Consider the following 121,896-nt stretch of genomic DNA (forward strand, 5'->3'; position numbering starts at 1 on the left):
CTGCAGGAAGCCCCGAAGCAGACGGACAGACGGAGCTGACAGCTGACCGGGCGGCTGTCAGCTAAATGAGCTTCACTTCCAAACAGAGAGGAGAGGTGGAGCAGGGCAGGCGATAACACCGACAGGTAGAAAAGAGAAAGAGAGAGAGGAGGACAACAGCGGCAGCAAGAAGGGACAGTTTCAAGTGCTAAATATTGTTATAAAGGTCACTGAAACGTCACAATTTCATAAAAATCTCCCTCATGAATGATCTTCGTTTATGATCACGTGAGCTCAGTGTCACATCTAATCTCATTTATTTCAAAATATTTATGTTTTCTAAATTAAAGACAGTTCTCAAGGCACCATGAATGCAACATGCACATTTTAATCGAATTAGAGCTTATATTTTCACAGCGAGAGGTCATCTGAAGGGCTTCATTAACTCGGCAGCAATGCGCTTTGATGACGTCCATCGCTTGAATAAATTTATTATATTTTATCGCTTTGGTTGAAAGCTGAACGTGACCTGTATATTTCGACCACAGGGGCCAAAAAATGTTGCCCACGGGAACGTTGCAGCGCTGAACGTCACTGATTTAGTTGCTACAACCGACATTAGAATTTAAGATGTGAATTACATTTCAGGTTCTTCATGTTTAAACAATAAATAGTTCTGTAGCTGTGCACACTTTGCAGATAAGATTCTTGTCTCCCTTTCCACATTTAAACATCTGCTTTAAACAATACAGCCACAGAAACACAAACATAACCGCTCGAAAGAAACATTCAGCTCCTGACTTGTCTACGAGTTTAGGTCCCAGTTGGTTTGGTTGAAATGTCCCATTAGAGAAATCAGATCAATCACTTCCTGTGTGGAGCGTTAGAGGTTTCTCTAATCTGGAAAATCCTCAGCGTCTGTGTGCAGTTGATTTCATTAGCTGTCAAAAAATATATTTTTCCTGCATGAGGACCTCGTGTTTCTAGTTTTGGGTCCAGTAAACTTGCAGCAGGTCTGGATAATCAGGTTGGCTGTTAAATATTCATCGCTTAATTAACGTGCTGATCTTTATTAGCCGTCACAGGGGCTCGAGGCAGCTGTACGTTCACACAGAAGTCTAATTTTCCGGTGCTGTTACCGTTGAGTTTTATGACTAAAGGTCTCAGACGGGAGTCTACTAGCTGGGGATTGATTACGTCCCCTGCAGGAGTGATTCGCCCCGCCTCTCTGCACGGATCTATTATTAAACAACACTCTCCTCCACTGACAGGCACAAGGGACGGCTTTCTCATTTGTCCTCTGCCTTCGTAACCTGAGCCGCGGCGTTAAAAGATCTGCCGGGGCGGTGTCGGATGCCCCCCCCCCCCGGGCCTCCAGCTCCGTCCTGATCAATGCCTGCTCACATTTCAACATGAGAACACCCGACGGCCAGCGTGGAAAAGAGGGGGAGACGTGTTGAGTTGGTCTAAACCCTGAAGACAAACCACGCTTGTTCTGCTGCAACACTTTCATTTTTAATGTTTCAGACTGTCCAGAGCAGTTAAAGCCAGTAGGGGCTCTCCACTTTGAAAATCCAACATAACTTTTCTGCTTCTGCCAGAGTTTAGATACTAGAGTCTCAAAACTACACCAGAAAACAGTAGCTTCTGCCATATTTTCCTCTTCTGTTGCCTTTCTAGCATCAATTGTGTATAATTTTATATCTCCGCGTAGACTCACGTCGATCTAAACTGCTGGCAAGACAACCAGGACTACTTGACTAGTTAGTATTACCAAATAAAAGGAAGTGACAACAGCTTTATGGATCATGGATAAACAATTAGACCATCCACTACAGCTGGCAAGATGTTGAATTTAAGATGTAAAAGGTTTTTTAAGACAAACATAAAACATGTTTTGTGGCTTGTTTAAGTGAAAAAAATGGATTAAAAAAAAGATATTTGCCTTCTTTCCAAGAGTGAGATCGAAAGATTGATACCACTCTCAAGTCTGTACGTTAAGTATGGAGCTGGAGTCAGGAGGTGATTAGCTTAGCTTAGCATAAAAACTGGAGCTAGCAAAAATTACACCTACACCTAAAGCTCACTGATTAACATGTTGTATCTTGTTTGTTTAACCCATAAACAAACTGAAAGGTAAAGGGGGAGTTACATGCTGTAACTAGCCAAGATAGCTCGTTAAGCTAAGCTAAGCTAAGCTAATCACCTCAGTGCTTAATCTGAACGCACAGACATGAGAGTGGTGTCGATCTTCTAATCTAACTCTGGGCAAGAAAGAAAAAGGCAAATTTCCCCCAAAAATGAACTATTTAAACAATTAAAAACAAATGAATAAAGGTGAAGACATGCTCCTTTCGAACGTAGATTCAGGAATAAAGACCTTATTCAGTATCCTGTTCTTACCTGCAGTATTTAGGTGTGTCTAAACTCTTTCTTTTCCACTTGTATCAGTTCTCACGTCCCTCCCACCAAACCCATTTCCTCCTCTCTCGTTACAGAAACCACAGGCTGGACAATGAAGCCACCTCATTGAAGCATTGCCCCCACCTTGAGTCTCCCTCCCTGGGTTCCTCATTATGATACCTTCTAGTTTATACTCATCATCGACCCCCTGTTCGATCATTTCACCCCATCCTTTCCTGACACGTCTCTCCAATGAACTAATCTGCATATGTAAGTGGTGTGGTGCTCAAAAAAGGTGCCTGAATCTGTATCTTGGACACACTGGACTGACATATTGTGGATTTTAATCACCATAATGTTTAAATTAGATACTTTTATCTGGAACATTTCACATATTAGTGTGGATTTGGGTATTTTTGTCCTGAAAAAGAGCAGGTTAGCTGGATAAAAGCCTCATTATAGAGAAAGCGCTGAACGCCTTGTTTTCTAATCGAGGATTTTCTCAAAGTAGGAATGTTTTATTGAGTAACGATTGTATAAGACGGGGGGAGGAGGAGAAGATTTAGTAATTCAAGCCTGTGCTCTCTGGGGAAAATATTGCAGGTCACACACACACACATCCTGGAGTGGTTTACAACTCAGGAAACAAGTTTTAGATGCATCTGGACATAAAATCCAGGGAAAAAAATCACCTCAAGACAACCAGTTCTAGGTCTGATCTCTTACCAGCAAAAGATAAAGAAAACGGGTAGATTGTGTCATATTATTTTGTCTTTGTTTGTCTTGACAGAAGTCACTACTAGAGCAAAATGCCTGAAAGCCATCACTTGATGTCTTCAAACAGCTCATTTCGTCTGATCAACAGTCCAAATCCCCAAAATGATCAATTTGCGACGACACAAGACAAAGATAAACCGCAAATTCTCACAAGTGAGAAGCTGGAACCACAAAATGTTAAACTGAGCTTTCGGTCCGAAACACTGAAAGAGTCACTTGCTGGTTTAGTCAACATTTTGTCAACAAACAATAACCCTGAATTTGATTTGGTCTGAACAGCTTGCAGAGCAACATGAGACACGGAGTAATGAAATCATGTTTTGGCAACTGGTCCTTTAACTCAAACATAATGTCGGGGTTTTAAATCAGTTTTTCTCTGTAGCTGTGTTCAGCCAGGAAACATCATATCTGAGGTAAATTCCATATAATGGCAAACATGTAAGGACAAAACTTCACTTCATCAAGGTCAACGAGACAAATTTCGATATCGTCCTTGGTGATGAAAGTGTTTCTAACTTCACGAGAAAATTGCTGGACTTTTACAGACATCTGAGTGTGTCCTCCTCTCATTTTCCAGAAAATATGAAAAAAAAAAAAATGTAGCTCAGAGCAGTCAAGGATGGAGCCTGGTTCAGAGATAAGAAAGCCAAGGCGTTCTTTGTGCACACAGGAAGTTTAAAAGCCTCAGCTGGAGTTGAAGGTAGCCGCCAGAATAAAAGCCTTTTATAAAACATGAAAGCATGCCTCCTTTCGCTTTAGACTTGGTGAGATTATGGAGAGGTCACAAGACACACAGTCAAACAGGGAGAGGTAGTTGTAGGTGAGGCGCTCTGGATAACAAATGAGTAACACTCTCCGTTACCTTAACAGTTGCTGTCAAAGTCCCATTTAGCAAGGCACTTTACCCCCAGCTGCTCCGGTGGCCGCCAGCCGAAACCACGCTGAGCATGTTGCTGCCACAGAAGTAGATGCACGTTTCAACTCCGCCTGAATAAACAGCAGTTGGAAAATGTACTTTGCTAAAGTACTTTTTGAATAATGGCGTCTGGCAAGGGAAATGTTTTTTTGCCTCCCCCAGGGTGCCGGCGCTGTCGGAGAAGAAAAACACATCGAGGCCGGCGTGCGTTTGCTTGACAGAGCTGTTTTCCCTCAAACTGCAGATGTTAAGTTTTATTTCTATGCTTCCCTTTACAGGATTTTCTCCTCCAACTCCCCCTTTATTTTTCATGTGATGGCTGTTCACACTGTGAGCCACCTCGGGCTGTAAAACAAGTTGTTTACCATTCATGTGACTGAGCATAAGGATCCAAATCCTTCCAGTTCACACTCAGATTGTCACATTGTCTGACTGCAACACGGTCCGACGTGGAAAGAAATCATGTTGAGTGCCGACGTAGCAAAGAGACACAAATCAATCAGACAGCGAGTGACTGTTTTGGAAACTAGATTTTTGTTCTGTTTAGCTTCAACAAAGCTTAACAAATGATGCAGCAACCATCTGAGGGACACTGATAAAAGTCTCCTCTCTGCTCGGTTTGTGATGTGCATCATTGGAGAATAAAAGCTGTTGCCGCAGTGTTCGGACAATTTTCTTTAACGGTGCAGTAAATGCTTTTGCTGAGCATGACAGTTGGAAGATATAGAGGAATGGCAGCAATTTATATGTACCGTTTTCCTCTGTTCAAAGACAATTCAGTGATTGTGATCTTGCCCTACTCTTTCCTAATAAAACAAACAGACTATATTTGGCTCTGTGAACTTGCCACAGGTCACTATTTCAGGGGATTTATAGATAAATGGCTAATTTCAATATGGACCTCATTTGGACACACAATGGGCAGCACCCCATTCTTTGTCTATGGGACAGTGACAGATTTGCATCCCCTTGATAACTTTAAAGGTCAGTTTTGTAGTTTCTCCCTTCAGGAAGAAGAGCTTTACAGTTCCTGACTTAATAAGGCCAAGGCTCAAGGCCGCTGTAAAGTAGCTGTCAAGAGAGAGTCCCCCTCTCCTTTCTTAGCCGAAAGATTCGCACTAATGCCTGCTCAAAAATCCAACAGGACTGGGTTGTTTCTCAGGAAAACAAAATGGAAAGGGACAGAAGTCAACTTCATGTCATACAAACACTTTTTCCTTTTCATTGTTAACGGTGTCTCCTACTTTTGTGAAAACAGGCCATAAAAACAATGACGCCGTAAAATGAAACCTTGTCTTAAATATCTTGGTCTTACCATCATGAGTTCCCTCTGGAAGGACTTCCTCTCCTTGTTGTCCACATTCGTACACTCCTCTTTGAGTTTCTCCAGAACTGACGCCACCTTCTCCGGCTCATTGTCCAGCTCGGTCCGGCAAAAATAATTCAGTGGCAAATTCCCGTACCCCAGGGCATCTGCAAACGCCCTCCAGTTGCCCACATTCTCCATTAAAACCGTCCTCACAGTTGCGTAGATGTATGTAAGAAATTTGCAAGGCTTCAGGATCTGCTCCAGCAGCATCGTGGTTGTTAGGTCCGGCCCACACCAATAAATGGGCTTGACCTTACCCAGTACTAAAACGTTCTTAGCATGGACAAGGCCTATCTTCCCCTGATAGTATCCAATGTACCACTCTTTGGTCCGCAGTTGACCTCGCAGTTTGATTTTCTCCTCGCTGAGCAAAGCAATAACATCCCCCTTCTTGTACTCCAACAGATAAGTGCTCTTGTGCTGCCTAATCACTGTTTTGATCAACTTGCCAAATTTAAGATTGGTAATGCACCGCTCCTGAAACTTTGGGTATTTGGAAGTGACAGCCAGCGGCGAGAGGACAATCTTATCCACCTCTTTCTTTTTCAGAAACCTCCTCTGGCCCGTTATCCTCGCGCCGGTCTTTGGCGGTGGCTGCGGAGTTTGGACACAGAACTGAGTGAGGATACAGTCGAGGGCGTCTTTGACTTGGACCCTGAGAGTGAAGTCTGAGATGCTGTTGGGGTTGTGTGATGTGATCATGTACAGCAGCCTGCTGACTTTCCCCAGTTTGACCTGAAATCCCCGAATCATCCCTGCACCCTCGTTCGCCTTCACCTGGTAGTTGGACATGTTGGAGTACAATCCCACCTGGAGGTCCTGAGGGAACCCCAGCATAAACTGGTGCTTCCCCCACAGCTGGAGGGCCACTGGCGGGGTGGCGCTAGCCTGCCGGCCCACCTCACTTACCAACAAGGTCTTGGGGGCGCAGTCATGTCCAAACATGGCCACAACTGTCTTGAATGAAGGGTGGATGTGCTTGGGTCCATAGACACCCAGAGTTACTTTCCTCAGCACATGGTCCCAAACGGTTGTATTGTGGCTGATGTACTGTGCCTGAATCACAACAGCCACATACATACAAGGCTCTAGACTATCCAACTGCACCTGGACTGTATCCTTGTAAATGTAAGCATTAGGGATGGGCGTGTAAGGCCCTTCTTTGCAGTCACTTCGAACACAAAGCACCTCTGCAGTGTGACAACTCTCCTTCTTGACAGTTACCAATACCTTCATCTCCAACGTGATAAAGGACTTGGTCTCCATGTTGCTGAGCTTGATTTCCACAACGGGGCTGACGGTGGAGCAGTGGTCATTGTTGAGCTCCAGAGGAGGGTCAAGTAAGGCTTTCATGGAGATCTGCTGGTGGTCTCCATGGCTGACATGGCCTTCGGGGATGTGTGCGCTGATGTGGGTGTCTGGGAGCTGAACAACTCCTCCGTTACTGTCCAACCTGCACACGATGTTGGTCTCCACTGGCTGCGTCTGGCCCCACCCAGGACTCTGGCCCAGGGAGTCAAGGTCATGGCAAGACCTGGCCAGCTTTCTGTGGTTCAACCAAGCAGTCCTGAAGTCCTCCCTGCTCTGAAACTGCTCCGGTGAAGGAGCCTTAAGGCCTGTGAAGAATCCTGAAGAGGGTAAGGTTGGATTCGACTGTGCCTGCAGGACTGACAGTTCTGAGAGACTGTGGGAACGTTTACTCCTAAAAAACGGGTTATCCCTGTGAGGGTTAGGTAAAACCTCTTGGTTTGGGCTGGTGGGGGTGGTATTGTTAATGTGGCAGCTGCTGAACCCATTGGTCAAGGTTGTACTAGTGTTAAAGTTGGAGCATGATGATGGAGATGCCAGTGCATCAAACAGAATAAGGTCTGCTGAGTTCCTTGCACCTATATCTTTGCAGTTTTGATCCAATGGACAAATAAAGGGGTTCACAGAGAAGGGGCTGTTGTTGTAAATTGGGGAGGGCTTAAGGGTCATTCCTGTCCACTCCCCCAATCCTCCGAACTCCTTTGACCCATCCTCGTACCCTTCCCCGAGACTGTCAATCATCCCACTGTCACTAAGCGAAGAGTTCCTGAAGTTGACCGGCTGGACGTAGGCGGCCGGGATGTAGCCCATTTCCGTGTTGTTGTGGGCGTACCACCACTCTCCTCCTGACGTGTCCAGCACATAGAGGCGATCGCCTTTGGAGAATTTCAGTGTGGTGAAGCTGCTGGGACAATAATCCTTTATAGCAACCACTTCCTGTGCAGCTCCATAGGAGGCTGAAGTGTCCAGCCTTAAGGCACTGGGAGAAGGCACTGAAAAGGAAAAAGATATTATATCAAATCCCAATTTTATCTTGTGAAACTATTAATGATGGACTTCTATTTGTCTTGATTGCAAAGAATCATTGTAACTGGCTTAGCCCTACTTTGGATAAGCACACTCATGGGCTGATTGCTCAAAATACCGCTCATAATCAGACACAGACATAATGGACCAGTCGCACTAATGAGGTGATGGTAGTGCAGAACAGACGTAAACGTTTGTGTCCAAATGCTTCAGCGGTTCATTTTAATGCTGGAAAACTTTCAGGGCAGCTGAAAAAGATAATTTAATCCCAGAGAAGGAAGCCAAAATATTAAATAATCATTCTGAATAAAATTACAAAATGTTAAGATCACTAGGTAAATGTATGAGCAGATGAACTGCATAATTTACTGCATAATTTACTATTTTTAGTTCACCTCATTAGCGTATATGGAGCATGTAAGCAAAGCTGTAATGAAGTGCAACCAGTAAAGTGAAAGAGCAAGAGAAAGAATAATAATGTTTTCAGCACAAAGCACAAAATTAAAACAACAAATTATTTAAGGAGATACTTGGTGAACACTTATGTTTCTGAAATAATTGAGTCTTGTACCTTACACACATCATTTTTTCGCAACTTGCACCAACAGTGACATAAAACACTGACCTTTGACATCGTTGAGAGTGGCTCCGGTGACCCCTTCACTGAGGTCGACGAGCGTCCCCTCAGACTTACAGCGAGGGAGGATGTGGTTGTTGTTCGTCACTCTGATGATTCGATGGGCAGCCATGGCCGGTGCTTATCGTAGCATTCGCTCATTGGCAGCTTTTCATCTGGACGGGAAACAAACAAGATTTCAGAGTGGGAGCGACCGGCCAATTTTAAACACATCTGGATTGGGGCATTCAGCTGACTTCCCGAGGCAACACTGCAATGGGAAGCTTCATTTTCTAGATCACTAACACAGTTAAAGGCTACAAAGGTCAAAGCCGCTGCAGCAGAAAATACGTTTGACAAATAGGAACTCTGTATGAAAGATGTGTTGGGGGATGAATGACTCTCGGCTGAACAGTGAGAGTTTTTCTAAATCAATGCAAAGACCATGAGCATTGAACTGCGGGAGAAAGATAGAGCGAGAGATGTGATTTAGTGGGGAGAGCAATAAAGAGATGAAACCGAAAGAGATTTAAGTTCTGAGTGAAAGTGGCGGTGAAGAAGGTCAGAAACATAATGTAAAGCGTGAGGTGAAAACGTAGCATGCAAACCTCTCAGGGGCTAACATTTTGGCACCTGAACGCCACCTCTCTACATACACTTCTGCACATATAAATGCATACAATTATCTATAATATCTCTTCCCTGCCAACAGAAATTGATAGTTTGCAGTCACACCAGTCGTAATCGTTTCCTTTAGGGGATTCAAACCAGCAACCTTTTCGCCTCAGAGCCAAGCAGGTCTCCCTCCTCTGGCTGTACATGCTGCACTGCTCTGTGTGAGTATTAACATCTCCGATTGTGTCAACCAAGTTACCAATTTCCTTGTCAGAATTGAGCTGTGATTCAATTTGTGTATGAAAACACACAGTCAGCAGAGGACTGTAATCTGATTAGACAGGCAGCAAGAAATTGTTTTGCAGCAAAACGTTGTTCCCTTCAGTCACAAGAGACTTTATTATTCCTGCAGGATGTGGCGAGCGGCGGCAGCGGGAACATTGGCATTTGCACACTAATGATGCCATTTTAATCTGATTAAAGCAACACAGACTGTAGGAGCAGCCATGTAAATGCCTTTCACTGATTATCTTCATTAGAGCTTTACTGTTTGGAGCTGGATTTGTGCTCAGTGTTTTCACATTAAACACGGAGGATTTCCATTCAGATGCAGGTGTTTGTTTTCATAAAATACAGCACCGCAACACTCAGCAAAGTAGCTATTTTGTCTAAAGCTGATCTGGCTCTAAACAACTGGTCAGAACTTCCTCCAGAAACGTGTTAAATTAACTGTACACACATTACAGAAATATGGAAGATGATTTGCCATATTGTGAAGGTTCCTGTGAGATCTTACTATGTTATAGATACCACAGAATGGTACTCATGAATGAGTGGGTTTAAATACACACAAAAATACTCAAGAAATCGGACTGTAGTAACCTGCTGAGAGTAACTTCCCAACTCCCCACCTTATTTTTGTGTTTTCGTGAGAAAGAAGACTTCTACCCGTCCTCGAGGTTCTCTCAGAATCATGGAAACTCTGCTGATGAAGACCATGCAATACGATTGAAAGCTCCCAAACAAGCAAGTAAGCTGACCTTTGAGCTCAGACAACTGCTGTTTCCAACCTGAAGAATGAAGTGTTTCACAAAATTGTGCCGAATCAAATTATCCCTGCTCATGCATGAAAAAGAAACTTCTTTAAAAACAGTGAAAACTTCCCGCTGCACTCTGACTTTACACCTAATTCCTGGTTCATCTATGTGACCCTTTTCAACACTTTCCACTCAGTTTGAACAATATGGTACAAAATGACATAGTTGAGCTTTCGTTGCGCTCCTGTGAACCAGTTTAGTCTTTATTTAAACTTCTGCAGCTTTTTAAAATGAAGTAAGAGCACATATACGAGTACTTTTGTCTCTCATCCCTCAAAAGAGAAAAACTGGGAGTGTTTCAGAGCAGTTGAGTGAAACTGCAGCAGAGGTGCACTCTGGGACGCAGAGCATGCAGTGAAGAGGAAGTGTGGCTTGTTTAATGGCTGCATCTGTTCACCTGAGAGCTCGTGCTGAAAGCTAGTCAAACTCCTCTGAGGTGACATTTAATTTTCCTGCACCCTCTCTGCTCGTGAGGGAGCGTGTCGCCCGTCGATAAAAACGCCTCCTCCCGCTCGAAGATGAGCACTCAGCGGGTAGCCGGAGCGAGGCTGCGATCAATAACAAGCCGGCAGACAAAGACACTGTCTCCGGCTTTGATATAACACCGAGGTGAACCTCGCTGAATGCAGCAGGAGGTGAGGACGGCTCTGACAGATATTGGGGGGGGGGGGGGGGGGGACACGACGGGAAACACAGCAGGAGGTTTAGTTCGGAGAAAACCTTTGTCCCAGGATTTTAGAAGGAAAAGTGACACAAGCAATTATAAAAACACAAAAGTTAAACAACCTCTTCTGAGAAAATAAGACTTTTACAGACAGGATTCTTTATGTTTCAGAGATACTGAATAACAACACAAAGTATTTCCAGCATTTGGGGAAATTAACTCCAGTCTACTTTTGTTTTACTTCACATTTGCAGAGAAATTTCAATTACAGAGGGAGAGGAAACCTTTCAGGGGATCTCAGCAGACCGCTGTAGGGCCTGTGAGTTCGCCTTCCTCAAAATTGGAAACAGGGATGTTTTTTTTCCACCACTGGTGCATTAATATCCGCAGCGGTGAAATACTCTGCGTTATTAACTCATTTCAGTCAGGCTGACAGAGTGGAGGAGCGGTGAGGACGCCGGGGAGTCGAAAGTTTAATTAGCCGAGAGTCGGCCAGTCCTAATCCCTGGATGAATGTTGCTATAATAACCATTTCCAGCAGCCATATGCTCGTGGAGAGTTTATCACTTTCCATAACAGCTGTTTAAAATGAGCAGTTTACAGGACAGAGACACAGACCTGCTAGAGCGGTGGCTGGAAAACAAAACCCATCACGTCAAACCTGAAACTTAACCAATACTATATTTAAATTCAATCTGCGGTTTGAATTCCCTGTGAAAGCATTCAAACAGGCAGTAATCGCAGATCAAAGGAGGAGGCTGACGGGCTAAAAGTCTCTTAAATCAGGATCAAACCAACTAAAGACAGCTTCTTACTCCGTCCGAGTCACGATTCTTCACTAAAAGTTGAATAAAATGAGATGAAAACAACTTGTTAGCTCCGACGGATCTGAATTGGACATCTGTTGAGCGACAGGCGCCAAGTCTCCTCAGGTTTTCATATTAAAAATCACAATCCTTTTCCTTCTGGAGCACGCTGGTGTAGATAAAACATCCATTTTTATTTATTGCATAATGTGTTTCTTTCATGTCTCCTGATTGTTGATAACTTCAGTCCATCGAGACCTTCTCTACATCTTGTTTTGCCTCTTTCAGCCAAAAAAAGAAAAAGAAAAAGAGGGTAAAAACCATCAAAACTCAGCTTCATTTGACTTTAAACTCCACAAAAGGTCAGCTCTTTCATCTGTCTTGCAGGAAACTGAGTGCAGGCTTAATTCACATTAGGTCTACTTGAATCAGGTACATAACTGACCGCCCCGTTGTGGCCTTCGGCGATGCGGTTCTACTCCCAGCATGCATGTGGACGCGTGTTTACACCTGCGATGAACCGGCAGAAGAACGTTCTTGGAAGTTCGTTAAACGTCTGTGAAATGGGGAACGATGGAGGGGGGAAAAGCTCACCTGTGATGAGGAGTTTCACCCTTCTACTATCGTTCAGTTCCTTTAATCATACATGAGTTTCATGATTGTCCTCTGAGGGCCACCGTAGATGTTTTTTAAGCAGTTTTAAAACGTGATTTATTACAAAACAAATCTCAGTGTTTTAACTGTTCGATTCATCAAAAACGCTGTCCGCTGAGAGGAACGTGATATTTCTTTGTAAGACGAAGGACCCCTCGTTTGAAGCCATCCATGCCCACATTTAAGTCCAAAATAAGTGGCGTATTAAAGGCACCCTTATCATAAAGTTAAGTAAGTATTTTATGGGGTTTAAGATGATGTTTTTTTTATTTATGGAGCAAATCTTCTCTGAATCTGTGATGGAGGAAGTTCTTCTGAGATCATCCGAGTTCTTGAATTACAGTATTAGCATGTGTACAGGACAGATATATCCATCTATTCGGAGACACATCAGGATGATTGTCATGTGTTTGCCGATAAACTAGCCTGTTTTTAGGGTTTGTGTTCAAAAAAGGTGGAGCTTTGCAAATAAAGAAATAAAAACTTGGGAAATTGGGGAAAGCAATCACACAACGTCACATTTTGAGATCTGCATGTTTAAATCAAGCAGAATATGCATTCAGCTTTGTGAAACTGATGTGCCTTCCAGTCATGAAGCGTCTGATTTATCAAAGTTCAGTTATTCATTTAGGATGAAATATGAAAAATGAATGGCAAGTTTTTTCCTTTGAAGCTGACACTTCTCCCCTCCAACAAGTACAAAATGACGTCATAAAATGCACTTTTTAAGAGGTGTTTGTTGTGGGGGGGGGGCTGAAATGTCAGTGGCACATGGCAATAACTGCCTTTTGTTACATAAAATAAAAGAAGTGGCTCATCTCGTGTCTTTTCTTTTTAAGCTCCCACACAGTAATGTCACATTCCTGCAGGCTGAGTGGGCGACTCCTCTCTGATGGTCTTTCTTACTGTCCTGCTGAAGCTTTGTGACGTGTTCAGGGTTTTATTTTGTACCCTGCGGACCTGCAGAAATAAAGAAATAAAGAAATAAAAGAGCCTCAGCTTGGCATGTGGTCAAGTACATTAGTCTGCGGCGCCGCTCTGCCCCAACCGCCGCCGTTCATCACCGGAGAAATTCATCCGTAAAATATTACAATCGCTCCTCTCTCCTCTCAGGATGAATTTCCAGGTAAATGAACCCGCTAAGTGCTGAGCTTTAGTGCCGCTGAAGGAGATTCTTCAACCGCCGACGGTTTAAGAAAAGAGGTTCGCACTCAGGAAGAGGAAGTGGCATTTTGAACACGTCAACGGGTCAACTTCAGGGCAGCAGATAGTTTAAAATTTCAGCATTAAGTGTTTTGAATGCAATAATTTACCTCCAACGTCTTTATTTCCAGCAGCGAGTAGCGATTCATGAAGCATTAACAGATGGATGATGTGACCAAACTCTGCAAATGGGTTGAAAGTGTATTAGTGTAATAAATTCAGGGAAAATGCAAAAGCAGCTAATTGTCACACTAAGCAGCATTTATAATTCCATGAAAAGGGTTTAGCATATTTTTAATTGATGTAATAATGTTGATTAATGAAGTGAGAACACAAGTCAGCGTTGTGTTGTTAAATCATAACGGCTACGTGCTAATGTGATGCAGTTTTATAACATTTCAACTATTTAAAGGGACATTTATGAGAGTTATTAGATAATGAGGATGTAAGACGGCATCAGCTGGACTGTCGAACATTACTGTGTTTATTTCTGCTCGAACTGAAGGACCAAAACTGAAGGTTTCAGGGTGTTGAAGCGACTGCAAATAATAATGTATTATCTTTTTCCAAACCTGGTTAAAGTTCTTAGATTATCAACCTTCGGCCACGTGTGTTATGAAAAAGATTTTTGTGGCAGTTGAGAGCACGACTGTCCATTCATTCACGATAATAATAGATATGTGGTGAAAAGCATTAATTTCAGGACATTAAAGACAAGAAAAAGTCGTTTTCTTAGAGTCCTTGAGAGCACCAGTGGATGGGCAGTTATCAAAACAGTCTCCGCTTGTTCACGACTACAACAGGAGGGTTCAGGTGTTGATTGAGAGAAACCTTTAAATACAACACACATCAGCAGCATCACATGAGACGCACTGCCTGGAGGACACGCTGCTTTCTGTATTAGCGCAACACGTTAGCTTCGGATGTGCGCTGCAGAATCGTCACATATGAACGTAGTTCCTGGTGACACTCGGCTGGACATCCAGAGCTTCAGTGAGTGTAATGTTTGGGTAGTTTCAGACGAGTAATGATTAGCGGTTCATGTGTTTCTCAGAAGTTTATTGACCTTTTCCATAACAGAAACATTAAGTGCTAGAACACGATGTCAGTTTCCACCTCTGACTATGATCAGTGCCTTATATTTGTTATTGAGTTTGGTCAAAATAATCACTGTATGACAAGAAATAAAAGCTCAGTGCTGGTGAAGGTGCAGCGTCTGTTTGTGTGTAAAGGACAGTGTTGGCACGCACCTTCACACAGAGCTGGAAAACGATGACATGCTAGTTTTCAGGATTAGCTTCGGTGGGGGGGGTAGTTAAGACAACAGAGTGTGTGTGTGTGTGTGTGTGTGTGTGTGTGTGTGTGAGAGTGTGTATATGAGTTGTTGAGTCAGGTTTTGTGTGTGTATCAAATCAGTTTGTGTGCATGTGTTTGTTAACAGAGGAAGAGGAAGAAAGAAAGAAGGAAAGAGGGAGGAAGATGACAAAGGCGGGATGAAGAAGAGTTTGGAGGAAGAGGAAGTAGGAAGAAAAAGAGGAGGAAGAAGGACGGAAGGAGAGGAAAGTGAGGAGAAAAAGAGGAGGCAGCAGACGGAGGAGGAAGAGGAGGAGGAGAGGAAGAGGAAACAAAAAGGAAGATGAGGAGCACATATCGGAAAAGAGGAAAAGAGATAAGAGTGAGGAGAGGAAGGAACCCACATTCCTCTTAGACACACACAAACACACAAACACAGAAAATCAGGCTCCATCTAATTAAACGGAGTTGCGGCTGACTGCAGACAAAGTGCGTGCGTGTGCGTGCGTGTGCGTGTGTGTGTTTGAAACCTTGAGGCTGCCTGATAGAGCGCGAGAGAGGGGGGATTTTCAGCTTATCAGATGACCTTATTGGCAGGCCTGAGGAGGCGTGCACGCGCGTGCCCGCGTGCGCACACGTGACAACACGCGCTACTTGTCAACTTATCATTTCCAGTCATTTCTCCTCTGCAGCCCCGCGTGCTCTTTATGCCCAAGTATGAATATTCATAAATATTAACAGCAATGCAGATTAAGGAGATGAATAAAAAGAGGGAAGGGGAGGATACAACGGCAGCAAGGCTTTCAATTTAATACATATTAGAGGAATATTATAGGAATATAACAATATCATAGAAATAAAGCACCATAAAACAATAAAAACAACAATAAGGCTCACTATGAAGCTACATAAACTCAGAATAAGCCATTAGACCACTATAGAAAACGTCATAACTATCATAAAATACAATAAGAAGTCATATTGTACAATACATGTAACTATAAAGCAGCAAAGACACATGATATCACCATGAGGACTCATTATAGAGCTCCAGAGATGGATAACTACAAAGAGATTTTTCACTTGAGTGAAGCCGAATTCCTCTCCACACATTGTTCTGATAAAATGAGCAAATAAAATGAGCAAATAATTGGATTAAAAGATAATTAGAGGTGATTAAGTGTAAATTTGACTGTAATGTGAACTGACCTCCTGTTGGCTGGAAGCCCGAACGCTCAGAGTGAGTGAGAAGACGGTGAAGAGTAAGAGCTGATGGAGAGTCCGCCGTCACTTCTTCTTCTTCTTCTTCTTCTTCTTTTTCCCGTTTTTTCCCGCGTCATTTGTCTTAAATAACAACAAAAGAAAAAGTGCTGAAAGGTTCAAATAAGAGCCAAGAAGTTTTTAACGGTGACAGACACGCAGGCGCGCCGGTCTCCGTCCGTCCCTCCTCCGGTCTGCCGGAGGACTGAAGAGTGAGCAGCTCTGCTGGAGGAGAGCGGGTGACGTCACGGGGAGGGGGCGGGGCCACACATGAAACTACCCAACAGTTTACAGCTGAAACGATTAGTCGATTAATTGATTATTTGATTGACAGCTATTTTCATGCAGAAGTGTACTTTTACTATTTTCAATGCAGAACTTTTGTGTTGGTATTTTGTATGAGTATTTCTACAGTGTGGTATTAATACTTTTAAGTAAAGGACCTAAATACGTCCTCCAGCACTCGTTTTCTCAACCTGTTTTGTTTTTGTTCTTCTGTCTTGAAGGCGTCTGTGTGGACAGATGGATGAAAACAGACGGCTGGATGTCGCCTCATTACAGCATCTTTGCTCCAATATTTCGCCGTTTTAAATCCTGGTGTGATCAGACCTCTCGTCTCAAACCTGTTGCTCCTTTTCTTCTCCATCTTTTGGGAGCCTGACAAAAATAGGACGCCCACTACCACGTCCATCACCTCTCCATTAGAGCAAACGCAGGAAATTGAAGTAAAAACTGAAATTAAATTAAATATCACAGCTTTTGTTGCTACTTGTGTTTCCATTATCATTTATTTCCACAAATGTCGCATAAAAACAGACAAATAAAGGCGATAAAGTGCCTTTGGAGCCAGTAATGATCAACACATTGTGTGAACTGCCTTCAGTAAATCTGTGTTGAACAGGCTCTATAAATAAAGTTGAGTGGAGCTGAGGGGTAAATGGCTCGTGCAGCAGGACGGCGCTCTGCTAATGAGCCTCACTTCATTGAGGGTTTGGTGAATAATCACTGTTGGCGAGCTTAAATCCCTCTGCGACTGCTGTGGCACCATTAATAATAATAATAATAACAATAGGAGCTTGTTTGAAAATGAGAATGTTGTTTTGTCTTATGCATGAAAAACAGGATGAGAATTTCACACTAAAAGTTACGTTTTCCATAAATAAAATGCATGAACAAGTCGGATGGTTGTTTTTTTTCACTGTAAATGACAATCACACTATTTAAAAACACTTAAGAGCATGTGTGAGAGTACACACTGTCTTCGTCCACACTCCAAAAGACGACAAGCGGAAGACAAACTGTCTCTAAATGAATGGAAACCACGTTTGATGTTGTTCGAACCTCACACACATTAATTTTCAGTTGAGATTGTCTCATTCGGTTTATTGATTCTTAAATAAATTATATTTTCCTATTTCATGTCCTCATTGTGGTAATTAGAAGGAGAAATGCCTTGTGAATGTGTTGCCTTGTTAAGCTGCAGTGACATTATGGCCCAGTTTGAATTTTTTAATAGTTTTATTTGAGTTTTTTAGTAAAATGTCATGCAAAAGGTGTCTACTGAAGTAAAATATCTGTCTCTGTTTCTGCTTTGGCATTTAAATCATGTGTATTCGCTGTTTATGATACTACAAGTTGAAGTTTTCACCGTCCTGTATGAGTTTAGTGGAGATTTTGTCCGAATACAGATTTCAGAAATATAGATAGAATATACAGAATATCCAATGAAACACTTTGAGATGCCTGAGTGACCTCAAAGACATCAAATACGCAACCAAAAGGAAGAAAGCTTTACTTTGATCTGCTCTACCAAGGAAAGTCGTAATATTAGACCGCTGCAACATGCGGCAGCGAGGCAGCATGCGGTGCCCCCCCCCCTCAGTCATGCCGGAGGGAGATTTTAAAGGCAGCACCCAAAATTTCTAACAAGGCAGCTCATTAGACCAACAGCTGGAGGAAGACAAGGGGAGACTCATCCGGCCTTCACAGACAAGTTATTTTCTATCACTTTTCCTGCATTTTCCTGCAATGTCACAAATGCTCTCAAAAAGCCGTTCTCAAGCAACATCAAGGGTGAAAAAGTCTTCACTTTTCAGCCTTTTTGCCGTTAATTCACGAGTTCTTATCTTATTCAGCTCATGCTTTTGTGACAGACTCAGACAGTTCAATCCCGTCCCAAAAGCTGTAGGATTTTAGAAAACACCAGGCATCTCTCTGCCTTTCTCTTCGTACACAGAGCGCATGATGAATGCTACAGCAGCTTCAGGAAAGTGAAAGAGTGGTGATTTATCTGACCGCCCTCCACGCTTTCTCATTCTGCCCTGTCAGGGGCCGAGGGGGGGGGGTAGGATGGATATCTGCAAGACGACTTATGGAGTGACCGGAGATCAGAGCAGGACTCTGATATCCAGTCAGCAGGCCGGACTCACCTTGGACCTGCAGGATTTCTCAAACAGGTTCACCATCACAGGCTGAGGAGGCCATCGGCTAAATCAAAGAGGCTGAAGTTTTCATTTATTTCACAAGACGAAAAGCCAGATGCACCTCAACACACTGGAACCATTTTCTGCATTCAAACACAGTCTCTGACAGTCTGATTGGTCACAAATTCACACAAGTATTATTAGTAAAAAGCCAGTTTTTGAAAACACGCCCTCCATCTCGGGCATGAAAGTATATTCTTAAACACCATCAGCTCAGGACTCAAGATCACAAGATGTGCTTGAAAACTTTGGGAAGAGTGAATAATATGTCAAACTTGTTGTTCCAGCTTCTCGAATGTGACGATTTGATTGTGAATTCGGTCTTCTTACTTCAGGAACAGATGATCTTAAACCCAGTTTGCTTGCTTGTATCCGCGATCTCATCGTTTTGGTCCTAACCCAAAGTTCCCTACCATAGCTGGGGGGTGGAACATAGATCCGAACTGGTAAATCTGTCTCCTAACAAGACTAGGAGGCTACAGTCATGCTAGTAGCTCTGTGATGCTGCTCTGAGGCACAGCGGTGTTTGAGCTAAATGCTAACGCCAGCATGCTAACATGCTAACATGCTCACCGTGATAATTCACACATTTCTCTCCCGTTTCCTGCAGAAAGCTCGATACTTGCGATGTAAGATACCGTTGAATGGACTTCCACGAGAGCAGCTTGTGTTCTAATACTTAACTTAATATTATTTAACTTAATATTAACCGTTTAAGACAAAGAGGCAGACGTGACAGAAATGTGGCACAAAAAGCTGGTAGTTTGTCCAAAGAGGTGAGTGTTTTTTCCGTTGAACACGACTCACTCCGGAGCAGCCGTTGCTGCCCCGAAGTTCAGCTCTTATTAGAGGCTCAGACTGGGTTTGACGTGTCTATTCATCCAGGCTTGAATGGGAACTGTGGGATCTGAAAAGGGGCCTTCTATTCACGGCTTTATCGAGGAGCCTCGCTATCAGCCCGGCCCGCTTTGCATCAGAATAACTGAGCGTTTGCTTGTCAGCCAGGTTGGTTATGGGAAGAGACGCCAGGAATTTGGTTTATTTCAGATGCTGCCTGAATGCAAATACAGGAATTCCTTAAATTGTGGTAACTTCCAGCACTGATTGCTGCAGCAGCTCCCTGTCTTGCTTATAGATCTAATTGACAGCTACATTTTATCATTGTTTTTATATATTAGACATTTGCTATTGTCTGACCTACTGCATGCATCCTCGTCCGTAGACAGATTCTCATCTTTTGCTCTTTTTACTTCCCAGTTTTTCCCATTAAAGGCTTCTTTTTTATGCAGATTAAGTGTCTAATGATAGAGTATGTTAATAAGCCCTCGAAGATACATTTGAGATTTGGGGCTGTAGAAATAAACTTGTGATTATGCTCTTTAAATAAACGTACTTGTCAGCTGAGGAGGAGAATTTGCATAATTCGCAAACTGTTATGAACCGAATGATGTTCGAATGATAAAATAGATATTAGTGACATTAGGGATGATACAAAAAACACTTTAAAGTACAATAAAATCACAGTAATTTGCATTATTGGGTCATATGTCTTTATAAATGTTGCTTCTATGACAGCAAAGAACAGTTATGTTCAGTATAAAGTTGCAGGAAGTTTTTGCTGAGAGAAAAATAAATTTCTTCTTCTTCTTCTTCCTCCAGTATTATTCTCCTTCCTCTTCTCCCCAGCCCATCTGTCCAGGCTGCACAACCTGTTCATGGGAAATTACATATTCATCAATTCCCTCAGTTGCAGCAGTGGGAAAAGGCCACGGATTAGCAGGCTGTATCTTCAGGCAAACACACACACACACACACACACACACACACCTGAAATCTGCAGCCTCTTCTGTCCTTAGTCAGCAGTTTTAGGATTTAGTGTTAATTCCTGCTGATAAATTTACTACATTTGCATTTATGCAGACCATAAATCACAGCAGGAATCCTTTGGAGGTTTAGTCAAATGGTCAGTTTCAGGAAAAAAAGGTGAACAGCAACAGCTTTTTATTCATCATTTCAGCAGGTTTATTCCAAACGGAGACCATCCATCCATCTGACATTTGGAATACAGACAATCCAACTCTGACAACACGATGAAACCAAACGATGCTGCTTTCTGAAGGGCGGCCTTTAAATCTTTAAATCCTCAAATCCCTGGTAACTACATGATTATCATTTCACTGCCTGGATCCTCTGCTCCAGCTACATCTCTACAGCATTCATCTTCTGCTGCTCTTATCCAGAGAAACTTGCAAAGAGAGCGAGCGGGAAGGGATTTAGAGTTTCGCTCAAGGACACTCGAGAGAGATACGAGATGATCAGCCGAGGGTAATGATGTCTTCTGCAGTGTTTTGGCAGCAGCTTCAAACGATACAAATTCATCTTGTGAGATGGAAATGAGCGACGTCTGTTATTGATGGGGTCAAATACTGAACAGCTCAGTTCAAACTCTCAATAGTTTCCTAAAAAACAGATAGAATAACCTTGTAAACGGCCATTTTAGATGAAGCAGTTTAAAAGTGAAGCTTGTTTGTCGAATTTAAAGTTCAGGCTCTCAACATTGTTTAACAAGATTGAATACAGCAACAAATCACATGTAGAAAGCTTGATTATTACACAAAACCAGCTGAACAAACGACTAAAGAAAGCACAAAAATGTAAGAACGCAGCTTTAAGGTCATTCATAATGTTTCATGTGAAGAATTCGGGTACAAAAAATGGCTGCAGCTCTGAGACGTATATCAGATTCATCTTTAAGTGCAGTCTGAGGTGAGTACTTCAGTGCAAAGACGGATTTGCAGCTTTACAGCCGAGAGCTGAGTCTCATCTGGGGCCTCACGAGCGATCGATCAATAGAGGGATTGATACAGAGAGTCTGCTCAGGTAATTCAGCACTACAGGGCTGGATCCTCTCGGCAGGGTCTCCTTTTGTAAAATCATTATCTGTGAACCCCCGCCGCCGTCGCCCACTTCAGTTCAACACCAATTACCCACAAACCCCTCTGTCCACATGTTTGCCATGGCAACCCGAGATGGATCGCCTGTGAGATAAATGAGTTTCTGCAGCAGTGACTGGTTTCTTATTGTGATTCATAATTTATGTTCATTACCACGCAGTTATTCAACACAGGGAGGCGGACAGGTCTATCTGCCAAAGTTGTGGAGTTCTCTCTTCATAAAACATCCGTTAATGAAGCGTTCTGGTCGTATGGAGTAAGATTTTTATCCCTCCTCAAAGAGTGAATGTGGTCAGAGGTCTTAGGGGCTCAATCAGCTGTTCCCAGGTCTGAGCACCTCTAACAAGTCTACTAGAGGAGTTTATTTAGCGTGTATGATGAAAAACAAAATTACTTTATGCACTATGCAGCCAAAAGTGCCACAAGTGTCTCGTATCTGCATCAAAAGCAACATATAAAGTACTTCAACTTGCCCAGCAAGTACTTCTAACTTCATACATTTACTGCAGTTTTTACAGAACGGTTTGACCACTTTTACTTCTTCCAGCAGTGGTTACTATAACTATAACAGTCCAGCTAGCATCAGCTAACTGACATCAGCTAACACAAACACACCTGTTCAACATCTGGCTCGATGCACCTCTGGAGTTGGAGGTGGTGGCCTCAGCCCCGTCCAACACCTTTGAGGTGAACTGGACCTGGGATTCAAACCCACAGCCCTTTCACACCTTGCTCTGATGAAATACTACGTCTGTGTCCAAACATCTCGCTCTCAGTCTGTGTCCACGCTGTTTGGTCCAGAGGAGAAGCAGCCGTTTAACCTTTTTATGGATCTTCCAAAGGGTTTCCATGCTTCACCAGTTCGCCCAGTTAAATAAGATTTGCAAACTCTTCGACAGCCACACGCACACTCACACACACACACTTCCGAGTTCAATGGCTTGCCGTAGTTACATCCAAAGTGACCGGCCTCGTAAAGTGGACGTCTTGTTTCCCCTCTTCATCCATCACGGCTGGTAATTATGATCGATGGGGGCGGAGCTCGGGCAAATGAAGGCCGAAAAACATTTAGCCGAGCGCAAGTGAGCAGGTGTGAGATTAATGGGGATACAAGTGAGTGAGGGAGGCTGAAGGTGTATCAGTAAATCATCGCCACATTAATACTGCGATGTCTGTGTAAGTACTGTCAGCTTCTGGCTCTGCTTTGCATTTTTTTGTTTGGGAGGGAAACCTGCTGCATTTGTTTCTGTCTGAGGAAGAGTGTTGTCCTCCGACAGCCGGATGAAGAATGAAAATGTGTTTATATTCAATTTACTTCCAACAGGAGGAAGGAAACATGGTGACGATTATGTTTTCTAGTCACATGCTGTGAAAGTTGCAAAAATAAGTTATTAGCATTGTTGAACTTTTTTGTCGTAATGTTCAGAGGTGGAGGAAGTATTCAGATCTTGTACCAAAAGTAAAAGTACTCCTCATGTATTTTAAGCAGTGGTGGAATGTAAATGAGTACTTTTACTCAACTTTGAAGCACTTGTATTTAATTTGAGTATTTCCATTTTATGCTAAACTTTCTACTTCTACTCCACTACACTTCAGTGGGAATACTGTACTTTTTACTTCACTAGTCTCCTGACTTTAGTAGTATAATGTATATGATATATATGAGTATTTTTACACAGTTGTATTGCTGTTTTTACTTAAGTAAAAGATCTGAATACTTCTACCACCACTCTACTTAGTACAACTGGTTATATTTAGGCACTCGCAGCTCTTGGTTAAGGTTATTTTGTAATATAGAAAACGTCCACAGTGAGTTCAGACACAATGTGATTTTGTTGCCGGACCACAGTCTGGATGCGAGTCCAGGTCTCTGTTACCAAACTCCTGCACCCAAAGATTGTAAAGGTTTAATTGTGGGACAGATGAAGATTAAATCAAGCAAAAGCGTGTTTTTATTCTCCTGTGTGACAAGAATTAGTAATGATTAAAGTTCAGTCTCAGTGCGGCCGTGTCGTTATCTGCGGACAGGATTTCAAAGTGGCAGAGCTGCGTGACTGACAGACGGGTTAATCAAGTTGTTTTTAATCTCGCTGAAAAGCTCCCCGGCCGATTCCTATTATCATAATGAGCTCTCTCGTCTCTGTCTCAGGTCCTCGTGGCGGCAGCTGTTTGAGCGCTCGCATCAGAGTTGGACGGAGGGCACTTCCTGTTGCTGAAAGGTCACCGGTTCAAGCAGGACGTGTCCTTGAGCGAGATGCTGAAACACTTCCTGTCCTCTGGAGCGATCTGGAAAAGAGTTGCAACCAAATAGTGCAGCTTCTGGCGACAAATTAAATTTTTGGTTCAGCCTCAAATTAATTAATCTGCCCCTGTAATTATTCATGTTGTAATCAGCCCTGACACAGATTTTTTACGCCTTCAAAAATCCAGCAAACGTTGTTTTTTTTGGTTTTTTTGGTTCTCTGTTTGTCTGTACAAATGTAATTATAGCAAATTGCTGCATGGCCAAGTCCAGATATGTTAACAGACATTTTCAGGATGGGCTGATTACATTTTGGCGATTATGCACCGTTGGATGAGTTTTAGCATGAAGCTAAAACAAAACAACTCTTAAGCCTCTGAGATGTTTCATTTTGCCGTAAGTGTTATCAGAAAAGTTTCCTATGAACTTCATCTGCTGAGGAAGATCATGTGATGCGTTTGAAAGCTGCAGAACAGCTACTAAAGGACCTTGTGGTGAGATTGTTTTGCCAACTAGAATTGCTGAATCATAAATTGCAAGATGTGGTGGTTTATTGGTGTTTTGGCAACATTTACAAACCGATAAACAACATGTTTCAATTTGGGGAAAACTTGACTCCTAAAGTGCCCTAATTTTGCAAATCAGGCTCCTCTCAGAAACACATCGACGTGAGTAATCCCCTCTGACGGCTCCAGAGAAGTCGGGGCAGCGGAGCGCCAGCCTCCCCGAGAGTTAGAAGCGTTGCTGTTCAGACCTGACGGGGGCTTAGTGTTCACCATATGGTGTTGTGGTTGTCAGGAGCTGTTCCTGATTGTGCGGGGGAGGTTTGGGTGGAAAGATTAGCTCTGTGTGGTCGTCGTCATGCTGGGCGTTCACTGCAAGACTGTCAAAACACTGAAGAAGACGCCTTCGCTGTTGCATTAAACGATTAGCTTTAGTTTGATGCAGCGCAGACGTAGCTGTGCAAAAGTTATAGATAGATGGCAATAAGATTGTTAAATGAGACTAAATATTTTCAGAGTTATATTCATCACACTGACTGGAAATTAGAAAGTGAAGGTTGTTTCCACAAAGTTTCCCATCGAGACTGGTGTCGTCTAATTATCCTGCTGCTTATCCTCTATTTACTACTAAAAACAAGAATGGTTTCCATTTTTCTTGACTTTTTTTGTAGTAATGGAGGAAAAGTTTAGTTTAATTCTTGAAGCAGTTCCACTAATTACAAGTTTTGATTAACCGTAACCCTTTGCAAAAGCGGACAAAAAGTCACAAGTTCAATTCAATTCAATGCAACTTTATTCATCTCTGTGAGGGCAAACCTTGTGGCTCCAGAAAGCTGCATCAAGTCTGATAAATTTGGTTGAAGACTAGAAGCAGCTCCAGGCTACATTAGCCACTACTAGCATAAGACACCAGAATCTCTGACCAAACTGTCCAGTTGCATTGGGGGTAATGTAGGCACCAGATTTTGACAAGGAAGATGAAAGCATGCAATAAAAAAGACTGTCCGGCGCGACGTGTCATTCATCATGTGTTTGGATCTTTTTTCTCCTGACTTGGATGTGTCTACACGGTTGAAAGGAAGGCTAGAAGTTAAAATACGAGGAGGAACAGGAGGAGACGCAGACAGTATCACTCTAATCAAGATTGTCTCACGAGCTTCATCAGCTGTTCTCAAACCTTTTTTAAAGAAACCCCGTTGTGACGTCCGCCTGCCTCGCTGGCTCGGCTCGGACACATTCGTCTCGGACCTGAAAACCTCGTCTGGCACACGGACAGATAAATCAGGCCCGAAGTCTCGCCGTCTGCTTCGGAAGGAAGAGCTTTTCTCCAAACACAACGCTGCTTCTTTCCTGGACGGCAGGACTTCCACCAGCTGTGTGATCTGTCTGTGATCTGATTCACTTAATCGACTGACTGACGAGCTAAAAATGGCTCTGATGACCCAGCCAGCGTCCGACGTTGGAAAGAGTTGAAAACACGACGTCAGCAGGCAGATTTAGTCCCTTTTTTGGGAGATTTTTGGACTCAATTACAGAAAATGTCGCTAATCAAGAAAGCTCTTGAATGTGTCCTTCGAAAAATAAGGATCAGTATGAGACTAAACAACTGAACAGCTTATGATGGATGTTGTGATTCATCATAGACCTTTATTCAGTCCACAGCCTGTTTTCTGTTCAGCCTGTGTACCTGTTTATTGTCTGGTAGTATGTTTTCCTGTCAGTCCAATTAGCCCAAAATGGAGGAAGTCGTTATGTAGGCCATCAGGTACAGTCGTCCTGTGTGTGTGTGTGTGTGTGTGTGTGTGTGGGTGTGTGTTGGAGGATAGAGCGCTCTGATCCAGGAGCCTCTAATCCCATCGGGGGGGTGAGAGTGGAGGCAGGAGAGGATTATGGGATTAGGGAGGGGAAGATGCGACATGAGATGGCCACTCTGCAGCTGCAAAAAAAAAAAAAAAGCCTGTCAAAGCTGGCACGTTCGGGGTTGCCGTGGCAACGGAGGTGGAGCGCAGGTTCAAATCCGCAGCAGTGGCTCGATATAGGATGTTCATTCATGTTGATTTTGTTTTTATTAGAGCTGAAATCTGTCACTTTCTTTAGTTAACGTATAATCTGATATCATCTGCATACAGACAAAACACACGAGCAGTCAGCTTGTAATCAAACATTCAGGTAAGTAAGTAAGGTAAGTCAAACGGTGAAAGTTTGACCCAAACTATTATATTGTTGTACTAACTGTAGTTGTGTGCATAGCTTTCCATTTCAGATGTGCTCACCTCCTGTCAAATCCAGCGGTGCAGCCTAATCAGACTTTGTTGTAAAGATGTCAACGTGTACTCAGATCTCACCTGCTGAGAGTTAAACTCATTAAACTTCTTTATAAAGCTACAGGTGGAGTTATCAGAGTTTCATCCATGTTTTAAAGTTAGAATTCGGCTGAACATTTCACATCCTAAACGTTGCAGGTTCAGTCCTGTTCAGTGTGAAATGACCACGTCTGGTCTGACCCTTCATTGTATTTCTGTGATAAAGTGCTGAAGCTGTGTATTTCAAGATAACGACACTCCTTAAAATACCTTAAATAAAAGAAACACAAAAGAATGAATCAGATTTGAAGGGCGAGTCAGAGACTCAATGACTAGTCAAATGTCTTTTTGTAGTGAGAGTTTGTCAGAGAGACAGGAAGACAGAAAATCATCTCCTCTGAGCTCGACAACCGCCGACCTTCACAAATCACCTGAGCGGCGTGATTGCAGCCATAACTCAGAGTAACACCCTGCACAATAACACTCACAGCGGCCCTGACCCTTCAGACAACACTTTGCTGCTTCCTAATATCCGCGTTTATGGCGGTTCGTCCTCCCGCTGCAGTGTGAACAACCAAATAAGCCAGATGGGATTCAATGTCTGCCTGACAGATTGAGGATCCGTCCGGATTACGCTGTGATTGGCAGCCAGGCGCACAGACACAATGCCAGGAAGTAACCCGGCGGAGGGAAACGCCAGCCAGGGCGAGCGCCATTAAACCACCAGGCATGACGTCAGCGAGGAAGACGTCTGTGAACTGCTTCGTCGGGGCCATCATTTCTGCAGTTTTAGTTTAACCGGAAGAGGTTAAACTACATTAAAAGAAACTGAAGGAGATATTAAAGCATCATTTTGGTTTTACTTTTGTAGTTTTGGCCATCATTTATCATAAGACGTTTCTTAAAAACATTCATGGTCTCCACACGATGAATCCTTGTCATTTTGAGAATACCCTGACTTTCCTATAGCGCCACCTTGAGGTCTAATTTTCCACTCATCTTAACATTTTTATTATGTTATTGACAAACTGTCCTCAAAGTAAAACAAGTATTTTCTAACCTCATGTTTGCAGCAAGATTTGCTGCTTTTAATTTTGATTATTCTTATAATTTTAATATATTTGTAATGAGGTTTGGTGTGTTGGTTGGACAAAACGAGCATTATGAAGGTGTCACTCTGGGCTCTGGTGTAATTGTGACAATTATTTCTCACTATTTTCAGTATTTTTACAAACCAAACAATCAATCGATTAATGGAGAAAATAATCGGCAGATTAATCCATACTGAAAATAATAAAAATAGTAAAAGAAATAGCAGTAAAATCCTGTAATAATAATCTAATGATATAATATATAATAGTATAACAGTCACAGGGGACATTTTACTGCTTTTAAAGTACTTTTTCCTGATTATACTTACATACTTTCACTGAAGGAACATTTTGAATGCAGGACTTTTACTTCATTGGTTGCCACCTGGACTGCTGACTAAATGGGAGTTTTAAAGGAATCAATACAATTGATCGATGAGAGTTTTAACTAAGACTGAACGGATACCCTTTTGACCTTGATGTTTGTGGATCAGACTGCCCCCCAGAGGTAGAAACACGTAACAACAACAACAACAACCTTGAAGGAGGGGACGCCGAGGGAGGAATGAAACTCTAATAACTGTAATAGTTTGCTAAATGTGTTTTGCTAAACGTTTTTATGAGTTCTTCATGACCTTAGTTAGAGTTTAAAAAGCAGAAAGAATTGAATACTTGTTACTGTTTTTAAGACAGAGGACTAGAAACCACACATTCCTTCATCTTTACATACATTTTCTCCTAATAAATGATAATTCCCCCTTCAAAACTTCCTTAATCTATAAATCCTGTCTTTCCTAGTCGTATTGTACCTTTAATTAATACACTGACTTTGAAAAAATCCTTTAATTTTCATTTTGAGATAATAAAATCTGTCATAAATAAACCTGTAAATCATCAAAAATCCCTTTATTACTTCTCTATAATAAATCCCACTAAAACTTAAAATCAACTAACCGTTTAAAGCTGTGACTGTTATATAATATGATAATACTGATTTAGTGGAGAATTTGAAGTGGTGTAAAACCTTTCAGTTTGATTATTGATACGTGAGTTATTACGATTATAGATGTGATGTGAGGTGAGTTTGTGCCTGACAAACTGCTGCCCTCTAACGGTGATGTGTGAGAATTACAAGGTGAAGCTGAAACACTGTATGATTTTATTTTTTTTACTTTTGAGACCTGGTTTCAAATCCCTCAGAGACTCAGAGGTCAACAGAAACTTCTGTCCTGCCAAAACAATAAGTAGAATAATGAGAAGGTCAAAGGTCAGAGGTCACAGAGGGCTGACAGTAAATGGAGCAACTTCTTTGACTTTAGAGGCAGAAAAACAGACAAATTGCACAATAAAAATAACTTTAAAAGAAAGAACCCAAAACTCAGGATGGCTGCCAGGTGATGACTCAGCGGCCTGGCAAAAGCCTTTTCTCCAGCCCAGCGAGTTGCCACGGCGACAGCTCAGCTCAGGGACCCCGGGGGGGGGGGGGGGGGGGGGGGGGTGTGCTGGCTCTGAGGACGCCTTGGCCGTTTGAGGACGCCATCACCTGGGAGACGAAATGCGAAAAGAGCCACAACAGAGCAGGAAGAAAGACAGTGAAGACGCTGAAGTGTAAAATCTGTCAGGGTTGTGACTTCAGCTGTAAGTTTAACAGCTGTTTCCTTTTATTAAGAGACCAACAACATCAAAAAATAAAAACAATTAACATGATGTTAACTCCAAATAGCACCAGAAAAATCTAAAACTTTATTGACCCTGCAACAGCAACAACTGAATAAAGGGTGAAAGGTTAGTGGTATTAAAAAGTTTAATAGTGATATTTAATGTGACTTAATGTAAAAATATATATTCACTGTGAAATATCTGAAAGAAAATATAAAAATGACTTAATAGGTCATAATTATGAGATAATAAGTCATATATTCTACTTCACAAGACATAACTTTGGAAGAGTGAATTACAATTATGAGATCAAATTAATTAGGAGTAAAACTAATAAGTTATAATTAAGAAATAAAATAGGACAAAAGAAATTATTTAATTTAATAAAAAATATTGATCTACTGTTCTGTTGACTAAAAATGTACGTGATACTTTGTCTTCATCAAAATAAAAGTCTTGTTATGTCAAAAATATGACATAACAAGTCAAAACTTCGACTTTATAAGTAAAACGTTTTGAGATGTAAAATTAAAAACTAAAAAAAAATCAATTCACTCTTCTTCTACACACAAAATAAGCCAAAATAAATACAATTATAATAAGTGAAAGTTAGGATTTACTGAGTATGTGACAGTAGTACACAAGCAGTACTTTTGAGCTTTGGTTGTTCTCACTCCCGACACAAACTGAGCAGACAAACGAACCAAAAGTCAGACTGACAGATGAATGAAGAGAGAGAGAGAGAGATGGTGGATGTTTCCAGTGTCTTTGGTTGTCTCTCATCCCGTTTCTCTGCACAGAGTTTCAGTGTTTGAAGCGAACAATGCAGCCGACTGTAGTCGTCCGCGTGAGGAGTGTATTTATCATCAAACAAAGACACAGTTTATCATGTCATAAACGGCTCTGTTCTCCAACCGAAAATACAAAGAGTGGAGGGAGGTCAGAGGTCACGGAGGGCGCTGGAGGAAGTCATCCGGGGAATTCAGAACGCTGTGGAGATCATCGATGTAAAGATGTACCTGCATTCAAAACCAGCACAGGAACTCAAGTCAAAGAGGCTTCACTGACACGAATGTTTAAGCTACATCTGACGAAGGAGCAATCTGAATAAAAGGATGAATCCTGACTGAACTTTATGCCTATTTTTCAGTTTCAGCAGTTTGTTTACAGCATTTTGGAGTAAGAACCTGGCACCGCGACATCTCAACTCCTGCCTATTTGGCCCGAGCAGATGCAGCTCTCTTTGGGCCGCGGAGGGCACACGTCTGGCCAACTTCAACAGTGAAAAGAGCGTCTTCATTAACATGCACGGCCAGCCGCTTCCTCTGAAACGGGCCTTTGTCGCCCAGCAGATGCCCGAAACACAACGAGAGAGAAGCAGATCCGGATCAAAGGGAGAACACAGATAGATGGTATACGATCCACGAAGATACAGAGGGAGGTGTTCGGCTCTTTCTTTGTTCGTCTAGCTTAATCTTAATTAGTTCACAAGTGCTTGGCAAGGTTTTGTAAATATCTGTCGACTGGAAAAGACCCTGTAGTTTACAGTGTGATGCTTTATTTTACAGGTTCTATAGATTCCTGTCATTTCCTAATGTAATTTGGTACTAATTATAAGGAACATGGACACACTGTTCAACGCTTCCAAGTAATCGTCGTCTTTCATGGGAATGACTCTTCATAAACCCAACACAACTAGTTAAACACGTTAAACACATGTAACTGTCCACACTTTCCATTTTTATAATGTCACAGTTGCATGGAAGAGACACGATCGTGGCAATCCTCCTTGGCTCCGCTGGGTTTCAAGGGTCATTGTCGAAGGCCACAGACCTTCAATGAGCATTTGAGTCCATCAGGAAACATCCTGGCACAATAAAACACCAAGTCTACCTAATAGGTGGACTCCAGACTTTTGGGTGTCCTTCTCCCGGATTTGGGCCAGTAGTGTGAGTGGAGTTTAGGTTTAGGTTTATTTGGCTGTTATGACTTGTAAGTTGGTCGTTGGCTAATAAATAGCTGATCTAGAAGCAGCTTTGGAAGCCACAATTTAGTGTAACATATGTTTGTTTTTTGTCTGTTGCATTTCCTGTTTTATTTTGACATTAACCTCTCCTGTCGTTTCAGTTCCTGCCCTCGTCTTTCTCCAGCCCTGATTATCCTCACCTGCATCTACTTACCTGGTCCTGGTCTTGTCCTACGCCCCTAGTATCACCTCGTGTGTGCATTGTTTTCCAGTTCATTCTTAGTGTTACTACTTTTTGAACTCTCTGCCACGTGTGCACAGTAATGCTCTTTTGTCTTATTAATGGGAGAAAACTGTATCTTTACTTGTCTAAAAGTTACCACAACTTTAATGATAGTAACAGGGAAAGTGTTCACACATTACTGCACTGACATTAAGAGTCAGACATGCCCATCACTGCTGGTTAGCACAGGGTTGCAGTGGAGTGAGGGGAGGTGGACGGACGCGATTGGTCAGCAGTTTGAATGACAGACTGGCTGACCTCAGCGCTGCACCCTCAACACCACCACCCACCACCGTGCTGCAGCATAAAGCCTGCCGTCCATCCTCAGTCTCCACAACAGACAGCTTCTGCCTGAACTCACACGGAGGTAAGGTCATCCGTCTTTTTTCCAAGAGTCGCTTGATAGATTGAGCCTTTTGTGCCGAACGATAAATCTAAAAACAGAAAAGACAAATAAAATGTGAAAAGATTCGTTTAAAGACGTGTAATTCCAGCATCAAATAATGCAAATAATCATTAGTATCAACTACAGTTTGTGCTGAAGTTGTTTTAATCATATATTAATATGACAAAGTTAGATTAAGGCTTGTCAGCGTAATTTGTTCAGTGCTGTATGATGTAGATTACTTTTGGTCACTTACTTGCAGAGAACAGCAAACGACCATAAAGTATTTATATGCATATTAAAAACTAATATTTTGATTTGGATGCTAATTAATCAATCATTTGACCATCTTTAAAGAAAGTACGTTTCATTATCTGAAACCTGATTTCAACCAGAGATTTTAAATGTGAAACAAAAACAACTGGGTCATTTCGCAGCGAGTAAATCCTGATTTCTGATTTTCATTCATTCATTGATCTTTTTTTAAGGAAACGGTGAAAAGACGGATGACAATGACCGACCTGGAGACCTCGATGGCGACCATCATTGCGGTGTTTCAGAAGTATTCAGAAAGAGAAGGAGACAAACACAAACTGAAAAAGAGCGAGCTGAAGGATCTGCTGAGCGACGAGCTGCCAGATCTGATGGCGGTGAGACTCGAACACGAAGAGATCTGAAACTCTGCAGGAAGTTTCACCTGAACACAGACAGAAATGGCCTCTGGTGGAAGAAGTATTCAAATCCTTCAGTACAAGTAAAAGTACATTCAGTGTGGAGGAGAGTTTAAGACGTTTGCTGTTCTGGGGAGGTTGATGTTACACGATCAGATGTTAAAGTTAAGAAAGAAGGAAGGCGTACGTTTACTCTAAAACTGCACTGAAGTTTGGAAGTACTTGTAGCCTACTTTACTTGAGTACTTTTTACATTTATTTGACAGCTCTACTTACGACATGATCAGCTAAAATTAGACCCCCCCCCCCCCAAAACATATAGAGCATTAAAATACAGATGAAAGGAATAGTTGTAATATAACGAAACACTTTGCTGCCAATACTCTTGAACTTCTATTGAATTCAGGGCTTTTACTTGTAATGAAGTATTTCCACACCGTGATATTTCTTATTGCTAAGTATAAGTATACTTTATTTATCCTAAGCAGGAAAAGGTGCAAATATAAACTATCAATAACATATCTAGAATCCACAAGATCCAAAATATAAACAAGGTCAACGGTTTGTGTCTTGGTGAGTTGCATATCGATGTGTATGAGAAGCGTATTAACCTGCCCCCCCTCTCCATCCTCGAGCAGCAGAGGGGTTGTTTAGATGAGTATGTAGTCCAGTCTGCCCACTTATTGATCCTTTATCTGACTGTGCGAGTGAGACTCTGTGGCCCCCACCGTGGCCCTGAACCGTCAGTAACTATACTGTCTATTGATAAATCCATGGCGCTGTCCGTGGTGCTGAAGTCAGATTCATATCTCTATATGTATATAATATTCTCTAAACTATCTACTATGAATACTCAGTTATTTACTGTATTGCAGCCTATGTACTCTAGTAGTGTCACCAACAGCGAAACAATGGTTCAGAGATCTCAATACTTCATCCACCTCCGACCGAGCTAAATATTGTGATTCAGAAGTTTGATTTGAATCCAGGCCTATTTTAATCTAAAGTCCCGAGTTGTATAATATGACCTGATGTGAGCTCCCTGTCCCCCCCCCCCTGCAGCATGTGAAAGACCAGGCCACACTTGACAGCCTGATGGAGGGCCTGGACACCGACGGCGACGCCGAGTGTGACTTCCAGGAGTTCATGACATTGATCTCCATGGTTACCATCTGTTGCCACGAGTTCTTCGAGCATGAGGACGAGTAAGGGGGAGGCGACCATGGAGACGAAAGGCGGGGTGGGGGGGGATGGGGGTACAGTAAATTATAAAGAAAAAGCAGCCTAGCAACGCACAACCCGTCGGTGCCTTCAGAGCAGCGCGCAGGGTGGGAAAACACAACTCCAGCCAGCAGCCAAAACATGCCTGGTGAGGTTTGGCTGGTGGCTGGCAAACAGTCCAGTCTAGTAGTTAGTTTAGCTGAAATCAACCATGATTTCAAGATCCTGTTCTCTTTCTATTTGATTCTAAATATCTAGATGGCTTGTAAAGTCTGGGTTTTGGTGTGGCTACTAAATTTGTATAAGTCGACCAGTAACCTAAAGTAGTTGAAATGCGGGCTTTCTTTAACAACATTTCGCACTTCAAAAAGATCTTTAGAGAACTTGGCAGTATTTCTGTACTTTTTAATGGCCAATTTAGCATAATTTACAATCCCGTTGTATAATTCAAGCTGGGTTTTTTTTGTGTTTGCTAGATTTTGGGTATGGCTACCAACTTTGGCTACCAAGCAATCAGTAATCTAAGGTTCTTCTCTTGAAAGTCTAAAGGGCCAGTAAAGTTGTAAAAATGACTGGTAAGTTTGTCTACACATAATAATCATTTTAGAGGTACTTTTTAAACTGTTAAGATTGTGGCTGGTATATTTCAGATATGGCTAGTAAGTTAGTCAAGCAGCCACTGATCATTGAGATTTTACACATAAAATTTGAAGAGGCCAATAACCATTTTATCAACTCCAGTAGCCACTTTTGGAGTCAACCAAGTTGGTAGTCATTAAAAAACATTTGATTGGCTAGTAAAAGTTTCAAAATGGCTTGTGAGTTTTACATAATCTAGAAGCCACTTTGGAAGCCACAGTTTAGGAGAAATCTAGTAAATTGTTAAAAATTCGAAGTGACTGGTAACTTAGTCTTAACAAGTTTAATTGGCTAGTAAAAGTTTGAAAATGGCTAATGACTTTGATTTTTTTTTTATTCTAGCTGCCAGTCTGGTAGAAAAACCGTCATTTGGAGTTATACTGTACAATGAAAATCTGTCTGGTTGGATGTTGCTAGTAAATTTGTTTGTTCTACATTTATTTGATGTTTTGTCAAAGTTTGAGTTTGTTTCATGTTTGGAAGTTCTTTACTTCATATTGAGATACTGAACAAGAAACCCACAATTATTTGAGTCATAATAAATTCCAAATATCTAGCTGGCTGCTAAAATAATCACAAAATTATTTAGTAGCTGAGTTTAGTTAAACCAACAATCTGATTCAACCTGCTAGAATAAAAAACATGCGATGGATATAAAAATGTTTATCAAAGCAGAAGGAACAGAGTTTGTCTGACGATGTGTATTTTGAAATGTTGAGCACTGGTTTGTTTGGATGTTGATACGAAATGAATTAAATTATCAATGCTTGACTCTGAGACTGTTTTTGTTTGTTTTTTCCCCAATTTATTCTTGGCTGGTCGTCATTAACAAGTATTACCTTTTCCTCAGTGTGTTGTTTGCTGCCTTGAGTGTCTTGAGTTTGATGAGTGACTTGAGAGATATTAGATTTGTGTGTTTTCACTCGTAGCAGACGAAAAACTCGTGTATAAGATCACAAACCAAAACAATCAGACAGAGAACTTTATTTAAAATGTCAGATTTCTACTCTGGACTGCAGATTGACGGGATTCATGTCAAACCTTCCAAAACCTCTCTGACCTTGTTTGATCCCTAACTTTTTTTTTTGTGGGTGGCAGTTGTTTGTAGAGCGAGTCTGAGGCCTTTTCCCACAGTATTAAAGTAAAGTATATAAGTATATAAGTATTAAGTCCAGTTTTGAATCCCAAACAAACTCATTTCAGAGCTGTGATGCACGTCGCTCTGTATTTACAGCTCAAACATCATAACTTTCTAATCTTTTATTTAGTTTTGAGTGCAGCGACCTTCAGGTGTGAGGTAAGATCCTCTCCCCACTGACCTCATTAACTAGCTGGTTAGTCACCTGTTTGAATCATCGACCTGAAGGACAAACGAGCCTAAAAAGCTCTTTACGAGTTTCATTTTGGCCGTCAGTCCTCCACAGGGGACGTCCTTCGAATGAGGCGGCCTCAGAGTTGGGGAGAAAAACAGTCACATATTAAAACTATTTTTATGACACTCTTCTCTGGTTGTTTGGAGGCATTCTGGGAAACGTAGGAAAGCACTATAACATACAGGAATAACTCCTGCAACATGTTAAACAGAGAGATCTACATTAACTAAGTGGCTGAAGGTGAGATTATTAAACACTGTATGTGTACAGACGCACACACACACACACACACACACACACGATCATTACTGTGTGTGTGTGTGTGTGTGTGTGTGTGTGAAGAGATGATGTAAGAGGCGTTGTCAGCTGCACAGTTTCAGACATCTGCAGGCTGTTTAACATCAGAGAGGTGGAGTCAGCCTCCTGATTGGCTGGAGGGGGAACAGATCCCGACCCTGGGGACTGACACCACACCCATCTGTGTGTGTGTGTGTGTGTGTGTGTGTGTGTGTGTGTTGTCCAGCATATGCTCTGTTGTGTTTCTTCTTCTTCTTGTTCTTCGTGGATGAAGAGCTGCTTGCAGATTCTCAGAACTGGTGAGTTTTTTGGGGGGTTTTGACGCCTTGTTTTGTTTTAATTTCTAAAATCTTTTGTGACATTTTTAAAAGCTGCCTGCAGTCGATAATCTCTAAAACGATGCATCCACACTAAACATAGCTTTGCTGCATATATGTTCTGTATGTTATGTACACAATTAACGTGTGCAGCTGCAGTCTTAAATAAGACGAGAGAGGGATGTGAAAGGAAAGTAAAAACGTCGTAATTTCTATGGAAGTTTTGGGTAGCTTGTGTATATTTTTGCTCCATTTACTTCCAATCCTGCAAACTTTAACTCACTTAAAGTTAAATTGAGATTGATTTCATACCTTCAAAGCAGGTTTTAGTGTAACATCTTGCAGTTAATCCATCACTGTGAACAGTTATGACAAAGTTGCATTACTGTTGAAGAACTGTTACTGAAGAAGAGGATCCTGCAGCTTTTTGAGAAAGAGACAATGACGTTTATGAATATCTGATAAACAGCCATGAATTGTTCAATTTATTCATTTTCTGCTGCTCAGGTTGACGTCATCATGGACGATTTCACGCCTCCTCCTACTGAGGTTGTGACCCAGATACTGACCAAGGGTAGGTACAAGTACATGAATGTGAATAGTGCTTTATATTTTTATATACTTTTTACCGCTCTACATTCATCTGACAGCGTTAGTTACTGATTACTTTTCTGATTAAGATTAATGGAACATTTAGCAGTGTCTTGTTTGGGCTCCTTATCGTGTTTCCACCAAAAGAGAGATTTAAACATTTTAGATGGTTTCATTTAAATATCTGGTCGGGGCCCAAAGAGGTCAAAATATCTAATATTTCACAAAAAAGAAAGATTTGTGTAACAGAGCTTTGTTTCTTCTTCTTCACTCTCCCGTTAATCATCTCATGCCCCCTCAAAGTTATGTCGTGACCTTTGGAGGGGCCTGACCCCCAGATTGGGAACCACAGGACAGCTAACTGTATATAAAGTACTCTGTTACTAGTAAAAGTTACATTTACATTCAGTAAAAGTATTAACAGCAAAAGTATTCAAGTAAAAGTACTTTCAGAGAGTTATGTTATTATATATATCATATTATGTCATACTTTATAAACTGATCTTCTCCAGCTGTCGGATTAATGTAGTGCAGTAAAAAGTATTTCCCTCTGAAATGCAGTGAAGTAGAAGTATCAAGTAGCATAATATTGAAATACTTATATCAGTTGCAGATGCCATTTCACTGATAATACTCGTGTACTTCAGTAGGATTTTGAATGAAGAACTTTTACTTGTAATGGAGAATTTTTAGTATTTGCATGAAAATACGATCTAATCTGAATCTGATCAGTGCAGTTTTTGATCAATGATTCTCATTGATGTGAGTCCCAGCACACACACACACACACACACACACGCACACGCACACACACACACACGGTGTATGTGTGTGTGTGTGTGTGTGTGTGTGTGTGTGTGTTTAGCAGGGAGTGTCTTATCAGCCTAATGCCAGAGAGGAGCATGGGAAGGAGCGAGTGTGACGCCTCCAGGGTCTGTCGCCGTGGAGATAAGAGCTGACACACTGATACCCGCTGGCCCTCGTTTCCACGGCGGGGCCAAAGAGGGTCAACTCTGTTGGGAGCCAGAGAGGGCCAGAGAGGGCCAAAGGGAGCCAGAGAGGACCAGAGAGGGCCAGAGAGGGTCAACTCTGTTGGGAGCCAGAGAGGGCCAGAGAGGGCCAGAGAGGGCCAGAGAGGGCCAAAGGGAGCCAGAGAGGACCAGAGAGGGCCAAAGAGGGCCAAAGAGGGTCAACTCTGTTGGGAGCCAGAGAGGGCCAGAGAGGGCCAGAGAGGGCCAAAGAGGGTCAACTCTGTTGGGAGCCAGAGAGGGCCAGAGAGGGCCAGAGAGGGCCAAAGAGGGCCAAAGAGGGTCAACTCTGTTGGGAGCCAGAGAGGGCCAGAGAGGGCCAAAGAGGGTCAACTCTGTTGGGAGCCAGAGAGGGCCAGAGAGGGTCAAAGGGAGCCAGAGAGGGCCAGAGAGGGCCAAAGAGGGCCAGAGAGGGCCAGAGAGGGCCAAAGGGAGCCAGAGAGGGTCAGAGAGGGCCAGAGAGGGCCAGAGAGGGCCAAAGGGAGCCAGAGAGGGTCAGAGAGGGCCAGAGAGGGCCAGAGAGGGCCAAAGGGAGCCAGAGAGGGTCAGAGAGGGCCAGAGAGGGCCAGAGAGGGCCAAAGGGAGCCAGAGAGGGCCAGAGAGGGTCAGAGAGGGCCAGAGAGGGGCTAGATTCTTGTTTATCATTTAGAAAGGAACTTTACATGAAACTGCTTATTGCTTATAGTTAGTAAAACATCAGATTTCTGGTTATTAAACTGTGAAATATCTTTTGTTTTCACTGCGTTATTTGTAAAAAGTAGAAACGTTTACATGCAGAGTCTGTTTTTGTGATATATTTCTGAACTAAAACACCTAAATGCAACATCTGTAGTCGTGTTTCTGACTTTCAAACCATGTAAGAACTTCTGAGGGTGACGTTTTTTTGCTTATTATCTTATATTATTATTATTATTTTGGGGTCTTATCATCTCAAGATGTCAACTTCATTATCTCTGTGTCAAGATAACAAAATTGTGCTCTTAGTTCACTTTTTTAGGGTCAACTTAATGTCTTGTTATCTCAGTTTCTGTTTGTTGCTTTTTGTAGGTTGTGATTTGACCGTTTATATGATGTTTAAATAAACAGAGTTGAGCTCCGTTTGGCCCTGAAGTGCAAAACCAGCTTCAGTCACACTGAGGCTTTAAGATAGACTGAGGGTGTTTGAATACCATGCATGGTTGGATTCTGTGCTGCCATGTGTCCTGCAGCGAACTTTACAATGTGCAACTCTGCGCGGGCGTGGTGGCTAAATACTGAAAAAACCTAATGAAGTTCTGAAGTTTTAATGCAAGAAAATACATAAGGAAAATGTGAAACTCCTGGAAAACCTCCTTCAGCTTCTGTTATGTGTTCAGAGGAGCTTTGCAGCATTTGTTCCCAGAGTGCATCAACTCTTCAATTCAGACGCAAATATTGTACTTTTTACTCCATTTATCATATTTTATATTAATAAACAACAATATTCTGGTGTATTCAGATGACCTTCACATGCTGCAGCATTAACACGATGATAATATAATAACAATAATACAATATATCTTTTACATTTACTGAAGTAAGCTCTTTGAATTTCACCCTAAAAAGTATATTTCACCTGCTTGTTTCTGGCGACTGGTGTTTCATTAAAGGGGTTAAAGGTGTTTAATGAAACTATTTGAAGACTATAAAACCATTTTTAGAGAGCTGGAGAGGACATATATAACTGATAATAAATGAATGGTGGTTTAATTTGTCTTTACAGTCATCAACACAGACAGTGGAGCGTTTGCAGCCTTAATTGGAGGTGAGAACTGAACTTCCTGATAATATTTAATGATGCTAACAGACAGACAGTAAAATCAGGTTTCTTCCTTAAGTTGTTTAAGCCTCTATAGAGCAGTCTGGCCTCTCTAAAACCAGAGTCACACCATTTAAAGCCCAATTATGACCCTGATTTTGGTTTACAAGATCTTTCTCTATTCCACATTAAATGAACTCAGCATAAACATCTTATTAAAACCACTGAATTAACTAATTATAGACTTTTTGTGTTTGATTATAATCAGTGTGATGATTAGAGAGATTTAATGTGCACATTTCAGGGATCTCCTGTCTTGACATTCACGCTCCATCTTCCAGGGATCGTCGGTGCAGTGCTGCTGCTGCTGATCTGCACGACAGCGGTGCTGCTGTGGTGTCTGTCCAGACATAAAGGCTCGTACGTCACCAACGAGATGGACGGCGACGACGACGACGACATCGATGACGACGAGTCCGTCGGCTCTGACGCGGCGCTCCAGAGCAGGGAACCTCTGAAGATCAAAGAGGACGACTGAAGAAGAAAACTTGCTCGAGGACTAAAGAGCTTCGTAGCTTTGTTTCACTGAGGAGGATTTTTTTATTTTTCAAAAGTAACCAATTTCCTAAAACTGCACAAAGCAACTTTGCACAAGACATAACTGTTTGACATGTGAGTCTTTTCCCTGTGAAGCAGCACCGGCCATTTTATTTCAGCAGCATTGTTGGACGAAACATGCAAAAAACTTCCTAATGTGACTATTTGTCAGGAAAAATATCCAATAAGACTCAAAAACTTGTGACGAGCAGCTGCCAAACACTAAACTGAAATATGGAATAAAGTTATACATCATCTGGTTGTTACTGATCAGCACAGACACAACTAAACATCCCATCAACACACAGAGATATTGATCTTAAACCAGCTGATCATTACTCATCTCAAGGCTGATTCATGTGCCAACCTTTCCGAAATCTGCAGCACTTTTCTCGCTTTCTGATTGATTCTTCCGAGATGGTTTCATAGTTAATGAAAATAAACCTGGTGCAGCTTTAAATAACTTCTAACACTTTAAGGAAAATGTTTGCAGAATAACAGCCATCAATTTAAGTGGCATTCCCCGTTAAATATGAAATCTTTTGCCTCAAATCTCTAATTTTCACCACATTACATTCTTCTGCAGATTTATTAAGTGGCTCATGTACTGACTCATATGTTAAAAACTCCTCCTGCCCGCTCAGATGCTGCTGGTTTCTAAAACTTTACAGCTCCACCAGACAAATCTGACTTTTACAGCTCCAGAGGCTCCAAACTAACCAGCTGACCAGACGCTGGTAAACATTTACTGGCTGCTGGTGAATTTCCACCCTGGTTGTTTGTAATGTTTTATAACAGTGAGTGACTCTGACTAACATGCCACACTGTTGTGAATCAGATGTGAGGAATAATCTGTGTGTAGAGAGTTCAGTTTTTCAATAAATAGAAAGAAATGGTGATAAACCAAAAGATGAAAAGGCTTTTAGAGAGTCACAATATTTAGTCAATTGTTTTCAATATAGTGGAAGAAGATCTGTCTGTTTTTTTTACACATTTTCTAATTAAAATCTCTTCTTGAGTAGTTTTACTTACTAACAATTTATAAGAATAAAGTTTACACTTTTACACACAATGTCGTCATTTATTTTGTGTGATTTTGAGAAGGTGCTTCATTATAGTGAATTTAAACGGCTCCATCTAGTGGTCAAGAACATGCACTGCACTCATTTGAAAACGTGATTTTTCTTTTTCTGTGCATTTGAGGGTCTAATTTGGGGGAAACAGCAAAGAATATAACACACTTGTAATATGAAAACTATTCAGAACTATAAAAGCTTAATTTTGCTGCTGTTGGTGCTGCCAGATGATCCACATTCCTCCTCTGGTCCTGCTCAGAGCCGGTGACGGTTTGGATACAAACGTCTTGCCAAGGTGCCTGGGATTGGTTTTAAAGTTTGAGTCATTCAGGACTTCTGGTAATTGTGGGGACGTTATGGTGAGATGACGTGAACCACAACGGGAAAGTGAAGCAGAGCAACAACAGAAGGGAGGAAAATAAAAAACAAAACAGGAGTAAAGATGCAAAAACTGTTGAACTTAAACCCATAAAAACCCTGAAAACACTGAGCCACTATTCTTGCTTTGGTGGACAGGAAAGTTGTATTTTATGTATGGCATCTTTACCTGCTTTTACACTGGATACTCATCAATAAGTCAGAGTGAAACTGCATTAATCAATCCGAAATGATCAATTAGAGGACGAGTAATATTCAAAGAAGTATTATTGTTGCATGTTTTATTAGTTTTTCATCCTTTTTGTGGAGCATTTTACTGTAGTTTGACTCAAAGTGCAGTTTATAGTGAAACGCTCAGATTATTTAATAAATGAAGATGTGTTTCTTCATAATATAGAACATTTAGCAGATTTGTGTTTCCATGATTTATTCCTCATATTTCTGCTCTTTTTCCTTCGTATTTATTTCCCCGGTTTATCAGGCTCCTAGGTTAATAAATTAATAAATGTGAAACTCTAGGTCATACATTTATAACTTTTATCAGTTTAATTTTCAGCTTCTCAAAGCCTCACAGCAAGAAAACTACCATGTGAAAAATGATCCGGTTGTAATACCACCAGAGGCCTGCTGATGGTGCTGTTGGACCAAAACGGAGCTTCACAGCAAACGGCAGAAAACTGATGGAAAACTGTTACTGTTAATCAATTATATTTATGATCAATGACAATAAATAGGAGAAAAAACTGAAGAGAGGAGAAAATAAAGAGGAAGAGGAGTAAGACAAGACAAAAGGAAGAAGAAAGACAAGAAGAATTGTTATATAAAGGAAAAGTAATTTGATCTTTGATGCTTTATTATCAAATCCTGTTTGTTATACGAGCCGGGGTGTGCTCATGTTACTTCGTTAAATATTTAAACACACACAGCCTGAGTGGCAGGGTAAATATAATGTGTCTGTGTGTTTATCGGCTAATAAAACCTGCAAATTAAAACCGCTTGACGCTCGTTAATGAACTGCCTTTAAACTAAACACACACACACACACACACACACACACACACACACACCAGAGCAGCCTTAAAACAGCTTAGTGGGCAGAAAAATAACCGCTTTAGGAGACAAAAGAGAGAAGAACTAACAGGCGAAGGTTAGCTTAGCATGCTAAAATTAACTCAAACTAAAATCAGAGATCCTCCGAGGTCTAGGAAGCAAAACTTTTTTACATTTCTAGATTATTTTAAATGGTTAAAAGTACAAAATAATGGTGATTATGATTCATCTAGTTTCCTTTAGGGAGCTTTTTCAGCCAAGCAGACCAACCTCTCTAATCAGAGTTTGGCTGTTTTCTTCTCATTTGTTCGGCCAAACCAAACACTGAGCCGTCTGCAGTCTATCAGGTGTCAGTCTCAGGTTAATACGACGTGGCAGTTTGGTTTAGTAGAGTGATAGTCTGCCGCAAATAATCCAAAACACCTGAACCACATACAGGAAAAGGAGATTAACTTCACTTCTTGCAAAAACAACAACTACAGCTTGGTATTGTACACTGGATTATAAATAATAGGGACATTTTGAGAACTAATCTGTCTTTCTGTAAACGAAGACAAAGATTCAAACTATATAAAATACTCTCTTCTTATGCTCTTAAAAGTGTAGTAAATAAAAGTATGTCAGGCCCAAATTCACACGACAACTTTACAGTTTTGGTAACAAGTCAAATATAAATTGAGGAACTTTAAATGCTTTTGTTTTTATGCAGAATTATTTTATACTGAACGCTAACTCAAATATTCATGTAAAAGTAATATGAATTTGCAAAATATCAGTGCCAAATGTGAACGATTTAAGTCACACCTTGAAACTAAAGAGGAAACTATTGAATATTTCACTCTGATTCAAGTCTAAACTTTAACCACAAACCCTAAACTTTAAAGCTACGAATTTCACTGACATTTACATAAAAACTTAAAACTATCGTTTAACAATGTTTGCACAAAGTACAATAATTACAAAACATCAATATATTATAATAATTTAATATATGTTTGTGTGTGTGTGTTTTTGTAGGTGGAGGCAAAGTGGATGGTGATTATGAGGTGAGACTAATTTAAATGTGTTTGAAAAGCAGACAGGAAACTATGTGGGTGCACGGCTGCAAGCATTAGCTGCTGAGGTTAGCATGTTAGCAAGTTAGCCAAGGTTAGCATCAAACAGTTTGTTGTCACCCTCTGTTCCTGCTCATGCAGCATCTTGTACTTATAATGGCAACTATCAGTGCATGTAAACATTCAAAAAATTGGCTGGGCTTTGGTGGGTCTTGCTATTTTTCAACATTTAAACATTCTAACAAATGTAGTTGAGTAAAAAGTACAATATTTGCAGTGGAGTAGAAGTATAAAGATGCATAATCAAGTAGAGTACAAGTACCTCAGTACAATACTTGTTATTGAGACATCAACCAGCTGCTGAAGTGCTGATGCTTGTTTTACCTAAAACTCACAGAGCTGACTCACACCGACTGAGACAGAGAAAGTTCAGAGTGCACCTTTCAACTAAGCAATGTGATGGTTGATTAACTTTCAGTTTTATGAGGCTGCGTGTGAGACAACATCCCCGTTATTGTACAGTCGGCTGGGAACTGAGCAGGTGAAGACATTAAAATAAAACAGTTCAAAGGGAAGTTTGGACCTTGTCAGGTTTTTTCCCTCTTCATCACAGCCTTAACTGCGTCCATTAAAGCCGGAACCATCGAGGAACGAAGGGGCTCGGGGCCCCGCCAAGGTGGGAAATTTCATCTGTGACTCACATGCTCGCTTGTTTGTCAAGTCAATTTGAGTTAACGCCGTTGTGAATAACAACAGTGTTGCGGTATCCAAGGAAAGAATGAGCTGAAATTGTTTTGAGGAAAGAAATCAAAGAGATAAAATACACTGTGAATTTCCCCGGAGAGCTGGGTAATTTCTCATCTTTTCCAGAGGAGGGGAGGTTTTGACAGAGTCCAGTTTCCCACCCGGCAGTCCCACCAGATCATTACTGGAAATTGTGCAAATTTATACATTTTAACAAGGGATTTATTTAACCTGGTATTGAGTCTAAAAAGACGACTCCAGTGAGACTGTAGGGTCTGCTCATTTCCTGTTATCCCTTTTTCAGCTTGTAGCTTGTTCTGTTTGCCTCATTCTGTAAAGTCAATATGACAAAGTCCTCAGAGGAAAGAAGAGAGTTATAACTGTCTATATTTGTTAAATTTGTTCCTTATTTATCCAAAAGCACAACTCCAGGTCAACCAAACATCCAGGTTTGCAGATGAAGTATAGAAGACGGTGAGATTAAGCCATGAGACAGTAATACGGGAAGGTTTTGATCCAATTTGGCTCTTAATACCAAAACTAAATGCGCATTAGGGACTAAATATTATTAAATCAGGGTCAATTTTTGAGGTCCAACATGGAAAGTCCTGGAAAAGTGTAGACCAGTGAAAACAAGGAAATTATTTGAGAGCAGAGGTCCCAAACCTCAGATTTTATTTTGAAGGGGTGACTGAGTTCATGGGAAGCCGACGTCATATCGCAGTGTGTGTGTGTGTGTGTGTGTGTGTGTGTGTCGTCCTAGAGACCCCCCACCCCCATCCAAAACACACACACACACAATTTACACAGTCACACACCACAGCTCATGTTAGTGTGTGTGTGAGTGTGTAAGTGGTGATGTTAATCAAACCCAGATGAGCGAAGAGGCCAGACGAGTCGAGTCATTGTGTGTGTGTGTGTGTGTGTGTGTGTGTATATAACAGCAGTAATAATAGTCTGGGCTGGTGGAGTTCGACCCAAGGGCCGGCCCCCCAAAACCTGGGGCCCCGGGGCCGACACACACACACAGCTGAAGTCACCACCTGAGAATGTGGGGACATGGGGGCCGAAGCGGCACCTTAGCGTGCAAATAGAGCTCGCCGTGTGTGTGCGTACATTTACTCAAGTACTGGACTTCAGTACAAATGTGAGGTACTTGTACTTTACTTGAGTATTTACATTTTATGCTACTTGATACTTCAACTCCACAACATCTCAGAGTCAAATATTGTACTTTTTACTCCACTACATTTGGTGATTTCAAACGTGAATGTTTAAACGTTGAAAAATAGCAAGACCCACCAAATCCCAGCCAATTTTTTTAATATTTACACGCAGGAAGCGTTTTGGAAGCCTGTGTTTACCAGCTGCAATATTAAAGTGTATATTATTCTGAAATGGGTCATTCTGCATAATGAGTACGCATCTGCCAAGTAAGCGTAACGTATTGAAACTGGAAAAAAGCTGAACAGTTTGAGTAGAAATTTGCTTTTTCTTTCATATAATTTTGGTACCCGGAAAGCATTCATTTGGTGATTTGGAGGTCAAAAGAAAATGTCTAATGTAAGTTAGACAGGGGAAATAAAGCCCAAGATCCTTTTTGACCTATAAATCTCCAGATTGGTGCTTACTGGATATGATGAAACAGGTTTGGTGAGTCATAAATGATCAAAACCAACAGGAATGAGGACCAAAACTACCAAAATCATGTAGTTTTCCATGTCGGGTGAGTCACACTTTCCCACCGACACACGAACAACCAAAAACCAACACAAATACATCATAAAAGGCTCCATACCTGGTGTCACCTCACCAACATCTGACGTTTTATTGTGTGCTGACAGGAGCAACAGCCAAAACTGTAAAACCTGACAGAGCTGAGTCCTGCAGCATAAAAACCAACGTCAGTTTGTTGTGTCTCGTTCAACTCACTCTAACTCTGACAGAGACAAAAGAGCAGGGGTTAGCCCAAATTTAATTTTTGTAGTTTTGGTCACTTTTGGGTTGGATTAAGAGATGTTTTGTGCCCTGAAGGCTGAGCGGCGTGTTTTGTTTTTTTTTCTTTCCTCCAGAATCATGAAACACTTTCATTTCATCGCTTACCAAAAACGCCAGTTTCATTTTCCAGACGGTTTTATGTTGGCCCGGAGGATGAGTCATCAAAACTTCAGGGTCTGGAAAGGATCGCCGCTGACGAAAACATTTCCCAGCATGCTTGGTTAGTCACATAGCAGGATGATGGATTGAAAGCTCTTCCAAATAAATACATGAAAACAAATCTCCACTTCCCAGGTCGGCAATGAGGTTTTTATTCAACCCCTATTTATCCAGGGGAGGTTGGCCGGGCACATTCACTCTTTCTCAACAATGCCGTGATTCAGTTTCATAAAGCTGCACACATTATCATTTGGGAGCTGCCCAGTGCGACCACAGCCATCTGCTGTCAGCTACTGGGAGCTGCCCAGTATACAACCACAGGCTGCTGCTGCCACCGAGCTAATTGGAAGTTAAGTGTCTTGTTCAAGGGCGCAGCTGAGGTTGGAGAGCGTTGCTGCTTCGCTTAAAGGGTCAGTTCACTCAGCAAAACAGATTTTCTTGGTGTCTAGTCATCCAGATTGATTCAGTTTTATGTTATGATTTTAAACGTGAATGTTTAAACGCTGAAAAATAGCAACGCCCACCAAAGCCCAGCCAATTTTTTGAACGTTTACATGCAGGAGGTTTTATTTGATCAAACTGATTCATTAAGCATATTACAGCCATCTGAGTGATCTGTGTGTGTCTATATTGTTGATTTTTTGCCTAACAATGTGAGATCGAAATATTTCACAATCCAGCGTGCAGATCCTGTTTCTTTGTTTCTGACTGTGACCTTTCTTCTGCCGTATAGACGAACCTCTAAAGTTACTCCCATGAAATCCTCAGCTCTGATATTGATGGGCAGTGAAGTGCGTGGGATGTTTGATATCCAAAGAATGAAGTGGGAGAAGAAAATATGTTGCTCTCCATCATATTCCTCATAAATTTACTTTTTTTGTGTGTGTTTTTCCAGAGTCGGCTGCAGAACAAAAGCTCAGAGGCAAAGTTAATCTCTCAGGCGTCAGTCTTTAAGCAAACAGAGCTGAGATAACCTCCAGACGTTTGATGTTCAGTGTATTAAGAGCATTTAAAGAGTGTTAATGAGCATTCCTATTGTTTAGGCTGCCATTTACAAACTAAATTGATCACAAGATGAGATGTGTCAAGACATATTCCAATTATAGTTTAAAAAGAGGAAGCAAACGTTAGTACTTAGAACTGCAAGCTGCAGTTTTACACTACATTTGGTTTATTTGCATTTTATGTAACCACTTGCAGTTAAATTTCTCTCTTTATTTGACAAAGTTAAATAATAAAATACTGTGTTGAAAAAGTGGGTAAAGTCCCGATCCCCATACTGAAGCGATGACAGGCACCAAGCACAAGGCAGCATATGAACCACATTTTTTTTAATAATGTTGCCGTAAATTCTGCTTAAATGCATCTTTAACAAACAATAGAAATGTCTTCCAGCAGGAAACAGATGGGTAACATGAGCCGGGATGACGACTTCCAGCAGTCTGTGTTCAGTTCTCCCCTCTAACATCAATGCTCTCTGGATATTTTTAATGATAAGTTACAGTTTATTCAGCTGCATAGCTGCATTGCTGTTGTTATTGAAACCTCAGTGTTTTTACTTCATCATGTTTTGTGGACGAGCTCAGTGAGTGTTCATGTGGGCTGTAATGAGCCGAGGCCTTTTGTTTGTCTTCCTGCTGATGTTGTGGAAAATAAATGAAAGTACAGTCTACAACAATGCTTATATATATATATATATATATAGACTTTATATTTTAAAGTTGCAGATTTCGGTGTTGATTCTCAGTGGGTTCAGCACTAAAAGCTGAATCACAGTTTGCAGGAGAAAACATGGCAACCTTTTCTTAAACTTTCTGATCTTACACTGCTTTGGTTCAGGTGTAGTTTTCACTCAAACCTTTAGCATCGTCATTGTGAGCATGTTAGCATTTAGCTTGTACAGTCTCGTCTTTATTTGTCATCTTGTTTCTCTGACTTGGTCCTTTTTTTTGTGTTGATCTTTTTTTTTTAGCCAGTTCAACAAAGGGTTTGTCCACACATGTACATCCACACAAACTTTAAACACGTATGAAAAAAATCACATCACTGACAAGTACTTACAAACACTCTCATCTTCAGATTCCTCCACTGTAAGAAATGAACTTTAATCGTCTCTGGAGCAGCTGAAGATCGCAGGAGGACAAAGAGTGATTCTTTTCCCTCCTGATTTGTGGTCTCTCTGCACGTCGCTGCTGACAGGACGGCAGAAAAATGCTCCCACTTCAAACAGATTCGAGGCTGACGAGCGGACGGCTGCGTGGGCCGCTGAGCTGCCGGCAAAACATTTCTCTTCTGAAGCGCTCTGACCTCAACTAGTAAAGTCCAACCGACTGATGTTGAGGCTCAAGACGAGACTTCAGACAAATGAGGAGTTTCACTCCCACCTGAGGCAACACCTGCTTCTACCAAAGACAGTCAAATGAAGAGGTTTTTAAAGGAAAGCAGAAAACATTCTCTTACTTTGACCGGTTGCTTTTAACTTGTTAACAGGGATAACTCACATATGAACATACTGGTGCTCTCAGACATGACTGAAGCTTTTAACCAAATTGCTTGAACTACCAAACTGACAGTTTCAGTCTTTTTATTAGCATTTGAGTTGGAATATTATTGCTTTTACAGGAGGTTATGTGCCGGACTATTTCTTGGCTGGGAGAACTAACTTCCTGGAGTCTCCTTTAGTTGCCAGGCAACCTCTCAAAGCCAAGAGTTGTATTTACACTTCAGTTTTGGTACAAATTAAACAAACAAGATATAAAGAGTTAATCTATGAGCTTTAGAGGTGCTGGTAGGTGGATATTGTTACCTTTGGACAGACCCAGGCTAGCTGTTTCCCCCTGTTTCCAGTCAGCATGCTAAGCTAACTAGCTGCTGGCTGAAGACTTGATGGAGTGATCCACAGCAAATTTACTGGAAATCAGACCAGTATGAGGATATGCTCTCAAACTGTTATACAAAACATTGGACTTTCTGTATTATAAAGATATTTTACGATGATTTGAATATCATGTTAATATGATTTTCATGCAACAAAGATCAAAGGTACATCCAGCTTCATGTGCAGCTCGCTGCCTGATAACTCTTCCCCCAAACAAATTGCTAACAAGCTCGCTGTGCGCCACAAGAGCCGGTTTTAACGAGCGGTAATGTTCAGCTGTGTGAGTGTGTGGTATAAATAGGAGCAGAGGTTTTCAGAGGCTGTTGGGTTAAAGTACAGGGTAGGAGGTTGTTAGGTCAGAGGTCCAGACGGTTTCATGAGAGGGAAATGACTGGCAGGACTACAGTCGATCTGTTGTCTTCGTGGGAGGGCAAACACAAAACTACAAAAAACTTTATCTTTGTTTAGTCTGAAACAAGCAAACAAATCTGTCAACTGACATTTATTTTGTGTTTACCTGAAAAGGAATTCGAAGTAGTTTCCTACCAAATCTGTCAATGTCAACTGATGACGGGAAGTGAACGTGGTCCCAAGATGTTTTCAGCAAAACAGTTGCATTGAGTGCATTTTACTGCCAGTACAAGAAATGTCGTCAAACTTTGGTGAGCTTGCAGTGTATTCAACATTCAACACAGCATATTAAACGTTATATAGTCATTTAAAAAAAAACACAAAATACAGTAATAAAGTGTAAACACGACTAATGTAACTAGACTCTGTGGGGCTGTCCTAAGGCACAGTGGTGCTTAGAGCTAAATGCTAATGTCGGAATGCTAACATAAGATAAGAACAATTGAATGCCCTTTAGCTAACATTAGCTCATTAGCTTTAAACAGAAAGTACAGCCGAGGCTGATGGGAATGTCATTATTTTTGCAGGTCTTGGACACAGTGAAATGTTGACCTGATGATGGCGCTAGAAAATCCAGTTATACCTAAATAGTTGTTTAGGTATTTCAGTCTGGCACAAAGTGTTGGAGAAAGACAAAGACAATCGTTGTTCGAGCGTTTTCATCCAAACAAAGAGACAGCAGAGTGACTAATAAGTTTGGATGCAGTCTGAACTATTTTCTTTTCATCAGTGTCTGTCTACTATAATATAAATGTCTATTTCACTACCTGATCTTTTAGATGTTATTAACATACCGGGTCATTTAATACCATTGGTATTTCTGTAAGGATCATGGTATCTTCTTTTTTTCCATATAGCTGTCAACTTCTGCAGCCTAATCCTGTAAACAATGACTAATGTGAAGGTCATGAACACAAGATCGCTAACAGCTCAGCGTGACTCATCGGCTCAGAGATGTATGACACAGGACTACAAAAAAGACAAAGCAGACGGCATCATTAGTGTGCTGAATTTTTGTTTTCTACTTGAATGAGTTCATTCTCCTTTTACTAGAGCTTTTTATGGGTCAAAGACGGTGAATAAGGTGATTTACTGCACTGATGTCAAGAAATTGACATAGAAAAGCTGCTGAAAAGTGTGGTTTTGCTCAAGAAGAGTGAGATTATCAGACGAACTGAAGGGAAAATAAGCTTTTAAGGCCTTGTTCAGACCTGATTTTGATCAAATCTGATCTTTTTTGGCCACTTGGGGGCAGCAGAAACAAGCTGCGAACACAACGCTGACGTATTATCATCTTTTAAGTTGATTTGTCAAACTTGTTAGCAAACAGTTGCTTATTTACACATTCAGCAGTTACAGAGCAACATTATCATTCATTTGGAGTAGTGATTCTGTCACCTGATGAATGTTAGTCCAATATTCATTCTCTTTTAACTGTTTTTGGTCTAGTCTCTAACTGTGTTTGTCTGCTGTTTGCTGTTCTGCTTCCTGCCTTATTTGCACAAAAAACAAATTAACCACCAGGACAAAGTCAGATTTTAACACAATGAGCATTTTTTCACCTGAGATGAAAGTTAGAAACTAAGTCAAGTTTCGTTTTGATTCCTCTCACGTCAAACTGTTTCCCATCAGTGAAACTCAGTTTGCAGGCAGGAGTTTCCAGTGGTAAACACATGGTAAAAGCATCTTATAAAAACAAGAAAACCACAGTAAATAAACGATAAAGACACATAAAACAAGCCACAAACTGCCGGAAGACACAGACACAATTTACAAACATCAGAACAGGAAGAAAAATCACTTTCTAGCTTCATGAAGGTGTCAGACTTTTAATGTGCAAAATAATGTGACTAATTGCAGTAAATACAATAAATGAGAGTGTGTTTTCTTCATTCCTCATTTTGAAGGTCAAACTGGGACAGGAAAGAGCTGATTTCCTCATTAGGGTAAGTGATTAACGCTGTAAAGATATACAAAACTGAAATAAAACTGTGTTCTATTCTGAGAGGCATTGTTCATAAATAGAAGGAAATAGGAAAGAAATAGGCTGTCATTGTTGGGTGAAAACCTCATTACTCCAATTTTGGTGTTTTCTCAGTTAATATAAAGGTCAGAGATTATATGCTCCTTTTGGGTTTAGTACGTTTTGCCACATTTGTGCTAATGAAGCCCTTTTTTAGTTCCAGTTGGAGAAACAAACATGCTCGTTGAGCCAAAACTAAGACCGTTTTCTTAATTCCTGAACATTTTGAAGAAACAAGAATTTGTTAATTAACAGTCAGCCTCTTTTCTTCACAAACCTTCAACATAACTGTGCCTCGAACCAAACCAACTGCCAGCCTATTTAATAGACTCACATTTTAACATACTATTAACAACACGTGGTGCTGAAATGAGGTGAAGTGGTCTAATAAACTCACCACAAACAAAGCATCCTTTGTGGAGCTTGCAGCATTTTAAATGACATTTGAAAAAGTACACATCTTCACTGAAGTAAATGGAGGTTAGATGCAGCACAACTGCAGTATCCATTGAGTTTGGAGGCTATTAGGTCTTTACTTAGAGGGTCAGGGGGACAATATAAAGGAAAACCTGAACGAGTGGAGAAACAAATGCAGATGCTTTCAGGTCATGAGGTTATAGACGGATAAAATCAAAAATATCTATATGGCTCAATACTTATAATAGTAAGTTTAGTATGGAGAGATCATTCTGAAGTGTGGAAGAATATTTATTGAGGTTAGCAACACACAAAGACGAGACTTAACTGGCATTAAGAATCTTGATTAAATGTGATTCAGTGACGATATTAGAGATAAGAAAGGAGTATGAATATTTCTTGTTCTGGAGATCTGGAGATCTCAGCAAGACTCTACAAGACTGCTTTAATAAAGATACTTGATGAGTCTATGATGAGCTGCTGCCCAGACCAGGATTCACAGTAAAGCTTGGACACAAAGAATATAAATATAAATCAAATATAAACCAAACAATTTTATAATTATGAACATTTTCCAAAGAAAGTCTTTAAAATGTGCCTCTGCTGCACCTGTAAAACTCTGAATCAGAGCCCCTGAAAGTACAAAAGTGGGAGTAAATGCACTTTGACTTCCTGCACAGTCAAAGAAAATATGATTCATAGATCAAAAACCACCCAGATCGTACAAACAGAAAAGCTCCTGAATTCCAGAAATGAAAAGCATCTTTAATTCCTTACTTCCACAGTTTGATACAAGCCAACCGCTCTCCCTTCTGAAAGCCCCAGTTAGCATCCAAACTCACCAACATCTGCCACCAATTTACCAGAACACGCCTGTCCCGGATACGACTATTAACCAGAGCTGCAGCCTGCCGTGTCTCCTCCGGGTGCACGGCTTTCACCACTAACCAGGGCTGAAGGATGAGCCGCAGGTCCGAGTCCCTCCAGACCGGCCTGACATGGAAAATAACATGACTGCAGCAGGCCTGTAATTTCAAGTGGCTGTGACCTTTAATCAAATCTTGATCTACATCCTTTATCGCTGCGTCTGTCGGTGGCCCGATGCTAATTTGAGACCTCTTATGTCTGAACGCTTCGACCTGATCGCTGTCCCGTGTTTGGTGGTGTTTTATATTTTGGAGACGCGTCAAAGCCGAGGACGACGAGACGGAAACTTATGTCAACCGTCCGTGAAACCAGAAAACATTCAAACATGAGATAATTAATGTGGTTTTTATATATCACCAGCTTGGAAACTTGAGGTTTAATCTGCAGATCTGAGATCCTCTGCATCAAATGTTGGAGGCAGCAGCTGACAAACTCGATGTGGCCAGAAATATGTGGACAAACAGCCCCAGACCAAGAGTGCACAAAAGTTGGAGGGCTTCCTTTAAGTGGAAGAATTTACCGTAATTCTTTATTTTATGGGTCTGTAATTTCTAAAAATGTTCTCTTAACTTTTTCTACTTACCTAACCCTCTAATTTGGTGCTAATTACATGGAGAACAGAGACACTTACAATTAATTAATTACAGTTTCTGGTCTTTCAGTCAGAAATGAATTAGTGAAAAATGAATTAGTATGTATTTGGGTTTAAATTGAGCTTTTCTTTCAGAGACATTTCTATTTTTACCTGGAAATTATTCAGAAGTCACAGACCCATAAAATAAAGCATTTACAAAATAAATTCTGGACATAAACCATGTATGGATGACCTTTGACCTCCGTTCTTTTGGTTGCTTTGGTTAGCAGAAGCAGGAAATTAATGTCATGTTTCTTTTATCTTTGTTTTCAAAGCAGAACGGAGAAAGAAAACAGAGCAAAAAGGTCAAATAAAACTGAGATATTGAAGATAGAGTTCATCTGTGAGTCTTTCAGTCCTCAAACTTTAGTCCTATGAATTGAAATGAAGGTCTGAGGAACAACATGTTGTCAGTGCAAGTGATCGTCAGTGTGCTGGATCTTTTGTTTTTGTTGCATCATCTGTCGCACAACTAGTCTGAATTACTGTGAAATCTAATAATGCACATTAGATTTATTAGATTTATTCATGGCAAAGGCATGGAGACCAAACTGCATGTCCAAATACTCACATCCAGGAAGGATCTGATCAAGCGTTTTTAACAGTAGCAGGAAAGTGATTAATGAGGTGCCGTTGAGCAAGGCACTACCTTCATGCAGTATGTGGCTGATGGAGGGTGTGTGCCCCCCCCCCCCCCCCCACACACACTTTAAATCAAGCTTAAAAACATGACGGAAACAGAAATTTCACAAGTTGTAGTCAGAGTTTTGGGAGCGCGTTTACTGCTGTGTAAATGCCACCTCTGCATGTCGCAATAAAACGCTGCAGCAGCCTGCGGTGGCACAGTGGAAAGTTACCGCAGCTCTTCAGCCTGTTTTGGTGCTGCCAAATATATAAACTGGTGAAGTTTAGTCATGGAGCATGCTAATGATGAGGAACAACAGCTGCTGGCTTCCTAACCCCCTCTGTTTTCTGTACAGTTAATCCCAACCAACAAAAAACAGGCCGTTTTTTAATGAAAAGAAGAAGAATGAAAAGTCCTGATCAGAGAAAAACACAGATTCATAATCACGCTGTCAGCCAAAGACTTCAGTCACCTATTATCCTTTAAAAAGCACTATCATTTGTTTTAATTACCAGCTATAAATCATTTTGTGGATGTCTCAATTAAGAGCAACAACTGCGCTGCTCCATTAGCGTCTCCAGATCACAAAGCCATTAAATTCAAGCTTCGAAGGCACAAATCAACCTGTCATCCTCTTCAAATACAACTTAAAGGCAGACCAACAGAGCTGAGCTGCAGAAACAGAAAAAGAAAAGCTGTGGCTCTTTAAAAGCGCCTCATAAAGAAAAGTGAGCGAGCGCGGCTGCCAGGCGCTGCAGGTCCAAGCCAAGCTGTATTAAAACAGGGTGTATTTTAAACAAAGGTTGCATTTTAATAGGACCAGAGGGTGGCATATCGCAGATAGCTGTTGACTTGAAACTGCCGTGTTTAGCGTTAAACACAACGTCCTGCCATGGCAACATGGCTGCCAAGAGTTCCCCCTCAGCGCTGCCAGCCAACCTGGAACTGTTTTATATGCAAAGCAGTCACAAATGAGAAGTCAATTTTAATTACGGGGGAAGAAGAAGAAAGAATAAAATGGCTTTACATGAGACGGTTTATACTTTTGGGGTGACAATTAATCGACAGTTTAACTAAATAAGAAATGCTTAAAATCCAAACTCAAGGTCTACTTACTAGCTTTTTCCAGAGCTTTAAATGGCATTTTGCGGTTTTCCTCAGTCCCTCAGTTGTCAGTTTTTCAGTAAGAGGACCTTGAGTTTTTTTGTCTTGTTTATTAGGTCAGTTATATTTACCATCTCACAGGGCCCCAGCAGTGACCATCTGTTGATTTTGTGTTTGTGTGTGATATTGAGGCATAAACTTTCTGTAAAGACACTATACATCCTCAAATCCTTCCTGCATAGATGATAAACTAAAAGTCGCAAACTGAAAACTGACTCTCGGCGAGAGCCTGGTTCTAGACCTCTGAATCGCTCACATTTTCAGTCATGAATGAAGTAAAACAAAAATGTCAATTCAGTCTGATTATCAGTCTACAAACTCTCTGCAACAAATGTTTGTTTATTGTTTGTCTTCCAGGTTAAGTTTACTGACAAAAAAACATGCAGAAAAACTGGCCCATTTTCAGGCAGTAGCATTGATATTGTTGACATTTTATAAAAGCTGTTGCTGTTTCTTTAATAGCTGCAAGTTTTGGGTAATATTTGCTTCCTAAAGCAATACTTAAAAATCCTAGATGATTCTTGAATGATTAAAGTCCAAAAATGCAGTGCTGCATTAGCAACCAGCAGGTATAACTTGCAGGTATCAAATTATATCAAACTTGAGCAGCCCGTTATATCAACAGCAGTTTGTAAGAGAAGATGCAGCACTGTTTTCAAACGGTGACATGCATCTTTTTTGATTGCATCCTCAAAGGTCTACCAGTCTTTACACAATATCTCTTAAATCACTTCTTTTTTGAATTAAGTATGGATGAAGTGATTGTGTAAAAGAACAGTTAAAGCCAGCTCAGAGCTTGTTGCAGTGTCACTGTTTGTCCTCCGTGACACTGGAGGTCCATCTGTTTGTCATATAGATACTCTTGGCCGCCACTAATGTGATTTTAATGAAGCTTTGGGGAAATCAGCCAAACAGGGCGCTTCTGTTCATGTTTATTTGTTTGTTTGTCAGTAGTTTCAATCTCCATCGTTATACCTGCAAAGTTGTGGCTGTATGTTTCAGTTTCTGCTGTTTTGTGTAAAATAATGAAAATGAAATGGATTTTCTCTTCCTTCTGCCACTGCAGCACAAAGCATCTCTGAACCTCTTGGTCTGAACTTCAAACACCAAATAAAAACCCGGCGTGTGTTTTCATGCTCCATCTCATCATTATTTCCGTCCAGAAGAACCCGATGCGTGACAGTTCATATTAACTGTGATCTTGGAAGTCAGCAGCGTGTTACACAACCTGAACCGTCATGATGAGAAGTCTCAAATGAAAGAACCAAAAAGTTCCACTTTACTTTATAACCGACAGATGTTGGACATCAAATATTGCGACTGAACCGATGAAGCCGATGACTTCTGAGCTTTTTATTTTCAGCCTGAAGTTGGGACACAAGAAGTGAATTTGTGTGCCTTTCGGCTTTGTGAATTTGGTTCCTGGCATGCTGGAGCAAGTCCCTCACCAAGAACAAAAACACCGTGATATATCGTGCTGACATTGGCTGCATTGAATACAATGAACAATACAGGAATCCTTCAATTTCATGACCCTGTGAAACCCGGCTCACCTCACTGTGACAGAGCGTAGGAAGACTCGGCTGCCAAATGGGTGAAACATTGGATAAATATGTACATGCACTTTGGCTGTGTCATGGCGTAATATGTAAACTTTGCCAGCACAGGCAGAGTTAAGCAACATAGGAAGGAAAGTGAACCTTTAGTGAACCTGTAGATAACCACCCAGCTAGAGTGACAAATTTACAGATTGTGCCGCCAGTTCATGTGTTTTTACAATGTCAACCAAAATTTGACTGATGTTAGACATTGTTTTCTCCAAATGTGACAGTATAGTCCTGGGAAAATCTCCTAAATGTCAGCTTTTCAGTAAGAGCTTTTGTTTTGACCACCAGCTATTTCAAGGCTATATAAACAGAGTTGAAGTTTCATAAGATGTGTCCCACTTCAGGCTGTGGATCCCCCGAAGGACGCAGCCTGTGAGAGTCGGAGGACATGAAGGCCAAAATGAGCCAGTGCGTCCTCCAAAATAATTAAATTAGAATTGACAGCACAAGTGTAATGCAAAGGCCTTTGGTGTTGAACGCGTCAGTTTGATTGATTTTTAAGGACAGAGCCCAATAAACAGCAGCCAGGTGGAGGTCCCCATGAGAGCCAAAGATGGGGCCCTTAACAGCTGTGTTGGTGAAGCAGCATAGAGAAATGAAACAGGTAAGGTTGTTAAAATATCCCTCTGCTAAGATGCTCATTGGATGATAGAAAGCCTGCAAGCAATCCCAGTGAAATCATTGGATTATAAATCTTACTTCCCCCTCACAAAGCGCAGAGGGGCCTGCGACACAACAGGACCCAAAAATAAGGACCCACCTTAGCTGATATTGCACTTTAGTGCTAATTAATCAAATCACCAAAACCCAATTTCCAGTTGCAACCAGTTGTCATGATGGACAACTGGCTGACAATATACTACATTGATGGCAAATATATCCATAAACCTTACATCATCTGTCATGAGCTATGATTAACAACATGTCTAAAACCTGGCTTTCGCACCTTAATAGAAATTTGATTTAAATTGAAATGAGGTGTTTTGAAGGATGCAGCCCCTGCAATGGATGCTGCAAGTATTTGTAAATGTAGATTTATTTGATTTATCAAAACTGTAGTAAATTAAGTAACTAATTCATTAGAATTTATTGTGATGTGTGTGAATGTCGATTGATTTAGCAAAACTGTAGTAAATGTATTTATTTATTTGAATTTATATTCAAAATATATTTAAAATATTTATCATTTTAAGTGTAAAATTAATTATTAATACTATAGTGTATGTATTTATTTAAATTTATTTGATTTATTTCAAAATTTGTAAATGTATCTATTCATTTTTTTTCATTTACATATTTTAAATGTGTAAATGTATATAGATTTAACAACACTATCGATAAAAAATATTCTTCTTATTATTGTTATTAACTTGTTTTCTATGCAAATATAATGATTTAAATAATTTTAATACTGTAAATTAATAGGATGACAATGAAAGAAATCCTCCTTAAGGTCTGCCGGGCTGGAATGCAGTTTTCCAGTCATTCCTCGTCTGCGGTGTCAGTCTTGGTTGGCCCACATTCGGACCACCTTAAATATTTCTGCTCTCGCGTTACAGTGACACACACGTACATACACACACCAACCGCGACGGGAGCGCGCGGCGGCGGCGGCAGCAGAAGCCCTGTCAAATCACAACGGGGGTGACGCACAGGCAGAGGACTTGGATATAAATCCTCCGAGGACTTTTTAGGCTCCGTTTAACGCCTAAAAGTCACGGTGTTCGCGGTGAACCGGTGTGGAACTACATAAACGTCGGGATTATGAAAAGTTGTGGTAGTTTGCTAACGTCTGACGGGCGTTTGGAGTAGCTAAAGACTACAAAAAGTCGGTTTTTCTTTCAGCTCAGAGGCGCATGAGACGTAAAGCAGCCGAGGACGGACGTTAAGAGGATTTTACAGCGTCACTTTTCTACTTTATTTTGTCCTTTTTCGAGGGATGTGAGTCTTCCGATCACGTTTGGACCCGTTAACGTGTACTTAACCACTTCTTTCTACTTTGTTTGCTGTGAGCTCACCATGCTGGCGAACACGGCGCTTTATGCGGCGAAGAAACGGAAGAAGCCGGTCCAGAAAATGTAAGTCAACAACCGTAAACACACTCAAATGCCTGCAATGTCCCGGTAATATTCCTACGGTATCTTATCGTGTGGGTATACAATGATTTCATTGTACTTTCTATGTTATGTCTATAGTAGTCATGATATTCCTGAAGGAACTTTGAGTGTCTGGTGACCCTTTTGTACTGCCTGTTGTACTTTTACTGTAATACTACTATTACTTCTGGTGCATGACACGTGTAACTTATAATATTTCAGCATGCATAACGACTTTTTGATGCTTTTATTACACTATAATCAGAGTTAATGCATTCATACGGATAATACTTGCAGCTTTGCACCTCATATACACTGGAGATGGTTCTTTTTTAGGTGGTTACAGCTGTGCAAACACCTCCAGACGAGTCAGTCAGGACGCATTTCAGCCTGTGTTACATGGTAATAAGAGTGTAGTAGGTTATAAGTTGTACTCTGTGTTTGCAATAGTTGCTGTATTGTCCTTAGTTGAAGCCATAAGGCCGTAAAGTCTATTTTCCCTGCTGTGGTTATGCTATGTTGGCCAGTCAGACCGAGGTAATGTGAAGTGCTGAAGTCCAACAGCACTGCAGGCCCATCCAGCACGGAAAATAAAGACAACTGTTGCTTCAGTATTATTTAAATCTAATTATACCATGTGAGACAGCCGGGCTTCCCAGACTCATTCGTGCAAATATAGAAAGTCATTTTACTTTTTTTCCTCTGAAGAAGCCCTTTCTGAGTTGAATTTGCATTTATTATTTATACTTTAAAGTTTTTTGTTTGAGTGTGCTCTGTAGGAGGAGAGCTTAACAGTGGAGAGAGTGAAGGGTTAGTCATCATTCATCATTCAGTCAAATCATCATACCACCTTCTTATGAAATGTATATTTAAACTGCATCTCGTTTTTTCCCCCTGGAGGGCCCCAGACCACAGTTTGAGAACCACTGCTGCATACTGCAGCACCAGAAAATCATTCTTCAGGGTTGTACATACAGTAGAAACATGCTTTTTGCACTAGGGGGGGACTATCCTTTATCTATAGTTTTTATACCATGGTGCTGAAATTGCTCACTATGTCTATCACTATTTAATGGTTCTGTAAGGAACCCTTTATGAATGTTTTGTCTAGCACTGTGATTCACTCACAGGACTCTTAGGGTCCTTGTACTTCTGTGCTATGTCAGAAATATTTCTTTCATGATTTCTCAGTTTTTCAGGACCTTTTCAAGGACCTCCAGGGGTCTCTGGACCCCATCTGGGAGCCAGTTCTTCAAACTGGAGCAAATAGAGCAAATAAAGACAGTGGTTCTTTAGGGTTGCACCATAACAGAACCCTTTTGACTCCATAATGAAATCATGAATCTCACAAGTGCCTATATCCTTATATATTGGGCCTTTAAGGTACTTTAAATAACTTTAAAGAAATATTACCAACTGGACCTTTATATACAAGAAACCCTTACTGAAGGTCAAATAGATCCTCATAGACCCTTAATAGAGCTAACATACACCTTTCATGGTGCTATACCATGAAACCAGAACCTTCCAGAGGAATTATCTGAAGCACCATGCTCATCGGTTCTTCTCGACCTTTATGGTGCTATAAACCCTTTAAAGAGTTTATCTAAAGAACCATGATGAAATGTGTTTTTTCCTAGATCCTATAAGTACTATAAAGAACATGTGGAGAGGTTCTCTAAAGCACCATGCACAACTAGTTTATTATAGACCCTTTGTGGTGCTACAAAGAACCTTTTAGAGAAGTTCTGTCAAGCACCATGCTAGTAATTATAGACCCTTCATGGTACTGTAAAGAACTCTTTCAGAGATCTTCTCCAGGGCAACATGCTTAACTAGTTAATTTTAGGCCCATCAGAGTGCTGTAAAGAACCTTCCAGAGAAATTATCTGAAGAACCATGTTAAATGGATCTTCTTAGACCCTTCATGGTGCTATACACCCTTTAGAGAGGTTCTCACCCTTCGTGGTGCTGTAAAGAACCCTTTCAGAACATAAGAGCTGCTCTAAGCCACACTGTCTTCCTCACTGTGATTTTACCAGTTTGTGATTTTTAACTTTAACAAGCCAGACGGAGTGTTAACTGCTCCATACAGAACCACAGGCCTGAGCAGAGAACCACGGCAGAACCCTGCCAGAACCGCGGTTTCAGTGTGTGTGTGTGGTACTACCTGCATTAATCATAATCAGGACGTGGAGCGAGAGCACTCTCACGCGATGTTTCCACGAGGGAGGAGGGAGGGAGGGAGGATGGCGTAATCTGAGACTTGCTCTGTTTTTTTTCTCCTCCTCCTTCGACTGCCACAACATACTTTTTTCCTGTCTTTCCTTCTGTCTCTCTGTGTGTTTTTTGGGGGGTTGTTTCTTTCCTCCCTCCCTCAACACAAATTAACATAGTTCTGTGTCACGCAAACGGTTACATAAGTCTGCCATGTTCTCTTGCCTTGGTTTTTTAGGAAAAGTTGCTCTCAGGGAGTTTATCTTTCCTTTTCTTTTTGTTTTTGGGGAAATGGTGTCAGTGGAGTGAGTTATGAGTGTGTGAGAGAGTCTGTTTAACCCACAGACGAGTCAAGAGGCGGCGTTACAGCGATGCACCCTGAGGCACTTTACCTTCATGGGTACACTGCGTCGTAAAACTAGAACATTTAAATTTATGGTAATGTCTGTGTCTGTGTGTGTGTCTGTGTGTGTGTGTGTGTGTGAAAGAAAGGCAGACATTATTCAGCTTCACAAAAGTCATGAAACAAACACAAAAAACTTACTTGATAGGTAGATGCACTAAATTTCCAGACGTATGTGGACGCCTGAACATTACACCCATATGTGATAGTTAAACACGCCTCCACTCTTCTGGTTTCAGGCTTTCCACCAGTTGTTGGAGCCTGTCTGCAGGGATTTGCTCCCATTCAGCCACAAGTGCATTAGTGATGACGTTGGTGCGATAAGGCCGAACTGTCGGCCTTCCAGTTCATCTCAAAAGTGTTGGATGGGGTTGAGGTCAGGGATTGGTTTCGACTTTGGATCTGGCTGACTGAATATGGCGAATACTGTCACTGACCATTAAAATGACCCTAATGAGGTCCAGGTGGCGTGTATTAGAGCTGCAATTAACAATTACTTTCATTATCAATTAACCTGCAGGTTCTTTTCCTGATGAATCGATTAGTTATTTTGTCTAAAAACAAAACATTACAGTTTCTCAGAGCCCAAGATAACATCTTCACATGTCTTGTGTGTAAATATTCATATTACAGAGAAAAGCATAATTGATTATCAAAATAGCTGCGGATTAATCATCTGTCAATCCACTAATCGATTAACTGACAAAGCGTTTCAGCTGTGGACTGTATACAGATTTTAAATTTGGGATTTTAGTATTTTAACTTCCTGAACTTAACTCTCCTTGAATAGCAAAATGAATGTAATGCACATTAAGTAAATATGTCTCTTGTTATGATGGTTGGATGTGAAAGATCTAAGTGCTGCACAGTTGATGAACTTCATGTCACGAAGCATAAAAGAACACAAAAAGTCTGCGTTTTTTCCCACACTGGTATTCTGTTATGACAGTAAAATGTGGAACATGCATGCACATGTGATTGTTTATATTCAGCGTTGGCCTCCAGATGAATTCAAGCGCCAGGTGAGTTTTTCTTTGAAAAACTGGAGCGACTGGACTGAACTGGTCAGGAATAAACTGGTCAGATGTTGCTGCTGGTTAGATGTTTTTGTTTTTGGGCAGAGGTCATGCTGATGTGAGATGTGTTGCTGCTACAGTACAGACGCACTGTTTCTCTCATGACTGACATGTGACGGACATCACTCTCCCAGCTTTCACTTCCTGGACGTTAGGACACCAGTAAACATCCAAACAGCTGTTTTCATCTGTGGTATTATTTTCATTATCGCTTCATCTACTGATTATTTTTTAGATTTTGCTCAATAAAATTGCAGACAATCGTGAAAAGACTCCAAAGTTGATGCCTTAAAATATCTTGTTTTGTCTGACCAACACAAAAACCCAAAGAAATTCAGTTTACTATGATAGAAAACAGAGAAAAACAGAAATCCCCACACTTAAGACACTGCAACTAGACAATGGTTGGAGTTTTTGTTAAAAAAAAGGACTTGCAGCTTTAATTGTGATATGAAATTACAAGCACTGTCGTAGATTTTATCCATATTGCCTACTAGTGTAAAAAATATATTAAGTAAATAAAAACTGCAGTAAATGAGATTGTTAAAATGCCCTCTTAAATCAACTGTGTCTGTCACAAAAGCACAGTATGCTTACATTTTATGTAATATTATATGTTAAATGATTCTGTCAAGGTGTTTATTATGTATTTTTAAGGGGCAGGTAGTCATGTGTTGCTGTTTGTGAAGCCAGTTGTTTAAAGGCAAATATAAACAGCATTTAAACAGAATGAAAATGAAACAGTAGGTAAACCCTGGACACTTTTCTGTATTAGCACAAACTCCTGAAACTTCAGCTCTGGTATCGACTTTCTGAGCCTGATATCGGTGCAGCTGCGATAATCCTCTTGTGCTCTTTTTCCCTCGTATCATAACTCCAGCAGGGAGCAGACGGCAACATCGTATTTAGTTTCTTTTGTTTTGAAAAGGTGTCGTTGCCCCGTAGGAGACAAAGTGCCTTTGTGTGAACGCAGGGGAGTGTTTCTTCAAGTCCAACAAAACCCCACACTCTCTCTCACACACACACACACACACACTCATATATACACGCCCCTTCCAGGACAGATTTGGTAGATAAAGCGAGAAGCAACAACACTGGCCGCTCATTGTTCTTGCAGGGAGTTGTGCCGTCAGGAATGCAGCGATAGCTATCTCGCCTCGATTTCAGATATGTTGTGTTCTGGAGTATTATTGGAAGCAGATGTCTTATTTACAGGAGGGAAGGGAAGGGGCGCTTCGACAGGGCTAATGTCTACATTTTACGCATTTACCGTTACAGTTCAGGCAGTCGGCTCACAACCTTTCCTTCTGAGACTTTATGCTTTTAACAGCCGCAAAAGGTCATTGACATTACACGAAACTGATTTAAAGTGTGAAATCATACATTTGCAAGTAAAACACTAGATTAGTTTAAACTCCATGCCAGTCCGACCAATCCTCATATTTCTTTTGGGTGTTTTTGTAACACTAGTTGTTATATTTAGTCTAAAATTTATGTATTTGACAGTACAGTTCAGGCATGAGCAGTTAACCTGCGAAATCATACATTTACTGATTAAAACCTCACTCTCTGTCCTGCCAGTTCTTCTCAGTATTTTTTATACCACACTGTTGTTATATTTCTTCTAAATTTAACATATTTTATAGTGGGCTGTTCTTACAGTTCAGGCATGACTTGTTCTGCCTCTTAATGTTATTTTTAGAGGCATTTTGGTCCTTTTTCAGAGCAGTTAATCAGTGAAATCATAAAATTTCTGACTAAAAACTTCACCCTGTGTTCTGCTTGTTACCGCACTGGTTGTTATATTTAATCTAGAATCAACATATTTCTCAGTAGGCTACTTTTACAGTCAGTTTATGCCTCTAAATGTTATTTTTAGAGGCATTTTGGTTTTGTTGAACTATAAAGTAAAACATTTGCTTGCTAGATGTTAGACGCTCCGAAAGTCTTGTAGCACAAAGATTAGTTTCTTTTTTACTGCTGGAAAGAGAAACTTCTGTTTTCACACTCTTGTTGTGGTTGTTTGTTGGTATATTTCTTGTTGCTGAAGTGGTTTGTGTTGGTCAGTGCTTTCTGCAACTTCAGGCCGCACATTTTGACACTTTAAGGTGCCAGTAATCAGGAGGTTAAAGGGCCACAGTGCTTAGAAAGTATGCAGTTATGCAGGTGCACACACACAGAGTTAGCTCCACTATTGGCCTCACCTGACCTAAAATCCCCAGTGGAGTCATCAGCAGGAACATCTGAACCTGATTTAACTTGAGAACCAGCAGACATGCAGCTGCTCTGTGTGAGACCGACCTGTAACTGGAAGGTCACAGGTTCCATTCCCACAACAACCAGATGCTCTGCTAAAGTGTCCCTGAGCAAGACGCTGAAACATGAAACTTCACTTCTTCAAATATTGTTTAATTTGATAAATTTTTTGCTTCCCAGATCCAAAGGTGAAGTCTTTAAATAGCTTTTTTGTCTGAGCAACACTTAAAATACCAAAAATATTCAATTTACTATCATATAAGACAAACTAAAGCAGGAAATCTTCGTATTTGAGAGAACTGAAGCAGCAATTCTTCCGCTAATTGGATAATCATTTCAGCTTTGTTATTTGTTGTCTTTTAGAGTGAACTTTCTATAACAAATGCTGTCTAAATATCATAAAATAAGCATAAAAGTGTATTTTTAACTGTGGAATCAATCGCTGGTGGAAAAGTTTGCTTTGGTTGGACTTTTAGCTCGTCTGGGCTGTGGTTGACAAGAGGCGGAGGACAATGTGTTAGCTATTCAAAGATTTACTGTGAAGAGGGAAACACAGATATCTGTCACATAGCAATATGGAAACTGTAGTACGTAAGTGGAAGTGGAAAGCAGAACTAAACACAACGTAAATGTCTCGTATGTATGGTTGAGCAGAACTTGTTTCTATTTTGATATCGGACGTTAACTGACTGAAGGAGAAGTCTCTCGTTGTTCTCTGTGCTGATTTGGAAATAAATGGGAATGAATGAGCCTGAGAGGTTTGGAAAACTGATTCAGAATCTTAAAGCATGCCGCATGCAGGTAAAAATATTTAAAAATGCAACAAACTGACCCTCAAAACTTAAAAAAAGCACCTCTTTCTCCAGGGTTGATCAGATATCAGACTGTGGTTAAACTGAACGAATCTGAAAGTCACCACAGAACTCCTTCAACCTGTTCTGGATAAATACAAGTGACCCAAAATCAAACGAGAGGCATCTCCAGGGCCGGTTTGAGGTGCTCCACAGCTTCACACCTTGTCTGGGGAAAAAAGAAAAGCCCCTCTGTGCAGCGAGAGGTCTGGTTTGAGTTACAGACGAGAAGCCGCCAGGTTTGCCGTCGGTCACCGGAGTTCAGTTACAGATACAGACCTGCTTTCTGCTGCGGAGCTTCATGTGGCCCGACGGTGCTGAGACGTTGTCAGGGTTTATTTACCTCTACACAAGTAAAAAAAAAAAAAAGGCTCTAAAATAACATTTAGACCATCTTCAGGCACTTAAAATAAGTGAAGAATAAACTCTTGGCTAAAAGACCAGCAAGATGTACAGATAATTAAACATCCTGTCAGGTTTTCGAGCCTCATGCAGGTATTTTATTCCCAGTCCAACCCGAGTAAGGTTCAGACTCTCTGAAGTCAGTGGGATGTTGCAGGTACAAGAATCTGATCCTTTACCTTTCAGGCTCATGTTTTGTGTAAATAAATGAGACCTTTTTCAGGAGGGGAAACTGTCCATTTCCTCTCACTTAGTGTATTTGTAAACTGAGTGCACTTCAACAGGATTGAAAACACACACAGGTGATAAACAAGTCCTGGAACAGGTGACATCAGGCTGCTGACCTGGTTCCCATGGCAACAGCGGATGGAGCAGGTAGCTTGCTGCCTTGCCTCAGGAGAGTCGAGGTGGTCCGGGCTCCGTTATTTTCCACTCCTCTAACCTTTTAATCCCCAGCATTCAGCAGCTGTGAGGGGAAAACAACCCGGACTGTGTGGACTCGAATCTGAATTGATTAGTGTGAAAAAAAACAAGATTAAAAGGATATAATTACCACTTAGTTTGAAAGTTTGAAAGTTTTTTCTAGTATTTCCACTTGATAGGTGGGTGATTAGAGATGAGAATTAATAAGGAACAAAGTGTAATAACTGTATGAAATAATCGTTAGTTGCAGCCCTTTTTAAAAGTGGCACCAGCCCCTAAAAGTTTGGCATAAAGAAGGCAAAACGACACCCAAATACGTACTTTTCTATTTTCCCTTGTGTCTCTCGTGCTGTGTGTTGCAGTCGTCAGTGTCACATCCCTGGTGTGTTATCTGTGTGTCATCTCAATTTATCCCAGCTGCTGTTGCACTGATGCACACACACACGTCAGTATACAGAACATATTTAGCCTCAAGCTTGTTTATAATACTCGGCATGACCTTTCTGAATCCCAAACTCGAGCTTTGACTTTCAGGGGAATCCAAAAAAGTGAAAACATTTTCTCCGTTTGGATGAGTCTATGATTGTTCACTGTTTTTATCAAGCTGTCCATTAAAATCACTGTCTTAACTGCATTTTCCCTTTTTTGTTGCTGTGTTTTAATGTCTTCTTTCTGTATCCGCAGCCCCAAACCACCACCTCCCGATGGCGTCAAGTCCAATCCGTCCAAACGCCACCGCGACCGGCTCAACGGCGAGCTGGACAAGCTCACCAGCCTGCTTCCCTTCACCGAGGACGTCAGGGCTCGGCTGGACAAGCTGTCCGTGCTCCGCCTCAGCGTCGGGTACCTGAAGGTCAAGAGCTTCTTCAACGGTGAGTGTCGAAAATGTGAAAATGTGCCCTCATGTCTGTCAGTTTCTGTTCTAATATAAACCTTTAACCTTCCAGTACAAAGTCATTCAGATGTAGGTGACTTTGACGTTAATGTTCCTTACAGCTTTATTCACTGATATAGTTTATAACTTATTTTGCTGTCGAAGCCTCAATTTATGACTTTCTCTTCCCCTCCTTTTAAATGTTGTCATCACGTTCATCAAATTTGTAATTTAGATTTAGTCCTCAACAAGACACAAGAAGCATGGACACCAACATAACATCCTGCACGTATTTAGCTGAGAGATACCAGTCTGGCCACAATTTCACTTTTTTCTGTTTGTAGATCATTTTATTAAAATGGTTAGAGGGAAAATGTCTAGACTGCAGTCAAATCCTAACTGTCAAACTCATGCATACATTTTCATACGCACTTGAAGCGGATTTCCAGTGTTTTGAAAACTTCTGTTCAGCAGTAACACGAGCAACCAGAAATTAGAAAAGAAAGGTATCTGGGGTCAGATATCACAGCACCAGAGACAATACAAAAATACAGCATTTTTGGGAAATGGTTGAATAAGATAAATACTGCTTTTCAACATTTGGGACTCCTTTTTGACTTGTTTGTTTTCCAAATGTTACTGTAAATCTCTATAACAATTACAGAGAAGAACTGGAAAAAGATATAAAGATAGCGGTGGATGGATTTGTTTTGTAAGAGCAAAAAGGAGAAGGATTGATGCTCTCTGAGCTCCTGAATTCTGCCCTATTTCTGTAAACATGGCGCAGGGAGCCTGAAGAGACTCGAAGCTCAGTGAGGGTATTCCAGTTTGCAGCGAGCTTCCTCATATTGTTCTGCTGCCTCTTTTGAAAATAGCAGCGATTAGATCCAGACAGCCTGAAAAACAAGGTTCCTATTTACGGTAAAAGGAGGTGGGGGCGTGTGTGGTCGTCACCAGCTGAGGGGCTATATCAGTGCAGGCCTGTGAAACCTGGCCCTTCTGGCTCACTGTATATTTGGAGCCGACCTCCAAAGCATATTAGTATGCACCTGCTCTGTGCTATAGGCTAAATGCTAATGTACAGTAAGTAAATAACAAATAGCACATTTACTACTGTACTCTACTGTACAAGTAAGTACAAGTTTGAGGTACTTTACTTGAGTATTTCCATTATATGCTACTTTATACTTCTACTCTGCTACACTTTAGTTACTGGTTACTTTTTAAAGATGCAGTTTAATACAAATACTGCTTGTTTGTAAATACCACTACTCAGAGAAAAAAACGTAGCCGAAAGAAGCTAATAGCACCAACCAACAAACTGTATGAGTGTCAGTGCGTGGACTGTTTATCTTTATGGGATTTTGTTTTCGACTAAATTGCAAATGAATTCTAAATGTCCTTAAAAACCAGTAGAAAAGCAGACAACTCTATCGGCTAATAACATTTTAGCATCTCATCCCTTTACAAGGTTGTCTCCAGTTGTAATGGACACAAACAATAAATCCTCCCAACATGAAGCAGTAAACAAAGTAATCAGAGTGCAGATCTAACAGAAACGTCTAGTGAGAAGGTGATATATCACCAATCCTGAATACTGGAATAATAAAACAGCTCAAGCGTTCACTTTATTGGCTTGAGAACGAGGACTTCATTGCTGGAATCAATGGGAGGTTTTGTTCCAAAATAGAGTTCAGGCAGCAAAGTGAGACAGAAATCTCAGCCACTGGCAAGTAATCAATGAGTCATTGGCATTGACTAACAACCTTATCAACCCCCTGCAGACATGTTATGTCCTATTTGTGTTGTGAAACAGTAAAAACTGACTTATTGCCTCCTTTTGATGTGTGTGTATCTGTAGAAACGGTTTGTTCTTTGCTGTTCTCATCACAACAAAGGAGAGATTCAGTCTTCTTGCTCCAACAGCCTTGACATGTTGCCTAAGGAAACAGACAGCAGAGCCTGTTGCTTTGGAGTCATCAATTATTTGGCAGTGCTGGTCACTTAGTGTCGACCGAACAAATGCGTTTGGAGGCAGCGTCGGGGGTCTGGTTACTTTCGAACTACGCTGTGAGTATCGGGCAAGGCTGTTGGCTCTAGCAGCTTCACTCAACGCTTTTATTTTGAAATAAGATCAGAGGGGAGTTCAACTCAAGAACATGTTGACATGATATGGAGTGTAAACAACATCTCATCCACGCTTGTTGGCAGAGGAAGATGACATCCTCTCTCTTAATCCCGCCTCTGATGAATCGCTTGTTTTCTTACTGATTGCAGCACACTCCATAAATCATTTTATTAGTTATTACCGATTGGGAACAGATTCATCAATAAGGAGAAGAGTCGAGTTGACGTACTGCACTGTACATTTTGGAAAAACTGATGAACTTCATGACGTAGACCGAGATCTTAGTTTTCATAATAGCTATTGCGAACACACACATGCATACACTTCTTGCCCCTCCCTCACCCCATTTCTTGGCCGCTGATCCGTCACCCTCCCTCCCACCGAGCCCCACCCATTTCCTGTGGCGGCCCCTGCAGCACCCCGGGGCCCCTTTTCCTTCAACTGTTCAGCCTTCCTCAACGGCTCCTACGTCTGAAGTTCACAGCTCCTCCAGCCCCCCCCCCCCTCCACCTCAAACAAACGCTGCAGGAGTCCAGTTTGTTGTTACAGCAGGGAGGCCTGTTCGCACGGCAGGCCTGCACCAGGACAACTAGGGGCTTTATGCATTCATGAAACTCTCCAACACACCCAAGGGTCCCCCCAATTTTACTTCTTCTCTCCTGCTTCAAAGGTTGGCTTTTAATGCATGCATCAGCCTTCTTTGAAGTGCATTGTGGTGCATGTGATTATCCACATTTGAGGCTTTTTTAAAAAAGTATTTAAAAGTCCTCATTACTGTTGCTTTTGAGGTTTTACTTTTTCATTATGTAATGAAAAGTTTGTTTGTCCACCTTTTAGATGAATCCAGAGAGCAATGTGGGCTCTGTCTGCTTTACTGAAACCAGGTGTCTCTTAATTTCCTGGTACCTTTTTATCATTCTTGATTATCTTTTATGGTTTCACCAATTTCACGAGCTTTCGTCTGCTGTGCGTCTTGGTCTTGAGGTAATTTTGAGAACATTTTTCCTTTCATAGTGTGATTTATTTCTTGTTGACATAGGATGTTTGGGTGAGACAATGCAAGGTACATTACTTACTGTGCGGTAAGTTAGGCTACATGCTGGTATAGGTTCCAGCCTCTGTCCATTATCTCTCTCACTGAGTCTCTTTTTTGCTTTGCTTCTCTCTAATTGTGACTTATTTTCATCAGCAGCTTTTAAAACATTAAACATAAAAGTCTATAAAGAACTTAAACAGTCAAATTAAAGCAAGATATCAAAGGAAGGAAATGATTTTAAGTCAGAGGGCACCACAAGATAAAAGGAGAAGGACAGAGGGTAAAAATTATGGCGAAAACACTAAAACAAAAGACATCATGTAAAAGCAAGTCTATAAAATTAAGCTTTACAAGGTGATTTTAAAAGGTGATACTGATACTGATGCAACACAGCTGCACAGTCAAGATTTTCTTCTCCACCTAAAATGTGTTTCCCGATCCAAAGAACTGATCTGATAGCTGCCTTATAGTGATAAAACGAACATGTTATGTACCCGGGATTTCTGTGGCCCTGAAAATGTATTTGACTGCTGGCTGAATGTAACTGCCACTGAATTTTAAAAATACATTGATTAAGAAACTGTATTTTATGTGGATCAGTCACATCTGGGCGATCCCTGACTGGTTTAATAAGGACAGTGGATTTTAGAAGCCGGGATCATGGCATTTCTGGCATTTTCACTTGTTAAATAAATTGCAGATATTTTTTCTGTACAACGCTGAATCGTTTCGGTTCTGTTTGTTGATTTAAGGTGGTATAAATAGTTTGGATTTCTGTATGTCTTTTCTGTAGATGGGGAAATAACAGGAGGAGTAAAATGTTTGAATAGCTCTTGTTTTGCAAGAGGACCTCTTACAACCCCCTCAAGGGCCCCTTGAACATGGACGCCAGTTTGGAAAGCAGTGATTAATACTTCTTTGCATCCATACAAACCTGTCACATAAAGCCAAAAACGCGTGCTTGTTGACCTAAAGTTAAGGATCTTTATCTCTGAAACATTTTGTCGATGATTCTCCACTTTGACTTTTGACAGAAAGCAGACCACATTATGTGAAATCATATTGGCAGAACAGGCCTGGACAGCGACATGGCAGGAAGTGGCTTTGATATTCTTAGCCCTTGAGCCCAGACTGAGCTTTTCCAACCTTTGCATCTGGGAAAATAGTCATACTTTCCATGCAGAAGTACAACATAAGGACAAACCCAACATTTATGTTGATTCATAGCTTTAAGTTCTAAAAATGTCTAACAAAGGTCTAAAAAATGTATGTACTGGACAGTGGCTGAGAAAGACAGCGTTGTGTCTTCATTTCCCAAAGCACAAACATGAACATATCCTTCGTTAGCCGCTCGGTTATTTCACTGCACTGTGCTGCTGTGTGTGGCCTCAGTGCAGTCCAGACGCTGATGGCAGCAGGAGTTTCTCAATTAGATTATTCTTCATGAGGAATTTGGATGAACCACAAGACCTCCAAGGCTGGGAAAGCCTGGTGCTCACCAACAAAGACATACTTCCCCCAACTGTTATTTAAACACCGGCCAAGCTTTTTATCTACCGGGATAAAGATTTGTAAATGACAAACATACATATCATAAAACAACGAGTTTTAGAGTACAATAGGACCTGGAAAACATATTTGCAACTAGTGATAAAATGTTTTTAGCACAGAAACAGTTCATTGAGAGAAATATTATCAAGTAGAAAGAGCCAAACTCATCACAGTCACAATCATCACAATAACAGTTCCTCCCATTCTGCATGAGTAAAGGCACATATTTAAGGATTGCTTAAAACGTCACAAGAAGCAAGTAAAATATGTATCTCCAAGGTTTATTTCTTTGCATTTTGTTTTTTGAGCTGTTACCAGAACTGTTGCTTATGTTGCATTATGGGACATTTTAGTCATCAGACGGGAGGAGGAGGAGTGAGTCCATTAGTCTGCTGAAACGGACATAAAGACATCCACAGTTTCACAAACAGACAGAGTGTCTGTGACCGTGGTGAATCCCTTATTGTGATTGCGGCGTTACCAAACACACCAGTCAGAGTCTGTCTGATGGTGAATTTCCCAGAATGCCTCTCAGTGAACAAAGATGACCCGGGAGTGTAAAGGCTCATGGGAAGGCCAGGCCGTCGCGTCGCTCCAGCAGGATGTGGCTGAGAAAGGGACGCTCTGTGTCCGTCCTCTCGTCCCTGACTCTCCCCCCTGGGCCGAGCCGCAGGACCAGGCAGACGGGCCGATGGGAAACGCCCGGGGGTTCGATCCCATGGCCGACGCTCACAACACCGGCATTGTTCAACTGAACACTGAACATTTTCTGAACCAGACCTCCATCAACGTCACACACAGCTCTGCTTTTATCCTCAGTGTGTCTGTCTGTGTCTTCTTCTTTTCTTCATTCTTCGTCTCCATTTGGATAAAAAGGTTGTTGTTAACTTGCATAAAATTAGAGATAAAGTAAACTTTTTTCTATACGTTTCATATATGCAGTCATACATGGATTACTGAATAGGCCAACCTCGCACAGGCACCGAGGGGTGAGGGGGTGAGGGGGTCCGTGGGTCGGAGCCTCTGTTTTGAAGTTAACATTTCTTGTCGTAAAGTCTTTCAAAAGACCACAAAGAGACACAAAATGACTACAGAGAACAAGAGAAGAAAAGAGGAGAACAACACTAATTTATCAAAAATAGTTATAAAATAAAAGCACACTGCCGGAGTCTTAACTGCTCAAATATGTAATTTAAAATGTCACTGAACTGAAGACAATACTGCTTTCTTTTCTCGAGTTGTTTATTCTTTCTGCTGTATCATTTGCGTGGGAGGAGATGTTTACTTGGCTGACATTGGATAAAGAAAGCTTCAGCACACCTGAGAGGCGGCGGTAATGACAGGTGTGAAAGTGAAGGTGATGTATTTCACAAGACACGAGAACAGCACTGCCTGCACTTGCAGATTAAAACAACGCTTCATGTTAAGAGACTTTGTGATCCATGTTTTCAGTGAGATATTTGCCCTCAAAACAGTTGTTTCTGAGGAAGGGCCTCTGTGTTTTGTGAAATCTGGAGCGATGAATTTGAGGTTGTGACATTTTTCCAGAGTGGATGCGTTTGGTCTTTTGGAGTGAAGTCTTCATTGTGCTGTTGATGAGGCCCCAGCAGAGGAGATTTCTGGCTGTGGAGAGACGTAATTTGTGGTCTTATAATAGCTCGGCTGAACTTCCCTCCTCTGCTGGGCCTCAGGAAACACACACACACACACACACACACACACACACACACACTCATGCATGTATACACACTTTTTCTTTGTTACACATTCAGTATTTTCTTGCGCTCTTCCTCTCAACACACACACACACACACACACACACACACACACACACACACACCCTTCCCCCTCCTCCATGCGTTTTCCAGATGTGTTTCCAGTGGACAGTTACAGGCCTCAGACTGTATTCCCACCAGATTAAAGCTGCTAGAGGTCGTCGAGCTTCCTCTATCTGAACCCTGTGACCCCACCTGACACCCAGATTGACCTCTGACCTGTCTCATGGTCGAGGACAGTGCTTTAAGGGGTACTGGAGACCCTCTACTTGGGTGGATGGTTACTTGTCCATTAGACCGTTTGACATAGTCAAAAGCTCCAGAACCAGCGAGTAAGTGGGCTTTGAGTGAGTGGAGATTGTTTTGTCAACTGCAAGCCAACATGGAGTCTTAAAAGTGCTCAGAATTATCAAAAGTATGAGTTGTTGTTGACTAATTTAGCATGTGAGGTTAAAAGAGTGTAAATGCAGAGCATGCGCAATAAAAAACAGACCAAGAGAGTCATATGTAACCTTCATGCTCGTCATTTATTACCCTTAAACCCTTAAATTTACCCTAAAATTTACTTTTTAGATCATATTTTCACCTGCTTTTTAAAATTTCAAATGAACTCACATAAAAATGAGTCCTGGGTGTGCAGAACATTTGCAAGAGGCATGAAAAAATGTAAATAAAACTAGTACAACTGTCTCTGATAGCAGCCAAACTGCAAGTAAAATACTTTTTAAGACTGACGTCTGGGAGTGTCGAATTTGGTTTTGAACACTCTGTCCCTGCTGTGCCTCGACTTCTTCCCTCTTCTGCTTTTTTTCCCCGCTGTTTGACTGATAGGCCGGTACGAGGCGTCGACAGACACATCCCGGTGTTGGCGTTCCCTGTTGTGGTTGTTGCTGAGGTTTCGCACACAGCGACAATGTACAATGACATGTAAAACAAAACAAAAAAAGGGCCCCAAAACACAAGTAAGTCCTGCTGCAGATTCATAGTTTGGCAGGACTCCCGAGCCCGGTAACTGCTGTCAGGAAACAGATGCCTGGTTTAACTGCGTTTTGGAGGGACCTGCCTGTGCCCTGAGGCTGAACGAGGCTAACTGAAGTGCTGCTGAAGGACTAAATCAGGGCTGGGATTTTGGTGAGGGAATGTTTTTTTTTTGTCTCCTGGAATATTAGGGACTTTTAGCTGCATAACAGTCAGGTCAGAGGTCAGATAAGGAATCTCCCTGCTGGTGAACTTTAGTAGATTTGGGAATTTAGGACAACTGCCATCATTGCGAAGACTGACTGCCCATGTTGCCCCACTATTATGGGTTTGGCCCTTCAATTATCTTTTGAGATAAACTGATATATTCATTCACTGTTTGTTTTATGGCCTTGAATGGTAAATGGAAAATTAGGTTATTTTCAGAGAAATACTCTTTGGACATTTGAAGATTTGAGGCTCTCCAGTGTGATTTGCACTCAGGACATTTGTTGTAATGCTGAAACTATATTAATTGATTAGTAAATTAAAATTAATCACCTACTAATTATATAAACAATAATTTTCTGTTTTCTGTTTGTATATGACTTAAAAATTGGATATATTTGGGTTTTTGGGCTTTCTATATGAGACATCACCTTGACGTCTGGGAACTTTTTTCACTATTTGACATTTTTTAGACTTTAAGATTAATTGATTATTTAAAAAGATGAACTGATGATGAACCATCAAGATCCCTCCAGCAGTGTGAGTAATTAATTCTCCAGCCTCATTCAGATTTCGTACAAGATTTGATCCGCCTGCTGAATAACTTTATCCAGCGTATCTGTTTATTCAATGAAGAGGAAGAGGATTAAGAAAAGTGAGAAAGAGAGAGAACTGGTTTGTGTCAGTGGAGTTTGAGCTTCAATATTTGAATTGGCATCAGATACAAAGTCCAACAGACAGACCTTTAAAACACTGCAACAAACCGGTTCTGTCAATTGAATCAAGTCAAACAGAATGGAAAAGAAAATACGAGAAAAACAGAGAAGGAGGGAGGGAAGATAATTCAGGATGGGACATGTGACAAATGAGCCATTCAGAGAGCAGAAAGGTCGTGGAGGGTTGTTGTGAAGAGAAATGTGTTGTAATGGAGTGAGACCTGGAATACGTCCTGGAAAGGTCCTGAAATAAGTCCTGGGATGTCAGTGTGTCCAGTGTGATAACATCGGACGTGCAGACCCTCTGCATGGAGGATCGCAGTCAAAACACAACAGACAGGCGGTCGTGTAGAAACCTGCCCAGGCATCTGGGAAAGACCAGAGTGTGTGTGTGTGTGTGTGTGTGTGTGTGTGTGTGTGTGTGTGTTTGTGTGCATGCTTGCATAAATCAGCAGAAACATGCAGTTGTATACTTTTACTTTGTAATTTACATGCTTTTCCTTGTTTCTTTGTTTACTTTTAATCCACTGTTGTCAACACATGTATTCTTCCTCTATGGCTTTTATTTGCTTATTTAACTGAATCTTCTTCTTTGTCTTCCAAATTCTACCTTTTTGGAAGTTATGCTAGCTTGTAATGCTACAGTGACTTCCTGTTTACATAGCTGATTGCTCTTGATTGGACAGCGTTTACAGATGTTAGCAACTGATTTACACATTACTAAAGTAGTGACTAGCAAAGACATTTCTAAGAACTTAGGAAGGACTTTTACCTTCAAACTTAGTCATAGATTTATGAAAAGCTGCTGCAACCCAGATCCTGCCACAGCTCCCTGGGATTCTGGGAAATGGAGTCTGGGTAAAGCTAGGAGGAATTATCTGCTGTCAGACTGTATACTTATTGTTTACTCTGTCTGGCTACAGGACGCATGTGACTACAGGAATAAACCAGAATATATGTCGGGTAAATAAACATACAGTGTCTACTACTAGACACTTCCTACACAGTCTAGGTCTCCGTGGCAACATGCCAGGCATCACTAATCAATGGCACATGTCCGACTCTTTTCATTACAGTATCCTACTCCCCTATCAGTGACATCATCTGTTACTGGTAGGCGTACTTTGTTTTCGTGCCATGATGTTGTTTCTGTGCCGAGCTCTATTCCTCATGCAGAAAACAATCATAAAGTTGGCAAACAATGAAACAACCACAGTCTCTTTCATCTGTCCGCTCGCCGTCAATGACTAAACACTTACTCAGTTTTTTACCCAGAATCCTCAGCTCCAAACACAGCGTGCATCTTCGTGTCCAACACCTGACAGGTCCACTTTTTAGTGATAAATTGCTGCAGGAGGTGTAGTAGTAAAATCAGTTTTTGTTTGTCAGTGCAGCCCGTCTACCTTCTATATAGTTCTTTATCCAAATTAATTTCGGGAGTGTAACTCTGATTAACTTTTCTGTCTTGGGTCGCTCTAGAAACTTTATACCATCATTCTTACCCATTTAACCATACTCAGACAGCTCTTTATTTATGCATGTTTGTCAGATGTTTATCTCCTCTATGCAAATTGGTGATTTGCATTGCCGTCTTGCTCAGCTGTCCTCATAAACCATGCATAAACAAGCAAACTATAAACGCACAGTGATGAAAAAACATGATGTACCTGATAGGACTTTTGTTAATATATGACGGGTACAAGACAAGCATACAGTGTCACAACACAACAGCTGTCAGTCAACGATCAACACACCTTCAGTCAGACAGGAGGAGCTGATTAGTAAATGAAAACATGCTGAGTTTACTCTCTGCTTCATGGTTTGTTGTATAACACCACATTCACACACTTCAGTCAGACATTTTGCCCCTGAAGCTTCTATGAACCTTCTTGAAAATGCGATTAAAGTTAGAAAGTGTTAAATGCAACTTAGGCTGGCTGAAAAGTATACAACAGACACAGTTTTTAGTTTTCATTGAAAGTAGCAACCCCAAACCACAGAGCACATTTCACCGAAAAGCCTCCACATACTGAAACCCAGCAGAGGCTTTCTGTCCTCACTGTAAGACAGCACATGGCAGTTAATAGTGCTTTACAGAAGACATTGAGGCTCAAGCATCAAAATAAATGACATAAAATTAATAAAATGGCATAATTACAAAGAAAAACTGCGAAAAAGTCCAGCAAATAAAACAGCAGGAGAAATAAGAGTCAGATTTATAGCCACATTGTAAAAAACAGCTAAAAGTTTAATGAAAAGCAGCAGATGAGTTCAGATCGATCTGTGCTTTGGCCCGGGCATGCAGCTCCACGTGCTTCTCAGTTCATCGGGGGAAACCTGTAAAACACGTTGACTAATCTCTCCTATGTGTCTTACAGGAAGTAATGTTTGTCAGAGGAAGTCAGGGTGGGAGGAAGCGCCTGGGGCGAAGTCGTGGCGGAGAGAAAGGTGTCTGCTAACCTCTGATCTAGCCACAGCCGGTGCCAAGCAGGGCTAAACAGGGCTAGGATTAGACAAAAAGACAAGCATTGTTATTCAAAAAAAAGCGCAGGACATGAACACATAAGATGTATCCTAGTTTGAGTCCAAATTCCATCGAAATAAAGAGCAAAGAAAAAGTTGCCAGAATCCAAATTTCAAAAACAAAACACTTAAGATGAGCTCTAAAAGCCTGCAGGATTTCTCTCCAGTCAAACATGACAGCAGCCGATTTCAATCTTCACCACAGCTGTTGCACACGAGTGCTCATCCCTGATGCATGTAGCAGTGGATTTCCATGTGTCAATCAGCAGTCATCAGTGAAATTATCTTGAATAGTTTGATCTTTCAGGGAACTTTTTTGTCGTCTTTACCCCAGAATCTGACTTTTTTTTTTGCCACTTCTGTAGTTTGGAAGCTTTGAAAACGTTCCTACAGCAAGATGTCTGAAATAAAGACCAGCTCCACCAATGTTAGCAGGAGTTATTAACATTTTTATGAAAGACATCAATAACCTTCTGGGAAAAGAGAAGATGCATCAAACAGCGAATGCCACATATTTAAGTAGTGAGGCAACTGTTTACACTGTCATCTAGTGACTTAATATGTGACTAATATGACCACAAGATGAGATCTGTCACATCATACGTTCGCTGTGTGGTGATCAATCAGAGCACTGTGTCGAAATATCCGGAAAAAGAAGACACTCCTTGTTAGCTGTTGCTCCTCCGACTGCTCACAGAATGCTTGAAAAATGACTAAAACGATCAATCGATTATCAATGTGGTTTGATTAAATCAACTTTAAAGCCAAGATGGATGAGAGGTCCATAAAGTGCTACAATCTACAAACTCCACCTGCTGATGAAGATCATGTAATATGATCAAAAGCTCCAGAGTAGCTACCAACAGACCTTTTGTTGAGATCTGTCAACGAGAAGATCTATATTTCTGACTTTTATCACCTGAGGTAGCTCTAACAAAAGGTTATCTCAGTATTGTTAAAGGTCATGTTAATGTCTCACAGCGCCTGGGAATTTATTTTTCCCAGTGACCACATGTTAATATCTGGTGAGTCATCATTGCTGAGAAGTATCTCATGGATATCAGCAGGTTTCAGACTCAATTTAGGGGATTTTCGCAGAGTTTGAATCTTTTTTGATGCAACTGTATGAGGAAAAAATTATTCATTACGGCTGCTGTAGTTCAAAGCTAAATGGCGGCCTTCTTTTACTCCCTTTTTTTTTTGAAAGAGTGTTGTACTGCAGACATTTCCAGAGTCAGGATACAGTTACTGAGCTGTCATGATCTAATTTTCCTCAGAGGAACAAGCTGCTTCCTGACTTCACTTCCCCTTCATCGACCCAAATCTGTCGGCCAAAGTTAGCGTCTCCTTTCATGAGATGATCCGCGAGCTGTTGATGGATGTCCCTTTTATATAACGAGGAGCTGCTGCCAAGCGGATTGATTGGTCAAAGACGCCTTCCAACGATGACGATAATTCACGTAATGACGGTGCTTGCAGCACCAGGGGAGCTTGTTATCAGTCTTGATTTGTTTCTTTAGCTTTTTTTTTATTGAAATCAATCTCTGAAGCTCTAAATGCTTTAAGTCTGAAAGCATAGTGGGTTTTCCTACAAAGACAGCTTTACTGATATATGAAAATGATGAAAATGCTATGAATGGTATCCAAGCGTATTAAGTAAACGCCTCGTGATACAACGTTTAAAGTCCTCAGTGTCTTGAATCTTCAGGAGGTCGCCACCTGTTTTTCTGCTCTGTGTTTTGGTCTCTTCACAGCCGTAAATCCTCCCACATTATGTGTAGAAAGCAATGGCTGCTGATCTGTATTGAACACTGTGCTGCACTGATTGGTCCATCCACCTGTTGCAACACTTCCTCCGTTTTTTAATCATCCCTCTGTTCTGGAGAAAATTAATCCTGGGTATGTTGAGAGATTTATTATAAAACTGTCTTTTATTCACAAATAAGAGGCCAATCAGGAGCAAGCATCGACCGGACAGGTTTAATAAATGTGTGATATTGATGTTGGGAGTGCTGATGTTGAGCTTTGGGACTCGCTGCACGTCTGGAGCTGGGCGGAGAGAAAGGTGTCTGCTAACCTCTGATCTAGCCACAGCCGGTGCCAAGCAGGGCTAAACAGGGCTAGGATTAGACAAAAAGACAAGCATTGTTATTCAAAAAAAAGCGCAGGACATGAACACATAAGATGTATCCTAGTTTGAGTCCAAATTCCATCGAAATAAAGAGCAAAGAAAAAGTTGCCAGAATCCAAATTTCAAAAACAAAACACTTAAGATGAGCTCTAAAAGCCTGCAGGATTTCTCTCCAGTCAAACATGACAGCAGCCGATTTCAATCTTCACCACAGCTGTTGCACACGAGTGCTCATCCCTGATGCATGTAGCAGTGGATTTCCATGTGTCAATCAGCAGTCATCAGTGAAATTATCTTGAATAGTTTGATCTTTCAGGGAACTTTTTTGTCGTCTTTACCCCAGAATCTGACTTTTTTTTTTGCCACTTCTGTAGTTTGGAAGCTTTGAAAACGTTCCTACAGCAAGATGTCTGAAATAAAGACCAGCTCCACCAATGTTAGCAGGAGTTATTAACATTTTTATGAAAGACATCAATAACCTTCTGGGAAAAGAGAAGATGCATCAAACAGCGAATGCCACATATTTAAGTAGTGAGGCAACTGTTTACACTGTCATCTAGTGACTTAATATGTGACTAATATGACCACAAGATGAGATCTGTCACATCATACGTTCGCTGTGTGGTGATCAATCAGAGCACTGTGTCGAAATATCCGGAAAAAGAAGACACTCCTTGTTAGCTGTTGCTCCTCCGACTGCTCACAGAATGCTTGAAAAATGACTAAAACGATCAATCGATTATCAATGTGGTTTGATTAAATCAACTTTAAAGCCAAGATGGATGAGAGGTCCATAAAGTGCTACAATCTACAAACTCCACCTGCTGATGAAGATCATGTAATATGATCAAAAGCTCCAGAGTAGCTACCAACAGACCTTTTGTTGAGATCTGTCAACGAGAAGATCTATATTTCTGACTTTTATCACCTGAGGTAGCTCTAACAAAAGGTTATCTCAGTATTGTTAAAGGTCATGTTAATGTCTCACAGCGCCTGGGAATTTATTTTTCCCAGTGACCACATGTTAATATCTGGTGAGTCATCATTGCTGAGAAGTATCTCATGGATATCAGCAGGTTTCAGACTCAATTTAGGGGATTTTCGCAGAGTTTGAATCTTTTTTGATGCAACTGTATGAGGAAAAAATTATTCATTACGGCTGCTGTAGTTCAAAGCTAAATGGCGGCCTTCTTTTACTCCCTTTTTTTTTTGAAAGAGTGTTGTACTGCAGACATTTCCAGAGTCAGGATACAGTTACTGAGCTGTCATGATCTAATTTTCCTCAGAGGAACAAGCTGCTTCCTGACTTCACTTCCCCTTCATCGACCCAAATCTGTCGGCCAAAGTTAGCGTCTCCTTTCATGAGATGATCCGCGAGCTGTTGATGGATGTCCCTTTTATATAACGAGGAGCTGCTGCCAAGCGGATTGATTGGTCAAAGACGCCTTCCAACGATGACGATAATTCACGTAATGACGGTGCTTGCAGCACCAGGGGAGCTTGTTATCAGTCTTGATTTGTTTCTTTAGCTTTTTTTTTATTGAAATCAATCTCTGAAGCTCTAAATGCTTTAAGTCTGAAAGCATAGTGGGTTTTCCTACAAAGACAGCTTTACTGATATATGAAAATGATGAAAATGCTATGAATGGTATCCAAGCGTATTAAGTAAACGCCTCGTGATACAACGTTTAAAGTCCTCAGTGTCTTGAATCTTCAGGAGGTCGCCACCTGTTTTTCTGCTCTGTGTTTTGGTCTCTTCACAGCCGTAAATCCTCCCACATTATGTGTAGAAAGCAATGGCTGCTGATCTGTATTGAACACTGTGCTGCACTGATTGGTCCATCCACCTGTTGCAACACTTCCTCCGTTTTTTAATCATCCCTCTGTTCTGGAGAAAATTAATCCTGGGTATGTTGAGAGATTTATTATAAAACTGTCTTTTATTCACAAATAAGAGGCCAATCAGGAGCAAGCATCGACCGGACAGGTTTAATAAATGTGTGATATTGATGTTGGGAGTGCTGATGTTGAGCTTTGGGACTCGCTGCACGTCTGGAGCTGCAGCGGCGCTCTCGTTTTAATGACAGGGAAGTGAGTTTGGTTAGATCTTTATGGTGGAAAATTACTGGCAGTCTCTCGGCCCCGCCTCTTATCTTATGAATGAGAGTTTACATAGGCAGCGAGGCAAGTATGTGTGGGTCATTAAGGAAACGAAAAGCTGCCAAAGTCACAAAAAAGACGGTTTGGTGCGGCAGAAACTGGACGTGCTGTTCAAGGCAATATGATATCTGCAGTAAACAGCTTATCTTCTCTTATAGAAGAGAAAAACACAGATAAACTGATCAATTTCTTCTTTTGTCTGCGTGAAATCTTTCTTGTTACTTTTTGACATTTATGAGTCTTTTTCAACATGGTAGTCTTGTTTGGTGCTGCAGGAACTTGCTGCTTGTTCTTCAGTAACAGTTTATATTTAATGAGAGATTCAAAACTGGCTGAGAAAAATGGAGACTAACATAACTAGAGTAATTAAATGTTTCTCATTTATCGTCTCCTGTCATCTGTGCCTGGCTTTTGAGATTTTTTTATTACTTTTTTGACATTTAGGAATCTTTTTCAGTCTTGTTCGGTGCAGCAGGAACTTGAGTTGCTGCGCAACATAATATCTTTAGTCATTTTAATGTTTAATAGTCCAGCGTTACCTGAGAATGACACATAATAATAATAAAAAACTAATATAATCAAATATTTCTAACTTATTTTAAGATTTTCTACCCCTTTTTGAGTTTGTGAGTCATTTTCAACACAAGAATAATCAAATTTGTATTTCTCGTGGTTTCCCTTTGTCTGAATCTCTCTTTTAAGATGTTTTTTCCCGCTTTTTGACATTTATAATTTCATTTCAACACAGCTCTCTTGTTTGGTGCAGCAGAAACTTTTATCTTCAGTATCAGCTCATGTTTCAGTTCATTTTAACGTGCAACTGTTCAACAGATTGATATCTGGACACAAGATAAGCTAATTATGTGGGTGAAAAAAACTTTTTGACTCATTTCAAATATTCAGTCATATTCTTATTTCTACTGTGAATAACTCACAACTCCAAAGAATCAATCAGATCAGATCATCGGGTTCTCCACATCCTGTGAAAATGTCCATGTTCTATTTTGTTTTTATTTTATATTCGGTCTAATAGTTGTGTTATCTTTTGGTTGTATGCCAAGTATATTGATACTTGATCGTTAGCTTATGGGACATAGTAGCTAACAGAGCGGTATTGGAAGGAAGTTGGCGGTTGGAAGTGTGTGTTTTGGATATAAATCAGCAAAGACTTGCCCACTTTTTAGCAATCCAATAAAGAATTGATCAGATCCCTTTCGAATGATACCCCAACTCCATACTCTGTAAATAAACTTGGCATTTAATGCACAACAAAGCCTTTTCTTACACCATGCAGCAGACTCTCTCTTATGTTCAAATTTATATTGAAATATACTTCATTATGAACAAATAACACAAAATCTCGAGTTAAAATTCACCCAGTGCAGCCCAGACACTGGGTTAACTTTACCCTGTAGCCATGGTTAGAAAACCAGTGGGTCACCAATCAAACCCAGAATAATGGGTTGTTTTCATCCACTGCTGGTCAAGTAAGTGTGTAAAATCTGGTTATTTTGACACCGTGTTAAACACAACAAGCTCAAAGTTGACCTTAAGGCTCTCACTAATGTATTGATAGTTGTACGCAACGATGTGCATATTACACATATGTTTAAAAAGAGTAGATTAGAACAGTGTGCAACCACACTTGTTATTTAATTTGTCTAATTAACCCAACAGTAATGTAGATGACTGTAATGTAGATGTCTAACATGGCCTGTCAGACGTCAGAAACCAGTTAAATCAGCAGTTTACATCAGCCTCCATCTACAATCGTCTTTTTCTTGTCTTTTCTTCAGAGACACTTGAAGTCAAAGCATGAAAAAAAAAAAGCCTGTCGGAGCAGATCGCCCTAAATCCCCTCCCTCCCACCTCCATCTTTCCCAGCTGTCTTTCCACGGCCGTTTCTGGGAATATTTTTAATCTCTGAAATCAAAGTTGTGTAATTGATAGGGATGTGTGCCACAAGGGAAGGCAGGATGGTTTAAAGTAAAAAGGCCTGTTGAGCCAAGCCTGCGTCACCATCTGAACTCTCTTTGTTTAGTTTTGTCATGTTTTTTTGCGTCTCAGAAAACTCCCCGGCTGTGATCGGACGCCAGAAAAGTTGAAACAATTAAAAAAAGAAAAATAACTGTCCCCCAGAGCAGAAAGGTGTGAAGGAAGATGGCGAGAAGATTCAGCCTCGCTTTTATCTTAATAAACAAGAAGGAAGCTGTCTTGTGAAATCGCCACAGAGGCATTTTGACATCATGCAGAGTTTCACAACACGCAGCCTGCAGTACTTATACTTCAACTCAGTAGTTTTACTTTGAACTTAATCTGTTTTCACTTCTTGTGTTTTACTTTCAGAGCATTTTCAGTCACATCCATGACCAAATGTTTTCACAGTTTCTCATTAACTTTAAACGGTGACATTCAGCCCTTGAATTTGTCCTGATGTCAGTTGACATTTTTCAGCTGCAGTGTCATCGGTTTGTATTATTCTGGCTGTGGCTCATAAGACTGTGTGTTAAAGGAAGTGGTTGATGATGCTTCTGTCTCTGATTATTTCCACTATGAATATATTTTTGATTTATCAAATCATTGTTTAGTCTATGAAATGTGGAAAAACTGGCGAAAAATCCATCCAATCCATCTTTAAATGTCTTGTTTCATTCGACCAACAGTCTAAAACCTAAAAAGGTTCAGTTTGTGATTACATGAAAGAGCAGAGAAAAGCAGCAAGTGCTCACACTGGAGAAGCTGCAACCAGAGATAGTATTTTTTCACTATTTTGCTCTGTAAATGACTTAAATGATTATTCAATTATTGCAGTAGTTGCTCGACTAATCGATGAATGGTTGTGTAGCGTATAGTTTTGGTTTTTGTCGGTTCTTCTGCATGATTATAGATTATCCTCCTTCCTCGATGTCCACTACATCTCCAGAGGGCGTCATCAACATCTGCGTCTTCCTTTTCTTTCTGGTTGATTTAGGTGGCTAGGTTGGGTTCTTCCTCTTCAGCCAAAGCAACTGGCAGCTTCAGAGAGACTCAGGCTTTATTCACCAAACATCCTGGAAGTACTAACTAGTAAAAATAAGATCCGCGTCAGTCCTGACTTTAAGACTCTAACTTTGTGGTCTAAGAGTAATCCATAAAGCATTTCAGTTCTAAAAGTAGCTCCTTGGTCTGAGAGGTCGTCCAGCAGACTCTGTTAGAAAGGCAGCATTACTTTGTGCAACTCTATTATGAACAGAAAGTAAGAAAATATGTCTCCAGTAATGTTAAAACAAGCTCACTACAGTTTATAATGAATGCTTTGACAGCAGCCATGAGTGGAGTCAACCGTGGAAATCCAACCAGTAGTTCCACTGCCAGATTGTTGATCGGTAAAGCAATCAATCAGGCGTCATGACATCAAACAATAACTGATTTTGGCAGAAATTTGACCTGATTCTAAGATAAGCTGTGAAAGACAAATATGGGTTTAATCCGTACAGTTTGCCCAGTTTAAGTCACTACTTACCCACAGCATCCAGTCATTTAGCCTATTTTCAATAATAACAACAAATGCTCTTTGCTGTGAAGGTCTGCCCATATACATGTGGACCACATGGGTTAACAAAGAGACCTGCGGATATTATGTATTTTTACTTGATAAGTTTGACTTGAAACGACTGATCAACTATCAGAACTGCAGCACTGCTCACTTCATCTCTGTTTCTCTGGAGTTTCTCAACCAAAAGCAGCTTTGAGGAAACACCATCAGCTTCATCGCTCCGTTTGACTTCAGCAAAGTCACTTGACTGTTTCAATCCAAATACTTAGTCAGGAAATGAAAACCTCTCTTGCAAAACACACACACACACCGCAGGTATTAATGATGCAGCTGTAGAGGCGTGTGTGTGTTCATGTGTGTGTGATGGTTTATAGTAGATAATCCCAGCTGTAGGTGTTGGCGTGTTGCTGCCAGATTCACCGTGACACGTAAAATCAACACGCAACAACAACACGTGGATTATCACAGTTTTCTTAAGGTGAAGAATACGACCAGCTGAGAAACAGATCACTATCTGATCTTAACTCCTCACCAACGGAGCTCAAATCTTGTGATTAGTTGCAGTTATTCGTTTTCAATTTGACTTCTATTAATCAAATTAATTTTTCAATAGTCAATTCAATTTAATTGACACACAGCCTGAGGTGTCCTGAACATTATCATAATTATGAAAATTACACAACAAAATGAAAAGAAAACCACCACTTTAGACTTAAAATCGTAATTTTCCCAAAGCAAATAAAAACAGTTGCATGATATAATTAAATGATTTTGTTTTTGTTCACTGATGTGGAACTTTTTTTAAATTTTAATGCAGAAAAGTCCTTAAAATGCTAAATGGTGTCAAAGAAATATCTCACCTGTAACTGGCAGAGTCTTCTAAGGCAGATTCATGCAGGCTGAGTATGCTAATTTAGCTAAAGATTAGCTGATTAGTTGATTAATCGATTGGGATCAATGATTTTACTAACTTTCTAAGGAAAAATATCTAATAAATTCAGTGTTTTCAGCTTCTAAAATGTGGATATTTTCTGTGTTTTTAGTCTGCTATGATAGTAAACTGAACTAGTACTATGTTCTAGTCACTCCAGGTAGACCTCTCCAGGAATACTGCACTGCTATTGGATCAATAAGTGTAGTCCATCTGGATGGGACACCAGAGAAATGAGCTCATGTCTCGTGTTCTCGAGGCAGACTTTTCGGCCTCCGTCCCGGTTTTAAACGCCGGTCTCCTCCGGTGATTTTTGCAGCACTGCTCCTCTTGTTTACATACTTGAGCTCCTGCAGATGAAAGAGGAGCCGGCGCCTCCTTCCAGCTGGTTCAGACATGTCGGCAAACTGGCCTTCCTCGCCGGCGGGCCCAAACACCAAAACAATGGCTCTGGTTGTGTAATCACTCTACACGCTGCAGAGGGCAGCTTTAACCCTTTAATGTCCTCCGGGAAGCAAAGCACATGTTAAAAATAAACACTGACTCTGCAAAACAGATGGAGTTAATTTGGGATTGTAGTTTATTTTGAAGGTATGATGCTGCAGAAGATATCTGAGCTAAGATGATTCATTAATTCAAAGTCTTTTTTCTTTAAAAAACTGAAAATATTTGCTGATATCAAGAGATAATTCCACATGTTAACAATAAAATGCAGGATATCTGCAACCTGCAGCCTGATAACTGGTGGATGAATAAGGGTTAGGGTTAGGGGATCCAAACTGGGCTGCAAAAGCACACAAATATCTTCAACCATCAAGCATAAAACCAATGTGTTATCTTCACTGCAGTGAGCTGGAAGGGATTCAATGACTTGCTCGAGGACACGTCAGCAGGCTTAAATAAGGAGAAAAACAACTGGTTTAGGTAGATAACTTTTGCAGCAGAGGAGGAAAAAAAAGGGCAGGGGGGCAGTCACACAGATAAACCAGTCACCCTCCTAAGGTAGCTTATCGTGTTTCCTATTGGGCTTCATGTAGCAGCAGCTGACGGATCAGCGTTCATGTGCGCGGCAGCCCTCCTCTGAAATATTTTTAGCCATGTGTGGTGTATATTTAGGAGCCAAATAAAACCTGTCGCCCTCCACCCTGTGATGCTGGAAGGGAGGGGGGGCGAGAGATTCCCAGCCCCCGACAAACAGATCCAATGTCTCATATTAGATTTTTTGGCTCATGTGCTGAGAGATAACACCCAAAAAGTAATCTCAACGGCTGGATATTTGCTGTTTCATGTGTATATTCAGACATTTTGATTCATTTCCAATAAAGATTCAATACAGTTATGTTGTTTTAATTCAAAAAATGTATTTGATTTCAGCTTTAAGTCATTAACGTGGAAAATCTGCTGCAGAAAAAGTTTGTTCATTCTACCACAGACAGAGTTTGCAGCTCTGAATATATACAAAGGAGAAAGATGACAAAGAATCCTCTGAAAAGATGAATCAATTGTAATTTATCATGAAGTCAAACAGAAATAAAGTCACATAAAGCACAATATTTCTCAATTACATCACGGTTAACCATTCTGTTGATCGACTAATTGATTCATCGCCTGCAGCTCTTGTGAGAATGATTTCATTAAACTCACAGCGTCAGTGTTTGTGAAGCGTCCGCTAACAAACAGGATCGCCACAAAAGCGTTTCACAGACACAGCAGAAAAGATGAGAGCGAGGAGAGGAAGAAAAAAAAGTGAAGCTGAAGGAAAACAGGGCCAGAGGGTGAATTCACATGAATGAGTGCGGAGTGAAGTGAAAGCAGCAGAAACAGCTGAGAGACAAATTGCAGAGAGAGACGCGAGCAGGGAGGCGGAGTGAAGAGTTGAAGTGGTAATGAGGGTTGCTGTGGCTACACTCACACTGAGTGGGTGGGACTGGCACGACTTCTTCTTTTGGATTTTTAGCAGAGATGGAATCGATAAAGTTTACAATCCTGCAACCCACAGTATTTTCATTCTTTAACGATTTAGTAGTTTCCATGGTTACTGTGGCGGAGTCTGCCTTTCCCGCTCAGGATTCAAACTGGAATACTATATATGCTCTCACATACCCGTACATATTTATACTACTCTCAATACTTACCATACTGTATATATATTAGAGTATTCATATCTACCCCTTACTGTTTATTCTATTAATTAACAAGATATGTATGTTGTCTCAGTGCTTGTGGTCTGTGCAATGACAATAAAGTTTAATTGAATATAATCTGAAATGTGTTTATGAAGTGATGAAGGCTGTGAAGATACAGCTGAAAACACCACATACATTTACTGACTCTCATTGTGGATAGATTTGGCCTGTGCTGTGCCATGTTAAAGCCTTGATATGGATGTTTTTGACATAATATTTAAGTTTAAATATAATTTCATAAACTTTATAAATAAAAATATAATTGTTGAAGACATTTATCACAAAAAATGGAAAAAATATCCTGTTTCCGGCTTCTCAAATGTGAGGATTTGATGCTATTCTCTGTTTTATAGGATTGTAAATTGAATATCTTTGCGTTTTGCACTGTTGATCAGACAATACAAGATTTTTGCAGTTGCAATGGACATTTTTCAATATTTCATAACATTTTATAGGGAAAAAGTCCCAAAAAATCACTGAGAAATGAACTGATAATGAAAACAATTGTTAGTTGTTAAACTGAACACATTTATCTTGGACGTTGATGCATCAACGCCACAAACTGGCATCTGTCCGGTTCGTATTTGATAGATATGACAGCAGAGATGCCACAGTGAAGTCTCAGAGACTTCTTCTTTCCGTTGCGGTCGGCGTGATGTAAAGACGGTGACGCCGGTTTGGCCGAACATTTGCAGATTCGGGTAAAACCTTGCAGACTGTGACTTTCTGATGGAAAACAAGCTTTCCTGCAGAGTTCCCAAGCCGTCCCGGGCCAAAATGTAGGCCTCTTTTCTTTTCAACCACCACTGTTTACTGACAGCACAGGCATAAAGTCACGCTCGGCTTATGATTTCCTAAGCCTAATTCTGTGTTGATGCCATCCAGAGGCTCTGTCACTCCGTCTGGGGACGAGCAGCTCGCCTCCGGTCCCACTTTGGACTGTTTAGGTTGAGAGGGTTCTGTGGCGAGGCCGACCCAGAGTTTACATTGGAAGAGGTTCAGTCCTAAACACCATAAATCTATTTAGGAAAAGAAAATGGATGCCTGATGTGTGTTGCTCAATAATAATTAAAGAAAACATCTCATTCTGTCATCTGATGCTGTTTGGAGCTCAGACAACTCAGAGCTTCAGGGTATTAAAGTTTCACTTTGATGTCGGCAGTTAGTTTGGCAGAAAAAGGTGTCTTTGCTCTTCAAATGATGGTTAGGAATGATGGTTAAATTCTAGGTTCAGAGAGACATAGTTTCCACTTTAAAGTCACAGAGATGTGACTATAAAGTTGTGGGTGGTTTTCAGAGCTGCAAAGAAATGGAAAATGACTTTTTCTTCTCCCTTGTTGGTTATGACATTTTAAAAGGAAATACTAAAAAAAGACAAGTATTTTTCTGCTTGTATTTTGATGTGAAGCTCCCATTCATGAATATTAAAGTAGTGTCAGTCATCACAAACTCTTGCTGTGCAGCCAATTGTTGAAATCCACAAAACTTGCATTATATTGTAATTGAGACTGGAGTTACCCGATAAATCAGGCTGAATTTGGGGTAAATGTGTCTAAAATGATGCACAACATGTTTCATGAACCAAAACAAACTCTACACTTGAGATCCATGCGTTTAAGAGCCCTGTAGGACTCACATATTTATCTGCAATTTGCGAGTGACGATCATATGTTAAACAGGACGCTGCCAACATTTGCGACCTGCGAGATCAAGCCCCCGGGTTATTGCAGTGCACGTAAACGCGTTATCCGGTTACCTGTGTAACCTGATTTCTCCGACTAACTTGGTATCTTGTGTGCATGTAAACGTACTGGATGTGACATTTGAGCTTGAGAAAAAAACAAACCCTCAAGTGTGATCATTCTGAAGGAGCTCTCGCCTAACAATATCTCTTTTTCTTCCCTTTCATGTCTGATGACTCTTCTCCTCTCTGCACTGCCACAGGTAAGAGGACTTTTAGTATTTTTAGTACTAATAATTGGTGCCAGCTTTTGACTTTTCCTGCAGGCTTTCATCACGAAAAAGGATTACTGCAGCTGCAGAAGATGTCGCAGCATCAGCAGCATCAACAGTATTAGTTGTACTTGTAGTAGCAGTAAGTCACTAAGTAATATTACTTTGGGTAACATTCCTGCAGACGTGCTGGAACAAACCCACCCAGCCTGTTTGACTGCATTCACCTCCTTTGAGTGTCCTCACATGTGCTGTAACTCCCTGCATTTGGACTGCGTCTGAAGCTTTGCAGTGAGACAGTTAAAGCAAGAAACAGCTGATGGTTCAAGTTCAAAACAACAACTAGCTACAGTCTATTTTCTGATTTCTTTACGTAAAACTTTTCTACGGAGCATAAAAGCCTTAAAACCTCCACCTGAAACACACTCAAACCTGTCTGTAAACTTATATTGTTTGGCATAAATAAGGATTACAGTAAATTAACTCACATGAGTGGGTACAAAGTACAGCTTTGAGTTACTCCAACTTAGAAAAAGTAACCATAAGTTTAGGTGTGATTGGTCATGTCTTGTGTGCTCATACATGGGTTGCAAGTGTGGTGTTTGTTTTGAGGAGAGGAAATGATATGATTTTGCAAATTCGCACCTTCCATGTTGTATATTTGTCCTCGTCTCATCTCCACAAGTGAAAATATCCCAAAAATCAATGTTAGGATTCGTGAAGACATCAGATATTCTTCACTGACACTCGATATCTTGATCTGTTTGATGCCAAAAACACGTTTCCTCTCTGAGTTTCAACATCATAACTTTCCACTTAAACCAAAGACAAGAAAACTAAATTTTGCAGCTGTTAAAGTTAAAGTCAATTTATTCAATAATGAGGAAAAGCTGAGATTTAGTTGTTTTTTTAGAAAACTTTATTAAGTGTCTTGTTTCAGGTTTCCCACAATGATTTTCTCCAGCTGTGATCGGAGGTGGATGATATCTGATATTAAATAAAAGACAAATATTGGCTCTTTATATCAGATTTTCATGTCATTCGCAGGTGTGCAGTCTGGATTTGATTGTGTGGGAGGCTGCAGGGAGCAAGCAGCAGAAACACTGATCTTAAATCAGTCTGGTGTTTCTTTCTGCCGTTCGCCGTCTGATAACTCCAGCTGACGTTTTTCACTCCACACTTTAATGTCAGCAGTCTGGAGTCTGTCCTGTTAAAGCCTCTGTTGGTGCTTCGGGCCATTTGCTTTTAAAGTGCAATAAATTCACCAAAGTCATCCCCGCCTTCGTTTACGCAATCACTCTGGCTCCGTTCGTTAAAGCTGGTCATTAATGGATGATAGATATTTATTGTGTCTTGCCTGTAGCAACATTTCTCCAGAATCATTTTTGTAATCAAACCCTTCAAAATGTTTGCAGTTTCCTGCTTCAAGCGAGCATGAAAGGAGGAAGTGATGAAGTTTCAGTCCTCTCTGTGTTTCTGACTTGATTCATGATGATTTGTGACAAAGGAATTGACTTTAAATACACTTTATGGCCTGAAAGACCTCCTCATCTTCATCAATATGTTAAAGATTCGTTGTTAGCCTCTGAGATATGTAAAGATCTGCTTTGTGTATTTTTTCTGGACAATATGATCATATTTTCCCTCTCAGGAGGCTTCACTTCCTTCAAAAAGGTGACACTATTCGCCATATAAAACTGTGTTCAGCCGCACTGTTGTATGTTTAACCTACATCTCTCAGTCAAACCACCCAGCCAATGGAAATAATGAACCATCACTAGCATTTACATAGTGTGTGTGTGTGTGTGTATGTGTGTGTGTGTTTCACCACAGTGACAGCCACTTCCGCCTTGTGGCACCCACAACACGTGGCGTCACCTATGAAAAGAAAACAGCTCGTTTGAGGGTTTTAAAGGCGCAGGCTGCAGTGTCAACCAAACCTGGCTTTGTTTATGTGACGATTTATTTTACGGCTTATTTTTTCACTCTGAAATCTTGACCGAATAACTGAGACGTATCTGCGAAAAATTAGTCTGAGATTGGCTTGAGAAAGTTAAAAGAAACCGCTCTTTCTTCCACCCATACATCAGTTTTCACATTCAATTTGTGTCATTCAACTCAAATTAATTAATAGAGAAAAATTGCATTTTTGCAGGGAAATCTGGTGAAGAAAGTTGCTTGAAAACTGACAGAAAAGTTGCATACTTTTTCATGTCTGTACATATGTTTTGGCTAAATATTAGTAATTCATACTCACCTAATATACCACAACATTTAAATGCTTGTATCAAAAAACTTTCCAAAATATCTTCAATTTGATAAATCAGCAGCTAAATTCACTCTAATCAATTAACGACTGGGAAACAGAAGGAGAATCTAGTCACCTACAGGGTGATTTTTTATGTTCTTTACTTTGTAATAGCTGCAAGATATCTATTATATTATATTTCTATCATTTAAGTCACATAAAACCATGAAGTTTAAAAGTCCCTTTTTTGTAATGAGATCTGGTGAAGAAAGCAATATCAAACCTGACAGACAGGTTTCATACTACTACTGTTTAAAGTCAAAATGCAGTCAAAGTCAACATAGTAAGCAAATTAAGGGACATCTAAAGACAGATTCATATTAAGCCTCTTATTAACCTAATTGCCATCTGAAAGTCAAACTTGAATATGACTAAATAAACTGACACACCCCAGCTGCCGCTCTTTCACGTCTTCAACTCACATCAAACCGCAAAGTTTAAATTTAGTTGTTTGCAATGAGATCTGGTGACGAAAGCATCATCAAAACTGAAATAAAAGTTAGGCACCGTTTCTGTTTTAAGTCAAAATTCAGATAAAATCAACATGGAAAAGCAAAATAAAGCAATGTGTAAAATCAATCTGAATATCTAAATTAACTGACACGCCTCAGGTGAAACATATCAGTCGTGTGTCAGAAAACCTTCCCAGAACATCTTAATGGTAATAAATTGTTTTTAAAGTCGCAGGTGGACTCTGCACATGAAGAACTAAGACGCAAATGAATTAGTCAGTCCACCTTAAAGACTCTTGAATGTCACTCGCAGGTGAAAGCTGAGAGGAAGGCTGGATCACGGTGTCTGTGATGTCATTTTACGGAAGCTCCTCAGGGTTTCACCGCCCACCGCCGAGCGATGGGCAGGAAGCTGCTGAGGTCGGCTGGGTTTTCCTCTGATTCACTCATCTTTTTTTGAATGACGCAACAGCTCAGAACAGGCCCCTCTAATGCCGGGAAAAAACCTCCCTAAAATGTTGATGCTGAGCCTGACATTAGTTTGATATGTTAATAAATCACACCGTCACTGAGCAGTCTAGTGGCCTCTAGTGGCCTCGAATGTGCATTTTTCATCACCAACGTTTTCTGGATCGATTTATGATAAAGCCTTCCAATGAAAGATTTACAACACTTGAAATTGCTGCATGTTATTTTCTTGATTAATTGTTGTTTGATTCGTCTGGTCTATGAAACATAAATTCAGTTTGTAAAAACAATTCCCAGTCCCAAGTTTACTCTCATTTAAGACAGAAAAGAACGATCGAATGTTTAGTAAAATGTACTTAAATAATTAATCGATAATCAGAATATTTGACGATTAATTGACTAATTGTTTCACCTCTAGATACTAAATAAAACACATGTGGCAGATTATTAACTGCCTGATATACGGTCTGGATTACTGACTGGTTTACTGATTTGGTAACTGGTTTATTGACTTGTTTACATTCCTGATTGACTGGCTGGAAATCTCTCATATTATATATATTTTGTTCCAGGAGAAACAGGGCTGATGGGAAATGTGGTCTCAATGTGGACAAACAAGAGAACTACTGATGTCAAAGCACAGACGCAACATATTTTATTCAGGACAGAAGTGAGTGAGCGAGAGGGGGGGGGCTTTGGCTTTGACTTATCACTCAGACATGATCAGACACACACACACAAGCCAACTCCTCTGATCAAACTGATAGTGTTTCCATGTCAAGCACACACACACACACACACACACACACACACACACACACACACACACTCCTCTGCCAGGAACAAATCATGTTTGTTGGGTGTGTGTACTTACATTCTTTTCACTTGTATGTGTGTTTTTGTACACATTTCTGCACATTACATCTGTATGTGCATGCATGTGAGTGTGCAGCATGTGTACATTTATACAAGTGTGTGAGTATAAATGTGTGTGTGTGTGATGTGTGTGCTATGTAAACTGTATCTGGCTTCCTCTGTTCACACACACACACACAGAGTTTATGAAAGATCCCATCTGGTCAGCTCGACCGGTTCTGTTCTGTTCTAACCTTTCATTCGGGTTCTTGAGTTCTGACAGGAGTGAGACCTCTTCCCTCTCTGCAGCAGAAATGATCCCTCAGGCCTGAACAAAACATCTTTGAACAGCCAGGCCCCCCTACTCCTCTTTCCCCCTCGCTCTCTTGTCTAAATAAACTCTTTACACGCAACCCCACTGGCTGCCTGCCGAGCCTGTCTGCTGCTGAGAGCGCCTGTCAGTCAGCGCGCAGGGTTACAACACGTCCGCTGGGCTCAGGGCAAGCCAGATACTCAGTGACTGGTTTACTGACTGGCTGACTGGTTTACTGGCTGGTTTACTGACTGGCTGACTGGTTTACTGACTAACTGGTTTTCTCACTGGGTTACTGACTTGCCAGTTTTCTCACTGACTGACTATTTTACTGACTGAGTAACTGATTTAGTGCCTGTTTGACTGGCAGGATCACCAACTGGTTTACTGCCTGATTGATTGGCGGGATTACTGATTGATTTACTGACGAAGTAACTGGTTAACTGAATGGTTTACTGACTGAGTAACTAGTTTGTGTAACTGCACATTTTTCAGATCACTGGTACAGTGAGTCATGCTAATAAGGCTTTACTGGATTAAAATTACAGCTGCCACTGGCAATAATAACAATTATAAAACCTCCTCCAGCAACACTTGAAGTTGTCACCATGTTTTTGCATCAAGACAAATTGCTTCAGTGAGAAACAAATGAATGGAGGTGAAAGGCTGAAATGTGCCCTCCTGCAAATTCTGGGCAGAAGCCAATTATTTCTGGCAGTTTTTTGAGGTTGTATTCTTCTTCAGAGCTGCAGTCCTGGACGGAAACAGTTTGGGTTTTGAAGTTTTAATGCTTCTGTGGTGCAGATTTTGGTTTGGTGGCCGGAGGAAGGACTGTGGTTACGATAGAGGAACAGTAAGCGTAGAACACGCAGTTAATGCTGTTAATGAGATAAAACCTGATAATTTCCTGTTTTAAATCTAGACATTTTTCCACCAGGTTTGGTGCAGATGGATGCTTGTTTATACAAAAACGATAGCTTGATTACTCAGTAGTGTGTGTGTGTGTGTGTGTGTGTGTGTGTGTGTGTGTGTGTGTGTGTGTGTGGTTTCCTGTCCTCAATGGGTCTGCAGCACGACAGCGATAAGAGCACCGGAGCTACATTATGCTTCAAACTCCATTACAGATTACTGGCTGTTGCTCTATTGGTCCCCCCCTCATCCTCTTCCTCCCAATCTTCCTCCCACCTCCTCCTCCTCCTGTCTCTCCTCACCCCCTCTTGCTCCTATTTCTCTCCTTCCCCTTTTATAAAATCTCACACCTCCTCTCTCTGCCCTCCACATTACACCTCCTCATATTTCCATCTCTATCCTCCTCCTCTTTCTCCCACCTCCTCTCAACCTCCTCGGGTCTGTTCTCACCCCTCTCCACTTCCTCCCCCTCCTCCTACTCCTGTTTCTTCCCTCCCCCTTTTACAAAATCTCTTCCTTTAACCTACTGTTACCTCCCTTCTGTTTCCATCGCTGTCCTCTTCCTCCCATCCCCTCTCTTTGCCTCCATCTTACTCCACCTCCTTCTCCTCCTGTCTCTCCACACCTCCTTCACCCCCTCCCCACATCCTCCTACTCCCACGTCTTTCCTCCCCCTTTCCCCTCCCTTTACCTCTTTTCTGTTTCCATCTCTGTCCTCCTCCCTCCCATCAGCTTCTCCCCCTGCCCTTTTTTCCCTTTCGGCTCCTCCCGCCACCTCCCCTCACCCTCTCCTCACCCTCTCCTCCCCCCTCATCAGTATCTACTGTATAATAACATTTAGCAGTTCCAAATTGAAGAGCATGTAATCATGCAAACCATTCAAAAGCCAGTAAAGGCCTATCAGACACTTTGGCAGCCATCGCCATCGTGTGTGTGTGTGTGTGTGTGTGTGTGTGTGTGTGTGTGTGTGTGCACACGCGCTCACACAATAATCATACTTAATGTTTTCTCTCTCTCTCTCTTCGTCTTTTCCTCCGCCGGCCTCCTTCCTCTCCTTTCTGAGCTCAGGATGCCGGGGATTGAAAGTTCGCACGCGAGGCTAAGTGTGTGTGTGTGTGTGTGTGTGTGTGTGTGTGTGTGTGTGTGTGTGTGCTCTACAGCAAATTAGCCGTATTTCCATCAGTTGTGTAGTGAACATCAGATGTTTTTCTTTCTTTCTTTCTTTCTTTCCTTCCTGTGTTAATTTGCCACTCTGGGTGTGGATCAACTTCGTGACCTTCTGCTTTTTTGGGGTTTCTGAATGTAACCTCTTCTTTGAAACGTGTTGCCAAACTGCTGCAAACTCATCATTTCTGTTTTTCCCTTGTGTGAAATTGACCCAATTATTGATCCTTATTTAAACTTGAATTTCACTTTTTGAAGGAAATAATTGATAAGATGCATCCATCTTCTTCAAACGTGTTGGGCTCAAACTTCAGTGTTCAGTGTGTGTGTTATTCTCATATCAGTGATCAAAAGCCCTGCGTTTTCTTCAAACAAAAGCTTGAATGAATCGTGAAACCCACCTGTGACGGTGTTATTGTAAGCGACAGTACTCTTGATACCATAATTAATCTTTGTCATTTTTGGTCTGAGATTTCTTCCAGAAAACACGGATAAAGTTGCACGAATAAACAATATCTAGCTTTCCTCACTATAATGAAACTAAATGTGATGATCAGTAGGGTTAGTATATATATACACCTCCAGTTCCCTCTGTAGACTCACCATCCAACCAAACTCTGTGCTTTTTTCTTGCTGTTTTTGGGCTTTTCAGCACAAATGTTGCTGCATATAACCAGTTCAAGCTGCTGCTGGGCGTCCATGTTTGTTTTGGTACGAGAACACATGATAGTGTCGTTCTCGGGGTCGTCTACCTCCTGAACTCCACTGCTTAGTGTATTTACTCGTCTGTGCAAGTTGGTGAAAACCATCCTTATGTTGTTGTCCAGTCTTTGTCGGTTTCAGCTCGTCATTTCAGAGACGTTGAGTGATTTCTCCTCAAAATGGATATGTAGCGCTTTGGGAGAGTAACTCCTGAAGTTGCCCTTCATTTAATGAGTGATTGGTATGATGTGTGTGTGTGTGTGTGTGTGTGTGTGTGTGTGTGTGTGTGTGTGTGTGTCAGGGTGTGGTAGGTCGTGTGCAGTATCAGCGGAGGCACCCGAGGGTGACCTGCTGTTCAGACAGAGGAATGTAAACGCTGAGACGTCTCCACCAGACTCGGCCTTATCGTAGCATGCCATGGGTCAGAGGTCAGCGCTGTTGTAGGAAGAGCAGGTTCAGGGCTGGAGCAGTGTGTGTGTGTGTGTGTGTGTGTGTGTGTGTGTGTGTGTGTGTGTGTGGGCCTGTGTTTTTGGTGCATGAACTTTCACAGGACGTTGTGTGTTGTTTCAGAGTCTGAATACAAATACAGCCTGTATGTGAACCTGTGTATTGCCTGTATGTGCAGTGTGTGTGTGTGTGTGTGTGTGTGTGTGTGTTTTTGACATTTTCACATGTTTCCAGGAAACGACTGACAGCAGGAACCATCAGTCAGCTTCAGGCCTGCAGTAACTGACTGCACTGGAAGTTACTCCACAGCCTGAGGACAGAAAGTCAATAAATATACATCTTAAACCTGCAGTTTGACACACAGAATAAATGAACAGGTTATATTTTATACTAACTGTGTGTAATTGTCCTTATAGTCATAGTTGGGACGTTGGGTTGTTTACCATTTACCCTTTGGGTGCGGCCATAAATGAAATAGTTGTGGTTATCAAAGTGAAACTTTTAGCCGCAGAGCAGGAAGTGGCAGTAACGACAACCATGGGGGAGAGCAGGAAGAAAAGACGTTAGAAAACAAAATGAACATTAGTGTCACATCAGTGTCGAGGCTCATTTGACGAGTGATGGCTGTCAGAAGGAGGACGGTGATGCCTCAAGCTGCAGTTTTTGTATCACCAACTTAATATTTTTTGAGAATTAAAGAATGCAAAACACAAAATTTCAGGAGTTTTCAAGGATAGAGGTTAGTTTTACTGTTTCCCGTAAGACAAATGTGTCTCATAATAAAAGCACTGCTGCAGAAAAAACAGTAAAATAGTTGAATTATGTAGAGCATTTGTAAGGGAGGTTTTATCTGTGATCGTGTTACAGCGAACGTTTTTAAAAGAAGTTGCCACACACCAAAAACTTCTTGATCTTTATTTAAACCTTTTACAGCAAGTACTTTACTTTACGACTATCATAAACTCTTTGGATTTAATGTGTATTTCTTGGTGAAATCTATCTTATTTCATACCGTATGCTCGTCAGTTGTTTCAACAATTCTGTTTCCCAGCACAATCGTGTATGTGTAGCCCGTGATCACATGTCCTCTATATCAAACATGTGATCATAACCACCCAAAAAAACCCACAGAGATAAAATTGATAAAGAGCAACAACAAGCCGTCACTTAACTCGGGTTCACACACTCATGTAGGTTTAACTTACATAGGGTTAATAAATAAAATACATACATGTAAATGTTAAACGTGTGTCAAAAGAAAAACAAACATGCACACATCTTTGATACATTAATAATTACAGCTAATAAAGAGCTGACAACCGGCTGTGGACAATGACCTGGTGCTTGATGAATCTGGCAGTTTTTTTTCTCAGTATGAAGAGAGACACGTATATTTCACATTTCTGAATATGTCTAGGTGAAATATGACACATGTAGTAAGTATGACAGCTTGTTATAGCACCCCCTAATGGACAAATAATGGCATTTTGTGGTGCACATTACATGTGTGTGCAACGAAATGTCCCTGATCAAAGGGGACAGAAACATAACAGGAAACTACACACATCAGACAACAGATGATACATGTTAAAAACACAGAGAGACGATATAAAGCCAGAGACCAAAAGGAGAAGCACTCAGAGGGAACTTTGAATCTGAAACCCTTCTCGGTTTCCACACCACACAAGGCCTTTTCTGTACTTTCGCAAAAGTCGTCGCCGTTCATGTCCAAACCTGCACTGAGAGGATCAGAGGGGGGGGGGGCTGAGAGTGAAAGGGAGAGAGAGAGCATGAGTGTCGGTGATGCTGATCTCCTGTCACCCCCCCTCTTCCCCTCCTCCATCCTGCAGTCCAAAGGGATGAAGAACAATGACTCCATTCAGCTCTTGGGTTTCAAATTCGACAGAAACCGCAAAGTGCTTCATAGTGGGTGTTGGGAGATGGAGGGATGGGGGGGAGGGGGTGTGTTCACAAATATGATAGAAAAGAGAAAAGGGGAAGTAGTGGGGTTGCAGCAGCTTAAAATGATTCATGTACTGCGGGTTTAATGAGTACTCAGGGTGGGTTCTTGTGGTGGAGGCCCACACCCAGAAAAAAGATGCTTCCTCAAAGGCTTTTCTGTCAACATAAAGAATCTATAGGAAGCTTTTTAGGGCTGTACAATTATTTCCATTTTCATTAACAAAAAGTATTTTCTTGATTAATTGTTAGGTCTGTAAGAAAATAGTAGTAGTTGGCATTTTTTATTTAAAAGGGTTCTTTAGGGCACTGTATTGGTCCTATAGGTGAAAGGATTAGTTGATTAATTGATTTGTTGATTGGCATTTTTGCTTGATAAACGACTTGATGAGTGATTAAATGTTCCTCCGTTACGGTTTCTCAGTTGTGATGATTCGTTGCTTTTCTTGATTTTATGCGATAGTAAATTGAATATATTTGGACTGTTGGATAAAACAAGACATTTTAATACTGAAAGAAATCACATGAGCATTAGTCTCTATTTTCCTTCATAGAATAGACCAAATGTATACAGCAACTGACTGAATTGTGCTGCTGTGCAGAGGACAAAAAGTTGTTTATACCAACATTAATGACCCACGCAGAAGCAGTAGTGCTGTAGACTACTTTTAGCTTCTTTATAGCCTCATTAAGTTATTGTCAAACCATCTGAGCACCATATATGCTCAAAATACAACCATATGACGATATGAAGAGGGGTCTTCATAGCACCAAGCTTTGTTGGTACAACACAGAGTCCTTTTTGATCAGTGTATAGCACCCAAATGAAGCTGCCCCAGGCCCCCTCTTCATTGTGGAGATGGTTTCTCCTCTTTTATGACGGTTCAGGAGTCAGCTGTTCCTTGTTAAACCTCAACGTTGGGGGTAGAGGAGCGACTGAAGTGGGTTTTTACTACGCCAGAAACAGAGCTGGGAGTTCCCCAGGGCACCTACGACGGTCCTCTTAAGGTTTTATTTCTCGTCATGAGACTTTTGTTTGTCCTTTGTTTGTCCTGGTACTTTTTTTAAATAATTTGTGTAAACTTTTATATTTATTCCTTTTCATAGTTTTTTTTGGTGCATTCTTGTGTCTCTTGTTTCATCCTTTCTTTTGTCTTTTGTTCTTGCTCTTATTTTCCCACTCCGCACTTTCGCACTTTCTCTATTTATACCTCACATGCTTCTTTCATTTCTTCGTCCCTCATCTTAATCAAACTTCTGTATCACCCTGTTCTTCTTGGTACTAAAATAGCTCATTGTTGCTGTACTGAGACGCTGAACCACTAAACCAGATTGCCTCCGGCTATGAGTGTGTGTGTATATGAGTGTGTTAGAGGCCCTAACTCTGAGCATGCCCGGACAGTCCCCCTCCACACACACAGTCACACACACTTACACACCAAAACCACACGAAGGCAACAGTGAAACTGAAGACGCACACTCCTAAAACATTCTTGTGTCTAGTTTTGAGTAAGATGCATCTTTACTCAATATTTGTTAACAACCCACACATACCACATATTGTTTGTGTTATGTTTATGGACAACTGTTCTAATCACATTTTGGCATCTCGAAATGTGTAAAAGTGTCTCATTTAGTCAAGAAAGAACACAAGTTCCATCCTGTCCGGTTTCTGTTTGGACTGCAGAGCATTTTATTACCGTAAATGTCACTTTTCTTTACATCTAAATTTAGAGCTCCCGCCTCTCATGTGTCACCTGCTGAGAAATGATATCAGTGTAAGATGATCCTGCGTAATCATCGCCTATCATTCCTACGTTGTGAGGGAATGCTTGCGTTTGGTCATGTTACAGAAAAGATGTCAAGCCATGTGTCATGAGATGTTTATATTTCTATCTCTACAGTGATTCCAGTGTTCACACTTGTTGAGAGTTTTTGTAAAGGAATCCTTGCTTGAAAAATCCTTATTTACCGTCGTGCCATAATATAAGACGCCCTGTTCCAACAGCTGTTCGTCGACATTCGTCCTGTCGGGAAAGTCTCCCCAGGAGAAGAGAGTCCTCGTCTTTGAAGTCTTTTCCCTTGTTAAAGGGAAGCATGAAATAAATTAAAGCATAGTGTAAATCCCATGTCGGGAAACACTTTAGACTCACTTATTAATTTATTTATTCAGCAAAACATGTTGCACACACCTTCAGAAACTCCTGATGGTTAAACTGAGCTAACAAAACACTTTTAGGGCTGACTAACTCTAAAATAAACACTATAAACTGACTCAAAGACACTTGCTTGTCTAGCAACATTAAGGCTACAAACAACCCATAATGCAACACTCTGTAGAAGCCCATCTCTCCATTCAAAAGTAACATCTGATGTTGTGAAAGAATATAATGTAATATATTTACGATATTCGGAAAAGTACAGATTTTGACTAGAAAGTTGTTTGTTGAAATAGAGCTGCAGTCATTTTTCAAGCAAAAATCAACATATTTGCTGGTTTAAAGCTTCTCAAATATGAGATTTCCTCATTTTCTTTGTCATAAATGACAGTAAATGAAATATCATTGGGGTTTGAACAGGTGAATGAAAATGGCTTTGGCGTGTTATTGGTTGGCGACTCCTTCATTAGACAATCCTGGGCATTGAAATCATCACCTTCCCAGCCACTGCTGAACACTTGCCTTTGTTTGAGCAAAACTGCTCCACTAAAGCTGCCCAAAAGTAAATGTCTGTGGTTGTGCTGGGAAGCTCCCAGTGGTTAAAAGCAAGAGGCCGTGGCTGTCATAGCAAGCTCCCAGGTGGGACTCTTCATAACGCTGGTGATGTGAAGCAGGGCGTTGCTGGGAAAGAGTGCATGTGCTCAGCTAATCTTTCATAGATAAATAAACACTAAAAAAAAAAAACACTTGTTTGGACCTACTCAGGCTAAAGTGTCAAGTGCTGCTGTAGGCCTGCAAAACAAAAGATGATTCAGTATTTAAATTCATGAAATGAAAGAGTGCATGAAATAGATGGCGCTGTTGAGTTTTGCCATAAATCATGCTGTAAACGCTGCACAGAGCATGCCGTGGGAGCAGTAGGACATTTGGCATGGCACAGGGGGAAAACTCCCAGAGAGGAGAGGGAGCAAAGGAGCATGGGATTCAAAAATGGGAAGTCTGTTTTAACATGAAGCTGCTATTTAAGCTCGCATATCGGCACATTTCACAACACAGGATGGGAAATTAAAGGTTCAGAATGAGCGCGGGAAAGGTTTGACTGTGGTGGGGAAGGTGGTCGACCCGTCACTTTTTGAAGCCTTTTTCATCTTTTTTTTTTTGCATTATTATCAAAACGCTATCTGCTCATATGCACAGTTTCCACGCGACTTTTATTCTCCAGAAATCTCAATGAGCTTCAACAACAAGCGATTTGCATTTAAATGAGATAAGACGAACACTGCGACTCTCTCACCCCGGCTGTATCTTCCTTTTTATCGTTTGTCTTTGTTTGTACATGTCAGTAGACACTATGGCTTTGATTGTATTTAAACTTTAAAATATATATTGTACAGTGAGCATGCAGGACGCTGTGCTGAATTAAATATAAACAAATACATCAATAAAAACAGATGCAAATCAATAGTTATATATGCAATTTCTATGCTTTGAACCCTAACCCTAACCCTAACCCTCCAATATGTGTGAAACAAGTGAAACGCTGCTTTGGGAATGTGAGTGGTTGGCTGCGCCATTAATCAGACGAAATAAAACAGTCAGTGGTGTAAATCAGCATGAGGTGTCATAAAAAAAATAAAAACATTTATTTGCTTTGTTCTGTTTAATAAACTGATTTATGGCTTCTACCAAATAAAATCTGTCTTGGCTCTCTCTCCAGCCTCTATCCAAACTATCTCCTCGGCTCTTTGGTGTATTTTGGTATTTGTACAGGCTGTTCTACAACCCAAATTAAGTGTTCTCTTCATATTTCTGATCAAACTAGCCACTCCTGGTGGTTTTCTGTTTGTGCACCAAATAGTTTGGTTGGTGATGTTGCCTAAATACCCACAGTATTTGAATTTCCTGCCACAGCTGGAGAATGTGTCCTTTGATATAAAACTTTTTAGCTTCTGAAATGTAAAACCACCTGGTCTTCCTCAGGAAACTCACGCAGATACACTGGGAGGAGATTCAATAAGTACATTTACTTCCTTTGTGCTTCAGCGTGCTAAACCAACCCATCTGGTTTGGTTGTCCCCTGGCATGTTCTTGTCTTTGTACCAGGCTGTTATGGCAAATCTCAAATTATCTGACTCTGTTGGTACTTTTATAGCTTTAACCAAACTGTACTCTCTCCCTTGGCCTGTCCATGTCTATGTACAACGTTTTTTTGATGACATTAATTTGGGAAATACACTTTTTTAGATGAGAAGACGTCTGTACGTTAGATACGAAGCTACTGCGCACAACAGGTTAGCTTAGCTTAGCATAGTGACTGGAAACAGGGGGTAAACAGCTAGCTTAGCTCTGTTCAAAGGTAACAGCACCCGTCAACCAGCACCTCTAAAGCTCACTAATTAACGTGTTATATCTCGTTTGTTTATCCAGATACCTTCAGACAGAGCCAGGCTAGCTGTTTCCCCGTTTCCAGTCTTTATGCTAAGCTAAGCTAACCGGCCTTTGAACCATTTTAGTAGATCTCCCTCCTTCGATTTAACTTGACTTGACATTTCAAAAAGTTGAAATCGATTTGTCAAAAGCCAAAACATGAATTGGCATCCAATTTTATACTAGATTCATTATTTAGATCACTTTTAAAGAAAAAAGTGAAATATCTATTGGTTCCAGCTTCTTAAATGTGAGGATTTCACTGACATATATGATAGTAAACTGAATATGTTGAGGTTTTAGACTGGATGAAACTCAAACAGCATGTAAACCCCTCAGGATGTTCAGCATGTCAACACCCTGACAATGCCAGAACTCCTCAGTAATTTTGGGGATTTTTCAAAGGCAGGCAGTTCATCATGAGCTCCGAGTTCATATCAGGTTGAGAGGGTATGCTTGCTTTGTGTGGAGGATGGTGTTAAAGCGCCCATAAAAGACGGGGATTGTTTGGTGACCAGAATTCAACAGAAAATCTTGTTTCACTGCGTTTGGAAGCAGAAAAACTGGAACATTTGAGTCTCAAGACACGCAGAGTACCTCAGTGATCACGTAAGATTAGAAATGACTCTTATAGGCTTTCAGAGTCATTATGGTTTCAGAATAATGGGTTTCCTTCTCAGACATCATACTGTAAATATACGTCTCACCTCCGTCCTCGCTGGTTGGATGGGCACCAGACCTAAAATAACTAATAACTGAAACACTTTCTCCCAAATGTGTTCCACTTTTTCATGTCAGCAGTCATTTCGTCAAAGAAGTGGAGGATTACAGATTTTATAAACCTCAACAAATGACCACATTCACTGTAGCAATGTCTTTACCAGTCAACTGGAAAACCCTAAATACTATACTCTCCTTTAGCCAGTTTTAGGTTCTTTTTTGTCTACTTTGTATGTCTTTATTTGTGTCTTTGTTTAGCATCTTTTTAACTGTCCTTAGCCAACATGCATGGTATCTTTTTTTATCCACATGAACTGAATAAGTCTGATTTCTCATTTTGTCTATTTAACAAGTATAAAGCTGCCAGGAACCTAAATACAGGAAATATGACACAGAAGGTACACATCTTTACTGATAATCTCTCAAAAATATAGAACAGTTCAAGGTTGTAAAGCATGTTGTTTCACTATTTATACACACAAATACAGCAGAAACATGTAAGAAATAAGACTATAATACAGTTTATTTACATGCAAGTTTATCCCAACTTGTTTATGTGCCTTTTTCATGCAAAGTCACTGAACATATGCAATAATTCAAATGCATAAATTTAAAAACAAAGTCTAAGGTCTACAGACATAACTTTCAGCTGGTTTTCTCAGCTTGTCTCTACACGATATACAAAAAAAGTTATGTTACTGTAAAAAAAACCCAGAGTATTAACAATTAACAGATGAAGAGGGTTACATTCAGAAAGCTGCACATTCATTTAAAGTTTGTTTAAAGTTAAAATATCAAGAGTTCCCTTGAACAGTTTCTATAGTTCTGTGCTGTCAATCATCCTGCAGACTCTTTTAAAGATCCTATTTCAGAGCAGAACTTGAGCTTGTTACATATAATCACTGTAAGGAAACGTTTCTAAAAAGTGCTCTATATAACTTTTTCGGGGAGTTATACGTTATAATCAGAGGGTTATTATCCTGTATCTCTAAATTACACATGAACTGCTTTTTATGATGGTTTTGTTGGAGAAGACACTGCATGTTTCCATCGGTGGCTCTATTAGAAAAACCAGCTCAATCCAGATCGATTCGTCTCCCCGTCAGCGTCAGCGGCCGTCGTCGACCACTTCACATGATTCTCTTGTCTTCCAAAATGGCCGCCTCCTCGCTGTGCTCAGGTCACCAGGGGAAAACGCTGAGGCCAACGGGTAATTTTGTGGCTCTGCCTGTTATCCTCGTTTGGCCTGGAGGTTTTTTTTAACAGGGACAGGGCTGAGCCAGCCTCCATGCACTGTGTGTGTGTGTGTGTGTGTGTGTGTGTGTGTGTGTGAGACTGTCTTTGAATCAGAGTTTGAAGCTAAGCATTGAATTTCAAACCCGGTGCTTGAATAGGTATAAACACTGTGCCAGTACTCTAAACCAGCAGCCTGCATAGCGTGAAAGCCTGCGACGTCTTATTTGATTAATTTAATGGCTCTAAAATATTTTTCGTGGTCATCCAGAGGAAGATGAAATGTAACCCAGAAAGAAGAATCAGTCCATCATCATTTTCTAACTGGTTTCCTCTCTAAATCCACCTGCTTCCTCTCTGAGAGGATATTTTAAGGTGCTCGGGGCAGTTATCTTGTTTTTGTGCTGCTCTCTCTTTGATAAGCACCAGAGTAGGAGGAAGAGGAAGAGGAGGAAAAGTTGGGTGATGGTGTTGTAAGACGACAGGAAACATCAGGCAGCTCCACCCTGATAGAAAAGAGATGTGATGTTCCTCTTTCTGTTTTTCTCACTTCTCATTTGAACAGGTAGTTTGTGAGAAATTGCTGAAAGAGTTGCATGTTTTTGTAAACACAATCAGCTGTTTGTTGCCGAGTTGTGACCTCCAACATGGCCGCCGGAGGCATCTGTTTTATTTGATTCTTGAAATGTTGTACAACTTTGTGCAGAGATTTGTTCTCAGGGTGGAGAAAGTTATTTCTTAAATTAGTTTCAGTTCCTGTCTGCGGTTTCCTCTTCTGTGTTTCTGTGCTTCTGTGTTCTTGTAAAAAAGAGTGAAATGAAAACAGCAAAACAAAACAACAGAAACAAATCAAATAAATATACATTTTCGACACATTTCGCGTCCAACATGCAGCTCCAGGATACACCTTTTGATCTGTAATTTGTTTCTCAACACACTTCAAGTTTTATTTCTTCTTCTGTGTGTTAAAAAACGGAGATAATCTGACAGGTTATCTGTCTTCTTCACCTCCAGCCACCATGAAGAAAGGCCAGAACGGCTCCAGCTGGACCAGCGAGCGGGGCCTGATGTTCAGGGGGAGCGTCCAGAACACGCTGACTCCGTCCTCCACAACCTCCACTCCCTCTTTTTCCTCAGCCTCCTCCACCCAGGTGACCTCCATCGACGGAGTCAGCTTCTCTGAGGGAGACCTGCTGCTGCAGGTAATTGAAGGATTGGTAAAGTGTTAATATATATAGATATATATTTATTTAGTTTTATTGAGTATGATGGAGTCTTTTCTTTGGTCTTCAGGCACTGAACGGCTTTGTGTTGGTGGTGACGGCTGAAGGCTACATCTTCTACACGTCCCCCACCATCCAGGACTTCCTGGGCTTCCACCAGGTAAAACATGATAATAATAATAATCAAGTTTACTTATATTGTCCTCCTCAAAACCAACGATAGGAAGTGTTTTACTCCAAAAAGATCATGAAAAATAAAATACAAATGGTCAAACTAAACAAAATAAAATGTCAGCTGCCCAATAAATGCAAAAAATACATCTTTTGTGGTCTTAACATAAAGATCTGTGACATATATTGTCTAAAAATTAGATATCAGGTGTTAAAATGTAAAAATATAAAAAGGCCTAATTGGTAAAAGTTGATTTTTAGAAGCAATTTAAAAGAAGATAGTACTTTGGTCAGTCTGAGCACATATGTGAAGCTTTTCTGATGATGAAAGTGGCTCATTGAGCAACTTTTAAATGTTGCTAAACATTACTCAACGTTCGTATCAGCTGCGTCCACTTAGAGGGGACGTTCTTCTACTTTTAGTACTTGTAATGGTCTATTTTTACAGTGTGGTATTAGTACTTGTACTCAAGTAAAGGATCTGAATACTTCCTCCAGCTCTGGTGAGGCGTTGTTGATGCACGCTCTGAAATGAAAGGCTTTTAAACAGTTTCTTTCCTTCACAGCAGCAATTATCTGTCCCAGAATTGATCAAATCAGCCACTACGAGGAGGAGCTTGTGTACGGAAATAACTCTTTACTGCACAACAACCTGTTTCCAACTCACTGACCTCCTGAACTCTGATGTTCCTTTTTAAACATCCTTTCAAAGAACAATCTCGTTTTGTGCTTCCTACCTTCCACAAAGCAGTCGGTTTCACTTCATGTTTGTAAGCAGTGAAAGTCATCTTGCAGCGATCTGAATCTATCACATCGTAGGCAGTTACTCCCTTGTGGAACATCCTGTGACAATTAAACATCTAACAGCTGCTCAGAAGCGTCACCTAGAAGAACAATAATCAAACCTGGAAAAAGATTATGTGAATATTGTTTGTTTCTTGTACAACTTGATTATTGTTTTTATAATTTTATAGTTCATTAAAAAGAAGTCCAAGTGGGAGGAAAAGAGTGTAAACTGTTTCCAGATAGTCTAAACTACTACCATACTTAGTATGGCAGGTCAAAGTTGAAGCAGGAAGTGTGTCTGTAGACTGCGATAGATGTGTCCAATGGACTGTTTTTCTTGACCCATTGGACTGCACGTCCCTCTAGGGGGATTAAAGAAGAAGCCTTGTAAGACCAGAAAGCTGCAGCCTCATTTATTAAAAAAGGCATCTTTGTAAAATGAATGAGCTGCTTTAATCTACTAAAAGAAATAAGTCAACAAACAGAAAGTAAACAGGAGGAAAAGGACCCCTACGACTCCCAAAAGACATCCCTAACAGACACATCACCCATATAACTGTAAATAAAGTACATTTTAACGTTTCTTTTATAAAACAACTCTCAACATCAGTTACACAAGAATTGCATGAAAAGACTAAATTAAACCAAAATAAGTCGCAACACAGACAACGAGTTTAGAAACAGGTGATGTTTCGATGTTGTCTACCAACCTGAATGGACGGTCGAGTGGAATATAAATAATAATAATAATAATAATAATAACTTTATTTGTAGAGCACTTCAAATCAAAGTTACAAAGTGCTTTACAGTAAAAACAAATAATACAAATTCACAGAATTTGCAGTTAAAGACATGCAATGCAAAAAAACATCTGTACGGTCCTTTAAAATAGACTTTCAGCCAGACGACATGCCAAATGATGGACCCACAGACAGGTTAGAGGGTGAGACACATGTGAGTCGTGTGTGTGTGTGTGTGTGTGTGTGTGTGCATGAGAACTGAACTGCTGTGTTGGTTCTGAACTCTTGACTTGTAAACACATCCGTTTGAACCGGGGTTAAAGATGTTGGGGGGGGGGGGGTTGCCTGGGGAGAGTGCACGTGGTAAACAGCTCTCACACACACACACACACACATTTATATACACACCACTGCTTTTCCACGACACAGTCTGAAGGCAGGAAACGTTTTGTTCTGGAGGCCACTGTGGCTGGTGAAGCCCAAAACTCACCAGCTGCTTGGACTATTTATTACCATGATAAACTGTATTTATAGAGCGGCTCTAAAAGTGGTTATAGAGTAAATAAAAGAGGAAACAGACTGAAGATAAAGAGCAGACACACCAGGGATAAATCTGCATATAAAAAGAAGAGATTTAGATTATGCTGATTTGACAGTGCCGATTTTCTGTATTTTAAATTTTAAGCAGAAACGTGAACTTGTATTTCTGTTTCTGTAGTGGTAAAGAGAAAAGGCTAAATGCTCACAAATCCTGACTTCAGGGTGGCTTTGAACTCAACAAAAGCCCGATGAGCAGTTTGAAGCCATTTTTCAGCACGGCTGACAAAGGAGGGTTTTGTGTGGGGTTTGTTTGTCGACGGTTGAGTAACAGAAAGAAGCCGCGAGGTGTGGTTCTCTCACCACCTCGGCCCTTTAGCACAACGGCGTCTCTGTGTTTCCAGCCTGAAGTCAGTGGCATTCATCCACTCCACGGGCTGAGAGCATTGTTCACACCGTATGTGTGTTTACAATTGCATCATCGGTCTTGAACGCAGGTCGCCAGTACAAACACTGGAGGAGCTGCAGCTCGCCAACAAAACGCTCGCCCCAAACCAGGACTGAGGGCTCAGCTGGAGCAGAGCCAGGGTTCTTCCTTGTCTTAAAAGTTTGTGCCAACACTCACACAAGCTCAAGCTCTGGATCCATTATCTGATATTAGTTATAAGCCTACTCTCATACACGCACAACCAAAACCTTGTGGGGAAAGACTTGTACTACTAATGCTGCTGCTACAACTGAAGAGTAAATGCTGAACGTCTCATGATACCAAGAGAAAACTCTCGCTTGTAGTTGACTGTACATTTTCATTTACCTTTTCATTTTCTGTTACTGACATGGAGAAAGGATGATTTAATGATTTATGAAATGTCTCGACAAAACCCTGAAATATTCTGGTGTTCAGATGAGCAAAAACTGTTTAATTTTGATGCATTTCAGTTTGCTAACTTTGCTAAAACACAGAGAAATGATGATTTGTTTCTGTGTTTTCAGTCGGATGTGGTCCATCAGAGCGTGTTTGAGTTGATCCACACAGACGACCGAGCTCTGTTCAGACGGCAGCTTCACTTCGCTCTCAACCCAAACTCCAGCCAGCAAGATGGCTCCGCAGACAGTCCCAGTAAGTCCACTGCACTGCTCATTATATACATACAATGTAATATATTGGAATGTAAACCCCTTGATATTAACAGGCATTTAAACAAAAAAAATCACAAAGAATGAAGGTAAATACAATCAAAAACAAGAACAAGTACATTTGTAATCTAATGGTGCTTTAAAAGCAGAGTATGACAACAAAACTAATGGTAAATATTTCATCATTACAGCAGGTGAGCAGAACTCTGCAGAGATCAGCAGCAACGTGATGACCTACGACCCCCAAGCCATCCCTCCAGAAAACTCGTCCTTCCTGGAGAGAAACTTCTGCTGCCGTTTCCGCTGCCTGCTTGACAACTCCTCCGGCTTCCTGGTAAAAACACACACCTGCAGAGATCGTCTGCGTTTTAAAAGATGAATTAAACTTTTTAGCTGGAAAATGTATCAAAATCTTCAAAACTTGTGAAGAAGTGAGGCTCAAAACATAACCTTTATCATGTCTCACTCAGCCTAATCAGCAGCCATTTAGTATCAGTTTTACGGCAAAAAGCAGTTTTATTTTAGCATTTTTCAAGCTGCATCCTGCTTTTTTATTTGTTCTTGTGATCAGCTTCAGTACTAAAATTTTATTTCGATATCAGTTCCTGTTAGTCTACTTAAAGCCTCCTGCATGCTCATAAAGGTACACCAAACTAACATTTTGGGACCTATAATACTTAAAAAGTGTGGTCAGAGATTGTTGATAAACCCTGATGTGTGTTTGTCTCCAGGCCCTGAACTTCCGCGGCCGCCTGAAGCTCGTCCACGGTCAGAACTGGCTGTCCGAAGACGGGACGTTGGTTCCCCCGCAGCTCGCTTTGTTCTCCATCGCCACACCGATGCAGCCGCCGTCCATCCTGGAGATCCGCACCAAGACGCTCATCTTCCAGACCAAACACAAGCTGGACTTCACTCCTCTGGGCATCGACGCCAGGTAGACGCCCACACAGGGTGTTTATTAAGATGACAATAAACGTTATTTAATCAGGTAGTCTCATTGAGAGCTAACAATAAACGTTTTCTCCTCTACAGAGGGAAGGTGGTTTTGGGTTACAATGAAATAGAGCTCTGTATGAAAGGTTCAGGGTACAACTTCATCCACGCTGCAGACATGATGTACTGCGCCGACAACCACATAAGAAGTAAGTTATAAGCCCCTTTTTTTAACCTCTTCACTTTCATTTTAAGTCATTTATTTTGTAAACAGCCCAAATATTTGCCAGTTACAGCTACTCAAATGTGAGAATTTGCTACTTTTCTCTGTTTCTTATTAAAAATGGAGTATTTGTGGTTGAAATGAGCCATTTGAAGACATCACATTGGGAATTTGTCATTGTTTTTTGACATTTTTTGGCCGAAATAACTGATCTGATATGACAAGAATCTCCTCAACAACTTAAAATGGTCTCTATTTAATTGAACTGATCTTATTTTCTAATTCTTGCGGTGATGTTAGAAGGACGTACAAGACAACACATTTCTCTCTCTCACTTTGCATGTTTAACGTTTACATTAACTTTAATCTGACGGCATTTAATTCAAATGTATGTCAGGACCAACATGTAAATGTATTTATATAATATAAATGGACTTACTCTTTCTGTGTCATATCCAGTGATGAAAACAGGAGAAAGCGGTTTCACCGTCTTCAGGCTGCTGGCCAAAACTGGAACGTGGGTCTGGGTCCAGGCTAATGCCAGGCTGGTCTTTAAAGGAGGGAAACCAGACTTCATCGTGGCCCGGCAGAGAGCTTTGACGTAAGTTGACATCCAGAGAGCTGGGAGGGTAGTTCTTACTGTTTCAAGGCTGAATTAACAACTGGGCAAAGTCACTTATTAATAATTAGATTAACTGAACATTTTGTCAATTTTGTGTCAGTAAAGTACAATATTTACAAAGGTGAGTCCTGCATTATGATGTAATGTTGTGAGCCAGTCTTGTAGAGGGTCTTTATGTGAAAATCTCAATTATTTTAGAGGCCCAACAGCAAAGTTTTGCTGCCATTGCTGCAACTGCTTCTAAAACAACCCTCTCTTGTTTTATTTGTCACAGAAATGAAGAAGGGGACGAACAGCTGCGCCTCCGGCGGCTGCAGTTGCCATTCAGCTTCACCACTGGAGAGGCATTGCTGTACGATGTAACGCCGACCGTCGAAGTCCCGGACTCATGCTCTTCCGCCAAGCAGAGGAAGTTAGATGAGTACTCCATCAGCCCCAGCTCCTTATTGGGTTGCATGCTGAATCAGGACCAGTCTATCTACTGTGAACACAACAATGCCAACTCCCTCAACTCCCTCAACGATGTCGCCTTCAAGGACTCCCGCGCTACAGTCAGTGTTCCTGGAGATGTCTGGCTGGACTCTACACCCAAACCTGTTGTGGGAAGCCTGGTGAAGTCTGAGGCCACAGTTCAGGACATGATGGACACCCTGCAGCAGATCCTCGAGGACAACGACCTCGCCGAAGCCCTGGACGTGGGGCCTGATGAGCTCAAGAGCTGGGAGAGTACCCTGCTGAAGATGAGCGCCAGCAGCTGCGAGATGAGCGAAGACCTGAACGATATTCTCAGCAACGACATCCTGTCCTATGTAGAGGAACAGCTCCAGAGGGAGTGCGGGCTCAAGTTGCCAGATCAGATGGATGACATACCACCCTGCATCTCCACTTTGGACCTCCAGAACCACAATCCTGACCAGGGTGGGGAGCAGAACTTCAGCTGGCCTCTGGAGCCCCATAACCAACTGATACCAAATGGAGGGCAGATGATCGCCGGACAACCAACTCCAGTCCTGGGGATGATGAAACTGACCCACATGGATCTTCCTCAGTTGAGTTCTTCTGTTTTAAACGGTCCAACCCTTCGGCAGATTGCCTCACAGCAAATGCTCCCCAGCTCTGTTGGTCTTCAACTGGGCACTACAGGCAACATTGGCACTTCAGTTACCTTCAACCCCTCCCCGGACTCTTACGCTCAAACACAGAACCAACTGAGAACCTTACAAGTCACTGCCAAGGACAACAACCACGGAGCATTCTCACTCAGGCAGACAACCAATCACATTCACTCCAACCAAATGGCTCAACCAATCCAGAACCACCTTCAGAGGAAGGCGCCCAGCCTCCCAGTCGGCCTCCAGGACCAAAGTGTAGAAAGAGGGTTAAATCCTGTGTTTAACTTTCAGGGCAACCAGTGGAACTCCTCCGTCCCCAACTCAAACCAAGCAAACTTAGTAGAAACATACACCCAAAATATTTCAAACAAACCAGGTTTTACTGCAGATCCTTCCTCGGCGAGCTGCTTGCAGGGCCACTTTGCACTTCAGACACAAAACAATGACAAACAGAAACAGTCTTGGCCACTGGAGCAGCAGCTGATCTCAAGTGGACACCAACAAATGGGCGCCTGCCTCAACCAAATGTCAGGATTTCAGAGGAATCCTCTTCCTGGGGTTGTCGTAGCCCAGAACGCTGTCAATGGCGGGCCAATGTTCAGGACTCCAGAGATTTCAAATGTTCCATTTCCTGTTCAGCAGGGCATGGAGCCGCCACCTATGGCACCTTCTAGCAGTTGTATGTTCAGAAATGCCCCCACATCGGTGCCTGTAAATGGAGTGCACCTCAGTCAGGCGCCAGCCTGCCAGAGACTGAACCCCGCCAGCAACCAGATTCCCTCCAAGCCCTCTTGTTTCTATCAGGGTCTTTCCGGAGGCGGATCTGTGCCGGGGATGACGACTATCCCGAATCCCGAAGAGGCAGCGCTGTCCTGCCAAATGGCCACTGGTCTCGAGCCGGACAGCCTGCTGGTGCAACAACAGCAGTACCTAAACTTCAGTGAACATACTCAGGTAACTTAAAGGTTCAGCGCTGTGAAGTTGCTTTTGGTTTGCCTGGTCTTGATTATTATGTTCTGTATAAGTTTGGCTGAGACACTGGAGCAGGAACTTGGTGAATACTGTGGATCCTGTGTTATTTTAATGAGATTGCACAGGAAGTCTTTAGAGTGCTCAACAGAAAACCAATCAGTTACAGCATTTCCATTTTTCCAATGTGGAGCCTGAGCCTAATTTTTGATTTAAAGGACCAGTTGTTTTGAATGTTGTAGCACATTCCCTGTAAATTCTTACAAACAACCAAATTTAGCAGATCCTTATCCAATATTTATGTTCGATTGGAGACTCTAAATTGCTCTCAGGTATTTGTGATGTGCTTGATGGTATCAGTATATCAATCTTAAAGTCAGACCTAACCTGTCATTCGTCTTTTCTCGTTTCGCAGATCAACAGCCGTCGAGTCGTCGGTAACGAAGGTTTCCCCTTCTCCTCGCTGCCCAATGGGAACGCCTACTACTCAGAGAACAAATAGGAATCGGCCGCAGTAACTTCTGGACGGCAGAGGATCTGGACTGAAACTGCAGTTTAAAGGAAGCAAAAGACTCCTGTCTCTAAACATGAAAGGAGTGGAGTAGACTGAAGAACAGAAATGTGCTTGAGAAGGACAATGAGACAAAACAGGACGCCTCTCCTTCGACTTTCTTTCTTATTCGGAAACAGCGATGGATGCTTTAAGAGTTCAAGTGTTTGGTTCAGGATGGCTGGTCTGTGGTCGAGGAACAGAGGAAAAGGAAAGTTTTTTTTTGTCAAGGAAAAGGGTGAATCCCCTCTTTGGAGCTGGTTGGATTGTACCAAATAAAAGATAACGGATGAAAGTAAATTTGAGAAAGTTTGAGAAAACACAAGCAAAGGGACATGTGGAGGTTTCTTTCTACGTCGATGGAAAGTTTGGCTGCTGTCATCAGTCATCGTCAGCCAACTTCTCCCCATGATTTCATTTATTGGATCACAGTTTTTTTAAAAGGGAGAATGTCTCCAAAATGTCCACATTATTGGTCATGTGTTCATAAGAATATTTAGATATATGGGAATGAAAAAGAAAAGTTTCGAGAAAGTAACCAAGTCAACTCCCTCGTCCTCATCCTTGAAGTCTTTTCTCTCGTAAAACCATCTCCTACTGTTTGAAAACAAAGCCTAAATCTGACCTTTGTGTGTTTTCGAGTGTCTTTTTTGCCTCAGTTTGAGCTGTAATGGGCTCATTATTGGCCAAAGTGGGAAAAACACCCACTTCAAGTGTAGTTGCAGCGGGTGTTTTCTGCTCTCAGGCCACAAGGGGGCTGCATTGAGCCTGTTCCACACTGGAAAGCAAACTGTAAGAAGCGACACAACAGTGACAGATGAAGGTATTCTGTGTGAATGTGGAAGTTATTCAGTCTGGCAGAAGCAAGAACAGCATGTTGCATTTTATGATCCTGGAGGATCGTGGGACACTTTCAAGTGCTGCCATTGTAGTTTCCAACTGTGACTAAGACTATGGCAGTCTTGCAAGACTTCAAGGATGAGGACTACGTGGGTGGTTTGGTGCTTCTCTCCTCCGATAAAGAGCTTTTCAGTGGGAAGCATCCACAGCTGTCTCCCTCACAGTGGACGAGACGGTCCCAGACCTGAATGAAAGTTAAAAGAAAGAAGGCTGAGACGACCTCCTGTTAAACCTCTGCCGTCTCTGATGCACAAACACCTTCCTCCACTAAAAATCTGTTTTCTATTTTGAGCGCTCAGAAGGATAAAATATATCTACTTTACTTTTGGCTGGTTTTGTCCTTTTGAAAATGCGTCTTGATTAAGTTCATTTCAACAATTTACTGCCCCAGAGAGGGAGATTTTCTTTGCAGACAGGGTATAAAAATAAAAAAACGCACAACAACGTCACAGCATCATCCTACTAACAGACGATTTAAAACGAGATGATTCAGTGAAAACAGCTGCTTTGTTAGTGTCTCTTTCATATATTTTAAAAGCATTCAGTCAGAGCTTTTTGTCATTGAGCCAGTTTCGTTTCTTCTTCATTTTCCTTTTCTTTGATATTTCTGTGTTGTTGTTTTTCCCGTTGTAAGGGAGAAAAAAATACAGACGGTGCCTTAAAGTGACAGAACTGTTTGAAACTGTAAAGGGACAGTCTGTTGACATTTTAAAACATTTCCACCGGGAATATTTGCAACAAAAAAAAAGTGTTGCGGATATTTGAAACCAAAGTTCCACTTGTCCTTGCCTTAACTTCACCAAGCCAATTATTGAGATTGTTTGCACTATTCCTTTAAAGTGTTTGGACTTGCCAAAGCATAGTGAAGAGGAAATAATTAACAAATCCTCCAAAGAGCTTTATTTCAAAAAGAGATGTGTTTGATAACAAATAAAGATGATTTTAGTACATTTAACAAACTGGATCATCTAGATTTTATACATATTGGATCATAAACTTATTTTTATGGCTTATTTGAATAGAACTCAACTTAAATTAATTATATTTTTACTTCTGAGAGTCAAGACTAAGCAGATTTACTCAAAATGAAAGACCAGGATGTTCATCAGTCTCTCTGTAAGACACTGATTGTGACAGTGGACCCCTTTATTCATGTTTTCCACAACAAATTTCCGTCCTCTTCCTCTTTCCTGTTTCTGTCTTTGTGGTTAATTTATCGACGTTCTCGCTCGGACCGGGAGTATCGGCGATCGTCCGGCAGCGAAACACAGAAGTAAAACGGTTAAAGGCAGCTATTGTATATTTTAAATGAGAAAAAAAAAAAAGGAAAGAAATGAACTCTTCACAAGGGGTGGAAACTTCAAGTGCCTTTTAATTGACCTCTTTTTGATTGTCTGTTAAAAACAACACGATTCAGCACTTAGATTGAAAAGAAACAGCATGAGAAAGCCTCAAACTGCAAGAAATGTGTGTCGCTTCATCCAGTACTGAGCCATGAAATCTGATTTTTGTTCAAGCAAGTTCTATGTCACTAGTTATCAGCACTTCTGTACTTTAAAAAAACAGTTCTCCTAGAATAAGTCGTTTTCAGCTGATTTTAGAAGCTGCAAGACAAAAGTAGTGATAGCAAACTTGAATATTTGACTTAAATACCAAAATAGAAGTCAGTAAAGCCAACTGTGATGCTTTATTCTCGAGGATACCAAAGGGACAAGACAGAATACAGATGTACTGCAGGGCTTCCCATCAGAGATGGAAACACAGAAAAAGATTTCTGCACATAAAACAGCAGGAAATCGACCAGAATGATTGTAGTGGTGGTTTCACCGAGTGTGAAAATGTTTTGATATTCACAAACTAGAATTATGCTGCGTTCATGTCATATGGGAGTTACCGTAATTAACAGTTTCCAGCTTGTAAATAGCGTTCAACATCCAAAGTCGCACTTAAAACTGGGAATTTTTCTGATATCCAACTTAAGTACTTAAGCATAAGAAAGTATAGAAAGACAAACAAATATGGCCGCCTCATCAGCCAAAGTCTGATTTAAGGTAATAAAAATGGATATAGTGTTGTTATTATTATCAACACACAGTATTTTTAACTCACACAACCAACTCTACTCTCAATCATGCAACTGTTTTGATAATCAATTAATCGTTTCAGTCAATTTTTAAAAAATAATTTAAAACAAATGAAATAGTGACAAAATGCCAAACGTCAAACGAAACGGGGCGTGTTTTAAGACGTCACGTGGACTCTGGGAAGTTGCAAGGGACATTTTTCACTATTGTTTGACATTTTATAGACTAACAATCAGTAGAGTAATCGACAATGAAAATAATCCTTAGTTGCAGCCTTAAATACTATCTTTGCTATCCATCTCATATAATGTGAATGCAGCATTATATATATATATACATATATATATATAATGTCTTAATTATGACTTGGAGGTTGACATGAACACTGGTTACAAGTCAGAAACAAGTCAGTCACTGTGTCCCAAATCTATACTACATACTAATTTAAGTATGCAGTATGTACTACACACAAATCGTCCTAGTACTGTATACATTTCCTTTGTGCATTGCATTGTGGGAAAATTGTGCCTTCTGGTTTGAGTGTACTTCATTTTGTCGTCAGTGTGTAGTATTGATTTGGGACACGCCACATGATGTGAATGCTCATTAGCAACAAGCGCCTGCCCCCTTCTCTTGGAGTTGGCATTCTGGGTAATGTAGTAAACCACTAACTGCAGTAGAAGTAAAGGAGGCAGGTTGAGTTACAGTGTTTTTATCACTGCTTTGGCTCAATTTTCATATGTTTCAATGTGCAAAACTCTTTTAGGCTCAAAATCTCATCAATGTCATTTTCAATCATTGTTGCATTTTAAGATCATTTGGTTGTTATGGTATTGTAGTTTATTTACCAAATGTGTTTTATTACTGTAACTATTACAGTAAATCTACAGGGCAAAAAAATGTGACAGTATATTAAACATTATACTTTTTTAGAAATAATAAACCACAATTTACACAGACACTCAATACATTACAACATTTGGACAGCAAACAAAGGGAAAGGAGTGATTTGTGTGATTTAGTGTTTTGCACTTTGTATGTAAGGACAGCATTTTGTATTCAAAGATAAGTGTCTGAGAAAATTGAGCCAAAGCAGTTGTAATTAAAATGTGAATGATAATAAAGCGCCCCCAAATCCCCAAATGTCTCCCCATGCAGATCACTGTTGATGTTTTTGTGAACTTCAAGTTTCAACACATCCGCAATGAGCTTAGAGGACATTTTTGACAATTTGGTGGTGCTATTAGCTGCTATTACAAAATCACCAAGTGTGCCTTGACAGCAGATTCACCAAAAATCATAAATTAAACCAAAAATCAACACAGACGGATGGTATTCATCGACACAGGCTGAATTTAGAACGCTCAGTACAAAATGAAGCCCGGAGGTGTGTGATTTTTCACAGCTCACCTTCTCCTCTTTAAAATCCAGAGTGCTTTCATAGAAATATAGATATATCTCGTTGCTTGCTTCTTGATTAAAAAAACAACAAAAAAGCCTTTCTTATTATACTTTTATTTTTCAAACCCCAGGAAGCCAAGGCTCCAAATTGCAGTATCTTTGTGTATCTGTATATAAATATATATATTTGTCTTTTTTTCTCAAAATACATATTGTCATATATTGTGTATTTTAATTGCCTTAACCTGACTCACGCCTATCATTTTTTGTACATTTTCTGCACAGCATATACATATGTAACCTCTTGTTATGATGTTTTTTTTTTGTAACTGTTCAACTTATTATATCTTGTGGATTTGCCTTCAATATTTCGCCTTTATCAGTGTATGAGTGTCTGAGTCAATATTTTCATGCTGACCTTATTAAAGGTGATCTGATGACAGTCTGCTCTGTCCTCTGAGCTCTAAATACA

At 40.9% G+C, this 121,896-nt stretch overlaps 4 protein-coding genes across 6 annotated transcripts in view; 3 read left to right on the forward strand and 1 right to left on the reverse strand.

Annotated features, from left to right (window-relative positions):
- Positions 1–8,527, reverse strand: part of sh3bp4a (SH3-domain binding protein 4a) — a 12,785-nt gene extending 4,258 nt beyond the window's left edge. The window contains exons 1-2 of the mRNA XM_070930754.1: positions 8,404–8,527; positions 5,391–7,744 (exon numbers count right to left, since the gene is read on the reverse strand). Coding sequence (XP_070786855.1) covers positions 5,391–7,744; positions 8,404–8,527 — 2,478 coding nt within the window. The remainder of the gene's footprint in view (positions 1–5,390; positions 7,745–8,403) is intronic.
- Positions 8,528–32,361: 23,834 nt separating this feature from the next.
- Positions 32,362–33,735, forward strand: s100b (S100 calcium binding protein, beta (neural)). The gene is made up of 2 exons (XM_070930811.1): positions 32,362–32,505; positions 33,589–33,735. The coding sequence occupies exons 1-2, from the start codon at positions 32,362–32,364 to the stop codon at positions 33,733–33,735; spliced, it is 291 nt and encodes a 96-aa protein (XP_070786912.1).
- A 2,503-nt stretch (positions 33,736–36,238) lies between these two features.
- Positions 36,239–41,346, forward strand: LOC139306834 (glycophorin-C-like). 2 transcript variants are annotated; one of them, XM_070930791.1, is made up of 4 exons: positions 36,239–36,355; positions 36,881–36,947; positions 39,734–39,775; positions 40,111–41,346. In XM_070930791.1, the coding sequence occupies exons 2-4, from the start codon at positions 36,893–36,895 to the stop codon at positions 40,305–40,307; spliced, it is 294 nt and encodes a 97-aa protein (XP_070786892.1). In that variant the 5' UTR covers positions 36,239–36,355; positions 36,881–36,892; the 3' UTR covers positions 40,308–41,346. The 2 variants fall into 2 exon arrangements, with proteins under 2 accessions (XP_070786892.1, XP_070786893.1); XM_070930792.1 differs by lacking the exon at positions 39,734–39,775.
- A 17,866-nt stretch (positions 41,347–59,212) lies between these two features.
- ahr2 (aryl hydrocarbon receptor 2) lies at positions 59,213–118,738 on the forward strand. Of its 2 annotated transcripts, none has more exons than XM_070930385.1 (11): positions 59,213–59,590; positions 67,921–68,108; positions 109,051–109,238; positions 109,330–109,419; positions 112,487–112,613; positions 112,822–112,964; positions 113,362–113,564; positions 113,663–113,772; positions 114,246–114,387; positions 114,683–116,474; positions 116,905–118,738. In XM_070930385.1, the coding sequence occupies exons 1-11, from the start codon at positions 59,532–59,534 to the stop codon at positions 116,989–116,991; spliced, it is 3,129 nt and encodes a 1,042-aa protein (XP_070786486.1). In that variant the 5' UTR covers positions 59,213–59,531; the 3' UTR covers positions 116,992–118,738. The 2 variants fall into 2 exon arrangements, with proteins under 2 accessions (XP_070786486.1, XP_070786487.1); XM_070930386.1 differs by having other exon boundaries at positions 112,825–112,964.
- Positions 118,739–121,896: the final 3,158 nt, after the last annotated feature.

The sequence above is a fragment of the Enoplosus armatus genome, chromosome 24 (assembly GCF_043641665.1).
Source record: "Enoplosus armatus isolate fEnoArm2 chromosome 24, fEnoArm2.hap1, whole genome shotgun sequence".
Taxonomy (NCBI): domain Eukaryota; kingdom Metazoa; phylum Chordata; class Actinopteri; order Centrarchiformes; family Enoplosidae; genus Enoplosus; species Enoplosus armatus.

What these genes read in the sequence shown, in the direction of transcription:
- s100b (XM_070930811.1), top strand. Translation starts at nt 32,362, where the DNA reads ATGACAATGACCGACCTGGAGACCTCGATGGCGACCATCATTGCGGTG. An exon ending in AGCTGCCAGATCTGATGGCG is followed by an intron (nt 32,506 to 33,588) that starts GTGAGACTCGAA and finishes CCCCCCCTGCAG; the next exon opens with CATGTGAAAGACCAGGCCAC.
- ahr2 (XM_070930385.1), top strand. Translation starts at nt 59,532, where the DNA reads ATGCTGGCGAACACGGCGCTTTATGCGGCGAAGAAACGGAAGAAGCCG. An exon ending in TGGCTCCGCAGACAGTCCCA is followed by an intron (nt 112,614 to 112,821) that starts GTAAGTCCACTG and finishes TCATCATTACAG; the next exon opens with CAGGTGAGCAGAACTCTGCA. An exon ending in CCTCTGGGCATCGACGCCAG is followed by an intron (nt 113,565 to 113,662) that starts GTAGACGCCCAC and finishes TCTCCTCTACAG; the next exon opens with AGGGAAGGTGGTTTTGGGTT.
- LOC139306834 (XM_070930791.1), top strand. Translation starts at nt 36,893, where the DNA reads ATGGACGATTTCACGCCTCCTCCTACTGAGGTTGTGACCCAGATACTG. An exon ending in GACCCAGATACTGACCAAGG is followed by an intron (nt 36,948 to 39,733) that starts GTAGGTACAAGT and finishes TTGTCTTTACAG; the next exon opens with TCATCAACACAGACAGTGGA. An exon ending in GTTTGCAGCCTTAATTGGAG is followed by an intron (nt 39,776 to 40,110) that starts GTGAGAACTGAA and finishes TCCATCTTCCAG; the next exon opens with GGATCGTCGGTGCAGTGCTG.